Source organism: Apodemus sylvaticus, chromosome 2, assembly GCF_947179515.1.
Source record: "Apodemus sylvaticus chromosome 2, mApoSyl1.1, whole genome shotgun sequence".
NCBI lineage: Eukaryota > Metazoa > Chordata > Mammalia > Rodentia > Muridae > Apodemus > Apodemus sylvaticus.
The window spans coordinates 180,042,073-180,186,251 of record NC_067473.1 but is presented as its reverse complement, the minus strand read 5'-3'; the positions used below and the strand labels follow the sequence as shown (position 1 = coordinate 180,186,251).

The 144,179-nt window shown below is 39.0% G+C and overlaps 1 protein-coding gene across 3 annotated transcripts; it reads left to right on the top strand.

The window, feature by feature from the left end:
- Positions 1-48,874: 48,874 nt before the first annotated feature.
- On the top strand, positions 48,875-121,128 carry LOC127677744 (solute carrier organic anion transporter family member 1A1-like). Of its 3 annotated transcripts, XM_052172761.1 has the most exons (14): positions 48,875-48,934; positions 55,467-55,608; positions 58,981-59,113; positions 72,775-72,881; positions 73,343-73,489; positions 77,423-77,521; positions 93,323-93,553; positions 95,530-95,694; positions 107,148-107,343; positions 109,429-109,594; positions 113,024-113,196; positions 116,590-116,654; positions 118,122-118,239; positions 120,909-121,128. In XM_052172761.1, exons 1-14 carry the CDS (start codon positions 48,875-48,877, stop codon positions 121,126-121,128), a joined length of 2,022 nt encoding a protein of 673 aa, XP_052028721.1. The 3 variants fall into 3 exon arrangements, with proteins under 3 accessions (XP_052028721.1, XP_052028723.1, XP_052028722.1); XM_052172763.1 differs by lacking the exons at positions 48,875-48,934; positions 58,981-59,113; positions 72,775-72,881; XM_052172762.1 differs by lacking the exons at positions 48,875-48,934; positions 116,590-116,654; positions 118,122-118,239.
- Positions 121,129-144,179: the final 23,051 nt, after the last annotated feature.

The following is a 144,179-nucleotide window of genomic DNA, read 5'->3' as shown; positions in this document are numbered from 1 at the left end:
CCCTGTATATCCTATGGGAATGACAAATTGCAGGTTGGAGGATCTGTGGATGGGTTGGTGTTCCTATTTTTCCACTTGAGACTTTGCCTGATTGATACCTACTTTTTACTGCCATTTTATTGTCAATTGGGAGAATGAATTGACCTTGAATGATCAACTGAATTTTAAGTGGATATTGAATTAAATGAAGGCTATTTTATCTTCACAAGTGTTTTTGAAGGGAACTGAAAGTCTGTGAATGGAATCTATCATCTATCTATCTATCCATCTATCTATCTGTTATCTATCTATCATCTATCTATCATCTGTCTATCTACCTATCTATCTATCTATCATCTATCTATCCATCCATCTATTCTATCTATCTATCTATCTATCTATCTATCTCTATCTATCTATCTATCTATCTATCTATCTATCTATCTATCATCTATCTATCATCTACCATCTATCATCTCTTTATTTTTCTTTATAGTTGTGACCAAGCCCACTCAGTCAGTCAACAGGTTTTCCAGCACAGGAGTGAGGATTGAAAAGAAAGAGACAATTGGACAAAACTGCAATATGACCCCAGTTGGTTCTGAGACTGAAGGGCGGGTTTAATAATTCTCAATCCATTTTTATACTGATATAATTACATGCAGGAATTAAGGTCAATAGTAGTACAATTGTCAAGGCAGTAAGCAAAGTTCCACATCACTTCAGTGACAGTTGTTTCCAAGGGTATGTAAGGATGACCACAATACCCAAGCCTACGTCCTTGTCCAAGCCCAGAATCTTGCCTGAAGCTTGCTTCTGCTGTAACCTACTTCCTTATTATGCCCTAATGTCAGATTCCTGCTTGAGCCCTTGTCCTTGGTCAATGTCTGGCTACTGCCAGACAGCACAGCACCCCAATAAGACTCTCTACATCTCACCCTTTTTTATTTCATAAACAAGGCTGAGCCTGTCTTAGGTCATTTTCACAAGAGGGCCTTCCTTATCCATCATCAAGATCACATGCAGCTTGTTTGTATTAATTGAACAAACATGGCCTTATTAGTGTTTACTAAGAAGCAAACACGGTCTTATTTGTATTTATTAATAAACACGACCTTTTGGCACATGTCTCTCTTTTAGGTTGGTAAAGATTTGTGTAGAATCTTACCTGTCTCTGGCTTGCCAGCCTGCTATATAAGTGACTGTGTTTGGGGGTTCATTCTCAGTTTCAAGCCATGTACCTTGGCTGCCAAGAGATTAATGTTGTTGAAGACAAGCTTTAACATGATGGGCAGGAATAAAAGTATCCATAGGACAAGAAGGGCTTGCATTATCAAGCCATATATGCCATTCTTAAAGCTTGACCAGGATGGAAATACTGACTTCAGGCTATTGATAAATTTTGCCAGCAATATCTGTAGCATCAAAGCTCAGTAGAGCAGCATTCTTTAAATTCATAATCTCAGTATGCAAAGCTAAAACATCTAGAGAGATGTTGGAATTATGCCAAATACCCTGCAAGTGTTTTTGAACCCTTTCCCAATTATAGTGATTATTATTGTAAACTTTAGAAGTAATGCAAATCCATTGGTATTTAGCATGGCACTCGAGATGACTTCTTACTTATAAACTCTGGACTTGCTCTCCAATAGTTTGAATGGTATCATAAAGAGCATCAGTCCATTGCTCCAAACACCTATCTAAATCTTCTTGGATACTCAGAACATTAGAAACATTTTGCTAAATGATTAACAAAATTAGCTGTCTTCACTTCTTGTGTCAAGGCAATTGGGAGAGGCAGTGGTGCTATCAATGTAATTGAAGCTGCTATACCAGCAACAATCAAGCCTACTACTTTCTTGCTTCTGCTTAAAGCCTGACTCACTTCCCCCAGTACCTGCAAGCTTTTTTTCAGAATACCAGGGTCCTGTAATATTTACAGGTAATAAGACAAAAGCTGGTTGATAGACCACCATAACAGACATGCCCGTTTTCAACACACTAACACAATTAGAAAGTGTACAATCAATACAACTTACATTAAATACTGCAGAGGAAACAATAGTAATTTTGACATTACCAATTAATAAAAGATTGGGAACTTTAACACATGCACTAACACTTGTTTAAAATCCATATCCTATCCCAATTTTATCTATTGCTAACATAACATCATAGAGAACTGCAGCTCACTTCCAAATATGTCTCTTAAAATGTTCAGATCCAGCTTTCTAAATGAAGACGGTCATTTCCAATATTGGATTGATTTCTATGCCAGTCCATGATTGAATCAGACTAACTGGTCACCCTAAAAGATAGAGAAGAGTCACCATAATAACTTCTCTATTTGATTAATTTTTCTAAGTCAGCCTCCAGTCTCCATGTTCTCTGTCCCACAAGGTCTAAAAGCTTGAGGCAAGCCAGCTTGTGCAAACTGGGATATAGGCAAGCAAAGGTGGGTCAGGAACAAATGTCTAAAACAGCTTTCTAGTCACCATTGTCAGGGCACTCAGCAAGCTTACAGGTCAGCATTATTCTTTGTCCCAGCAACAGCATGTCACACCAGTCACTCTGGCAGCTAGCACACACTTTCAGCATCCTTTAGAAAAAACACAAACATGCCCTCTTCCCCATATTAAATACCTGATTGGGATCATGACATACACCAGGATGTGCATCCTTCCATTTCACCTAGGCATAAGTATGCCTAGTTGTGGGGTGCCATAGACACTCAGCAGAGAGTTCCTTGGCATCCAAATTTAAAAAATATTTAAAATAAAAAAGAACATGATTTAAATAATTTTTGGTGCATATATGGAGGATATAACTCCCCCTTTTTTATTTTATGAAGATATTGTTTTAAAGTTCCACAATACCTGCTTCTCAATACTCTGTCCTTCAGGATTATAAGGAATCCTAGTAATATGGGTAATATTAAATCGACAAAACATCTCCAATATTTGATTGTAATAGCCAGTTCCATTATCTGTTTTAATCTGATTGGGAATACCCAAAATAAAAAAAACAGCACATGCAATGACTCATTAGGTTTTTAGTTGCTTCTCCTGTTAAAGCAGTGGCAACTAGAAAGCCTGGAAAAGTGTCAGTAGTCACATGTACATATTTTAATTTTCTAAAATTAGAAATATGAGTAACATCTATTTGCCATAATTGATTAGGTATAAGTCATCTAGGATGAACCCCATCATGTGGTACAGGTATAAACTGAGGACATTCAGGCCTTTACAATTGAGGACATTCAGGGCAAGTCTTTACAATTTGACATGCACATTCTCTAGAAATACCAAATTGCTGTCTCAAGCTATTTTGATGATGTAAAGAATTAGATTGCTTGGCTAATTGTTCCTGTATAAGACCTATAACCTTCCTCATATATAAATCTGCTGTGGCATTGGCCTCACTAAGGGGTCCTGGCAATCCAATATGAGCTCTTAAGTGGCCTACAAAATAGGGAACTGTACATTGAGTTGTATTTGCATAAATAATTGCAAAATTTGAGAATTAACAGTATCTAAAAAAGAGAACAGTTTCGAGTAATTGCAAGCCATGAGCTATATATTATCAGTATACAAATAAAAAGCTTCGTTTTTCAGTATTTCAAAAACAGCACCTACATTACGTAGTTAGATTATTTGTGCTGAAGCAGGGGGAAACTCAAGAGAATGAACCTGTGATTCAATCACATATGCAGCCTTCCTATTAGATGAGCCGTCTCATACAGTGAGCACATTCTCTATGGGATGCATGCATAAATTCACAGGAAATACAAAAGCATGCATAGAGGCAAATTGTAACAACCTGCCTTTTGGATAATGATTATCGATTTTGCCTAGAAAATTTGCGCATGCAATAGGTCAAATATCAGTATTTTGCAATAATCAATTTAGGTGTTGTTTGGAATAAGGAATAAATATTTCATCCTACAATTCTGCATTAACACAGCAACAGCTCCATAATAAGGTGTTAAAACTTTCTTTGGAGATGAAAAAGATGAATCCACATTAGTTGTCCCTTCTGCGAAAGAACTGCTGTTTGCTTGTGACTTGTAGCAAGAATGCAAGCAGCCAATAATTAATCATAGTTTATATAATGTATCTGTTGTTGGTTAATAGATTCCTCTACTTTCTGCAAAGCTATTCGGCCCTCATCAATTAATTGTCTAGGGGAATTAGGATTTGCATCCCCCTGGAGGGTATCAAACAGAGGTTTAAGTTCCCCCGTAGTAAGCTTAAGATGAGGTCCTAGCCAATTAATATCTCCTGATAACCTTTGAAAATCATTCAGAGTAAATTAATTATCTTTCCTTATCTTGAATTTTCTGTGCTATAATTTATTTAGGATACAACTGATATCCCAAATACTGAAAATGATATTGCCTTTGAATCTTTTCTGGAGCAACAACTACTCCCCAAAATTTTCAAGCCCATTATATAAGAGCAAAGGCCTGTAATAAAACTCAATGAATAATATACACTGAAAGATTCAAAGCCCTAGCTTCTTGTATTGAAGCAGAGACAAAAGCTTTTTTCTCACATAAGGTGAAGCTATTAGCCATTCCTTGAGGCAAAACTTCCCAATGATATCAGTTCACAAACCCTTTACATTCATTAGGATGCAAAGGAATAACATAAAAACAGTTCTCCAAATTCATAATACTCTATGAGGCAGGCAGGCCAGATCTTAATGACTTCATAAGTTCCATAGTCTCATGAACCTTTCATCAATCTTAAATTTGAACTTTATTTTGAACAACACCTTGATAGATCTGCAATAATGCTGCTTTGGCCTAAGAGGAATTCTCTGAAGGTGAGGCAAGGACCAAAAATCTTCCCAAGGCTGGGAGTGTCACACAAGCTACAGAGGCTTCCCTGAGCTTTGCAACCTCAAATGTAAATACTTCTTTATCTGAGTCTGTTGCTTGAAAAATATTTATCTGAGTCTATTGCCTGGAGCCAGGCCCAAAAAAGAGCCCTCCTGCCGTGAGGACAGACTCTAAGGGAACAATTCTACTATCTGTCTATGTCTTTAATTTTTCGGACAATATTTCCTAGAATATTAAGTATGCCCCATACTTAAATCATTCCTTGTCACCTCAGCACTGGGAAAGCGTTACTTGTACTCTAGACCCCTGCAAGGCAGCAGTCATAGCCAGACCCTGAATATATGAGGGTCCAGTTTAAGTCTGTCTTTGCTTTGGATAGCTGGATGGCTGTGTGGCAGACTACATTAGCATTCTCATAAGCCAACTGTGTAACAAAAGAAACTCCTGCTTGAGGGTCTCCAAAAATTTTACTCACTTTTTATTTTTGGCTATCTACAAATTCCTGAAATAGTTCATCGGGAGCCTGTTTGGTACCAAATAAATTCCCACTAAGATCTCCTTTGTAATCTTGGGTTAAATTTTGTTTCTAGAGTATATCCAATAAAGCTTGTGCAAAAGTGGCAGCAGGCCCATACTGGCCACAGCTATTTTTAACCTTTTTTCACTCTCGAAATCATCCTAATTACAAAATATGGGTGAGCCAACCATGAGCCTGCGATCAGACTGCAAACTGCAGGCAATGGAACACTGGCAGTTCAGCCTTAACTGTTAAGTTTCTTTTGCAATGCTAGAGCATAACCACAACTTTGGAAAACAAAACCCTGTTTTAAACAATCCATTCTCTAATCAATACTGAAGGCATTACTTTAATGTTACAAAGTTTGTCTGCCAGTTCTTACATACAAACGCATGACAGTGCAGCCTCAGTGATACCTCAAAGAGACACTTCCCTAAATCCTATCTTTTAAAGTCTTATTTCTAGGATAAGAATTACACAAAACATTATCCCAATTTAGAGTATCCTTTGAGGCCTGATTTCCTGGACTGTTTGATGCCACGTGTTGTTTAAAATGACTCCAATCCTGAGTTATCAGTTTTAAGCTAATTTTCTTTACCAATATTACTTTTTTTTAACCATATCCAATAACTTATAAGCCAATAGTCTATAACCAAGACATGCAGGAAATATTTATACCTTTAAAACCAATCAGAAATAAAATGAAGCAGCTACGCACATCTTATAAATTTGACCAAACAAAATTTTTACGTTTTCTAATTGTAATTTAAAGAGAGGAGCTCCTTGTCACCTGATGAACCCAATAATCACAAACACAGAGATTTTTGTAGGAAAAACAGCCACCAGCTCCCTTACCATAGAAGCCGAGAAGCTTCTGGCCCCTTTAAGATCTGCTGGTACAGAGAAGCTCCTGGCAGGGCCTCTCAGCTGTGCTAGACTCCTAGCTACAGGTGCTGGTCTCCAAAGGCCAACTGAGACTGCTTTTTATCTCTTTTTCTCTTTTTATGAAGTTAGTTAAAATTAAATCAAAGGGTGAACGACCAGCAGATAAAGTTTTAACCATTTTTCTTTCGATCATGAAATACAGAACAACAAACAACCAATCAAACCACAAAACGAAAACACAGACTTAACATAAAACAGTCAGTTTTGAGAGACATGGACAAATCGGTGCACCAAGGACAGACAATAGACAAAGAGGGAAGAAGAGAATTAGAGGTTCCGAAGGGACCCAGATACCCTACCTAAGGGACCGAGAACCAAACACTCCTCCAGTAGGAGCCAGAGGAGGCAGGAAGTCTCCTGACCTCCTTCTGTCCCTAGGAGAGCTCTAAGACAGCTTAAGTTCATTTTCCTTCTCTTTTGCCAAAGCTTCCCAGACAGCCGGGAAGGACTGCTTTTCTCTAGCCCATTCTCTCATGTCTAGGGTGTGTAAACTGTCTCTAGCCAGAGTCCAAAGACTAAAAGCACCTATGAGAATTACCTTTGCTTCTCTAACATTTGTGCATAACTCTAAACACATACACAAAATGCACTTTAACTTCACCTTGACCTTCTACAAGGTTTACCACAGATGGCCCACTTTTCCTCTGCGTGCGCTTCCCGTGGTGTCCTTCACTGTATCCCACTTTCTGGAGCTCTGACTTTGAGGCGCCATCTGACCAAGCCTGCTCAATCAGTCAACAGGTTTTCCAGTGCAGGAGTGAGGATTGAAAAGAAAGAGACAATTAGACAAAACTGCAGTATGACCCCAGTCGGTTCTGAGTCTGAAGGGCGGGTTTAATAATTCTCAATCCATTTTATACTGATTTAATTACATGCAGGAATTAAGGTCAATAGTAGTACAATAAGGAATAAGCAAACAGTAAACACAAAATTATCAAGGCAGTAAGCAAGGTTCCACATCACTTCAGTGACAGTTGTTTCCAAGGGTGTGTAAGGATGACCAAAATACCTGAGCCTACTTCCTTGTCCAAGCCCAGAATCTTGCCTGAAGCTTGCTTCTGCTGTAACCTACTTCCTTATTATGCCCTAATGTCAGATTCCTGCTTGAGCCCTTGTCCTTGGTCAATGTCAGGCTACTGCCAGGCAGCACAGCACCCAAATAAGGCTCTCCACAAATCTGTTCAAATCAATGTCAAGAAATATTTGGCAATTATTGTGTTTTCCCATCTCCTGCCAAAAGAGATAATTTTTTTGAAGCTGACTTGTCCTCCCAGTATCATGAGTAGAGAGACAAGAGACACAGGCCCTTGTCCACACTTCACTGGCCACCATTTTGGGGACATCCAGAGAAGTTTTATAAGGAAAAGTTATTTTGAGTTATTGGCTATACCATGCCAAATAGAAGTTAGAATGTTGGCAAGTATAGCTCCCTACTACTGAATTCAGCTGCCCAGGCTTATGGTGTTGTGGTCCTCTCTCATCTAACAAAGGTGAGAAACATAGTCAGCATATTCTCCAATGCAGAGACTTAGATGAATAAATTTGCTACTTCTCTTGCATTTGGTCATTTTTTTTCTTGGATAACATGTTTCTTAGTGATGTACTAAGATGAAATTGATAGTTTGTTAGTACTTTTAGTCCCATGACTCTGTGTAGTTAGGTGATGGCTTCTGTCACTTCCTGTTATGACAAGTTGTTGTTATGGTTTGTAGAGTTTTTCTTCTGTTAAAGTTATTAAACATATGAAAGAATGATTGAGTTCACAGAAAGGAAGGATAGGGCTTAAGCTCAGAGAACCCCAGAACAGGTGTCTTATTTTATGTTCTTTGTGTCTCTCTAAAGCTTTCTCTTCTTAATTCTACATTATTACGTTTTTCCTTTCTGTTTTGTCTTTCTTCTTTATATCACAATGATTATTTCTAGGAAATGGTCATTTAGAAATTACGGTGAGTTGGCATCAGAGAATCTGAAAGTTTTGTCACCCATGTGTAGATACTTCAGAGCTAACAGTAAAGAAGTGAGGAATTTTTGGTAGTTACCAAGGTTTTGTTTTTGATAATATTGATTGCTTTCGTTATTCATCTGGGTTTTTTTTTTTTGTTTTGTTTTTTGCTTTGTTTTTAACAGAGGCTATCATAAACCTCAGGCCAGCCTCTGAATAGCAGCAGAGTTAAGGGTGGCCTTGATGTTCTGATGTTCCTACCTTCACCTCTAGTGTGCTCTGTCAACTGGCATGACACACCCCTCTCCCCCCCATTTCATGCAGTTCTGGAGTTTAAAATTGGAGCTACATGTCCAGCCTATTAAAACAGAATTGGCTTGTATGTTTGTTTATTTGTTTATTTATGCATTTATTTAGGTTTTTATTTAAGACAGACGTTGGGTTTTTTATTTTTTAAAAATTGGTTATTTTATTCATTTACATTTCAAATGTTATCCTCCCTCCTGCTTTCACCTCTGAAAACCCCCTATCCCACTGCCCTCCCCACTGCTTCTATGAGGGTGCTCCCCCCCACCCATCCACCCACTTCTGCCTCACTATCCTAGCATTCCCCTATACTGCATCATCAAGTCCTCACGGGACCTAGGGCCTTCCCTCCCATTGATGCTAGATAAGGCCATCCTCTACTACATATGCAACTGGAGCCTTGGGTCTCTTCATGTATATTATTTGATTGGTGGTTTAATACCTGGGAGCTCTGAGGGGTATGGTTAGTTGATATTGCTGTTTTTCATATCAGGTGGCAAACCCCTTCAGTTCCTTCAGTCCTTCTCCTAACTCCTCCATTGAGTTTCCTGAGCTCAGTACAAAGTTCAATGCTCCAAGCTTCCATATCTATATTGGTAAGGTTCTGGCAGAGCCTGTAAGAAGGCATCCATATCAGGCTCCTGTCAGCAAGCACTTCTTGGCATCAGCAATAGTGACTGGATTTGGTGGCTGCATGTGGGACGAATCCCCAGGTGGGGTAGTCGCTGGATGGTTTTTCCTTCAGTCTCTACTCCACTCTGTGTCCATGTATTTCCTTTAGACAGGAGCAATTCTAGATTAAAAATTTGAAAAGGGTAGGTGTTCCCATCCTTCACCTGGGGCCTCAGCCTAACCTCTGGAAATGGTCTCCACAGATTTCCTCTCCCTTTTGTTATGTATTTCAGGTAATGTCACCCCTATTGGGTCCTGGGAGCCTCTTTCCTGGCTTCCTGGGACTTTCTGTAGGAATTTTGAAGGGGGATTGCATTGAATCTGTAGATTGCTTTTGGCAAGATGGCCATTTTTGTTATATTAACCCTGCCAATCCATGAGCATGGGAGATCGTTCCATCTTCTGAGCTCTTTGATTTCTTTCTTCAGAGACTTGAAGTTCTTGTCATAGAGATCTTTCACTTGCTTGGCTAGAGTCACACCAAGATGTTTTATATGATTTGTGACTATTGTGAAGGGTGTCATTTCCCTAATTTCTTTCTCAGCCCATTTATCCTTTGTATAGAGGATGGCTACTGATTTGTTCACATTAATTTTATATCCAGCCATTTCATTGAAGTTGTTTATCAGAAGTAGGAATTCTCTGGTAAAATTTTTGGATCATGTAAGTATACTAACCTATCATCTGCAAATAGTGATATTTTGACTTCTTCCTTTTCAATTTGTATCTACTTGATGTCCTTTCATTGTCTAAGTTCTCTGACTAGGACTTTGAATACCATATTGAATAGATAGGGATAGAATGAGCAGCCTTGTTTTTTTCCTGATTTTAGGGGGATTGCTTCAAGTTTCTCTCCATTTAGTTTGATGTTGGCTACTGGTTTGCTGTATTGCTTTTACTATTTTTAGGTATGGGCCTTGAATTCCTGCTCTTTCCAAGACTTTTAACATGAAGGGGTTATGAATTTTGCCAAATGCTTTTACAGCATCTAATGAGATTATCATGTATTTTTTCTTTGAGTTTGTGTATATAGTGGTTTAAGTTGATGAAGTTCTGTATATTGAACCATCCCTGCATCCCTCGGATGAAGCCAATAGATCATGATGAATGATCATTTTGATGTGTTCTTGGGTCTGGTTTGTGAGAACTTTATTGAGTATTTTTGCATCAATATTTATAAGGGAATTGGTGTAAAGTTCTGTTTCTTTGTTGGGTCTTTGTGTGGTTTTGGTACCAATGTAACTGTGGTTTCATAGAATGAATTAGGTAGTGATTCTTCTGTTTCTATTTTGTTAAATAGTTTGAATAGTGTTGGTATTGGATTTTCTCTGAAGGTCTGATACAATTCTGCACTAAATCCACCTTGTCCTGGGCTTTTTTTGGTTGGGAAACTTTTAATCACTGCTTCAATTTCTTTAGCGATCATGGAATGTTTAGATCGTTTATGTGATACTGATTTAACTTTGGTATTTGGCATTTGTCTAGAAAATTGTCCATTTGATTTTCCAGTTTTGTTGAGTATAGGCTTTTGTAGTAGGATCTGATTATATTTTGAATTTCCTCAGTTTCTGCTGTTATGTCTCCATTTTCACTTCTGATTTTGTTAATTTGGAAACTTTCTCTGTTTCTCTTGTTAGTGTGGCTACTGGTTTATCTATCTTGTTGATTTTCTCAAAGAACCAGTTCCTAGTTTTGTTGATTCTTTGTATAGTTCTCTTTCTTTCTCCTTTGTTGATTTCAACCCAAAGTTTGATTATTTTCTGCTGTCTACTCCTCTTTGGTGTATTTACTTCTTTTTGTCCTGGAGTTTTCACATGTGCTGTTAAGCTGCTGGTGTATGCTGTCTCCAATTTCATTACGGAAGCATTTAGAGCTGTGAGTTTTCCTCTTAGCACTGCTTTCATTGTGTCCCACATGTTTGGGTATGTTGTACCTTTAATTTCATTAAATTCTAAAATGTCTTTAATTTCTTTCTTTATGTCTTTCCTGACTAAATTATCTTTGAGTAGAGAGTTGTTCAGCTTCCATGTGTATGTGGGCTTTCTGTTGTTTTTGTTGTTATTGAAGACCAGTCTTAGTCTGTGGTGATCTTATAGTATACATGGGATTACTTTAATCTTCTTGAATTTGTTGAGGCTTGTTTGGTGACCAATCATACGGTCAATTTTAGAGAAGGCATCATGAGGTGCTGAGAAGAAGGTATATTCTTTTGTTATAGGGTGAAATGTTCTGTATATATCTGTTAAACCCATTTGGTTCATAACTTCTGTTAGTTTCACTGTGTTTCTGTTTAGTATGTTTCCATGATCTGTTCATTGGTGAGAGTGGGATGATGAAGTCTCTCACTATTATTGTGTGAGGTTCAAAGTGCACTTTGAGTTTCATCAAATTTTTTTTTTATGAACGTAGGTACCCTAGCATTTGGGGCATAGATTTTTCAGAATTGAGAGTTCATCGTGGTAGATTTTTACTGTGATGAATATGAAATGCCCTTCCCATCTTTTTTGATAACTTTTGGTGGAAAGTCAATTTCATTCAATATTGAAATTGCTACTATGGTTGTTTCTTGAGACCATTTGCTTGGAAAATTTTTTCCAGCCTTTTACTCTGAGGTAGTATCTGCCTTTGTCACTGAGATGCATGGTCCTGTTTACATATCCAGTCTGTCCGTCTATATCTTTTGATTGGGGAATTGGGTCCATTGATATTAAGAGATATTAAGGATCAGCAATTGTTATTTTTGTTGTTAGAAGTGGAATTAAGTTCATATGGCTGTCTTCTTTTGGGTTTGTTGAAAGAAGATTAATTTCTCACTTTTTCTTGGGAGTAGTTTCCCTCCTTGTTTTGGAGTTTTCCTTCTATTATCCTTTGTAGGGCTGGATTTGTGGAAAGATATTGTTTAAGTTTGATTTTCTCATGGAATATCTTGGTTTCACCATCTATAGTAATTCAGTTTTGCTGGGTATAGTAGCCTGGGTTGGCATTTTTGTTCTCTTAGGGTCTGTAAGACATCTGCCCAGGCTCTTCTGGCTTTTAGAATCTCTGTTAAGAAGTCTAGTGTAATCTCTATTATGTTATTTGATCTTTTCCCCTTACTGCTTTTAATATTCTTTCTTCATTTTGTGCATTTGGTGTTATGATTATTATGTGATGAGAGGAATTTATTTTCTGGTCCAATCTATTTGGGTTTCTGTAGGTTTCTTGTATGTTTATGGTGATTTCTCTCTTTTTTTTTTAAATTAAGGATATTTTCTTCTATAATTATGTTGAAGATGTTTACTGGCTCTTTGAGCTCGGAATCTTTCCTTTCTTCTATGAAAATTTTAAGAAGGTCTGAACACTCAATAATCAAATATTTTTCCTATCTGTTTTGACAATCCTATTTTACAGAAAATATTAATCAAAGTTAAGAAAAAAATGAATAACCAGAAATCCAAGCTATTGACAGTGGTAAAGGAAAACCTGTTTGATAAGGAAAATGTTAGTTTAGTTATGAGCCTTGAAGTCAAGGCTGTAAGAGAAAACATGATGACATAATCCTCTATTTTTGAAGGTGTGTGATAGATTACAGGACAATTGTTCCCTTAGAACAGACTGTTTTACATCAAGCAGGACGTTGCTAAGCAATGGTGTAGAGTAGAGATGCTTCTGTGAGAAGCTAAGGTGGGACAGTGGAGTGTTCAACAGTGTGCATTCTTTGACACTGCTTTCACAGCTGTGTGTGTTGAGATCTGTGCAGTGTTCTCAAGAGATGAGAGACAGAGAGACCATGAGGTGTGTGGCTTGGGCTCTGGAATTCTGAAAGTGTATAGTTGGATGATGGGAGGGGCCAGTGCTTTACCTATCAAATGAGGGCAAGAGAGTGCTATATTCTTGGGTGTCTGCAATGTTCTGTTACAGTCTACTGTGGGGAGCACCTTACTGAAGATATTGCTATTTCCTTCACCATTGTGCACTGAATAGTCACATTTCTGTTTTTGTCACTTGTGTGTGTTTCCTGTTTGCAACAAAATGCTGGCTCTTGTTTACATATCCAGGCTGTTAGCCTGGGTCTTTTTATTGGGGAATTGAGACCATTGATGTTAACAGATATTAAAAACCAATGTTTTTTGTTCCTGTTATTTTTGTTGTTAGTGGTTGTATTATGCTTGTGTGGTTCTCTTCTTTTGAGTTTGTTGTAAGATGATCAATTTCTAGGTTTTTCTTGGGTGTTCTTTCATTCTTGTGTTGGAGTTTTTCTTCTATTCTCTTCTATAGGGTTGGATTATTAAAAAGATATTGTTTAAATTTGGTTTTGTCATGGAATATCTTGGTTTCTCCAATAATGTCGATCAATAGTTTTGCAGGGCGTAGTGGCCTGGCCTGGCATTTGTGTTCTCTTAGGGTCTGCATTACATCTGTCTAAAATCTGGCTGTTAGAATCTCTGTTGAGAAGTGTGATATATTTCTGATACATCTGCCTTTATTTGTTACTTGGTATTTTCCTGTTATCACTTTTAATGTTATTTTTTCTATGTATTTAATGGTTTGATTATTATGCGATGGGGGGAATTTCTTTCCTGGTCCAATCTACTGGATTTGCTTCTTGTACATTTATGGCCATCTATTTCTTTAGGTTAAGGAAGTATTCTTCTATGATTTTGTTGAAGATGTTTCCTGGACTCTTGCATTGGAAATCTCCTCTCTATTCTATCTTATTATTCTTAATTTGGTCTTTTCATTGTGTCCTGAATTTCTCTGATGTTTTGTCTTAGGAATTTTTGCACTTGTATTTTCTTTGACTGTTGTGTCAATATTTTCTACACTATTGTCCACACCTGAGAGTCTTCTATCTCTTGTATTCTTCTGGTATTCTTCTGTAACTCCTGATCTCTTTTGTAAGTTTTTCATCTCTAGGGTTGCCTCCCTTTTGATTTCTCTGTTGTTTCTATTTCCATTTTTAGATCCTGGAATGTAATTTTCAATTCCTTAATCACTGTGGTTGTGTTTTCCTGTATTTCTTTAATATATTTATGTGTTTCCGCTTTAAGGACTCTGCCTGTTAACCTGTGTTCTCTTTAAGGGTTATTTATGTCCTCCTTAAGGTTCTTTATCATCTTGATGAAATGGGATTTTAGGTTAGTATATTGCTTTTTCAGGTGTGTTAGGGTATGTAAGTCTTGCTGTGGTGGAAGAAATGGGTTCTAGTGTCATTGGTTTGTTTAGGTTTTTGCACTTGTGCCTCTCCATATGGTTATTATGGTGTTAACTGGTCTTAATTTCTCTGACTGGATCCTGTCCCTCCTGTCACAATGATGGACCTCCTTGTGTCAGGCTGTCTTTGCAATTGTGGTTATGATGGACCTGGTGGAAACTGAGTTATCTGTGGGTGTTGGGGAATTGAGGACTGGAGTACTTGATCTGCTTCCTAGGTGCAATTGTGGACCTGTGGGTTGGAAGGTTGATGTTTCTCTGGCAGGTTGGATATGGTCCGGCTCTGCTCCATGCCATGTTGTGGATTGGAAGTAAGCTCTGGTTCTTATATAACTAGTTTTGCCACTAAACCCCAGAAGTGACTTAAGCAATATTATAGAATTTTAACTCCAAACAGGTAAACATTTATCACATGTATTTGTGTTGCAGCACAGAATCTGTGAGAATTTTAGGAAAACACTGGACACTAATTGCAAGGGCATGTTAGCTTCATGGTCTTTATATTCTCTCTCTCTCTCTCTTTTTTTTTTTTTTTTGACTTCTTTCTGTTCATGAAGAGTCTCTCCTGCAACCTGATTTACATGCTGTTCATCCTTATAAGTGTGCTCCAGGTCAATTCATTTTACACTACATTTAACTTCGTGCCTAAGTTCTTCGAACAGCAATATGGAATATCCATTGCAGAGACCAACTTCCTTATGGGTATGTACTTTCATTATTTCCTTCATAGCACTTTCTTCTCCCACAGTAGCATGGTAAACACCATTTAAAAGGGCATGATAAAGAGTAAAATAATGTGAGTAGGAGATGAAATAATGTGACAATGAAATGCAATGTCTTAGGATATTCTTGTAAATTTCTTCTTTCCAGGTTTCAAGGGAAATCAAGAAAGAATGGGGAAATGAAGTGGCCAAAAATTGTTTTCTGATCTCTCCCCATTCAAAACGGGAAATCATAGTTAATACAATCTTGGAGGAAACTCGTATTATTCAATTTTCAGGCACCAATATGTTAATTCAAAGAGGAATACAGAGTTAACCCACTGAAAGTCTGTGTCTTACTTCCACATTTTACATCCGGGCTTCAATTCTTGCTCACCACATCCCTCCTAATTCAGTCCTTTGGTCCCCAAGTGGTCTGAGAAGTCCATGCAGAGATACTCTGCATTTCTTGCTAGTACACTGAAGGCAAGGATCCTTCTTTACTCTTGAAAAGTGAAGGTGACAGACTGCCTGCATCCATGTTGTCTAGAGTTTTTGAAAATCCAAATCCCAGTCCTTACCCTCAGATAGATAACATTAAATGGGGAGAAGCTGAAAAAGATGGCTTCCTTCTTCTAAGCCTTATGCTTATGTTGTAGGAATGCAACCTAGATGGAGTTTTCCCTTCCTGTCTTCTTTTCCCCTTGATTGTTGGCTTAGGACTGGAGTGTGAGAGGGAAGAATACAGGGCAGCATCAAGTATGCACAAAATGTTCTACACTTGAAAAGCACAGACTCAGTTACAACTTTCAAAGCCACCTGAAACTAAATCAAATTCCCAAAAAACAGAGTGGAAAGAAATGCATGAAATATTTAATATCATATGTGAGGCTCATAAGGTGTTCATAACCTGCTGCAACTGATTAAATATCTATCTTTTAAAATTGATGTTCTGGGGCATTTGAGAACACCTTTGAATGTGATATTTGAGTGAGTAGGAATTAGAATTGCTGTATTAAATAGAAGTAAGTAGTTTCTTAAGTAAGATGTATTAGAAAAATTTATAACATTTATTTTTCTGCTGAATTTATAAATATAATTTTACTTATATTTATAGGTATTTATACCTTACCTAAATGCATTTATACCTTACCAAATATGCATTGGATATTTAATTGCTGGCTTCATTATGAAGAAATTCAAGATCACTATGAAAAAAGCTGCATACCTAGCATTTTGCTCATCCGTGTCTGAATATCGTCTTAATTTCTATACCTTTCTGTTTACCTGTGATAATGTCCCAGTTGCTGGCTTAACTTTCCTTTATGAAGGGTATGTTGTTTTTAATGATGCTAATAACCTTTTCATAATTTCCAGTTAATTATCTTCAAGGATTTTATATGACTAGATAATTTTATTATGAATTAATGACAGTGATCCTCGGCTAGGTTTTCTCCCATCCATCACTCCTATACCACCCCACACTATGTGTAAGCTTATTAAAAGAAGACTGGGGGAATGAGGCACTTTTTGATTCCACATATTGTATGGTTGTCATGGTGATATCTTAGTCAGCTTTAAATTGCAATAAAGGAAAGTAACCTGGAGATTTTAGCTGAAATTATCCAGGTATTTTATACTCCTATAGTGAGATAGCTTTGGAAGGTCAACAAGGTCAACAAGACTTCACAGGTTTTTTTTTTTTTTTATAGTAGGCTCAGATTTAGCATAATTGAATCTAATACATGGTAAGTCAATTAATGTATATATTTTTATATGTCACTGATATAGTTATATCTCATATACTCTGTGGTCTTATATTTTGTATTTCAAGGTGTTTTTGGTCATTTTCTATATTAGCATAAGGAATTTAAGACTCAGGGCCCAGTTACATAATCAGTCAAACAATTAAAATTAAGTAAAGTATATACTCATGGGCTTTTTTCAAAGGTCTGAGGAGATGACTCAGTAAGAAAGTGCTTGCTGAGCAGGAGGGAGTTTCTGGGTTCAGATGCTTAGAACCCACAAAAAGCTTGACATTGTTGGTATCTGTAATTTAGTCTTAATACTGTGATTTAACCTGCATAGTCAGGAACCTCTGAAAGTTAATGGGCCTGTTGTTTGGGCTTTGCAGCAACCCCCTACCCCCTAACCCCACCAGACCTCCCTATACCCTGGGGCCTCCATTCTCTTAAGGGGTAAGTGCATCTTCTCTGACTGAATGCAGACCCAGCAGTCTTCTGCTATATATGTGTTGGGGGCCTCATTTCAACTGGTGTATGCTGCCTGGTTGGTGGTCTAGTGTCTGAGAGTTCTGGGGATCCAGGTTAATTTGAGACTGCTGGTCCTCCTAAAGGGTTGCCCTCCTCCTCAGCTTCTTCCAGCTTTTCTGTAATTCAACCACAGGGGTCATCAGCTTCTGTCCATTGGTTGGGTGTAACTATCTGAATCTGACTGTTTCAGCTGCTTATTGGGTCTTTTGGAGGGCAGTCCTAGATTCCACGTTGGGCCTGTCACTGGACCTCCTTTCCTTCAGATTCTTCTCCATTTTTGTCCCCGCAGTTTTTTCAGACAGAAACTATTATGGGTCAGAGTTTTTGACTGTGGGATGAAAATTCCATCTCTCACTTGATACCCTTATTTTTTTTTGCTGGAGGTGGACTCTACAAGTTCCTGCTCCCCAGTGTAGGGCACTTCATCTAAGGTCCCTCGCTTTGAGTCCTGAGAGTCTCTCACCTCCCAGGTCTCTGGTACATTCTGGAGGGTCTCCCCACCTCCTACCTCCTACTGTTGCCTGTTTTTATTTTTTCTGCTGGCCCTCAGGGCTTCAGTCCTTTTTCCCTACACAATACCTGATTGTGTTCCCCTCTTCCCCTCCATGTCCCCTCCCTCCTACCCACTCCTGTGATTGCTTTCCTCTCCCTCCCAAGAGGGAGTGAGGCATCCTCACTTTAGCCCTTCAGCTGGTTAACCTTTTTGAATTCTGTGGACTGCAGTCAATAGAACAAATTGCCAACCTACAGACTGGGAAAAAGTCTTCACTAACCCCACATCCAATAGATGGCTAATATCCAAAATATATAAAGATCTCAAGAAGCTAATCATCAAAACACCAAACAACCTGTTAGTATTCTGGCTAAGCTCTACTCCACTCTTACCTGGCAATAGCCAGGTACGCCCAGTAAAAAAAAATGGGGTATAGAACTAAATACAGAATTCACAACAGAGGAATCTTGAATGACTGAGAAGCACTTAAAGAAGTCCTTAGTGATCAGGGAAATGCAAATCAAAATGGCCTTGAGATTTCACCTTACTCCAGTCAGAATGTCTCAGATCAAAACTTCAGGTGACTGCACATGTTGGCAAGATGTGGAGAAAAAGGAACATTCCTCCATTTGGGATTGCAAACTGGTACAACCACTCTGGAGATCAATCTGGAGATTCCTCAGAAAATTGGAAATAGATCTACCTGAAGACCCAGCTATACCACTTTTGGGCATAGCTGGGTCCCAAAAGTACATGCATGGTATGTACTCACTAATAAGTGGATATTAGCCAAAAAAGTGCAGAATACCCAGAATATAGCCCATAGAACTCAAAAAGTTCAGCAATTTTGGAAATATTTAAATTGTTAGGTTTAGTATTTTCAAGCTCTTTTTGTGAATTTAGATTCTAAAAATAGAAGAGTTAAAAATAAAGTATCCTTTAATACTGTATATAATAAAGACCATTATTCTCAATCACCAGATCTTCACAGTCTGTTTGGGGATATGTGTGTGTGTGTGTGTGTGTGTGTGTGTGTGTATAATATATATATATATATGTATATATCTAATCAAGAGAGTTGAAAAATCCATATTATTTAGCCAGGCAGTGTGGTTTGTGCCTTTAATACCAGTACTCTCTAGGCAGAGGCAGGAAGATCTCTATAAGACCAAGACCAGCCTGGTCTACAGAGGAAGTTCCAGGACCGCCAGGACTACACAGGGAAATCCTGTCTAAAAAACAAAACAAAACAAAACAAAACAAAACAAACAAACAAAACAAAACAAACCAAACAAAAAACAACCCAAAACCCAAACCCAACCAACCAATTAAACAAAACCATATATATGCTTGAGGCCTCCCATTCTAAGATCGAACTCCTGGGTCCCTGCACACTAATCTCCCTCCAACCACTGAGTTCACAACCACAGCTTCAGCCCCAGAATCTCTTTTGTTCCAGACACTGAGCTGAATAACAGATGGTGCAGTGACTTAGAGGTGAGGTGTATTTAGCTTCTGCTGGATGAACCTTCAGGTGTAGCTGGTGTAGAGGCTGCAGCAGGCAGCAATGGAGACACTGACAATGAAATCATCCTAAAGGCGGTTCAGCCTAGAATAGCATGCAGACAGCGATGCTCAAGTGACCCTTCCAGCTGGAGTCAGCCAACCTGGGGAGCCAGTGCAGTCCAAGAACTGTGAGAAAGTACTCTCCTTTTTAGACTCATGTAGAAACCCAAATGTGACTATAAGGACAGGAGTTTCCTCCCCTGTTAACTGAGGAAAGACCCACCTTAATGTGTGAGGTGTCATTCACTAACTGTAGTCCTGAGAAGAATGACATAGTGAGGAGTGGGCTAAAAGTCAATCTTTCCCTCTTCCTGTTTCTGACTGAAGATGTAATGTCATTGGCTGTCTTGACCTGCAGATACTATGTCTTTTACACCATGTTTACAGTTGATCTCATAGGAATACAAATATTTATAAGAGACTATTATCAACAATTACATACTAAAACACTGGAAAAACCTCAAAGAAATACATTTCTAAACACAAATGACCTATCAAATTTTAAAATAACTTAATAGATAAAGGGCTAGAGCTATAGCTTAGTGGCAGACTGTTTGCCTCACATGCTCATGGTCCTGGGTTTGATCCTCACACCATACATATACATACATGTACATGTACATGTACATGTACACATACACAGACACAGACACAGACACAGACACACACAAACACACACATATGCACACACACACACATCCACTTCACATTTAAGAGTCAGTGGGATAATGTAGAAGAGGCAGGAACAAGTTTCAGTGGATTGGAAGTGCATGGGGAAAGACAGTGATGACAGAACTAGATATGGGGCTAGCACGACACTGCATCCCTTGATGTCTTCCATTGCTGCTTCCAAATCTTCAACATTAACATTGTCCGGGTGTTAAACTATGATTCAGATTGGGCAAGTGAACAAAGCACTTTAACACATTTAGAAATGGTGCCTCTGGCCACCTGATAGTCTATCCTTGGTGTCTTTTGATGGCATAGGTTTAGTGATAACTTTGGTACCCATTCACCTATATGAATGGATCCGTTTAATTAATGAAAATTATCTTTATTGACTGTGATATAAAAGCCACTTTAAGCAGGTCTGTTATGCCTTCAATATTTCTCACTGTGTGATTCCCTGTGTGCCAGCTTCCCATTGGCAAAAAGGCCTTGTCCTAGTGAGATGCAACACTCTTGGACAAAAACTTTGAATCCAAATAATCACCAGTAAAATAGTGATTTTGAGCAGTCTTTAGCACTGTTCCATTGGCACCAATAAACAGACTAGTATGCTGTCTTAGTCAGGGTTTCTATTCCTGCACAAATATCATGACCAAGAAGCAACTTGGGGAGGAAAGGGTTTATTCAACTTACACTTCCACATTGCAGTTCATCACTAAAGGAAGTCAGGACTGGAACTTAAGCAGGTCAGGAAGCAGGAGGAGCTGATGCAGAGGCCATGGAGGGATGTTTCTTACTGGCTTGCTTCCCCTGGCTTGCCCAGCCTGCTGTCTTATAGAACCCAAGAGCACCAGCCCAGGGATGGCACCACCTACAAGGGGCCCTTCCCCTTGATCACTAATTGAGAAAATGCCTCACAGTTGGATCTCATGGAGGCACTTCCCAACTGAAACTCCTTTCTCTGTGATAACTCCAGCCTGTGTCAAGGTGACACACAAAACCAGCCAGTACATACATATGCTGATCTTTTTTTTTAATTTTATTTTTTTATTTTTTTGGTTTTTTGAGACAGGGTTTCTCTGCATAGCCCTCCCTGTCCTGGAACTCACTCTGTAGACCATGCTGGCCTCGAACTCAGAAATCCACCTGCCTCTGCCTCCCAAGTTCTGGGATTAAAGGCGTGTACCACCACTGCCTGGCTTAATATGCTAATCTTGGTGCTTGATAAATATCCACCAAATTACATGTACTAGGTAAACAGTACCAGATATCCACAATCCTCAATTATTTTTCAGAGTTAAATCTGCACTTTAGTCTTGGAGAGCCCTTTTCTATATTCTTACTTTTGCTTTGGAGATTTATTTATTTTTATTCATTTATATGTGTATTTTACCTAAATGTATATCTGTGAAGCATGCATATGCAGTTCCTATGGATGTCTGAAAAGGGCATTGGATCCTCTGGATGTGGAGTTAAAGACCATATGAGCCATCACTATGTGGGTGCTGGGCAACAAACTCAAGCAGGTCTTCTTTACTGCTGAACCATCACTTCAGCCCCAGGATAGTGTCTCTCAGTGCCTTGTCATCAAGGACCAGAGTCACTGAAGTTCTCAGACTGTTCACCGTAACAGCGTGTGTTTGGGATTCTACAGTGATGGACTGATGGGGTACATGGATGAAGACCTTGTTTGTATGTCTTCTGAACAGGCTCAATGTTTTGAGTTTTAAAAATGGTCTCTTCTCTATTATCTCCTTTTGGAATTCAGGACTTTTTATTTTATTTAGTGTTAATTATCATGTTCTTAAGCTTTCAAAAGTTACTCCAGAAGCACTCTAAACTTACCATAGTTAAATATTAAACTTTGATCGATACTTGTAAGCAAGCATGGGGGCAATGAAGAGTATAAAAGCAGTTTAAAGTGTTGACCTTGTAAATGAGAGGTGAGCACACAGCTTCTAAAATGCTAAGTATATTTCACAAATGCTATCTTTATAATTTAAAACTTCCAGAAGGCCTGTTTGGAAAACTTTTTTGTTTTGCCTAAAAGGACTCCATACTTTTGAAGCCAGTGTTCAGTCACTAGAAATGCTGAGGCTTTACACATCAGAAGGCTGTCAATGACGTTTTAAATTGAAAACACACAAGCAAATGAAGCATACAGTTGGGTTTCAATTGGCGTTGCCTTCTTAAACAATTCCTACTTTTGAGCTATGGAATCAACTCAGTACCTACTCATGGCAAGCAAGTGTGAAGACTGGAGTGTGAGTACCAGAACCTGTGTAAAAGCAGGACAAGTGTGGGAGCAGAGAGTCCCTGGAGACAAGATTGCAGTGGCAAAATGGTTAGCTAGACTAGTGGTGGGGTTCACTTAAGAGAATCAGTCTCAGTAAACAAAGTGCAAAATGATAAAGATTCCAAGCATTAATAGGCATCCACACATGCAAGCACATGACATAGAGATATGCCCCCACACAGGGGATGTCACGCACAGATGATCACACACACACACACACGCACACACACACACACATGCTTTACTCAATTTTCATATCTTTTACCAAGAAATACTTTCACATATTTTTCTGTAAGATTGTGTTGTATTGATGCAATTCTTTAAAAACCTTAATGAGCTTCTCATAAGTATCATGTACCTTGACCTGTGATTTTCTCTGTAATTCTAAAATTAATTATTTGATTCTTCTTTTCTTCATCCATTAAGAGTTGACTTTACAGTCAATATTTTAACTTTGTACTTACTGGGCTCATACATAGGTTTTTTTGGTTGGCTGTTTGGTTGTTTTTTTTTTAAACTCTTTGCATCAATGTTAAAATGAAATTGTCAGTTTGAAGTTTGAGGTGGACACCTATATTCACTTTTTCTTTCTAGTCATTCCTTTCCAGTCAACTAAATACTTTTTGCACACTTCTCATGTTCTCGATTAACTTCTTTTCAAAGTACCTCTCATTCATATTCTCAGACTCAAAAATCAACTGGGTTCACTGATTTCTCACTCACTTCTCTTGTAATTTCTGTTTTAAATCTTCATTCATGGTGACTATAGTTGATTTTTATTCTCCTTGGGCAGTCCATGATGCCTTGATTACCTTGAGTTCTGTAGGTCACTGTTCTTTTCAGCAAGAGAATGATGACCATACACACATGTACTCTTACATACCTTTACCTCAAAATGTTTTCTGTTTCCTTTTATTGTTATTTTTAAATTATTACTTATTTTATATGTATAGGTATTTTATCTGCATTTATATCTGTGTGTCATGTGTGTTCAGAAGAGGGTGTTGGATCCCCTAGAACAAAGTTATAGGTGGTTATGAGAGGGTATGTTGGGAATTGAATCTGTGCCCTTTGCAAGCATAGCTGTGCTTTTACTCATGAGCCAGCTATCTTTAGCTATCCTTTCTCTGATAAAGTCCAGTATCCCTTCTTATACAAGGACTATGCAAGGGAACATATAAATAGTTGTATATGTATAGTTTATCTTACTAAGATGTGAAAGAGTTAAACAGAAAACTGTATTTCCAGAGACAGTGCTTAATAGTTGGGGGAGGATGTAAGAATCTCTATGTTTCCAATAAATGGAAGGTTAGTGTTTTATTGAAATCAATATAGATAATGCTCTGGAGAAAAGCAAATAGGGAAGCAGGTTAAAAAATAAATGAACAACAAAAAAAGCATCAATGAATAAGTTAAAATATATTTTTCCTTTGCTGTAGTCTAGTGAACACAGAAATGAGCAGCCAGAGGACAAAGTGCACAGAGGAGGTAAACAGGATGAATGAAACAGGTTCAAGAGAACTGTATTACAGAACTTAGAGCTGCCTGGTAAGCATTAGGTCAAAACAAGTGTCTTAAGTATGGAAAACTGACTTCTCCTGCAACTATCTCCTTGCTCTCTATATAAATTTAGTGTAGGAAGTGACATTGATGCCACTCAACGGCTGCCTCTGTTAAAGACAGAACTCATGTTCTGAATTTCCTGTTCTGCTTCTGAGTCTAGACTTAGTATTCATCTAAACTCACAAGATGGCTATATTGCTGGAATATGGGGTTTACACATATTCCACTCTTGTTTTGCCTGATAAATCCACATAAATGACTAATGTAGATGTCTGGATAAATTTTCCCAGAGGGGCACATTCCATGTATCTTAAATGTAGGAAGTAAAAGTGTATCTGTAAATGTCAGGCTTAACAGGTAGAATTTAGTACTGTCGCCTATGATTTCTGATTGAAAGAAGCTGGTCAAAGTAAAATAATATGCTAGAAATCAAAAAATGTCATTGTAGATTCTCCATGTCCTTCCTTGCATTGGTATTGGCTGAAATGATTCCAGCTGGAAGTCATCCAATAGGTTGTCTCTCTAGCTAGTGGCAACTTGAAGGTTCTGGAAATAGGTGCTTTATAGAAGACTTGCTGCTGTGGTTTTCTTTCATAGGTACCAGCGAGTGCGCTGTTTTCTAAGGCTTCTTCTTATATGTACATCTCACTTGGCCAAGGTAAAGCAAAGCCCTTGTTTCCTTAATTCAGTAGTAGAGAGCAGTTGGAATGAACAGCATGTATCAAGACAGACTGTGTGGATACTGAGTGTGAGTGAGCATGTTTATTCACTTTGTACAGAGTTATATTCTGCTGTGTGCTTGATATGTTATTAAGGACCACCAAATGCAGGGTGCCCCCTACTTAGCATTTCTGCTCAATGAGTATAGAGTGTCCATGTGGCAAGGTAATTACCATTCTAGAGAACTGCTTTGTAATATACCTACCGACCTACTTAGCAAGTTTGTGCTGTATTCTGAAAATGTTTGAGAGCAGACATTCCATCATATATGTTTAAAATAAAATAAACCATGGAAATTGTTTACAGTTGTGGCCAACTTTGCCTAAGAATAGGTGTGGTATGCTCCTACTCATCATGTGAATGCTAAAGAGCAGAAGACATCATATTTTTTCTCTGCTTAATTAAGAGTACATTAAAATAATTAAGAGTAATTAAAAGTGCAGTTTTCATGAGCATTGACGATTGATATGGATTTATCTGTATGCTCTGTGACTCTAGGAACAGAATTGCTTAAACAACCCTGTGCTAACAAAGTGACGCACGGCTATCACTTTCTCAATACATTTCTCATTTAAGTTCAAAGTGCTCAACCTGCGAATGTGACATGATTTAAAAAAATGCAGATTTTGTTGAATCAATGCAACAGATACTGTCTTACCTCTTTTTTGCTGTAGATATCTTTAAAGTGCATCTGAAAAATATAATGTTTTCCATGTCAAAGGTTGTTACATTGGAGTAAAGGTAGGAATTGATTTGTTAACATTTAGTTTGTTTTCAAGTGCTTGGTTTGTATGCTTTATTCATAGTCGAGAGACTTGTTTGCAAAGCTCCTCTAACACAGCAAAAGTGTTTTGAAAGGAATCTTGAAGATGATGATAAAAACTACCGAGATGATTACTTAGTGCACATGAAAAGAACTATTCAGTGATCTTCTAAGGGGTGACTTCAAAACTAAAAAATAGATATTTAGATATTTAGATATGCTTATATTTTAAGCCACTAAAGAAAGTGAAGGCATGTTTTAAATGGGAGTAAATTCGCTCTTACTGATGGGCAGGGAGTGTAAGTGTTGCATCTTTGAGGAGACAAGTATCTTGGCAGTCAAGAGCCAAGGATTACCATAAAGTCATACTGCATAACACACTTTGCAAATGCATTTATTAGGGCTTACACATTCCTTTGTGTTTACTATAATGAAAAACCCAGGGTTCAGGACAGCGCATGAATAAGTTATCAATTTACTACTTTTTGTTGAATTGGGGTTTCAAGTTCATGTGACAAACTTGATTTTCACGATCAGTGTATAATTGGAAGTCCCCTGAGTTTGGATTCATATCGAGGGACTGGTAAATCTGTAATAGCAATTACTTGAAAGTTTGGTTAGAAATGTTTTGGATGGGTTATTGAAGAAATATAGACAAGAAGTTTATATGGCAGGGTATGACTAGATTAAGAATGGAAGGGAAAGAAAGTTAACAAGGGTAATATCCAAATACATACTGGATTGCTAATGATCCACTGGCTAGAGGCACTGAGGAGCTGTTTCTGGAACTTTTTTTGAGACCTGTCTGGAGTTGTCAGACCTTGTGTTATTATAACATATTGGTTAACATCGAAGGAACATCCTAAAGAAGACACAAAGACTACCTGTCTCTACTGTAAATGTAATCCTCATGGATTTTGTAATACAACAGTGAACAGTCACTCTATTTTGCCCTAGAGTGTAAGGAGGGTTTGAGCTACCCACTGGAAATTCCAGATGAACTTTTTTGAAAAGATGGTAATTGTCGCCTCTTGTGGCTACATACAAATGGTTAAGGTTCCCTGGAAGGAAAGCTGGGGAGAGGAAACGGGGTGACAAAGGAAACACATGGAGTTGAGACTTGATTTCTTGCTCCAAGACTCAAACTTTATTTGGGGGTCTTACAATTTAAGGTTTTGGGGTGAGACCCTCCTCCCAAAGTCAAAAGTCTACTCTGCAGGTGCTGGTTCCACTGTTCCACACTGCTCAGTGGGTAGCCTGCTTGATTCTGGAAACTGTAGGCCTGGCAAATCAAAGGACTTCACTTTTATCCCAGCACTCTGCCCCAGGTTAGCTCAGGTGTTAGCTAGTGGGCTCTCAGGTATTCACAGGAAGCTATAAGTTCTTTGGAAAACAATGGGCCAGAACTTCAAAGGCTGAGAAGTGGCTAGCCCCTAGTTTCGAAAATCCCGCTCTGAAATTACAAAGTTTCTGTAAGGCAAAGGACACCTTCAAAAGGACAAAATGGCAACCAACAAATTGGGAAAAGATCTTCACCAACCCTACATCCAATAGAGGGCTAATATCCAATATATACAAAGAACTCAAGAAGTTAGACCCCAGGGAACCAAATGACCCTATTAAAAAATGGGGTACAGACCAAAACAAAAAATTTTCACCTGAAGAAATTCAGATGGTCGAGAAGCACCTTAAGAAATGCTCAACATCATTAGCTATTAGGGAAATGCAGATCAAAACAACCCTGAGATTTCACCTCACACCAGTCAGAATGGCTAAGGTTAAAAACTCAGGAGACAGCAGGTATTGGCAAGGATGTGGAGAAAGAGGAACACTCCTCCACTGCTGGTGGGATTGTAATATGGTACAACCACTCTGGAAATCAGTCTGGCTGTTCCTAAGAAAACTGGACATGACACTTCCGGAGGACCCTGGTATTCCTCTCCTGGGCATATACCCAGAGGATTCCCCAGCATGCAATTAGGACACAGGCTCCACTATGTTCGTAGCAGCCATATTTATAATAGCCAGAAGCTGGAAAGAACCCAGATATCCCTCAGTGGAGGAATGGATACAGAAAATGTGGTATATATACACAATGGAGTACTATTCAGCAATTAAAAACAATGAATTCATGAATTTTTTAGGCAAGTGGATGGAACTGGAAAATATGATCCTAAGTGAGGTAATGCAATCACAAAAGAATACCCATGGAATGCAATCATTGATAAGTAGATATTAATTAGTCCTGAAGCTCTGAACACTGAAGATACAATTAGCATATCAAATGATTCCCATGAAAAAGGAAGAAGAGGGCCCTAATCCTGGAAAGGCTTGATCTAGCATTATAGGGAAGTACTAGGACAGAGAAAAGGGAGGGGGAAAGATAAGAGAATGGATGGAGAGAGGAGGACTTATGGGACATATGGGGGGGGGCACTGGGAAAGGGGAAAGCTTTTAGAATGTAAACGAAGTATATAGAAACTAAATAAAAAATACAAAAAAAAAAAAAAGCCAAAAAGAAAAAGAAAATCCCGCTCAAGGGCTGGGGGTGGGGGGGGTACACAGGTAATGAGAGGTGAGGTAAGAGAGTCTAGTAGTCCAGTGGATGAGGCTACAAACTGTGATCATGAGTTTGACATAGGAAATAATAGTAACTTTTATTTGTGTCATGTAACTGTCATCTCTGAAGCTTCTGGTTCTAACCTTAAACCTAGGCCTAGTCCTGGAAGCTTTTAGCTTCTGTACGATCTAATCTAGGCGTAGAATATTTTCTGCCTTTGTGGCTTGCTGTTGGATAGCTTCCTAGTTCTTTTTGTGCTTTTACTAGATGTTTCAACTCAGCTGTTCTGGCTCAAAACTCCTCTATAAACTGACTATTCAATCTGACTTCTATGTCTCTCTGCCTCTCCTGAGTGTCTCTGCTTGGGCTCATACTAACTTAGGCAATCTGTTCTAATCTTCTGCCTCATTCTCCTATTCTGGTTCCTTTGGTCTTTACCTGTGTCTAGTTTTTACTCTCTTCAACCCGTCTTTATAAAACTCTCCCTGTAAAACCACCTCCTTACTTCTCTGCACTGCTCTTTTAAGTAGCTTCCATTTTCTCTCTCTCTTCTGATGAGAGTTGGGCATATCCCATTCTGTCAGATGTTTCTCTCATTCATTACTTTGTCTGCTCCTCAGTTAAATATCACTTTCAAATATGTGTACTTCCTTCTACAAATTAACTACTTTCATTCGTTCAGACTAGAGGTATATACTAAGGTTCTGTCTGTATTCCAGCCAGAGGGATTAATGGTGTGTGCTATGGGCTGAGCCACAACACAGCTAGAAACGGTTGGTTGTTTTTTTTTTTTTTCAGTAAATAATACAATCTTGTCATTTTCCTTATGATCAAATATCCTTCCACACCTGAAGAGACTCAACCAGCACTCTCCAAAGTGGCCAGGCAGAGTGTTATTCAGTAGCTGATATACAACTAGAATGGCCCAGATTGTCCTATAATATTTTCAGGACCAGTGGGGGTAACCAATTTAAGTTTGTGGCCATTTTTTACAGTATTTTTTTTTGCTCAGTGAAAATAGGGAGTTGCAGGGGACTTAATTGACCTTTGACAGCATTGATATAGAGGAGTTTCCAGACCTTATTATGACAGGTAGTTAGTGAGAGACAGAGGTCTCTTGGATATTACACATGCATACGTAAGATCTACCACAGACAGGTATAGATAGGAAGAAACATAAGGGAGGAGAGAACAAGTTTAGATACCAAATTTGCAACTTGAATTAGTTTGAAATGGTAAGATGTGCACATGGTTGAAAGATGAATATGGCATCCTCTATTAGTACTACCTTGGAAAGGGAGTATTGTTTGAAGACTCTTGCATGTTAGAAGGTAGAAGAGTTGATGAGGAGAGAAGACAGCACTAGGTGACTCAAAGAATTCTCGTATTTGAATGCATAAAGGTGTAGCTTTAATAACTTATTAAACAGCATTATTTTTAAATCCTATCTTTCACAATCTGAATCCGGTGACCAAAAAGACCAGCGATAAAGTTGTTTTACTCTAGACATTAGGACAGTCACAGCAAGTGGTGGCTGGCAGCTGGCAACAGCAGCAGGAAAAGCAAAAACAAAATAAAAAAATCACAGAACACAAAAAGGTCACACACTCAAAGAAGACCAGTTAGAAACAAAATGTGTAGTGGCCGCTATCACTTATATATTCAACTAACCATTCATTCAACCAGATCAATTTTCATCTTGGCTCCCAGGTTACAATGGAACTTATAGATACACCAGAAAACATAGTCCCATCTACACACAGAAAACAGATAGATGTTACTTTCCAAATAACCAGAATCAGGTGAGTAGGCTACATCTAACCTTTTCCCCTAGAAGGAAGTGAAAGGGTTTTGTAATTGGATGGAAGATGAATAATGTTTTTCTATAGGGCTTTTTTGGTGTACCATCCTAAGGAATCCACCTGGAAAGCTGGTAAGGGAAAAGGTTTGTCAGATTGTGTGGCTTAGAGAAGAACAAAAAAAAGGACAGCTCTTGGGTCTGGGATCATGATGGGGTGAACAACAACAACAACAACAAAAAAACAGAGGCCCCTACTTTGGTTAGGAGTTGCCTTCCCAGCAAGGTTACAGGACAAGTTGGTACCACTAGGAAAGAATGGGCAAGAGAATACCCCTAAAAATATAACAAAGTGATGAGGTTTGGGAAGCTTTTTAAAGCTGTCCCCCTAACTGACAATAAAGAAGAGAGAGGAGAGGTGGATCTGTAAGACCCCCCCCCCAAAAAAAAATCGAGGGTGCCCCAGCACCCCACGCCTCAGAAGGTTACACCCAAATCACTCACGAGAAACGGTCTCGATGCAATAGCATGAGGATTTCTTTATTCCAGAATTCTGGGTTCCATAGCCATGCACCACGCAGGGTTAGAGGACTATGGACCCCGAGTGTTGAATTGCAACAGCTTTTATGAGTTTACGACAGAGCCCGCGAATCACAAACCAATCATTTCTTAGCATGGAGAGCCCGCGAAATGTGAGCCAATCACGACAGCTTTTATAAGTTTATGACAAAGCCCATGAAATGCAAGCCAATTGATTTGTACCACTCCATAGTTTTTAGGCCAATCAGTTTAAATTATCGGAGCCAGCGCTCAGTGGACCAATTAGTTTCCTATAATGTCTACAGCTGCGTGAACTCCTGCTTAGGGGTAATGGTGTAAGTTTACAGAAGCCAAGATAAGCTTAGCTCATTTCCAGCTACCCTATGGGGCCAGGATCACCTATTCAAGGCCTTTCTGCTAGGTCTAAACAAGGGGCGGGCTCTGGAATGTGGCCTTTTACCTAGTTTCTAACAAAACGAGATAGCATTTTAAACTCCTGATTTCTTGGGGTCATTAGAGTTAGGCTGTATTATTTTCTATCCTTTCATTCCCCAGTTCTTCTCTTGTTAAATAGTTCTAATCTTAGAACTATAGAGCTAAATCTCTGACTCTGTATATTCTGGATTTTCCTGCCCTAAATCTCTGATATTGCTGGCATAGCATAAGAATCTGCACAGCACTTATTCATTCTCTAATAAAAAAGTATTAACCGGTTAATCACACAGGTTCCAATTGTAAGCAAAAGGAGCAAAATTACAAAGGGTCTCATCAAATCAGAAAGCAGGGTGGTCAAGAGTACAAGATAAGGGTCTTTCTACCGAGATTCAAGTTTTTTTTTCACAGTGGCGTCTAACGTAGACCGAATCTCCAAATTGGAAGCAATGTGGGACTTGCAAGTCTTTCTCTTGAGTAGGCCTCTTGGAGGTGCTTCCACACTTGCTGCTACACCTACTTGAGGGCCTTGAGCCTAGAGAACAAAAGCCTGAAGCAAAAAGGGTAGGAGAGCTATCTAATCATTAATACCAGTCTCTGTGGTCAATTTGGTGAGGGTTTCTTTCATCAGGGTTCCAGCAACAGTTCCTGAAGCCTTCTTATGCAGATCCAGTCACCTATCTGGAAGCAGTGAGGAGGCTCTGGCATGCCTGGAGCTTTTAAGGCAAATTTCATTGTGGGACACCTCCTGGGAGGACCCAGTGAACACCAAAGGAGTTGGGGTATCAAAGAAGATATCTAGGGGGGGGGGTCAGGTTAAAATGGTAGGGGCTCTTCAGAAACAAGGGGAGAGGCATCACCCAGCCTGAACCAGTCTCCAAGGTCAATTTAGTTAAGGTCTCTCATAGGGTTTTGTTTATTCTCTCTACCTGCCTTGAGCCCTGGGAACAGTACGTCCAATAATGTTTCCAATTAGTCCCCAATATCTCTGTCAATTTCTGACTTACCTTAGAAACAAAAACAGAACCATTGTCTGATCTAATTACCTTGGGCACTCTGAAACTCGGGAAAATTTCTTCTAACCTTGGCAGCTGTTTCCTGCTTCAACTGATCCAGAGAAAAGTATCTATAAATGCTAGAAGATATATTATAACCATATTCTCCTGCCTTAGCTTTTATAAAATATCTTAATATACTGTTCTCTTCTAGGTCTTTTGCCCTGTTTACTCTTTACTGCATAAGCATTTACTTGCTGGCATATCTTACACTGTTCTATTATCTCTCTAGCATAAAACCTGAGTCATACATATATATGTTTGGTCCCTTAACTGCCAGGACAGTTTTTTTTTTAAACTCCTAAATGAATCCATCTGTGCATTTGGCCTAGTGAGTCCTTGGCTTACTTTCTGGGGAGTATAGTTCCCCCTTCTTGTGTGCACCCTCTCTTGGTAATAGTTGGTAGGGTGGCTAGCAATCTCAGTCCTTTTTTTTAAGTGAGGCTGTTCCTTAATTTAGTCCCATTTCCAAATGGGTGTCTCTTACAGACCCATAATCAGTATAGGCCCCTGCATATCCATTCCTGGAGCCACTTGCTGTTTGGCTATTGCCCATTGAGTCTTTTCCCTTTGCATGTCCTGGGCAGTGAATACTCACAGTGGCTGACTTCATTAGGACATCTGAGAGGTCCAAGATTTCCTGTTGGTTTCCTCTGATGTGAGCAGTCCTCTTGGCATATATCCCTGTGGGCATGGGCTGTGACAAAGGCATACCTGTTATCCATGTGGCTGCTGATTTTCTTTCTGGTTCCAAGTTGCAAGATCTTGGTGAGGGCAACGAGCTCTACTTTCTGCGTTGACATGCCAGGGGGTAAAGATTCTTCTACCCAGATGACATTTGTGCCATCCACCATAGCAGCACCTGCTTCCATCATGGAGAAAACTGCTCTGGTCTGTAGAAACTTTCAGCAGGGGTCAGTCTCTCTTTTTGGGACAGTAAACTGCAGCCCGTTGGGTAGGAAGCATATCTGTGCCCTCCCCATTTTGGAGCATATGTCTAACTCCAACAGAGAGTAGGAACAGTCTGGGGTGACCCTAAATGAATGGGTTACCCATCCCATACCTAGGTCTGCTGTTCTTCGCGTAGTCCATGAATACAGTTTGGTGCCAGGGGCTTCTTGGACCCAAGAACTTTTCTTGGAAACAGCGCCGTTGGCTTGGAAGATCGAGTGTTGAGCCCCTGTGTCCACCAATAACTGAGTGGGTTTCTCTTTCACTACCACAGTTATCCTGGGTTGGGGGAGGTGGCTAGAAAACCCATCTCCCCTAGTCTCTGTCTTCACCCGGGGCTAACACCTGGGTTTGCCATTTGGGGGGCACTTTTCCCAAGACCTGGGAATTCCTGCTCCCAGCTTTTATTTCTTAGGGCACACTCTGGCTCAGTGGCCTCTTTTTTTATAGTATGCACATTGGTCCTTTTCTGTCTCCCTTTTCTGTTTTTTTTTTTTTTTTTTTTTTTACTATTATATTCATGTAGTGACTATTCCTGGTTGTCAACTTGACCATATCTGGAATGAACTACAGTCTAGAATTGGAAGGCTCACCTATGATCCTAATTTGGAGGCTCAGAGATATAAGTTTCTGACCTGGATCTTGGCATGGAGACCTTGAAGCACAGTGGCTAAGACAAGGAGTTCAAGATCATTTGGGATTAAAGGCATGGATGCACACACCTTTAATCTGGGCCACATCCTCTGCTGGAGACCCACACACCAATAATCTGGGCCACACCCTTTGTTGGAGATATATAAGGACATTGGAAGAAGGAAGATTCTCTCTCACTCTTCCTTGCCTGCTTGCTTCCTGGGACTGAGAAACTGCTAGATCCTTGGACTTCCATCCACAGCTGCTGCTGATCATTGTTGGGGAGTTGGACTATAGACTGTAAGTCATTGACAAATTCCCTAACTATATAAAGACTATCCATATGTTCTGTGACTCTAGAGAACCAAAACTAATACAGAAGTTGGTACCAGGAGTGGTTCTAGAGGAGCAGAAGTATAAGGATGAATGTTTCAAAATTTTGGAGTTGGTTGGTTGGTCCACCGGCATCATCAACTACTGAAACCTCTCCAGATTCTCTCCCTCCTGGGAGCTCAGAGAATATTGAATACTCGTGGATGAAACTATATCTCAAGCTTAAAGAAGCTAAGGCCTTTCATTATCTTGATGAATTAGGTGATTCGGTGGTATACAATACTTTCTCCAAGTTGGGGAAAAAATCGGAAAATGATTTTGCTGGCTGGTTGCTCTTAGCATCTCAGGGGAAAAAACAACAAAGGAAAGGAAGGAGTTGTGTGATAAAATTGAAGATCTCCAGACTCAAGTAAACAATCTAAAAGTTGCTAAGTGTGCCCTTGAAGAGAATCTACTCTCTAGCAGCCAGAGATCAAGTAGCAGAAAATCAAACTGAAGCCCTCATTATAAGGTTGGCTGAATTACAGTGAAAATTTAAGTCTCAACCTCAGAAGGTGTCAGCTGTTAAAGTAAGGGCCTTAATTGGCAAAGAATGGGATCCTATAACTCGGGATGGGGATGTGTGGGAAGTCCCAGTTGAAATTGAGAATTTTGAATCTTCAGATTTTCAAGAATTTGCTCCACCTGAAGAAGTAGTACCCTCAGCCCCACCCCTTGAAATAATGCCTTCTCCACCTGAGGAAATTAATCCCTCAAAGCCTGATAATCCAGCAGTGACTTTTGCTGACAATACTGATGTTTCTCAGGGCCCACCAATAGTTTCTTCTAGACCTATAACCAGACTCAAGGCAAAGTAGGCCCCTAAAGTGGAGGTAGAAAGTGTAGTCCATGAGGAAATACACTATACTAATAAGGAGCTTAATGAGTTTGCTAATTCATTCAAGCAGAAGTCTGGGGAATATGCGTGGGAATGGATTTTAAGGGTGTGGGATAATGGTGGAAGGAACATAAAACTAGAGCAGGCTGAGTTTATTGGCATGGGCCCTCTGAGTGGAGATTCTAGGTTTAATATGGAAGCTTGCACAATTCAAAAAGGTGTCAAAAGTTTGTTTGATTGGTTGACTGAAGTATTTATGAAAAGATGGCCTACTGAAAAAGAGTTGGAGATTCCTGATATCCCTTGGCTTAGTATTGATGAAGGGATTTTACGGCTTAGGAAAATTGCAATGCTAGAATGGATACATTGTGTAAAACCTAATCCTCCACAGTGGGAAGGTCCAGAAGATATGCCCTTCATCTGTCCTATAAGACACAAACTGGTGAGAGAGGCACCAGCACATTTAAAGAGCTTTGTTCTTGCCCTTTTCCTTGTGCCAGACCTTAGGGTTGGAGATGCTGCTGCTCAATTAGATGAATTAAATTCAATGGGTTTAATTGGGCTCCGAGTTAACAAGGGCCAGGTGGCAGCATTGAATCGCCAGAGACAAGGTGATTGTAGTTATTATAATGGACAGCATAGACAAAACAATGTTTATAATGACATACACCGTAATGGGCAGAGAGGTGGAATTTATAATGGTATGACTCGTTTGGACCTTTGGTGCTGGCTAATCGATCATGGTGTTTCCAGGGATGAAATACATAGAAAACCTACTGCATATCTGTTTGATCTGTATAAGCAGAAAAATCCTCAAACAAATGATAGTAAGGCTGCATTGGATCATGGCAAAAGGCAATCTCGGCCAGTGAATCAATTTCCAGACTTGAGCCAGTTTATAGATCCAAACCCCTTGAATGAAGGGGTGGCCGGGTTCCCCTGAGGAAGGATCTTGATAAGACACCTAAAAGTTTTGCTGTTAGTCTTTCTCCAATTCTTCCCCAGAGGGACCTACGGCCTTTTACAAGGGTAACTGTACACTGGCGGAAAGGAAATAATCAGACTTTCCGGGGGCTATTGGATACTGGTTCTGAATTGACACTGATTCCAGGAATTCCCAAAAAACATTGTGGCCCTCCAGTTAGAATAGGGGCTTATGGAGAATAGGTGATTAAAGGAGTTTTGACTTATGTGCGACTCACAGTAGGTCCAGTGGGTCCCCGAACACATCCTGTGGTCATTTCCCCAGTTCCAGAATGTATAATTGGGGTAGATAGAAATTGGCAGAATTCTCATTGGTTCTCTGACCTGTGGAGTGAGGGCTATTATGGTTGGAAAGCATTTAGAGTTGCCTCTGCCAAAGAAAATAGTGAATCAAAAACAATATCATATTCCTGGAGGAATTGCAGAAATTACTGCCACGATCAAAGACTTGAAAGATGCAGGGGTGGTGGTTCCCACCACATCTCCCTTTAACTCTCCCATCTGGCCAGTGCAGAAGACAGATGGATCATGGAGGATGACAGTTGACTATCGAAAATTAAATCAGGTAGTAACTCCAATTGCAGCTGCTGTACCAGATGTAGTTTCGTTACTTGAGCAAATTAACACATCTCCTGGAACCTGGTATGCAGCTATTGACATGGCAAATGCCTTCTTCTCAGTACCTATACATAAGGACCACCAGAAGCAATTTGCTTTCAGTTGGCAAGGCCAGCAGTATACCTTTACAGTTTTGCCTCATGGATATATTAACTCTCCTGCCCTGTGTCATAACTTAGTTAGAAGGGACCTTGATCGTTTGTCTCTTCCACAAAATATCACATTGGTGCACTATATTGATGATATTATGCTGATTAAACCAAGTGAGCAGGAAGTAGCAACCACTTTGGATTCATTGATTACACATATGCATATCAGAGGATGGGAAATAAATCTAACCAAGATTCAAGGACCATCTACTTCAGTGAAATTTTTAGGAGTACAGTGGTGTGGGGCATGCAGAGATATTCCTTCTGAGGTGAAAGATAAGTTATTGCACCTGGCTCCTCCCGCCACCAAGAAAGAAGCACAACGTTTAGTGGGTCTATTTGGATTCTGGAGACAGCACATTCCTCACTTAGGTGTGTTACTCAGGCCTATTTACCGAGTGACTCAGAAAGCTGCTAGCTTTGTGTGGGGACCAGAACAGGAGAAGACTCTTCAACAGGTCCAGGCTGCTGTGCAGGCTGCACTACCACTTGGACCATATGATCCAGCAGACCCAATGGTACTTGAGGTGTCAGTGGCAGATAGAGATGCTGTTTGGAGCCTCTGGCAGGCCCCTATAGGTGAATCACAGAAAAGACCTTTAGGATTTTGGAGCAAAGCTCTACCGTCATCTGCAGACAACTACTCTCCCTTTGTAAAACAGCTCTTGGCCTGCTATTGGGCCTTAGTGGAAACTGAACGTTTGACAATAGGACACCAAGTTACTATGCGACCTGAACTGCCCATTATGAGCTGGGTGTTATCAGACCCTCCAAGGCATGAAGTAGGGCGTGCACAACAGCAGTCTATTATCAAATGGAAGTGGTATATATGTGATCTGGCCAGAGCAGGTCCTCAAGGCACAAGCAAGTTACATGAAGAAGTTGCTCAGATGCCTATGGTTTCTACTCCTGTTACAATGCCATCTGCTGCCAAGCATGCACCTATAGCCTCATGGGGGTGTTCCCTATGACCAGTTGACTGAAGAAGAGAAGACTAGGATCTGGTTTACTGATGGCTCTGCATGTTATGCAGGCACCACCCAGAAGTGGACAGCTGCAGCATTACAACCCCTTTTCTGGGACAAGCCTGAAAGATACAGGTGAAGGAAAATCTTCACAGTGGGCAGAACTTGGCAGTACACATGGTATTACAGTTTGTTTGGAAGAAGAAATGGCCAGATGTACGATTGTTCACTGACTCATGGGCTGTAGCCAATGGATTGGCTGGATGGTCAGGGACATGGAAAGATCACAATTGGAAAATTGGTGAGAAAGACATCTGGAGAAGAAGTATGTGGATAGATCTCTCCAAATGGGCAAAGGATGTGAAGATATTTGTGTCCCATGTAAATGCTCACCAAAAGGTGACTTCAGCTGAGGAGGAGTTCAATAATCAAGTGGATAAGATGACCCGTTTTGTGGACAGTCAGCCTCTTTCCCCAGCCATCCCAGTTATTGACCAGTGGGCACATGAACAAAGTGGCTATGGTGGCCGAGATGGAGGTTATGCTTGGGCTCAGCAACACGGACTTCCACTCACCAAGGCTGACCTGGCTACAGCTGCTGCTGAATGCCAGATCTGCCAACAGCAGAAACCAACACTGAGCCCCATATATGGCACCATTCCTTGAGGTGACCAGCCAGCAACCTGGTGGCAGGTTGACTATATTGGACCACTTACCCCGTGGAAAGGACAGTGTATTGTTCTTACTGGAGTAGATACTCATTCTGGTTATGGATTTGCCTTTCCTGCACGTAATGCTTCTGCCAAAACCACCATCCGTGGACTCACAGAATGCCTTATCTATCGTCATGGTATTCCACACAGTATTGCTTCTGACCAAGGAACTCATTTCACAGCCAGAGAAGTGTGACAGTGGGCCCACAATTATGGAATTCACTGGTCTTACCTTGTTCCCCATCATCCTGAAGCAGCTGGTCTGATAGAAAGATGGAATGGCCTTTTGAAGACACAGTTACGGCGCCAATTAGGTGGCAACAGCATGGAGGTCTGGGGCAGAGTTCTTCAGAAGGCAGTATATGTTTTGAATCAGCGTTCAATATATGGTACAGTTTCTCCCATAGCCAGGATCCATGGGTCCAGGAATCAAGGGGTGGAAAAGGGAATAGTCCCACTCACTATCACTCCTAGTGACCCTCTAGGAAAATTTTTGCTTCCTGTCCCCACAAATTTAGGTTCTGCTGGCCTAGAAGTTTTGGTTCCAGAGGGGGGAGTGCTCCTACTAGGAGCCACAAGAAACATTCCATCGAACTGGAAGCTCAGACTTCCCCCTGGCCATTTTGGGCTTCTAATGCCCTTAAACCAACAGGCTAAGAAAGGAATAACAGTGTTAGGAGGGGTGATAGATCCAGATTACCATGGGGAAATTGGATTGCCTCTCCACAATGGAGGTAAGCAGGATTATGTCTGGAGTGCAGGAGATTCCCTAGGGCCTCTCTTAGTACTACTATGTCCTGTGATTAAAGTCAATGGGAAACTACAACAGCCTAATCCAAGCAGGATGACAAAGGACACAGACCCATCAGGAATGAAGGTATGGGTCTATCCTCCAGGAAAAGAGCCAAGACCTGCTGAGGTGCTTGCTGAAGGTGAAGGAAATACAGAATGGGTAGCAGAGGAAGGTAGTTATAAATACCACCTAAGGCCACGTAACCAGTTGCAGAAACAAGGATTATAAGTAATATGAATGCTTCTATCTTATTTTGTTGAAGATATTTGAAAGACATTTGTCTTTCTTCCAATCCCTTTAACATCAGTTGGTATTGAAACACTAAAAGAATGTTCCCAAGGGACATTTCCCCATTGTAAATTTACAAATGCATTTGCAATTGTACGAGGAGTAGTTATATCATGTTAGGCGTATTCACAATCTTGTTATTGTTTCATGTGGACATGAGATATTATTTGTGTCAAGTTGACAAGGGGTGGATTGTAGTGGCTATTCCTGGTTGTCAACTTGACCATATCTGGAATGAACTACAGTCTAGAATTGAAAGGCTCACCTATGATCCTAATTTGGAGGCTCAGAGATATAAGTTTCTGACCTGGATCTTGACATGGAGACCTTGAAGCACAGTGGCTAAGACAAGGAGTTCAAGATCATTTGGGATTAAAGGCATGGATGCACACACCTTTAATCTGGGCCACACCCTCTGTTGGAGATATATAAGGACATTGGAAGAAGGAAGATTCTCTCTCACTCTTCCTTGCCTGCTTTCTTCCTGGGACTGAGAAACTGCTAGATCCTTGGACTTCCATCCACAGCTGCTGCTGATCATTGTTGGGGAGTTGGACTGTAGACTGTAAGTCATTGACAAATTCCCTAACTATATAAAGACTATCCATATGTTCTGTGACTCTAGAGAACCCAAACTAATACAATTCAGGATTCTCTGTAGCTTCCTTCCATCATTTTCTTTCTTTTTCTCAGTTACTTCTCCTCCTCTGTCTCCCTGTCTCAGCAAACTACTAAATCTCTCTACAGATTTTCTCAATAACCTACACTACTAAACCCTTCTACAGACCTTCACAGCAACCTGCACCAAATCCCTCTAGCCTCTGAAGCTCTTTCCTCATATCTCTACTATCCCTGTCTATAAGAGCCATTGTCATAGTAGCTTTATATTCCAAACTCCTGGATTCATAGCATGTATATTGGCAGAATGCCTCTATGAGCTGCTCTAGAAAAGCTGCAGGTGACTCATCTGGTCCCTGCTTAACCTTACATACCTTGATCAAATTCGTGGGCTGCCATGCCCTCGAGACCTGCCAATGGAGTCTGGTGTTGGTCTGTCGGATGCCGCTTACCTTTTGTCTGAGGGGTAATCTTTTTGGCTTCCTGTATTACAAATAAAACAGTCTCAAAGAGATTAATTAGTCTCTTGGGAAATATACCCTTAGTGAGAGAGCTACCATGGTATCAGGATAGGTGGTCTCAGGTCCTCTCCTGCTCCACTCTGTGGTCCTCTCTAAATATCAACTGAGCATAATTATTGCCATTTTTAAATTATAAACTATAAGATAGACATAACACCTAGTTTATCATCCCTGTCAATTAAACAGAACCCTTTTCATCTGTATTATCTTAAAAGACTGTCAGAATTAACACTTAATGCTGCATTCCATAGCTGCCTGCCACTACTACGAACTGGGCTGGTGGAACTTTAATGTCAGTCAGAACTTTAAACAGTTTGGGCATGCCCTTCCTCCCTAGACCCCAGGCTGAGTTCCAGTGAAGCCATCTGGAGGTTTTTGACTCTACTGCTGGGTGGGTCACCTGCTTAATTCAGGAATTTGTAGACCAGGAAGAACAATGAGCTCAACCTTCACTGAGCTTCTCCATTCTAGGTGGAGCAGGATGCTGACTAGCACAGGAATCCAAGCTCAACAAAAGCTGGGAGAAGTTCACCTTGACCAATGTCAAGTACAATCTTAGCACTCCACCCTAGGATAAAAATTCCTACTGTAACCTACTTTGCTATTATGCCCTAAGGTCAGATTCCTGCCTGAAGCCAGGGATTGTCCTTGACCAAAGTCTAGTTCCTACCATGAGGCGTGACTCCCTAATATGGCTTAAGAATATGGCAATACAACTTAAGAATTAACATTGTAAGAATTGACTTATGTCCTAGCTTTACATTTTATGTCACCTGAAAATCATTTAAATTTACATCAGCTTTCTCAGGATTAAACAGCTTGTGCTGTCTATGAATCTTCAATACCATCAGAAATCTAAGAGTGACCAATATTAAATGAAAATATAGAGAAAGCTTGACATAGCTTTTAAGACTTAAACATCATATACTATGGATTTTTGACGTTTTTGAAAACCAACTATCTATGTAAAGTAATGTGGAATGTTGTCTACTAAACTATCTTCAGCTATTTCTGATTAAAACCTAGAAAACACCTTAACAATAAACTCAGAGCCTTATATTTCTATTTAGCCCTAAACTCATAGGCTTAAACACATCTCAGATCAGTAATAACAAAGAACTGGGTATAAATCCTGTACTTTCAAACTTAGTATTTCTACCAATGAAAACCTTGATTTTGTATCAAAATAAACCCTGTATCAAATAAGAACTTATCAAATAAGTTCTGTATCAAATAAGTGCCTTGCACTTAGTACCAATTATAAAGATTTTAGTATCACAAAGACAGATTTTTTTTCACTTAATATTTTAGAATCTAGTCTTCTGGAGGTCTCCCTTATTTTGACCTCTCTCCCAGAGGAGCAATATAACCACAAAGTTTAACATCACATAGATCATAATGATTTTAACAATTTAAAATAAAAAAATAAACCATCTGTACCAACTTAAACCCAAAATTTTTGCACCTGTCACTTTGAGCGTCTTGTCAAGACTTATTTTCCCCACCAGGGGGTGTCAGAGTCCAAGTATTTTGTCTCTCCTTTTGTTCTAAGTTGGCGCGCTTGAGTCATGTGACCTGATTTTGGCGCCACAGAGTTGCTTTTCAGTCAAAGTCAAAATAATATCGTCCGTCTAAGTCCAAGAACACAGAACACAATACAAAGCAACACCACATAGACAGCCTGACCCTGCCACCCTCAGGCTTCTAGATTCAAGAACACAGAGCAAGGAAAATCATGCAATTTGCCACTAGAGGACATCGGATACCTGATTCCAGCAGAATATGGCTTCCACCATTACTGACTTGTTTACAGATGGAGGAGATCCTTATTCAGCTCTCCTGGGTCTAAAGCTTCCTCTAGACCCCCTGCGGTCTCACCTCTAGCCACAGCCAGCCTAACACATTGCACCAGACAGACTCTCTGAGGTCCCAGACGCTTTTAAGCAAAATCAAAAAGCTTTCAGACACAGTGAGACAGACAGAAAACAAACCCGCAGTACCATCTAATGGTCAAAATGTAAACAAAGACACATAAAACTAACAAGTGTTCCAAACATACTCGTCCACGTCTGGACTTAACAGCTGCCAAATGCAACCTCTGACCCGGTGGGATTCCACATCCACTTTATTTTTCAATAGAAGGAGTACTCTGTCCCCTTCGTTCCAAAAAACCACAATCAGGCTCCCCTGACTGTCTCTCACCCTCAAAGCGTCCTCCGGGGTTTCTGCCTGCGGCCCTAGGACATCCCCTTCTGCTGCCACTGGGTTCTTACGACCCACAGTGGCAGCTTTGAACTAACCATGGAATAGGATTCCACATCTGCTCCATTATTCCAACAAACAGAAACCAAGGCACATACACAGCTGCGCCGCACTCAAAACACTCAGGACATTTAGAACGAAAACATCTCTGGCACACACACATTCCAGAGGGGATCCCCTTTACTGCCGAGTTGGTTCTCGCGTGTGAAGGGAAATCACACTTCCTGGCCAATGCACCAAAAAATGTAAGACCCCCCCCTGCCCCCACCAAAAACCAAGGGTGACCCAGCACCCCACGCCCCAGAAGGCTACACCCAAATCACTCGCAAGAAACGGTCTCGATGCAATAGCATGAGGATTTCTTTATTCCAGAATTCTGGGTTCCATAGCCATGCACCATGCAGGGTTAGAGGACTATGGACCCCGAGTGCTGAATTGCTACAGCTTTTATGAGTTTACAACAGAGCCCACGAATCATAAACCAATCATTTCTTAGCATGGAGAGCCCGTGAAATGTGAGCCAATGGCGACAGCTTTTATAAGTTTATGACAAAGCCCATGAAATGCGAGCCAATTGATTTGTACCACTCCATAGTTTTTAGGCCAATCAGTTTCAATTATCGGAGCCAGCACTCAGTGGACCAATTAGTTTCCTATAATGTCTATAGCTGTGTGAACTCCTGCTTAGGGGTAATGGCGTAAGTTTACAGAAGCCAAGATAAGCTTAGCTCATTTCCAGTTTCCCTCTATGGGTCCAGGATCACCTATTCAAGGCCTTTCTGCTAGGTCTAAACAAAGGGCGGGCTCTGGAATGTGACCTTTTACCTAGTTTCTAACAAAACGAGATAGCATTTTAAACTCCTGATTTCTTGGGGTCATTAGAGTTAGGCTGTATTACTTTCTATCCTTTCAGATCCTCCAAATTGTCATGGCCAAAACATGGCTCCAGTTTCCAGAAGGAAGGAGATGGGTCACTCTGATACTATATCTTGAAGGATATGAGGACAGTATCCCAAAGTCCCTCTTGATGACATCATGGGCAGCACAGTTGGAATGGTTTATGAGAGTTTGGACAGGCCTGGGCCCAGTAACCTTTACATTAGTTTGTTTCTCACATTGGGAAGTAAATTATCCCATCCCGCAGTACCTAGTTATTCGGGGAGTCGAGGTGGACGGCAGCCTGAAAGAGAAATGGGCGGGAAAGAAGAGCGAGGCCAAGCAAAAAGGGGTGTCTTGTCAAAGCCTCTTTAATGAAAAGCAAAACGCCTGGTTTTGAATGCACCCTGGGAGGAAGTAGGGAGGGGTTGAGGGGGAATGCTAAAAGCACAGGAGGAACGGTCATCCAGGGCGAATGCTGGCTGTGGCATCCAGCAGCTTTTCTGGAATGCTGGTTCCACCTAGACAACCCCAGGTGTTCAGTTGATTCTCATGATCAGCCTTGTGTGAAGGACAGGGTGGTTCAGCTGTAAACCTAAAGGTCAGTGAAATCTCAAGGTGAGAACTGTTGAAAGTCTGGTTTTCCCCAGTTTAGTTTCCCACAGTAAATAAATAAGTAAATAAGTAAATGAAATTTTCAGAAAAAAAAAATCCATCCTTCCCAATTCTAGCAAAGCTAATGTCAGACATGCAGCTGCTTCCATTCCGATGGAAGAGGAGCATCTATTAAGATGGCAAAACCACATGTGTTTCCTTTAAGACTACCTATGTATAGATTTTTAACCATCAACTCTGATGTTATGAGTTTTAGGTTAACCCTTTTGTTACAGACTTTACAGGTTTTTAATTATATTCAATATGCTTAAAAATCTTGAGGTAAGATTTAGCAACCTTAGTGAAATTTTAGAGTTAACCCAAAGCCAAAAGGGCATGAAATGAGTAGCCATAGTCCCCATAGAAAAAGTCTGTCCCTTTAGTTGTTGTTTTGTTCTCCTTTCTCTGTCACAAACTCAAATGGCTCACCTGATATGGGAGAGAATTTGGAGGAAACATTTCAACAAGCATGTGTGGGTCTAGAGGAGGGGAAACCATTCCCCAACTCTAGAGTTGTCTTCTAATTGAAGGAGAACAGTGCAAAACCAATGTTCTAACACCGCTCATACATAAAACAGACAGGCCTAAGGAAATTACAAGTTGGAGCTCCAAAGCTATGGGGCTGAATAGGGTCAAATGAAATAGGCCAGCCATATCTTTAAAGATGGTGGTTGTGAGGAACCTTCATCTCTGAGAGTTCTAGACAGGGGCAAGATGTTCAGTGGTCTTGTCCTTGTACTCAGGGAAACATTTACACTGATCATCCCCTAATTGCCACTGTTTGATAGCAGGCACTAGGAAAGGCTATGTGAGTCACAGATCTATTATAAATTTTTGTTTCTGTTTTTGTTTCCAATGTAAGTTTCACAGATCTGAGAAGAAAGTATCCTGACAGTTGAAAGCCAAGGAATGCTGTAAAGCCCCACTGTGCCACAAATCTCACATAAGAGATTTATTGGGAAGAATGAACTCAGGATGGTGGCTGCCTGGGCTCAGGAGAAGAGCAGCAGAGAGCTGAGCAGAAGACAGGGTTTCTAATAGAATTTCTTTGGGGTAGAGCATTCATTCAGCGTGAGAATTGGTAGAATTTCAAGTCCAGAGCTTGGGCATTTTACTCAATAGGGTAGGGGCTGGCTCCAGCTGTTAGGGTAGTTAGAGTGTTCAAATGGTAGGACCTTGTGGTTGGAGATTTCCACTGGAGGGGCCTGGCCACTCTCATGCCTCAAGAGGTTTACAGGGTACACATTGCCAGCTCAGGCATGGGTTAGGAAAAACAGAAGAAAGAAAGAAAAGAGTAATGAAAAGTTGTACTGTGGATGATAAAAATAGAGGCAGGTGAGAATAGTTGAGAATTTGATATTTCTTCTATATGTGGTGTAGATTTAAATTATGAGCTCCCTATGTACTAGAAATTGTCCCAGTGTACCATTCTTTTCTAAATCAGAATCATTTCCTTTCAAGAAGTTAAGGGAACTTGAAGTTTTATGTGGGAGCCTTGAGTCTGGTGGCTTTATTTGTAGGTCTGTTCAGAAATTCAAAGATAGTCCAAATAATTTCATCTATAGCCTGTGAATTTACAGCCCTGCTTATAAGAATAAATAAGTTGTACCTCAACTTACATGGCCTCATTCTATCTTACTGTAGTATTTATTTATTTATTTATTTACTTACTTACTTATTTATAGGTAAATTGTTGCTTTCCCAGGCGGAGCATTGTTTCCTAGAGATATGGGTCCCAGCAACCTTCTCTGGTGACTGAGACTTTTCTCACTTGTCTTCTTCTTTGTTGAGTCTTGGTGGTTTGTTAAGTGGAAGTGTTCAGAGGATTTTCATAAATTTGTGCTGTGGATACACATGAGATGTCATCTAGGTATGTTGAAATAAATTGTCTAGAGTAAACATGAACAAAACCTTACTTTCAAGATGAAAAGTAGATTGCCGGGCAGTGGTGGTGCATCATGCCTTTAATCCCAGCACTTGAGAGGCAGAGTCAGGCAGATTTCTGAGTTCAATGTCAGCCTGGTCTATAGAGTGAGTTTCAGGGCAGTCAGGCTACACAGAGAAACCCTGTCTTGAAAAATTCAAAATAAATAAATAAATAATAAATAAATAAATAAATATGAAAAGCAGAAAGTTTAATGAGCACCATCAAAAGGACAAATCGGCAACCAGCAAATTGGGAAAAGATCTTCACCAACCCCACATCAGATAGAGGGCTAATATCCAATATATACAAAGAACTCAAGAAGTTAGACCGCAGAAAACCAAATGACCCTATTAAAAAATGGGGTACAGAGCTAAACAAAGAATTTTCACCTGAAGAACTTTGGATGGCTGAGAAGCATCTTAAAAAAATGCTCAACTTCATTAGTCATTAGGGAAATGCAAATCAAAACAACCCTGAGATTTCACCTTACACCAGTCAGAATGGCTAAGATTAAAAATTAAGGAGACAGCAGGTGTTGGCAAGGATGTGGAGACAGAGGAACACTCTTCCACTGCTAGTGGGGTTGCAAATTGGTACAACCACTCTGAAAATCCGTCTAGCGGTTCCTCAGAAAACTGAGCATGTCACTTCCATAGGATCCTGCTATACCACTCCTGGGCATATACCCAGAGGATTCCCCAGCATGTAATAAGGATACATGCTCCACTATGTTCATAGCAGCCCTATTTATAATATCCAGAAGCTGGAAAGAACCCAGGTATCCCTCAACAGAAGAATGGATGCAAAAAATGTGGTATATATACACAATGGAGTACTATTCAGCCATTAGAAACAATGAATTCATGAAATTCTTAGACAAATGGATGGAACTGGAGAACATCATACTAAGTGAGGTAACCCAGTCTCAAAAGATCAATCATGGTATTCACTCACTAAATAAGTGGATATTAACCTGGAAAACTGGAATACCCAAAACATAATCCACACATCAAATGTACAAGAAGAACGGAGGAGTGGCCTCTTGTTCTGGAAAGACTCAGTGTATCAGTATAGGGCAAAACCAGAACAGGGAAGTGGGAAGGGGTAGATGGGAGAACAGGGGAGGGAAGGGGGCTTATGTGACTTTCAGGGAGTGGGAGGCCAGAAAATGGGAAATCATTTGAAATGTAAATAAAAAATATATCGAATAAAAAAAAAAAGAAAGTTTAATGAGATCGAATAGAGCTTGCCCCTTTTCTCTATTGCATAGAAATACTTGAAATGACATATCATCTATACATAGAGAGACATGTTTGTTCATACATAATGTGTCCGGTTATAAATAACCACATAGAGCTCTCTATTTAGGTATCTGATCATTTCCAAACTCCCACATTTCTAGATTCTTTCCCAGATCATAGACTTATTTGTTGTTTTTACTTAGGTTGTTCCCATGATTAAAACAATTCTTTGTCTTCCCTGGTTTCTGTGGATCAACAGTGTCACAGAAAGTGTTTATCCAGAGAAGTCTTGGCATGAAAAGAACCCCTGAAGGAAGCCTAGGCTTCAGTGTGGCAGAGGTTTAGTACAATCACAACAAATACTGTCCCATTCGGAAAGTCAGGAGCCCTCAAGTGAGTTCAAGGGGCATTACATGGGTCTCATTTTGCTTTGACTAAAGAATTGAGAAGCTTGGTTTTAACCACATTGTCATTAGCTTAAGATTAGTGTTTAACAAGCTCAAAGGATAACTTCAACATTGCCGTAGATTTTTGTATTTGCTTTTTCAACAGAAATCAAACAAATTCAATCCTACCCTATGCATTTATTTATAAGATTAGTCATAGTAAATAAAAATAAAAAGCAAATAAATAAATAAATAAATAAACAAACAGAAAAAAATCAAAACAAAAATTCCCTAGGTATTTTTATAACATTTCAGCTACTGGTTAAATTATTCCTATTAGAGTGTGTGTGTATGTGTGTGTGTATGCATGTGTGCACAGTGCATTTATGGGTTTGTGTGTATGGGTTTGTCTGTCCACAAGTATGTGTGCAGGTATACATGTATACAAGTGCATATTACAGAAGCCATAGTCAATGCTGAATGTCTTCCTGTAAAATCTTCTTTCTTATGTTTTATGATGGGGTCGCTTCATTAAACTTCTTGGTGGTTAATGTGATTAGAGTGCCAGAACTGCAGTGATCCTGTTTTTTGGGTCGTCATAGAGATGGGTTAAGGACAGGCACAGAGAAACCTGCTTTTTTACTTGCCTGGTAAGAATTCAAAGTCAGGGCCTCAAGCTTAAGAATCAAACACTTTACTACTGAACCATCTCCCTATCTGCGATGTACAGTTTTATATAAACTTGACATTCACTAGAGTAATTTGGGAAGAGGGAACTTCAGTTGAGAAATGTTCCAATGAGATCGACCTATGGTCTAGCATGTGGTGTATTTTCTTTATTTATATTTGATATGTGAAGGCCTAGCTCATGTTAGGTTGGTCTCTGTCTAGTAGGTAGTCCTGGGTAATATAAGCAGGTCAAGCAAATCTTGAGGGGAAAAGGAAGGAGCATTCCTCTTTGGCTTTTGCATTGGCTTTAGCATCCAGGTTGCTGTTTTGGGCTCCTGTCCTGACTTCTCTCAGCGATGAACTTAATATACAACTGTAAGCAAAAATAACCCCTTGCCTTTTAATTCCCCTTTGGTGCAGGTATTTTGTCACAGCAATAGAAATTCTGACTAAGACACCATAAGAGAGATTTTTTTTTAAATGACTTGTTACAGTTCAGAAAATAATTTATTTAACAACTTTTTCTTTTCTTAGAAAAACAGCAGTAGGACTTTTAAAGTAAAGAAACTGGAAACAATCAGAAGAACACCATGGAAGAAACAGAGAAAAAGACTGCAACACAAGAAGGCAGATTCTTTTCCAAGATCAAGGTATGGATTGTTTCTGTGTATGCATGCACATACTCATTAGAGTCTTTAAAAGGAAGCATTGCAAGTGCTTGTTATGGTGCTCAGCTCACATAAAAATTTCCAACAAACTTGCTCTTGTACCCAGTGTGTTTTAATTCCTTGCTTTAGAAACTGTAGGTTTTATAATGAGGGATGTCTAACCAATATTATTCATTCAGGAAACAGAATAATTTAGGGCAGTGGTTCTCAACCGTGAGTTCTCAACATATGGGTTGGATGACCCTTTCATAGGGGTTACATATCAGTTATCCTGCATATCAGATATTTAAATTACAGTTCATAACAGTTGCAAACTGAAAGTTACAAAATTTAAGGAAAATAAATTTATGGTAGGAGTCAACACAACAGGAAGAACTATATTACATAGTCACAGCATTAGGAAGGTTGAGAATCACTACTCTAGAGGTTCTTAAAGAAGATTGGCATTTTAAATGTTTTAGATATTGTCTTAGTCAGGGTTTCTATTCTTGTACAAACATCATGACCAAGAAGTAACTTGGGGAGGGAAGGGTTTATTCAGCTTGCACTTCTGCATTGCTGTTCATCACAAAAGGAAGTCAGGACTGGAACTCAAGCAGGTTAGGAAGCAGGAGCTGATGCAGAGGCCATGGAGAGATGTTTCTTACTGGCTTGCTTGCTTCCCCTGGCATGCTCAGCCTGTTCTCTTATAGAACCCAAGAATACCAGCCCAGGGATGGTACCACCTACAAGGGTCCCTCCCCACTGGATCACTAATTGAGAAAATGCCTCACAGTTGGATCTCATGGAGGCACTTCCCCAACTGAAACTCCTTTCTCTGTGATAACTCCAGCCTGTGTCAAGTTGACACACAAAACCAGCCAGTACAATTGACCCCTTGTCAACTTGACACACAAACACATCACTATTAAGCCTCAACCCTTACTTTCTTATTCATTCCCAAGATCTAAATTACTTTAAAAGTCCCACAGAATTCACATATTAAAATCCAATTACTTTAAAATGTCCAATATCTTTAAAATTCAAAGTCTTTTAGAAATTCGAAGTCTCTTAACTGTGGGCTTCACTAAAATACTTTCTTCCTTCAAGAGGGAAACATAACAGGGCACAGTCACAACCAAAAGCAAAACTCAAAATCCAGTGGTTCAGTGTCTGAGATCCAACTCACAATCTTCTGGGCTCCTCCAAGGGCTTGTCACTTCTCCAGCTCTTTGTAGCACACAGCTTGTCTTCTAGGCTCTAGCTGCCTGTACTCCACTGCTGCTGCTTTTCTTGGTGGTCATCTCATGGCACTGGCATTTCCAAAACACTGCTGACTTCTGCTGTACTAGACTTTACCAATAGCCTCTCAAGGGCTCTTTTCATGGTGCCAAGCCTCAACTCCTATGCATGATCCCTTCAGTCCTGGGCCATCAGTTGCAACTGAGATTGCGCTTTCACCAATGGCCTTCTGCAGCCTCTCAGTGCCAAGCCTCAGCTGTTCTTCATGACCCCTTCATGCCTTCAAAACCAGTACCATCTGGGTGACTCTTACACAGTACCAAGTCTAGCCACAGCACAAAATACAACTATGGCTATCTCGGGAACACAGCCTCTGTGCTCTCAGAAAACACTTCCCAGAAGATTTCACCTCAGTGGTGCTAGTCTCTTCTTAATCACCACTAATTTCTTAGCTCCAGCTAACCAGCATCAATAGCCCCAATAGCACAAAGGTTTGCTTTAGTGGTTCTAGTATCTTGTTAATCACAGCTGATTCTTCAACCCCAGCTAACCAAAACCACAGAATATTCACAATCAAAACATGGCCCCTTTAAGAGTCTTTAATCTTCCCTCTGAAATTTCACAAGCCAGGCATCCATTTTCTGCAATGTTCTCAACATTATCTTCCAAGCTCCTACAGAACATTCCATAGAGCTCTTAACACTGAATGGATCATCTAGCCTACAATTCCAAAGTCCTTCCACAGTCCTCCCCAAAACATGGCCAGGTTGTCACAGGAATAACCCACTACACTGGTGCCAATTTGTCTTAGTCAGGGTTTCTATTCCTGCACAAACATCATAACCAAGAAGCAAGTTGGGGAAGAAAGGGTTTATTCAGCTTACACTTCTGCATTGCTGTTCATCACAAAAGGAAGTCAGGACGGGAACTCAAGCAGGTTAGGAAGCAGGAGCTGATGCAGAGGCCATGGAGAGATGTTCCTTACTGGCTTGCTTGCTTCCCCTGGCTTGCTCAGCCTGCTTTCTTACAGAACCCAAGACTACCAGCCCAGGGATGGTACCACCCATAAGGGGACCTCCCCACTTGATCACTAATTGAGAAAATGCCTCACAGTTGGATCTCCTGGAGGTACTTCCCTAACTGAAACTCCTTTTTCTGTGATAGCTCCAGCCTGTGTCAAGTTGACACGCAAAACCAGCCAGTACAGATGTGTATTATGTTGTGGTATAATTAGTCTGAAGTCAGCGGTTAATCCAGGGCTTAGCTTCAGAGTCCTGATAGAAGGTGAGAGGTTATAGCTAGAAATCAGCTCTGCAACATAAGTGCTTTGTTCACTAATAAGAAAATATGAGTTCATGACATGGCTAGAAAAATATTTTCTTCAAGCTTTGCAACATAATAATCATTGTTTGTAAGAAAATAGTCCATTCTTTTAGCTGCTTTGGTGGGGTTCAGTATTTTAGAAGCAATTATTGTTATCATAGCTCCAGAGGCATCTTTACATCACAGAATACGAACATATGTTAACTGACAAAATTCAAGCATTGGCTTAGCTTCTATAGAGTTTCTCAAAATGTTTCTCTCTAGGATGCTGTCTCTTAAATCATCCTATTAAAGTTCATTTTTTTCTTTATTCACACATTGTTGAATCTGCATATCAATGTAAAAGAGGCTTCAGATTCAGTCCCTGGAAAGTGTTTTTACTTGCAATGATATATGAATTATTGGAAGCCAACCTCCCTCAAGTTTTTACAATCTTCTGAGGAGCCCAGGTCCCTTGGCTCCTAGTCCTTGCCAGATGCTTCCTAGTTGTGCCATTTTGGACAATTTATGCAACCTGTTTATACGTCAGTGTTGTTCATTTGAAAAGGGTGATGGTAGTCTCACATTTTAAAATTTTGTATCCTTACTGTGTACGTGTCAGTCTCTGTCACTGCAAATGTGTGTGCCTACCTTTCAGGGTTACCCTACAATGCTGGTACGAAGGATTAAACCCAGACACTCACACACACTAGGCAACTTCTCTTTTCCTGATCTGTATCTCCTTTAAGATGTTTAAAGCATCTTAGAAAGGTTTAAAACACCTTTAAGATGCTTTAACTTCTTTACATTTATCTTTTATATTATGCACATGGATTTTTGCTCCCATGTGAATTGGTATACCATTTTTGTATCTTGTATTTTTGGAGGAGAGACGTTGGATCACCTGAAGGTAGAGTTGCAGGTGGTTTTGAACCACCATGTGTTCCTCAGAACGTAGCACAAGTTTTCAACAAGAGCAGTCAGTGCTTTTAACCACTGAGCCACATCTTTAACTTCAAATCTTAAGATATTGATAAGTATTGTGATCACTAGACCATATTTGTAGACATAAGTCATCAAGTATCATTATTAGGAGCAGTGCTCAATGTTTGTCTTTGTTAACATTTTTAGTTAAAGTTTCTATGGCTGTGAAGAGACACCATGATAATTGCAACTGTGCCAATATATAATATATATATAATATATAATATATAATATATATAATATATAATCCATCATGGCCAGAATAATGGTGGCATGCAGGCAGATGTGGTGCTAGAAAATGAGCTAAGAAATCTACATCAAGATTGACAGGCAACAAGAAAATTATGATACTGGGCTGGCTGGAGCTTCTGAAACCTCAGATCCCATCTCTACAGACACACTTTATCCAAGAGGCCACATCTACTCTAATAGTACCAGATCTTGGTGGCCAAGCATTCAAATCTATGATCTTATGATGTCCATTCCTTTTGAAACCACCATAGTTACTTTGGAGTTTAATAACTGTAGATATTTGTACAAATGTTATGGGAAAATGTTCAATCCACTAGTATATAAGGCAAAATGTAAAGGTAACTTGTTTAAAAATAATTAGACTCATCTCTTTCTCTGGCTTTAGAACTATTAAGAAATTGGGATCGTCAAAAGGTCTACTGTGCCAGACTGAAGCTTTTGCTTCTAGATAGACACATAATCATTAGGAAAAGCCACCCAGGACAGGGGAATCATGGCCACCCCATAGCCTCCAGGCATGCATGCACTTATGACCTCTCCAGCTACCAATGACTAGTTCTAACCTAGGGGCCAGACAAGTGGCCTGGTTTAGCTAAACAAGTCAACAAAACCAAACCAAAACTCACGAAACTTGGAAAAAGACTGATATTAACAAAAAGATACTGATGGGCAAGAAAGAGAAAAAATGAACTTACCATGTATGTATGAAATCAACAAACAGTAAATTTAATCAACAAGAATTACTAAAGAAAATACAGGACAGGACAGATACCTTGATCAGTAAAATACTTGCTTTTGAGGCAGGAGGGCTTGAGCTCAGACTCTAAAGTCTATATAAAAATTAAGCACGGCAATATATATCTGTAATCCCAGTATGGAGAGTTGAAGTCAGGCAGATAGTTGGAGTTCACTGATGAGCCAGCCTTGTCTCCTAGGTGAATTCTAGGCAGGTGAGACACAAACTTTTTTTTTTTTGTAAACAATGTACAAATATTGAGGCATTGTCCTGAGATTGTCTTCTGGTCTCCCCATGTACATCTCATACATTAACTCATCCCACATGAATGTGCACACACATACAAAAAAACATAGGATGAATGAAAAAGAGAAAAATTAAAACTCCCTTAGAAAGCAGGAAAAGACTGCTCTAAAGGAGTTTGTTGCAGACTATAGAATACTGAGAAAAAAAGTCAGCAGGATTAGATTTTTAAATACAAATGTTATGTAGCAGTAGACTTGAATGAGCCTTGCCAGTGGTTTCTTTTAGTTTCTGCACAGAAAAAAGTGCTTTAGGGGAAGTACAGAGGAAGAAAGTATTTAGGTTTTTGTTTCAAAACATAAATAGAATAAATTATCTCAAATCTTAATTTTTGAAACTTGGTAGACCTCAATTATGGATCCGAAATATAAAACTTAAGTGAAAATTATTATCTCAGTTACATCCCCTGAAAGATTTAAAGTGAGATGAAAGAACATCTCTGCAAATTGCATTTGGATTTAGAAAACAAACATCTATACTTTTGACCTATACTGAACTAAGTGTTCACATTTCACTCTCAATTCTTTCTTTTCTTTTCCTCATTCTTTAGTTTCTTTCTTTTTCTTTCTTTCTTTCTTTCTTTCTTTCTTTCTTTCTTTCTTTCTTTCTTTCTTTCTTTCTTTCTTTCTTTCTTTCTTTCTTCCTTCCTTCCTTCCTTCCTTCCTTCCTTCCTTCCTTCCTTCCTTTCTTTCTTTCTTTCTTTCTTTCTTTCTTTCTTTCTTTCTTTCTTTCTTTCTTTCTTTCTTTCTTTCTTTCTTTCTTTCTTTCTGTCTCCTTTTTTATTTGGATATCTTTCTGCTCTGTTTTATACAAATTAGTTGGCACTTGTGCCATTAATTTTCAAGCACTAAATACTAATCTAACACAATAAATTTGCATAGTATTTCAGATGAGATAATACAGAAATTCCAGAAGCTGGGATGATGACATTTGACATCAATCAGCTGCCAGTAGATAAGGTGGGGAAAATAAGAAACTCATTCACTACATCACTCAAAGTGAGTTAATTAGTCACAGATACGTAATGAGGAACATTATTTACATTGGCACCCTTCATCCTGTACCTGAGGGGCTCCAAAAATGTTCTGCCCAGGTTTTCCTTGAACCCCACTTGGATTAATGTGATAAAGTGTTAAAGAGAATATTGCACCAGGAAGAAATAAAAATTAGGTATCTTTGCTGTGGCTGTTTACACCAATGGTGAGAATGTAGCTAGTGTTGAAGAATGCAGAAAAAGAGGAGAAAGTGTTAAACTGAAGAAGCAAATCCAGAGACTTGTCATTCCTACAGAGAGAGCACACTAGGCTTGCTAAAGACACAAGGCGTTGGCATGAGTCTTTGTTCTCTTCTTTTTCCTCCATAAAATGGACAACACGTGACCTGCAGAAAACAATATAGTGTTGACAACCCATCAATAGCTGTGCCTTACATAGAACAGCTCCCTGTCTTTCTGTATGAATAAGGTAAACTGATAAGAGAGGAAATCCATAAATATCTAGAAAATTCACTACTGCTCACCAACTGTTCTATTTTTTTTCAGAATGAGGACACAATGACATATAGAAGATATTATGCTTTAAAGTTTGTTGCATGTTCAAGGACTATTTATGATGGATATAATCACTTACCTCTTGGTGTAAGCTCTTTTATCAGTAGATGGCAGATACACATCAAACCAAAAGTTTTCATTATTTTCTTAAACATTTTTCTTCTTAGATGTTTCTGCTGTCATTAACGTGTGCATATCTATCCAAAGCACTATCAGGCGCTTATATGAATTCCATACTCACACAAATAGAGAGACAATTTGATATCCCTACATCTGTAGTTGGATTTATCAATGGGAGCTTTGAGATTGGTGAGTTATTGTTTACATTTAATTACCTTTATATATTGATATTTTCTCCTTATTTCTTGCAGAAGCCTATTTAATCTGACTGAGTCACATACTTTCTGATGTTGATTGAAAAGCCTGGTTTGTGAACAAACCATTTATTTAAATGTCCTTATGATGGCCCTCAAGTATTGCCATATAGCCTGACACAGTCCCTTCTCTATGAGGAGTAGCAGAAGATTTTGAATATTAACCTTTAATTCTACCACTTGATAACTCAAAGACAAGCAAATGGGTTTTCCTTGGCATTTTAGAAAGCTGATATAAGACAAACTTGCGTCCCAAAGGAGAGAGCAACTGTTTCTCTGCCCCTACTGTGTCTGTGAAGTTGATGGCTCCTCTCCCCTATTCACAAGAGAAGACTAGGAAGATTTTATGTGTTTGAGCTCTGTCACACACAATTCCTAAGAAGAGTGGATTAACTTCAACTCCTAATTTTTGGTGATGAACTGAGATACGAGAGTACCAAGGTTGAAAGACAAAAAGATTCCCTCTATACACAAAGTGACCTGGAAGCATTGTTGCCTCACATTTCTAGTTTAATCAGTTTTTACTTCCTTCAAGTTAAAATTGTCTTTAATGCATACAATCAAAGCTAATGGGACTAAGCAGAAGGTCGCCACTACTGACGATGCACCATTCTGACTCCCAGGATCAAGCTCCTTAGTGCTTACTATTTCATGAGTGTCCTATACCTTTGGTGGTTTCAGGATGAATGCCTTACATAGACCTTACACAGATTGCTAGTGTTCTGTGTGTTAGATGCAGCAAGTGCAGTCCATCAATTACCCAAGACACTACAGGACACATTTGTGCTACTGAAGAAAGTCTCCTGAAGGAGTAAAGGCTTCACAAGCAAATAAATGGACAGGTTAATGTAAAGAAGAGATTTGTGTAGACGGCAAAGCATCACACTGCTTGTGAGGAGATAGAGTCAGCCCAATTTCATGGGAAGTTGGAAGTTATTAGAGCATGAGCCTGGGGAATGTACAGGAATGAGAAATAGGTAAAGACTGTGGCTTACTCTTGGAGTATGTCTTTTATTTTCCAGGTAGCAGAGTGCCAGTATAGGGCGAAAAGTAAATGCTGATTTTTCTGTACTCAAATTCAAAACCCAGTGATATCTGATTTCATGATAATATTTTTCTTGCAAAAAAATTAAACTATATAGGCAAAGAGGAAACCAGTTACACTGGAGTCAAATTACCAGAATATTTAAGCTGCATGCCAGGCAGAAATATTTGAGCTTTTTTAAAAAGAAGGTAAATATTAACTAGATCTTATTTTCAAGTAATTATTGGCTCCATTATATTTTGCAAGATTTACAGCAACCACAATATCATAAGCCACTATTTATACTTCTATTGGTAGAGGAATCACTGTTGTCCATGTCGCTACTCTTCCCTACTTTACCATGAACAATGAATAGAAAAGCTATCAGCTATTTAAAGAAATTATTAAATAAATTCATTATTCAGTAGTAAAACAGGAAGCACTAAGGAGCTTGACCCTGGAGATAGAACAGTACATCTTCAGAATTGGTGAGCGTCTTCTTAATCCCATTTTGCTTTGATGTTTTCATTAAATGCATTAAAGTCAATGTTACATTGAAGGAAGTAAAACGTGTGATAAATTCAGTTAATGATAATTATTATTCAATAATTATTGATAATCAATAATAATTATTTTCAATACTTATTACCCAAGTCCACAAACGCTCTAACTTCTCTGAACTCCATAGCTTCTAGATTAAAGGTTAAAAATTCCTGTTTAATGTTGAAAATCTTAAGTCTTTCTACCACCATTGGTTGTGGCAGGTAGCTTAAAGGGAATTAATTAGAAATAGTTGTGAGCAGACGCAATTCACATTGGCCAGCGAAAAAAGGATTTGGTGTGCATTTCCTCAACAGTTTTGCAAGCAACCTCTTCTTAACCTATATAACACTTTAGCTCCCTCCCTAACTCGTCCCTCTGCTTATTAGAAGAACACAACAAGGCAATGTAAAAGGTGAATTCAGCCTAAGGTGAGGCCCGAGTGTTTTTTTTCTTTCAATCAATAAAGCTTTCAGACAGTTGCCTGTGCATTCAGTGGAGCACGGCCATAGACTAGAAAGAACTTACAGAGAGTTCAAACACTGGGTATTTTGGGACCTTACCTGATACATGATGATTTAATTGATGGGGTCTTTGGAAACAGACAGGCTGTAATAAGGAAAATAAAAATATAGAGGTGGGGAACAAGCCTTTCAAAAACAATACCACATCTCTTCTTAGATAGCAGATTGGAGAGAAATAAAATTTGGAGAAAAGCAAAGTCTTTAAATGTCTTTCAAACAGTCAAGACCACTTAAAGATTTGCTAAGTCATCAAAGAAGAGTGTTTGATTTTTCTAATCTTTCCTTTATGTATAATATGAACAGGGTAAATATTGTCATCCAACTAAAGGATGTTGTTTGTTGAGAACGTACTTATGTATTTGGTTCTTTTAAATTCTTTTTCCATGTGGCTAATACTGATGATTGAACCTGGGGCCTCAGGCACATTAAGGAAACATTTTCCAGCTTCTTGATCCCTCCTTTATTTAGTCTTTTTTAAACAGGAAGGCTTAGTAAGTTTCCCAGAGTGTCTTGAGCTCAATATGTAGTCCAGGCAAATCTGCACCTTGTAATTGTTCTCTCTTGGCATCCCTGTAGCTGAGGATGAGAGATCTGTGCCACCAGGTGATACTAGTTCTTTCAACTCTCAAACATGTTTGTCAAAGGCCTCTGTCAGAACAGGACCTATAAATGAGATTTTTTTTAAACCAAAGCTTTTTTCTAAACCACAAAGATGAATTTTTGGTTTGATTCCTGCAATCTAGACCTGAGACCCATTTGGAGGACTAGGACTCTTACCATCTCTCTGCTTAACAGTATTAACTGGTCTAAAAAAAGAATTGGAAAATCAAGGCAGACACCCAACTTGGCCATGTTGAGCAATAAAAGAGTTTTAAAATGAAAAGTTTACAGAAAATGACTCCATTTGATTCTGCACAGTGTAGGCTTGAGAGGAGAGGTCAGAGGAGACATGAAGGCTTACACTCCATTTGTATCCAATGCCAAAAGCAGGATTATCCTGGATAGATCCTTTAATATTCTCCAAAATGTAAGAGAACTTACTTTCTGGGTCATAATTTCTTTAAACATTAAAACAATATGAAAAACCTCATAGGCACCAATCCTTGAATTCTTAAGGTGGTTGTTAAACAATGAACTCCAGAGTCCAAATGTTTTAGAGGCTGTTCACTAAGAGTTGATAATACTTTACTGAAAAAAGCATTCTCATTCCCTCAACCAGGAAACCTTTTGTTGATTGTATTCGTGAGTTATTTTGGAACGAAACTGCACAGACCTATCATGATTGGTGTTGGATGTGTGGTTATGGGCCTGGGGTGTTTCTTAATGTCACTACCTCATTTCCTCATGGGCCGGTGAGTATTCCAATCCTTGATGATATTTTAGGTTCAACTTTAGCCTACAGGAAATGAGACTCAGAATTTCCTCTCTCAAAGGAGTAATAGTTCCCCAATGCACAGAATACTAATATGTAAATTAGAAAGTGTGGTCTCTGATCTGTCAGTATGATCTGTCAATGTTGTGGCCTCAGGTCCATTTAAGATCCCATCCAGTTCATTTGTAACATGGGGATTTGAGACATCTCTTTTATGAAGTTGAGACACATGGACAGAGTCTATGAATCTGCTAACTCTTGTGCTATTAGATTCTTTGATTTCATGGGGTGTACAATATGACATAACCATGAGACACCAAGGACTAGAAGAATGTCAAGGCTGATTTTATTTTCATGTTTAACAAGGTAATTTGCTGAGAAAATTGTAAAAGTATAATTATGTTCAGTTATCACTTCCCCTTTCCTACATTTTGGGGACAGTTTTCAGGTTTTTTTTGTTTGTTTGCTTGCTTGAATGTCTTTGAATGTCTTGTTAGTTGGAAAATATGTTCAAAATTTGCTATTTACATTAGCACACTATAAGGAATGTTATCTTCCATAGGATCATGTTATTCTTTGTTATAGATTCCATTTTTTATCTAGATTTAATAATAAGATTATGTTTCTATTCTATAGGGATTCTTTGTGTCTTTCTTTATATCACAGTTCCTCACTGGGGGCAGGGTAACATCCATCAGCATGGGTCAGAAACTTGATTGCCTCTGACATCCTCTGGAGTCCCTGAGGATGCCTCCTGCTGCTGTTTGTTATACTCCTGTTTCTTAAGAACTACAAACTTCTAGGTCGACTCAGTGCCATTTCCTTGGAATTCTCCATCATTCTTTTCCTTATGAATTTGTTTTACTTCCTTCCCTCATCTTCCTGTTCCTCCTGCTTCTCCCTCCTTTTTTAAATTATTTCATTTTTGTTTCTTTTCTTTTTTTTTCTTAAAATGTATTTTATATATTTTAGGTGTGTGTGTGTGTGTGTGTGTGTGTGTGTGTGTGTAAACACTTTGCATGTCTGGTGCATACAGAGATTAGACAGAAGAGGGTGTCTAATCCCATTAATTTGGAGTTACAGATGGTTGTCAGGTACCATGGGGGTGCTGGAACCCAGGTCCACTACAAGAGCAGCAAATGCCCTTCACCACCGAGTCACTGTTCCCATCCTGCCTTGCTTTGCTTTTTGCAGTAGGGGGTTGATAAGCAGCCTAGGCTGGTTTGGAATTTAATATGTAGCTCAGACTTACCTCAAACTTTTGATGATTTCTATAATTCATAAAATAACCACCCACCATAATCTAAGAGACTGGTATGACAATTCTTTGCTTGCTTCTTGCTGAATTGGGGTGAAGAATTCTCTTCTGGGGGCCCAAAGGGAAATAGGAAATTTGGTTTTGTCAAAGGAAAGCTAGCTAACATCATTGCCATCTAGTCTCTATGTGCTGATAAAGTTTATGGCTTACCTGAAGTCCTGACTGTAAGGGTCTGAAAGGCTGGATGGGTGAGCTAGCTGTTCCAGAAATGTCTTAGAAGCAAGTCTGCAGAGGAAACAGCTTTGATGCCTCTGAGGTAGGATAGATGAGGGAGCTGGAATGGGTAGTCCCAGAATAGCAGCATCCTAGAGTGTGGTTCTTGTAAAGGCTGTCTTTCTCTTCTTCCACATTCCAATATACAAACCTTACAAGCAGCACATAGCTTTGTAAAGACATTCATATGGAACATACAGGGTACACAGATCAGTTAAGGAAAATCAATAAAGATAGACAACTGCCTTTCTTTATTGATCAAATTTCAATATAAATTTCCATTCATGCCATCTTAAAGGATGATATATAATAAGTCATGAGACTATTGTACCCAATAAGAGTCACTGGCTGTATATAGACATTTAAATCTCAGACAGTCCCAGAGCTGCCTCTGTATAAAGAGATCCTCATATGTATCACTTACCTTCTTGATCTTGTCAATCTCCTTCTTCTTGTCCATAGCCAAGATCTTCCAGTAGTCCCCCTTTGTCATGTCTTATTTTTATCAATTTAGAAGGAACCCAGAGTTTTTCTTTTCCTTTGGAAATATAGGCATAACCTCTCCCCCAGCATAACATATTTCCTGTTTTCCACTATGACATTAGAACAGCATTAAAATAAACAGGCTGATTTAGTTCAGCAGGTTTTTTTTTTTTTTTCCCTCACAATCCAATGTCTTCCAATAGCCATAGCTTTTTCTTCACTGGCATTTTTGAAAAAGTTAAGGTTAATTAAGCACTACATAATCTATTTCTGGGCTCTTTGTTGTTCCCTTTTGTCTGTTAAGCATCTTTTTAGAAGTACTATTAGACCTTTCCATAATTACTTGTCCTGTATGCTTATGTGATATGCTTGTAACATGTTTTAGGTTATAATATATATAAAAAAATACTTCATCTTATTAGAGACACATACTGGACCATTGTCTGCTGGGAGCCAGCCCCAGCTGATGTGCTCTTTTCTTCTTGGTTCTTCTTGAGGCAGCAGAAGGGGGGGGGGGTCGGGGAGCAAGACTTTGTATTATGAACTTCTAGGGTAAGACTTTGTCTTATGGAAAAATTAGGGTTGCTGTATAATAAAAAGTTTACGTATCTAAGTCTAAGTTACTAAGCTAATGTAGCTGACCTGCCTTCTGTGTTCCTCTAAAGCCAGAGACTGCAGTCTCAGGCATTTAAAACCTCATCCTAAAACAGTGGGAGATTAAGTAAAGGATTAGTTGCTAGAGCCTTTTCCCTATTGTCCAGATGCCTCTTGCTTGTCAGTCCCTAACAGGGGAAGTTAGGAGCAATAAACTATTGAACCAGGAGAAGAGAATAACACTTGTAGAAAGAAAACTTTCTACATAAGTGAATATGCATAATCTCACATAAATTCATACATACAACTTCATATATATTTTCACACAGTCAGCTGGGCCCATCTTGCATGCATTCTCACAATTTCATACTTACACACACATGCATACATTTTCACAATTACATACTTACACACACATCCATACTTACATATGCATATGGAGCAAAATACCAAGCACCAGTGCAGAAAGAACTCACTCATTCTGGATAAAAAATGGACTACAATATTTATTGCATCGAGAAAGAAACGGCTTCCATCCTTTCAATGCTAAATGAATTAAATCCATGTTTGTAAGAAAAAGGCTTTGTTTCTCTTAATAAGACTAAACCTCCTCAAAACCAGAACGGGGAACTGGGAAGGGGTGGGAGGGAGGACAGGGGAAGAGAAGGGGGCTTACGGGACTTTCGGGGAGTGGGGGGGGCTAGAAAAGGGGAAATCATTTGAAATGTAAATAAATTATATCGAATAAAAAAAATTAAAAAAAAAAAAAAGACTAAACCTGCCTTGTCCTTACCATGGGACCTGCCTTGTCCTTATCATGGGACCTGTCCTGTTCCATGGTAAGGAGAAGTCTGCCTGCTCCTTCTGCTTTCTGCAACGTCTTCTTTTTTCCTCTTTCCCTCTGCCTCCTGCACATTGTTCTCTTAGTTATTTTATGTTACCTATAGTTTCTAAGTTAATCCACTCTGTATTCTCCTTCTAATCTTGTTCTCTTCTGACTAAAACCTTCTCCTCAGTTCAGTTCTTCTCTCAGCTCTGTTCCTCTCACTAAATTCTTCTGGGCTGATTTCTCTTGTCCTCAGCCCTTAAACATCCTTCAGAATACATGATCACATGTTACAAAGTTCATCATAAGTTCACACAAAGTACCAAGTCATAAATAGAAATAGAAGTTTACAACAGAGAATGTTTACATGCATATCCATTAGGAGTAATTATCTAGCTATCATTTGTCTTTTCTACAGGTTTGTAGAAAGTTTAAAACCATAACTAAGTTATAAGTGAAGTTCTGTATCGATAAACCCAGTCAATATTTTATCTTCTGTCTTAACACCTATAATAAATCCTAGTTCCCTTTTTATGACCTTTGGTTAATCGTTTTACAACCTCTTGGAATGTGCTCTGAGTAGGAGAAAGTCTGGTTGCCATCTAAGAGCAATAAACTTGTGACACTTGGGAGACTGGTAGAGTTCTCATTGCAGTTTGACTATAGAAAAGACCTAGTAGCAGTCCCATTATAAAAGAGCTTAATAATCATAAATATAATTTTAGGAATTCTTATAGGATCATCATTAAAACTTAAGTCATCTATTTGTCTACATAGCATCACTATAAGACAGTACATCTTCATGGATCTGCAGAGATCTGCTCCAAAGGGATGTGCTATTACTTATTGATTATTATACATTTATAGTAATAACAGGAAAAGCATATAAATAGCAGGAATCTTTCCTAAAATTAGTCCCCCACAGCCTTGCTGAATGGGGGCTCACCTGTCGCAGATTATATAATAATCTGAGGCAGGCATTTCAGGATGATCATCTGCTAGCATATTAGCTTGTCTAATTATGGCTCATGACAATTGTCCATTTTAATTTGTATGGGTATTCCCATAATGGTCATAACTTCTAACAAATGCATAATTACAGATTCACCTTTTTCTGAAGCTAAGGCAGTTGCCCACTGAAATCCTGAATATGTGTCTATTGTATGATATCTTATATCTTAGTTTACCACACTCAGTAAAATGGAGCACATCTATTTACCAAAATTCATTTCTTTGGTATTTACCAAAATTCATTTCTTTGGGTGCCCTTAGGGTTCGTCCTGTAGGCAATGGAGTTTAGCTATACAATGAGCTAGTATGACATTGCCAAGTGATAGAGAATTCTCCCTTTATATCTTTGCCAATAACATGGTGTTTTTAATGGCATTCTGAATTCTTCAATACACTTCTTATCAAGAACTGATCAGTTTCATTATTACCTTGTGTCAGAGGGCCTGGCAAACCTGTATAGGATATTATATATATTATATTCAGTGGATCACTCCTATTCCTTATCATTTGTTGTAGCTGAATAAACAATGAAGTCAATCGAGAATCATCCTAAATAAGTTCAGTAGTACCTATGTGTAAAACAATGCTTTCTGCATGTTGAGAGGCAGTTACTACATTAAGAGACTCCTGAAAATCTGAAAACACCATAAGTATAGCATATAATTCTGATTTTTGAACTGATTGATAGGGATTCTCAAATGACTTATTTATATCTTCTACTTTATATTTCACCTTTCCTGATTTATTAATACAGTATGAAATGTTGGGGCTCTAGAAATAGAAGTTCTTTTATTATGTAATAAAGAATCCAATTAGTTCTTTTAATGAACTGAAGTCATTTGCTTTTAGGGTATTTTTTTTACTAATCTCTACCAGGAAATTACTGCATGCTTTTTGCCAGTGTTCATCTTGTATCTATAATGAAACAATTTTAGCAGTAGTAAAAGGTACCACAATTTCAGCTGGTTTTACTTCAGCTAATTGTCAAAGCCTAATTTTTCCTTTTAGTATCAGAAACTTCTATGTAGGTTTTTAAGTTCTTACTCTGTTTATGTGTTAAAAATATCCATTATAAGATGCATCTTTCCTCTGCGTATGAATTGCTATAGGGGAATGACTAGAAGGCAAGATAACTAAGATGCAGGCCATCTTTGGATTAATACATTCTGTGTATCCTGTAATGTCTTTTCTACCAAAGCTAACTCTTTTTTATTATTATTGAATATATTCTTCATTTACATTTCAAATGTTATACCGTTTCCCAGTTTCCCCCCTCCTAGAAAACCCCCAACCCGTCCCCCCACCCCTGGCTTCAAGAAGATGCCCCTCTGCCCAACCCACTCCCACCTATCACCCCTTGATTTCTGCACACTGGGGTATCTATCGAATCTTCATAGGACCAAGGACCTTTCCTCCAACTGATGTGCATTCCTCTACCACACTTGCAGCTGGAACCATGTGTACCCCTGGTTGATGGCTTAGTACTTGGGAGCCCGGGGAGTTTGGTTGGTTGATATCATCTTTCTTCCCATGGGGCTGCAAACCCCTTCAGGTTCTCCAGTCCTCCCTCCAACTCCTCCATTGGCAACTCTGCACTCAGTCCAATGGTTGGCTGCTAGCATCTGGCTCTATATCTGTAAGACTCTGGCAGAGCCCCTCCAATGACAACCATAACAGGCTCCTTTCAGCAAGCACATCTTGTCATCCATATTAGTGTTGGGGTATGGTGACTGTTTATAGGCTGAATCCCCAGGTAGGACAGTCTCTGGGTAGCCTTCCCTTCAGTCTCTGATCCACACGTTGTCTCCATAATTGCTTCTATGAGTATTTTGTTCCCTTTCTCAGAAAAACCAAAGTGCCCACACTTGGTTTTCTTTCTTCTTGAGCTTCCTGTGGTCTGTGAATTGCATCTTGTTTATTCTCGCATTTTGGGCTAATATTCACTTATCAGTGAGTGCATACCATGTGTGTTCTTTTGGGATTGGGTTATGTCACTCAGGATGACACTTTCTAGTTACATACATTTGCCTAAGAATTTCATGAATCTATTGTTTTTTTTATTTGATATAATTTATTTACATTTCAAATGATTTCCCCTTTTCTAGTCCCCCACTCCCCGAAAGTCCCGTAAGCCCCCTTCTCTTCCCCTGTCCTCCCACCCACCCCATCCCATTTCCCCGTTCTGGTTTTGCCGAATACTGCTTCACTGAGTCTTTCCAGAACCAGAGGCCACTCCTCCTTTCTTCTTGTACCTCATTTGAAGTGTGGATTATGTTTTGGGTATTCCAGTTTTCTAGGTTAATATCCACTTATTAGTGAGTGCATACCATGATTCACCTTTTGAGTCTGGGTTACCTCACTTAGTATGATGTTCTCTAGCTCCATCCATTTGCCTAAGAATTTCATGAATTCATTGTTTCTAATGGCTGAATAGTACTCCATTGTGTAGATATACCACATTTTTTGCATCCACTTTTCTGTTGAGGGATACCTGGGTTCTTTCCAGCATCTGGCAATTATACATAGGGCTGCTATGAACATAGTAGAACATGTATCCTTATTACATGGTGGGGAATCCTCTGGGTATATACCCAGGAGTGGTATAGCAGGATCTTCTGGAAGTAAGGTGCCCAGTTTTCGGAGGAACCGCCAGACTGATTTCCAGAGTGGTTGTGCCAATTTGCAACCCCACCAGCAGTGGAGGAGTGTTTCTCTTTTTCCACACCCTCTCCAACACCTGCTGTCTCCTGAATTTTTAATCTTAGCCATTCTGACTGGTGTAAGATGAAATCTCAGGGTTGTTTTGATTTGCATTTCCCTAATGACTAATGAAGTTGAGCATTTTTTAAGATGCTTCTCCGCCATCCGAAGTTCTTCAGGTAAGAATTCTTTGTTTAACTCTGTACCCCATTTTTTAATAGGGTTGTTTGGTTTTCTGGAGTCTAACTTCTTGAGTTCTTTATATGTATTGGATATTAGTCCTCTATCTAATGTAGGATTGGTGAAGATCTTTTCCCAATTTGTTGGTTGCCGAATTGTCCTCTTGATGGTGTCCTTTGCCTTACAGAAACTTTGTAATTTTATGAGGTCCCATTTGTCAATTCTTGCTCTTAGAGCATACGCTATTGGTGTTCTGTTTAGTTTTTTAATAGCTGAATGTACTTCATTGTGTAAATATACCCCATTTCCTATATCCATTCCTCTCTTGAAGGACATTTGGGTTCTTTCCAGCTTCTGGCTATTATAAATAAGGCTGCTATGAGCATAGTGGAACATGTGTCCCTATTACATGTTGGTGCATCTTCTGGGTATTTGCTCAGGAGTGGTATAGCTGGGTCCTCAGGTAGTATTATGTTTAATTTTCTGAGGAACCACTAGACTGATTTCCAGAGTGGTTTTATCAGCTTGCAGTCCCACCAGCAATGGAGGAATGTTCCTCTTTCTCCACATCCTTGCCAGTTCCCTGAGTTTTTCATCTCAGCCATTCTGACTGGTGTGAGGCAGAATCTCAGGGTTGTTTTGATTTGCATTCCCCTGACAACTAAGAATGCTGAACATTTCTTTAGGTGCTTCATGGCCATTCAATATTCCTCAGTTGAAAATTCTCTGTGTAGCTCTGTACCCCATTTTAATAGGGTTATCTGACTCTCTGGAGTCTTCTTGAGTTCTTTGTATACACTGGATATTAACTCTCTATCAGATGTAGGATTGGTAAAAATATTTTCCCAATCTGTGGGTTGCTGTTTTGTCTTATTGACAGTGTCCTTTGCCTTACAGAAGCTTTGCAGATTTATGAGGTCCCATTTGTTGATTCTTGTTCTTAGAGCATAAGCCATTGGTAGTCTGTTCAGTAAAATTTCCCTGGTGCCCATGTGTTCAAGGCTCTTCCCCACTTTCTCCTCTATATAAATAAGTGTCAGTATATCTGGTTTTATGTGAAGGTCCTTGATCGATTTGGATTTGAGCTTTGTACAAGGAGATAAGAATGGATCAATTTGCATTTTCTACATGTTGACCTCTAGTTGATCCAGCACCCTTTGTTAAAAATGCTGTCTTTTTTCCACTGGATATTTTTTTAGCTCCTTTGTCAAATATCAAGTGACCGTAGCTGTGTGGATTCATTTCGGGTTTTCAATTCTATTCTATTGATCTTCCTGCCTGTCTCTGAACCAATACCATACAGGTTTTTATCACTATTTCTCTGTAGTAGAGTCTGAGGTCAGGGATGGCAATTCCCACAGAAGATCTTTTGTTGTGGAGACTAGTTTTCACTATCCTGGATTTTTTTTTATTCCAAATGAATTTACAGATTGTTCTTTCTAGCTCTATGAAGAATTGATTTGGAATTTTGATGGAGATTGCATTGAATCTGTAAATTGCGTTTGGCAAGATGGTCATTTTTGCTATATTAATCCAATCCATGAGTTAGGGCAATCTTTCCATCTTCTGAGATCGTCTTCAATTTCTTTCTTCAGAGGCTTGAAGTTCTTGTCATACAGATCTTTCACTTTCTTGGTTAGTCACACCAAGGTATGTAATATTATTTGTGACTATAGTGAAGGGTGTCATTTCCCTAATTTCTTTCTTAACTTGTTTATCTTTTGAGTAGAGAAAGACTATTTATTTGTTTGAGTTAATTTTATATCTGGCCACTTTGCTGAAGTTGTTTATCAGCTTTAGGAGTTCTCTGGTGGAAGTTTTGAGGTCCCTTAACTATACTATCATATCATCTGCAAATAGTGATATTTTGACTTCTTACTTTCCAATTTATATACTTTTGACCTCCCTATGTTGTCTAATTTCTCTGGCTAGGACTTTAAGTACATATTAGATAGATAGGAAGAGAGTGGGAAACCATGTATGGTCCCAAATTTTAGTGAGATTGCTTCAAGTTTCTCTCCATTTAGCTTGATGTCAGCTACTGGTTTGCCGTATATTGCTTTCACTATGTTAAGGTATGGGCCTTGAATTTTTGATCTCTCCAAGACTTTTAACATGAAGGGATTCAATTTTGTCAAATGCTTTTTCAGCATCTAATGAAATGATCGTGCGTTTTCTTTCTTTGAGTTTGTGTATGTAGTGGATTACATTGATGGATTTCCATATATTAAACCATCCCTGCAACCCTGGGAGGAAGCCACTTGATCATGGTGAATTATCATTTTGATGTATTCTAGGATTTGGTTGGCCAGAATCTTATTAAGTATTTTTGTATCAATGTTCATAAAGGAAATGGGTCTGAAGTTCTCTTTCCTTTTTAGTCTTTGTTTAGTTTAGGTATAAGCGTTATTGTGACTTCATAGAATGAATTGGGTAGTGATCTTTGTGTTTCTATTTTGTGGAATAGTTTGAAGAGTTTCAGTATTAGGTCTTCTTTGATAGTCTGATGGAATTCCCCACGAGACCCATCTGGTACTAGGCATTTTTTGGTTGGGAGACTGTTAATGAAAACTTCTATTTCCTCAGGCCTTATGGATTATTTAGATGGTTAATCTGATTCTGTTTTAACATTGGCAGCTGGTATGTGTCTAGAAAATTGTTCATTTCATCCAGATTTTCCAATTTTGTTGAGTATATACTCTTATAGTAGGGTCTGATGACCTTTTGAATTTCCCAAGTTTCTGTTGTTATATCTGTTTTAATTTCTGATTTTATTAATTTAGGTAGTGCCTCTGTGCCCTCTGGTTAGTCTGGCTAAGGGTTTTTCTATCTTGTTGATTTTCTCAAAGAACCAACTCCTGGTTTTGTTGATTCTTTGTATAGTTCTTTTTGTTTCTATTTGGTCAATTTCAGTCCTGAGCTTGCTTATTTCCTACTGTCTACTCCTCTTGGGTGTATTTGCTTCTTTTTTTCTAGAGCTTTCAGGTGTGTTGTGAAGCTGTTAGTGTAAGCTCTCTCCATTTTCTTTTTGGAGGCTCTTAGATATATGAGTTTTCCTCTTAGCACTGCTTTCATTGTGTCCAATAAGTTTTGGTATGATGTGTCTTCATTTTCAATAAATTCTAAAAGGTCTTTAATTTCTTTCTTTATTTCTTTCTTGACCAAGTGATCATTGAGTAGAGAATTGTCAACATCCATGTGTATGTGTGTTTTCGGTTGTTTTTGTTTGAACTTAAGACCAGCCTTAGACCGTGGTGATCTGATAGGGTGCATGTAATTATTTCAATATTCCTTTATCTGTTGAGGCCTGTTTTGTGACCAATTATATGGTCAGTTTAGGAGAAGGTACTATGAGGTTCTGAGAAGAAGGAATTTTCTTTTTCTTTAGGATGGATTGCTCTATAAATATGTTAGATCCATTTGGTTCATAACTTCTGCAAGCTTCACTGTGTCTCTGTTTAGTTTTTGTTTCTATGATTTTTCTATTGCTGAGAGTAGGGAGTTGAAGTCTCTCACTGCAGTTGTGTGGCATACAGTTGTGCTTTGAGCTTTAGTAAAGTTTCATTTATGAACGTGGTGCCCTTGCATTTGGAGCATAGATGGTCAGAATTGAGAGTTCATCTTGGTAGATTTTTCTTTTTACCAGTATGAAGTGTCCTTCCTTATCTTTTTTGACAACTTTTGGTTGAAAGTTGATTTTATCCGATATAAGAATGGCCACTACAGCTTGTTTCTTGGAACCATTTGCTTGGAAAATTGTTTTCCAACCTTTGACTCTGAGGTAGTGACTGTATTTTCCACCGAGGGCAGTTTCTTGTATGCAGCAAAATGTTGGATCCTGTTTACAAATCCAGTCTGTTAGTCTATGTCTTTTTATTGGGGGAATTGAGCCCACTGATGTTAAGAGATATTAAGGAAAGGTGATTGTTACTTCCTGTTAGCTTTGTTGTTAAAGGTGGAATCTGTATTCTTTTGGGTTTGCAGAAAGAAGATTACTGCTTTTTCTAGGGTGTAGTTTCCCTCCTTGTGTTGGTATTTTCCACCCACTATCCTTTGTAGATCTGGGTTTGTGAAAAGATATTGTGTAAGTTTGGTTTTGTCATGGAATGTCTTCTCTGTCTTTGGTTATTGAGAGTTTTTCTGGGTATAGTAGCCTGGGCTGACATTTGTGTTCTCTTTGTGTCTGTATGACATCTGCCCAGGATCTTCTAGCTTTCATAGTTTCTGGTGAGAAGGCTGGTATAATTCTGATAGGTCTGCCTTTATATGTTACTTGACCTTTTCCCCTTAATGCTTTTAATATTCTTTCTTTGTTTAGTGCATTTGGTGTATTGGTTATTATGTAACAGGAGTAATTACTGTTCTGGTCCAGTCTGTTTGGAGTTTTGAAGGCTTCTTGTATGTTAATGGGTATCTCTTTCTTTAGGTTAGGGAAGTTTTCTTCTATAATTTTGCTAAAGATATTTACTGGCCCTTTAAGTTGTAAATCTTTGCTCTCTTCTATACCTATAATCCTTAGGTTTGGTCTTCTCATTATTTTCTGGATGTTTTGGATTACAAGCTTTTTGCATTTTCTTTGACTGTTGAGTCAATGTTTTCTATGGTATCTTCAGCACCTGATATTCTCTCTTCTGTGTCATATATTCTGTTGATGCTTGCATCTATGACTCCTGATTTATTTCCAAGGTTTTCTATCTCCAGAGTTGTCTCACTTTGTGATTTGTTTATTGTTTGTACTTCCAATTTTAGATCCTGCATGGTTTGTTCCATTCCTTCACTTGTTTGTTTTCACTTGTTTGTTTGTATTTTCCTGTAATTCTTTAAGGGATTTTTGTGTTTCCTCTTTAAGGGCTCCTACCTGTTGACCCATGTTTTCCTGTATTTCTTTAATGTCCTTCTTGAAGTCCTCTATCAGCATAATGAGATGTGATTTTAAATTCATTTCTTGCTTTTCCGGTGTGTTGGGGTATCCAGGATTTGCTGTTGTGGGAGAACTCGGTTCAGATAGTGCCAAGTTGCCTTGGTTTCTGTTGGTAATGTTCTTGTGTTTGTCCTTTGCCATCTGTATCTTTTATTAGCTGGTCTTGCTGTCTCTTACTGTGACTTTTCTGTCCTGCAAGTCTGTGTATCTATACTCCTGGGATTCCTGTCCTCTCTGTGCATACAGGTATGTAGGCACTCCTGGGAGACAGACTCTCCTGTGGGGGTGTTTGTGTATGTAGCTCTGTGGCCCAGGATCAGCTCTGTGCTCTCAGGACTTTTCACAGTCCTGGGATGTTAGCTATCTGCCTGTGCTACCTAGATATGGCTCACTGTGGCAGAGGATGGTCCCCAACTGGAGACAGAAACTGGAAGGCTCCCACCTGATGGTACTGGACAGGTTCCTCTGAGCAGTAGGGGTGGTCTTACCTGTGCTTCCAGGCCTCTCTGCACTCCCATGGAGAGACCAACTGCCCTGAGTGCAGCAGGTTCTCGAGGATGTATCAGGAGATGGTGTCTTGACTGTGGCAGACCCATCTAGAGTCTGCCCAGGAGAAAGGCCAGGTAGCAGAAGGGGCGGAAGGAACAGAAGGGGAGTGATATTTGGGAGGGCAGAGGTTTTGGTGGTTGCTGGGTAGCATGTCCCACCAGGCCCCCAGCAGCAGCTCTGGGACTCCAGAGGCTTAGGGGGTTCTTACCAACTGCTCTGTGTGCAGCAGGTTCTCAACTGCCCTGTGTGCAGGGGGGTTCTCTAAGATGTATCAGGAGATGTGTCTTCACTACGGCAGACTCAACAAGGGTCTACTCCAGCAGAAAGGCCAGGTGCCTAAAGCTAACTCTTATTCAGCCTCAGCTGATAATTTCCTCGGGCTATTTAAATCTACAACCTTGTTGGGTTTGAAAAAATTGCTTAGCTCTTGAGTAGCCAAGTCAATTTCAAGCCTCAGCCAGTTAACATTTCCTGGTAGCTCCTGAAAATCATTCACAGTCCTTAATTGGTTTCTTCTGATTTGCACCTTTTGTAACTTAAACTTTTGTAGACTTATTCATAGAATCCTCTCTTTCTATTTTTTCAGGGTGATTTGCAATCTCCAACAAGGGAAGGTTATTTTTTAAAACTTCATCAAACATTCTTTCCAAGATATTTATATCTGAATTGGCCAATAGAATATCATCCAGATACTGATAAATAATAGTTTGAGGAAATTGTTTATGATTCATCTTCAGTCCTAACTGGTTCTGAACACCCTGTTTTCAGGGAAACAGGAGTCAGTAAACTGCAGATGATCTCTTTGCACTCAACTCCTCACAGTGAATATTTCCTGTGTCTACACAGATACAAATATGAAACAACGATTTTACCTACAAGCAACATGTCCTCAAACAGCTTCTTGTGTGTGGAAAACAGAACACAGACCTTAAAGCCGACGCAAGACCCAACAGGTTGACTCCTGTTTCTCATTGCTTTTTGCTTAGACACTTGGCCACAGAATACTTTTTTATGAAGGGATTTAATATAAAACTAGGTTTATTAGACATATAAGCAAAGGAGAATTTATTTCCATTTTCAGGGACAGGAGATATCTAATAACCTAGAATACTCTCCCTCTTGAGTTTGGAAATACTTATTAAGATGCTTTTGTTTCTTAAAGTGTGTATTTAAAAAAAAATAGCCATAAATTTCTACTACAGCACTACTGTAGAGATAGACTCACAAGAGAAAATGAATTAAAAAGACGGATTTAGACAGACAATATGATCTATGTGTTTGGTCTAGTTTACTTTCTGTTGCTATAATAAAAGGCTGACCTGAGAACCATTTACAGAAAACTTTGAATTAACTGTTAGTGTTAGTAACACTTAACCATGAACTACTTATGTGGTTTTCTCTTGTTTTAATGCAGAATGTGTGAAACAAATGAAGTCATTAATGTGGATATATGTACTGGTAGGAAATATTATACGTGGAATTGGTGAAACTCCCATCATGCCCTTGGGTATTTCTTACATCGAAGACTTTGCAAACTCAGAAAACTCTCCTTTATATATTGGTAAGTTTGAAAATCAGCCTTGGGATTATTGATTTCAATGCTTTGTAGTTTTCAGCATAGTGTGCAATGTGCTACAGTATCATTGGTCTAAAGAATGCTCAAATAAGGGGAACCACTAGCTCCAGATATACCAATTCATCAAAGAGCTTCTTATTGTTGGGAACCCTCAGATCTGCCGGTGAACAGTGAACAGTGAACAGTCGTCTGATGTTGCCAAGGCATCTGTAAACCATTCATAGAATTGCCAGTAATTCTTGCAAAAATGTTCTTTAGATTCAATTGTTTTGTTTTGTTTTTCTACTTTTTGTAGCTTTTGGGTTCTAATTCCTTTATTTAAAAGTTATCCCAATTCCATTGTTGGCCATTTTGTGTCTATTGTATTTTAAAGTATAATTCTCCTTTCTCTTTCTCTGTATCTCTCTCTGAATGTCTCTCTCCCTCTGTGTGTGTGTGTGTGTGTGTGTGTGTATGTGTGTGTATGAGAGAGAGAGAGAGAGAGAGAGAGAGAGAGAGAGACAGAGTGAGTGTGAGTAGAGTGTGTGTGTGTGTGTGTGTGTGCCATATATTGTTTACTTTTTCATGCACTCATAAGCATTGGAGTGTTCGTGGACCAAACACTGTTTTAATCCTGTATTCCCTATCCTGTATACCATACCATCCATTTTTTGTTTGTTTGTTTTTTTCGAGACAGGGTTTCTCTGTGCAGCCCTGGCTGTCCTGGAACTCACTCTGTAGACCAGACTGGCCTCAAACTCAGAAATCTCCCTGCCTCTGCCTCCCAAGTGCTGGGATTAAAGGCGTGTGCCACCACCACCCAGCACCAACCATATTCTTACTTACCATCTGTTCTCTTCTACTACTGGGGATTCTATACCCTGTTTCTCTATGAAATTAATGGTACAATTACATTCCTTATAATCCCTTAGCCTAGACATTTTTTCCATCATTTTAACAAATATATGGATGCATTCTTTTGGCATATTGCTTGAAGTTATTTTTTTAAAAATGTATGCTCTCCCAGCAAGAATAAATTTAGTTTCCATCTTCTTATGTTAGCTACTAAATAATCTGAAGTTATTATAAATAATTTGATTATATTATTGAGTAAATTTATCTGTACTTGATATATAAACCCATAACTATGGTTGGCAACCACTTTGGATGTGAAATGACCATTTCAAAGGGGTCACCTAACATCATAAAACACAGATACTTACATTGTGATTTATAATAGTAGCAAAATCACCATCATTAAATAGCAAGAAAATTATTTTATTGAGAACTGTATTAAAGGATTCCAACATTAAGAAGGTTGAGAACCAGTGCTATACAGAGATTTTTTTAAATTAATGTAGACATAAAATCAATAAAAACCAAACAAAAAGAACTTAATATGGTAAGATATGACAGGAAGAGATGTAGGATTAATGAAAATGAATTATATTTAAAAATAAGCTTTGTCCATTTATGGAGACTTATTAATTTGACAGTAATTTTTTTCTAGTGTTAATTTAGTCATTGTCTTTAGATCTCTTCACATTCATCTAAGAAAAAATACATGTACATCCCTAAAATCATAAATAGATATATTTATCAAAATTTGAGACAAATTATATAGATAAATATATAAACTACAATAATAACTATATGAAGTGAATAAGATACATACTTTGTGAATCTTATATTTAGTACATAAGTAGCTTAGTTTCTTAAATGAATAGATATATAATTGTTTAAGTATGTATAAGGAAATAAACACAAAACAAATGAAGAACATAATTTGATATATGGCTCCGTAGCTGCACAGATATAGAAGCCAAATATAAAACTTGGAGTTATTTATGTAGACAATATGTTAAATCAAGAAGAAATGCAATGTTCTTGAGAATGCACAAATGTGCTGAGTATTCATAATAATCCACACTTGAGACTCTTCTACTTGGGTAGAATAAGAAGAGGAAAAGTTAACAGGGACTATCCATGGGAATAAAGTGAGAAATAAACGTACAATTTGGAGAAGGTGTTAGGAGGAAGCAGACAGATGAGGAGTTGGACAATTATGTCAAGTAAGTTAAGAGAATAAAGAAAAATAGTAGAGAAAGTGATCCCTGTGGAGGTCACTTTTGGTACTAAAAGAGTACCTTAAAATCACAAACCATCTGAGCAGAATGACAGACAGACAGTGTAGGGCATGGCAGAACTCAGTAGTTTGGAGATCTTGTAGGATGCTTTGCATAGAGGACATCAAACAGAAGGAAGTGTTTGAGAGAACAAGGAAGGTAGAAGAATGTGGTATTGAGAAGTCAGGCACACACAGGAAGACTAACCCGTCGAACCACAGAGAAGGAGTAAAGGATGGGATATAAAGAGAAGGGAGGAAGTTGACTTTGTTCATATCTGAGTTTTCTGTTGGTAGTGGTGGCTCAGGAGAGGTTCTGAACTGCAGATACATTGGGAGGTACTTGAGGGGGTTTCAAAGAAGCCAGGTGTGGTTGGAAAGGAAGAAGGAAGTGAAAATAACTGTGAGATAAGAAAATGACCAGGATAACATCAAAGAGAAGTGCTGTTATGAGGACACATTCTTTCTGTGGAAGGAAATTTCCAGAGTGAAGCTTTGATGAATCTGCACTATAAGAAATTCATTACAACACACACTCATTTAGAAACAGTTCTAATTTAATTTCTGTTCCTGTGAATAAATTCAACATTTAAGAGAAAGGGGTTCATTTGGAGAAAGGGGTTTATCTGTCTTACATTTCCAGCACATCTAAGCCATAGTAACAGGAGTCAAAGCAACTGGTCACATCTTCAAAAACTGAGTGAATGTATTTGTGCTATGGCTTTGCTTACATGGTTGTGTTCAGCTGTTTCTCTACTCCTACCCATTCAGAACTTCCTGCCCAGGGAATGGCTGCCCACACTGGGCTTGGCCTTTTCACATTATTTTACTTACTTTAGACAATTTCCTATGGACATGTCCAAAGGTAAACCCAATGTAGACAGTACTCCATTTAGGATTTCCTCTCAGGTAATTCTATGATGTACCAAGTTGACAATGAAAGCTAACCATTATTGAGGCCCCTTTAAAACATGGCTATGAAAACATCAGAGGACCTTGTTCACTTTGGGGCTTTGAAGGGACTGATAGTGACACCCTTGCCTTCATCTTGACATAAAAGATGTGTCAATTTGGAAGATTGCTTTAAGACATAAAAGATGTGTCAATTTGGAAGGTTGCTTTAAGAAATGAAGATTCTGTGTCAGTCAACTTCTTTTTACTTTATTATATAGCTGAGATAATGGTTATAAAGACAAATTCACATGGCTCACATCTTTAGATGTTTGGTCTATGTTGCTGGGCTATGTGGTTTGGTCATCAAGAAGCTAATTATGGCAGAAGGATGAGTCTGGTAAAAACCATTCATCTTGTGATGGGAAAATACAACAAAATATGAAAGAGACTATGGTTGTACTCCAGATGACCTGAAGACTCACCACCACGCTCTGCATGGGAAGGGTTCCATCAGAATCCTGTGATACCTCGATGGGAAACAATTCTGTAACACATGATCTTCTGAGAATGTTCGATATTGAAACAATGGAAAATTCTTTCTTAATATTTATAAACGCCAATGCAGGTACATAAACATACATATGATACATGTTGATATATATGTTATATGTACATATGTATGTACATTTAACATAGATACCAAGCATAATTTCTTTATATGTTGAATATATAAAATGTATCTCCAGTCGTAGAATATGTAGCTCTGTGGTAGAGCTTTTGCCTACCCTGTTGCATTATATTCACAGTTCTGCAAAGGAAGGAAAAGAAATTAAGATTATAAGAAATTCAATCTCACAGCTTTTTGTGTGCAAGAAAATTCATGTGTGGTTATGTATATTCCTATCTTTGTTTACTTCCAGGGATTTTAGAAGTGGGAAGGCTTTTTGGCCCAATTTTTGGACTTTTGTTGGGATCTTTCTGTGCACGTGTTTATGTAGACATTGGGTCGGTGAATACAGGTAACACAATGCATTTTACTTATAAAGTCCTGTACAAGTTAAGTCTGGTTCTTTTTCCCAGCCCCATGCTCCCAGAAATAAGACTCAGATTCAAAATACATTTACACATACCATGGCTATATAGCTAGACTCTTCTTTGACTAGCTCATAACTTAAATTAACCCATTATTTCTAATCTACATTCTGTTGCATGTCTGATTTCCTGTACTCAGGTACCATGAAACCATTATGTCACATCTTTCAGGGTAAATTTCCTGTGCCTGTCACTATCCCAGAATCTATTCTGCCTTACTGATATCCCATCCCCTATTTCCTATCTACGATATAGGCCATCAAATTTATTATTGACAGGTGCTACATCCACGCATACTCAAGATATTTTTTTACACAATTCCTCATTTGAGTCTAATAAAAAGATCTTCTCTTAAATAAGAACTGTATACAAATATAATAATTATAAAACAAAAACTATAAGGGGAGATTGATATTTGCAATGATCAGCCTATAGAATTTGGTAACTTTTGATACTATTTTATTATCTATCCTATCTTGGCAGGTTTAAGGCTTTGTACTTAATTCAACTTCAACCCTAACTTATATTATGAATCTCGAAAAAAATCTTCTTAAGTTCTAAACAACTTAAGCTTGGTTGTGATGTTATAACTATCTAGTCTTCAACCCCATCAGAGACCTGAGAAGAAATAAACACTGCCTGAGTAAGTAGGAAATGTAGACAAGCAGCTTACAATATTATGTACAAGAGAGAAATAGTGGGCTACCTGAACAGAGCTCCAGAATTGTCTCTATAACATTGGAACATCCATCTTCAGTCTTCTGGCCAAGTACATCAGACAGACATATTAGTGAAGCAAGAGCTATAAGGGACTTGCTTACCCTGTATTGGCAGAGTTTGGTAGTCATCTTCCTTGCACCCATTTGTCCATTTTGGACAGCATTTTTCTTTTCTTTTTAAGATTTATTTATTTTTATTTATATGAGTACACTGAAGCTGTCTTCAGACACACACCAGAAGAATGCATCAGATCCCATTCCAGATGGTTGTTAGCCACCATGTTGTTGCTTGGAATTGAACTCAGGACATCTGGAAGAGCAGTCAGTGCTCTTACCCACTGAGTCATCTCTCCAGCCCTCTACTTTCTCTCTTTCTCTCCCTCTCCCTCTCCCTCTCCCTCTCCCTCTCCCTCTCCCTCTCCCTCTCCCTCTCCCTCTCCCTCTCCCTCTCCCTCTTTCTTTCTTTCTTTCTTTCTTTCTTTCTTTCTTTCTTTCTTTCTTTCTTTCTTTCTTTCTTTCTTTCTTTCTTTCTTTCTTTCTTTCTTTCAGTTATTCTTTATATCCTGGTTACATCCTCCCACAACCCCCCCCCCCCCTCTTATCCTCTCTCACTTTCTCCTCTGATTGAGTGGGGACCCACTGACTACCCCATTAGCACATTAAGTCTCTGTAGGGCTATGTATATCCTCTCCCACTGAGGCTAGACAAGGAAGTCCAGGTAGAGAGCATGTCTTATGAACAAGCAACAGATTTTGGGATAGCCCTATTCTAGTTGTTTGGGACCCACAAAGACTAAGCTGCGCATTTGTTACATATGTGTGGAGAGTCATAGGTCCAACCCATGTATGTATAGAGAGTTAGTTAAACCTCTTTGGCTCCGGGTAGGTGCAGGTCATTGCACCCACTCAAGAACTCTGGATTTGTGAATGAAGACATACACGCCAACTAATTTTGATATGCCTTGACTAGCTCAATGTTTGGGCACTTCTAAACCTCCCTGCAGCTAACACACATTCCTGTCTGGTATTCTTGAATTAGTATTTGCTAAATCTATATTTTATTTCTGCTGCCCCAGGCCCAGTCAGGCGAGTGACCACTGTGGCCACTTACCCTGGTTCTTACATGTCAGCAGAGCTTTAAGCCTGTTTTCTTTGCTCCCCCATCATGGTGATTCTCCTCTTCCTCCCTCCCTCTATCCCTTGGTTCTTTGCTTGTGAAATCTAAAAAATCCTACCTGCCCAATCATTGGCTATATGACCACTTTTTATTACAAATGGAAGCCAGCTTGGGGCACAGACCCTCAACATCTGGAACTGCAGCTTTTGGGAGCAAAATTAAGAGAAAACATTATAGCCAATTCTCACCCCTTACATATTCTTTGATTGGTGGTTCAATCTCTGAGTTCTGCAAGGGACCAGGTTAGTAAATTTTATTGGTTTTCCTGTGTAGTTCCTATCTCCTTCTGGGCCTTCAATCCTTATCCCAACTCTTCCGTAAGACTCCCCAGGCTCTGTCCAATGTTTGGTTGTGGGTCTCTGCAATCTGTTTCAGTCACCTGCTGGGGAAAGCCTCTCAGAGGACAGGTATGCTAGGCTTCTATCTGCAAGTATAGCAGAGTATCATTAATAGTGTCAGAGGTTGATTCTTGCCCATGGGATGGATCTCAAGTTGGGCAGTTTGTTAGTTTGCCATCCTCTCAGTCTCTCCTCTATCCCTCATCACTATATTTCTTTTAGACAGGATAAATTTTGCTTCACAAGTTTTGTGGGTGGGTTTGTGTCCCTAACTTTCCACTGCGGTTCCAGCCTGGCTACAGGAGGTCACCACTTCAGATTCCAAATCTCCAGTGTTGTAAAGCTATGGTTGAAGCATGGGCATTTTCTTTGCCCAGTGGTTAGCTTGCTACAATTGAAGCAACTCCATATTGGAGGTTGTTATTAATGCTCAGGATCTTTGAAGTGGAATGGTGGTACTATCAGGAGCAGACCTGTATCATTGTCAAAAAATTTTTTTAATAATGAAACAATGATAAATGCCTTGTTCTGTGGATCTCTGATGTTTTTGAAAACTCTCAAGAGTCTATCTGAATTATCAAACATTACAAAGTATTTTAGATTAACTTTAAAAACATCTTATTGTAATTAATTAAACTAGGAACTAATATGACCATGAGTTTGTCTACCTGAGTATTAATTTGCAATTTTATTTATCCCTAACATTTTGTAAGAGCAGCTTTCTAAAGGACTAGAAATTTATATTGTATTTTTAAGAATTATGAAAATATAATACAGCAAATAAACTTTGAAAACCTATATATGTTATATGTATCAAAATAACCTTAAATTTGTATCAATATATAATAACATATGAATGTGTCAAAATAAATGTATTTCTGTACCACTATATAAAATTTTATACCTATATAACAAAATATAACTTCAATTTGCCTCAAAATATAAAGAGCTTCACCAACGTAAGATTATGGCTATAATTTTTTGTTTGGTTGTGTATGAGTAGATTCAATAATCTATCCCTTTTGTCTAATATTCTTGTAATGTTTCTATATCCCCCCTTTTTTTTAACCTCTTTCTCCTATCTAATAAAGAAAAGAGGACAGAGGAAAAAAAAAGAAGGAAAAAGAAATCCCTGAATCTAACCTCCCTGTTTGGTCTCCTTCCTGTCTGAAACAATAACTAATTGTAACTTTCCCTTATTAAATGACAACAAACATCCAACAGCCACTGAATGAATGGGACTAAACTTTCTTTTCGGGGCTCAAGAAGAATTGGAAAATGGTTAAGTCTTAAAAGACCTAGTTGTAGCATTGGTTGTTCAGTTTATGTTTTGAGAAAGTTCAGGCTTAAGTAAAATCCTAATTGGAACAGTCTGTAAGGTTGGATCAAATGACCTAGATGTTTTAAAGTTTTCCTAGAAGCAAGTCTTTAGAAGAAGCAGCATTAATGTAGTCTTCGGTATGATCAAGCAGAATGCTGGAACATTATGACTCAGCATCTCAACATTCCCAAAGGCAAATTGTGTCTTGGCTGTCCTTTTGTTTAACTTTTTTTTTTCTGTGAGCATAAAGCTTTCAGACATAACACTTATTTTCCTATTAACACAATGTATAGAATGTATAATGTGCAGAGATCAGTTAATGAAGATTCTTTGTTTTCTTTTTGAGCAGTTGAAAGACATCCGTGTTTCTTAAGTTAGTTTGAACTGTATAATCAAACAAAAACCATAAACCTCCATCCAAGCCCTTTAAAAGAATGGCATGATGAATCTTGAAGACTCTTTAGCCAACAAGATCCATTGGCTATGTGTAGCAGAAGTTCTGGGTAGGGACATGTTGATGTCTCAGCCCGTCTCAGGGCTTTCTCATATACAGGGATCAGCAAATCACATTACCCCTTTTGTTGGTCTTCTTGATTTCTTTCTTCCTGTTTGCATCCAAGATATTCAGGGGATCGCCCTCTATCAAATCTGATCTTTATTACTTTGGGTGAAATCTAAAACCTTTTTTTCTTTCCTGTTGACATGTACACATAGTTTCTCCTCCACCCTAACATACTTTTTTTGTTGTTGTTCAAGAAGTTTGAAGTCATTATAAGTATAGACTGATCTAATAACAGTCTCTTTTCTATCCAGGTCTAATTCATTTTAACTACTCTCAAAGAGAATATATAATACCACCATTAGCACTGACCATGTGACAGTGTTCATATTGCCAAATCAAAATAAAACTTTTAATGTCCAAATATACTCCTCTATGATGAAATATATTTATTATTATGTATTGAGATAGTGTTCCTTTGCATAGCCTAGGCTGTTCTGGATTTTCTCTGTAGAAAAGGATGGCCTTGAGCTTACAAGGAACCTTTCTGTTTTTGGTTTGTCACGCAAGTATTGGGACCAAAGATATGAGTTTATTTATTTAGCATCCATGTACTCTTAAACATTTGTATCAATTTTTATCCCTATCTCCCTGTTTTGGAGATTTACTTTTTATGTAGATATATCTATCATTTTTTCTCTTACTTTAACATTCTTCACTCTATTTAACTTTATTAAATTCCATTCCATCTCAGTGCTTAAGCATACACTCAAACATATTGTAAAATAATATTACATTGTCTCTATGACATGTGTTTATTTGATTTATCTCTTCTAACAAAAACCATTTATATTCTGCATTACCAAGACAATAAGTAACAAGGACAGTTAATAAGTGTAACAGTACTACTATTTTTTATTTTTATTTTTTACTTTATTAGATAAATTCTTTATTTACAATTTAAATGTTATCCCATTTCCTGGTTCCCACCCACCCACCCAAAAATCCCTTAACCCATCCCTGTTCCCCATGCTCATAATCCACCCACTCCTGCTTCCCTGTCCTGGCATTTCTGTATACTGAGGCATCTAGCCTTCTCAGGTCCAAAGGCCTCTCCTCCCTTTGATGTCCAACAAGGCCATCCTCTGCTAGATATGAATCTGGAGCCATGGGTCCCTCCATGTGTACTCTTTGGCTCATGGTTTAGTCCCTGGAGCTCTGGGGGTACTGGGTTGTTCATGCTGTTGTTCTTCCTATGGTGCTGCAAACCTCTTTAGCTCCATGAGTTCTTTCTCTAGCTCCTCCAATGGGGACCCTGTGCTCAGTTCAGTGGTTGGCTGAGAGTGTCCTCCTCAGTATTTATTGTGCACTGGAAGAGCCTCCCAGGTGACAGCTATACCAGGCTCCTATCAGCAAGCCCTTGTTGGCATCCACAATAGTGTCTGGGTTTTGTAACCGTATTTGGGAGGTATCCCTAGGTAGAGGCAGTCTCTGGATGGACTTTCCCTCATTCACTGCTCCACATTTTATCTCTTTCTGTGGGTATTTTGTCCCCCCTTCTAAGAAGAACAAGAGTATCCATACTTTGTTCTTCCTCTTTCTTGAGCTTCATTTGGTCCATGAATTGTATCTTGGGTATTCCGAGCTTCTGGGATAATACCCATTTATCAGTGAATGCATACCATGCATGCTCTTTTGTGATTGGGTTTAGCTCACTCAGGATGATATTTTCTAGTTCCATCCATTTGCTTAAGAATTTCATAAATACATTGTTTTTAATGGCTGAGTAGAATTCCATTGTGTAAATGTATCACATTTTCTGTATCCATTCCTCTGTTGAGGGACATCTGGGTTCTTTCCAGCTTCTGGCTATTATAAATAAGGCTGTTATGAACATAGTGGAGCCTGGAACATGTAGGAGAATTCTCTGGGTTTATGCCCAAGATTGAAATAGCAGGGCCTCCGGAAGTGTCATGCCCAATTTTCTGAGGAACCGACAAACTGATTTCCAGAGTGATTGTGCCAGCTTGCAACCCCACCAGCACTGGAGAGTTGTTCCTCTTTCTCCACATCCTTGTTAGCACCTGCTGTCTCCTGAGTTATTGATCTTGGCCATTTTGACAGGTGTAAGGTGGAATCTCAGGGTTGATTTGATTTGCATTTCACTGATTGGAAATAAGGTTGTTGAACATTTCTTTAGGGGCTTCTTGCCCATTCAATATTCCTCAGTTGAAAATTCTTTGTTTAGCTCTGTACCTCATTTATAATAGGGTTATTTGGCTCTCTATTTTCTAACCTCTTGAATTCTTTGTATATATTGGAAATTAGCTCTCTGTCAGCTGTAGGATTGGCAAAGATCTTTTCCCAATTTGTTGGTTGCTGTTTTGTCCTATTGACAATGCCCTTTGCCTTACAGAAGCTTTGTAATTTTATGAGATCCCATTGGTCAAGTCTTGATCTTAGAGCATAAGTTATTGGTGTTTTGTTCAGGAAATTTCCCACTGTGCCCATGTGCTTGAGGCTCTTCCCCACTTTCTTTTCTATTAGTTTCAGTGTATCTGGTTTTATGTGGAGGTTCTTGACCCAATTGGACTTGAGCTTTGTACAAGGAGATAAGAATGGATCGATTTAAATTCTTCTGCATGCTATCTGCCAGTTGAACCAGCACCATTTGTTGAAGAGGCTATTTTTTTTCCACTGGATGGTTTAGGTCCTTTGTCAAAGATCAAGTGACCATAGGTGTGTGGGTTCTGTTCTGGGTCTTAAGTTCTATTTCATTGATCTACCTGCCTGTCACTGTACCAATATCACGCATTTTTTAAATCACTATTGATCTGTAGTACTGTTTGAGGTCCAGCATATTGATACCCCCAGAAATTCTTTTATTGTTGAGAATAGTTTTAGCTATCCTGTTTTTTTTTTCTTTTTGTTTATTTCAGATAAATTTGAGAAGTGCTCTTTCTAATTCTATGAAGAAATGATTTGGAATTTTGATGGGGATTGCATTGAATTTGTAGATTGCTTTTGGCAAGATGGCCATTTTTACTATCTTAATCCTGCCAATCCATGAGCATGGGAGATCTTTCGATCTTCTGAGGTCCTCTTCGATTTCTTTCTTCAGAAACTTGAAGTTCTTGTCATATAGATCTTTCACTTGTTTGGACAGAGTGACCCCAAGATATTTTATATTGTTTGTGACTATTGTTAAGGGTGCCTTTTCCATAATTTCTTCTTCAGCCTGTTTATCCTTTGAGAATAGAAAAGCTACTGATTTGTTTGAGGTAATTTTAAATCCCACCACTTTGCTGAAGTTGTTTATCAGCTGTAGGAGTTCTCTGGTGGAGTTTTTGGAGTCACTTAAGTATACTATCATATCATCTGCAAATAGTGATAGTTTGACTTCTTTCTTTCCAATTTGTATCACTTTGACCTCCTTTTTTTGTCTAATTGCTCTATCTAGAACTTCAAGTACTATATTGAATAGATATGGAGAGAGAGGGCAGACTTGTCTAGTCCCTGATTTTAGTGGAATTATTTCAAGTTTCTCTTAATTTAGTTTGATGTGGGTGACTGGTTTGCTGCATATTGCTTTTACTATGTTTAGGTATGGGACTTGAATTCATGATCTTCCCAAGACTTTTAACATGAAAGGATGTCGAATTTTGTCAAATGCTTTTTCAGCATTTAATGAAATGATCATTTGTTTTTTCTTTGAGTTGGAAGTGGATTACATTGATGGATTTCCATATATAGAACCATTCCTGCATCCCTGGGATGAAACCACTTGATCATCATGAATGATTGTTTTGATGTATTCTTGGATTTGTTTGGCAAGAATTTTATTGAGTAATTTTGCATCAATAATCATAAGGGAAATTGGTCTGAAGTTCTCTTTCTTTGTTGGATCTTTGTGTAGTTTTGGTATCAGTGTAATTGTGGCTTCATAGAATGAGTTTGGCAGTGTTCCTTCTGTTTCTGTTTTGTGGAATAGCTTGAAAAGTATTGGTGTTAGGTCTTGAAGGTCTGATAGAATTCTCCACTAAAACCATCATCTGGTCCTGTGCTTATTTTGGTTGGGAGACTTTCAATGACTGCTTCTATTTCTTTAGGGGTTATGGGACTATTTAAATGATCTATTTGATTCTGATTTAATTTTGGTATTTGGTATCTGTCTAGAAAATTGTCTATTTTATCCAGATTTTCCTGTTGTATTGAGTATAGGCTTTTGTAGCAGGATCTGATGATTTTTTGAATTTGTTCAGTTTCTTTTGTTATATTTCCCTTTGCATTTCTGATTTTTTAATTTGGATAGAGTCTCTGTGCCCTGTGGTTAGTCTTGCTAAGGGTTGATCTATCTTGTTGATTTTCTCAAAGAACCAGCTCCTGGTTTTGTTGATTCTTTGTATAGGTCTTTTTGTTTCTACTTGGTTGATTTCATCCCTGAGTTTGATGATTTCCTGCCTTCTACTCCTCTTGGATGTATTAGCTTCTTTCTGATCTAGAGTTTTCAGGTGTGCTGTTAAGCTGCTAGTGTATGCTCTCTCCAGTTTCTTTTTGGAGGCTCTCAGAGCTATGAGTTTTCCTCTTAGCACTGCTTTCATTCTGTTCCATAAGTTTTGGAATGTTGTGCCTTAATTTTCATTAAATTCTAAAAAGTTTTTATTTCTTTCCTTCTTTCTTCCTTGACCAAGGTATCATTGAGTAGAGCATTGTTCAGCTCCCAGGTGTATGTGGGCTTTCTGTTGTTTTGTTTCTATTGAAGATCAGCCTTAATCCATAGTGATCTGATAGGAGGCATGGGATTAGTTCAATCTTCTTATATCTGTTGAGATCCTTATTGTAACCAATTATATGGTCAATATTGGAGAAGGTACCATGACGTGCTGAGAAGAGGTATATTCTTTTGATTTAGGATGCAATGTTCTATAAATATCTGTTGAATCCATTTGGTCCATGACTTCTGTTAGTTTCACTATGTCTCTGTTTAGTTTGTGTTTCTCTGATCTGTCCATTGATGAGCCTGGGGTGTTGAAGTCCCCCACAGTTATTGTGTGAGATTCAATGTATGATTTGAGCTTTAGTTAAGTGTCTTTTACAAATGTGGGCGCCCTTGCATTTGGATCATAGTTGTTGAGAATTGATAGTTCTTCTTGATAGATGTTTATTTTGATGAGTATAAGTGTTCTTCTGTGTCTTTTTTGATGACTTTTGGTTGATAATTGATTTTATATGGTATTAGAATGTCTACTCCATCTTTTTTCCTGGGACCATTTCCTTGAAAATTGTTTTCCAGCATTTTATTCTGAGGTAGTGTTTGTCTTTGACACTGAGGTGCGTTTTTCTGTTTGCAGTAAAATACTGGGTTCTGTTCATGTATCCAGTCAGTCTAAGTATTTTTATTGGGGCATTGAGTCCATTGATGTTAAGAGATATTAAGAAATACTGATTGTTGCTTCCTGTTATTTTTGATGTTATTTTTATGTTTGTGTGATTATGTTCTTTTGGGTTTGTTGAAAGAAGATTACTTTCTTGATTTTTCTAGGATGAACTTTTCCTCCTTGTCTTGGCATTTTCCATCTATTATCCTTTGTAGGGCTGGATTTGTGGAAAGAATTGTGTAAATTTGGTTTTATCATGGAATATCTTGGTTTCTCTGTCTATGGTGAGTGAGAGTTTTGCTGGGTATAGTCATCTGGGCTGGCATTTGTGTTCTCTTAGGGTCTGTATGACATCTGCCCAGGATCTTCTAGCTTTCATTGTCTCTGGTGAGAAGTCTGGTGTAATTCTGATAGGCCTGCCTTTATATGTTACTTGACCATTTTCCCTTACTGCTTTCAATATTCTTTGTTTAATGCATGTGGTGTTTTGATTATTATGTGACATGAGGAATTTCTGTTCTGGTTCAGAGTTTGTGGTTTGTAGTTTGTAGTTCTGTAGGCTTCTTGTATGTTCATAGGTATCTATTTCTTTAGGTTAGGGAAGTTTTATTCTATAATTTTGATTAAGATATTTACTGGCCCTTTAAGTTGTAAATCTTTGCTCTCTTCTATACCTATAAGCCTTAGGTTTGGTCTTCTCATTGTGTCTTGGATTTCCTGGATGTTTTGGGTTGGAAGCTTTTTGCAGTTTGCATTTTCTTTATGTTTCTATGGTATCTTCAGCACCTGAGATTATTTCTTCTATCTCTTGTATTCTGTTGTTGATGCTTGTATCTATGACTCCTGATTTCTTTCCAAAGTTTTCTATCTCCAGAGTTGTCTCTCTTTGTGATTTGTTTATTGTTTCTACATCCATTTTTAGATCCTGCATGGTTTTGTTAATTTCTGTCACCTGTTTTCTTGTGATTTCCTGTAATTCTTGAATGGATTTTTGTGTCTCCTCTCTAAGGGCTTCTACATGTTGACCCATGTTCTCCTGTCTTTCTTTAAGGGATTTTTTGCTTCCTCTTTAAGGGCTTCTACCTGTTGACCCATGTTCTGTATTTCTTTAAGGGATTCTTTTATGTCCTTTATGAAGTCTTCTATCAGCATAATGAGATGTGATTTTAAATCCAGATCTTGCTTTCCTAGTGTGTTTGTCTTTGACACTGAGGTATGTTACCTGTATGCAGCAAAATGCTTGGTCCTGTTTATGTATCCTTTCTATTAGTCTAAGTCTTTTTATTGAGGAATTAAGTCCATTGATGTTGAAAGATTTTAAGGAATAGTGATTGTTGCTTCCTGTTATTTTTGATGTTATTTTTATGTTTGTGTGATTATATTCTTTTGGGTTTGTTGAAAGAAGATTACTTTCTTGCTTTTTCTAGGATGAAGTTTCCCTCCTTGTGTTGGTGTTTTCCATCTATTATCCTTTGTAGGGTTGGATTTGTGGAAAGATATTGTATAAATTTGGTTTTATCATTGAATATCTTGGTTTCTCTATCTATTGTGATTGAGAGTTTTGCTGGGTATGTTAGTCTGGGCTGGCATTTGTGTTTTCTTAGGGTCTGTATGAGGTCTGCCCAGGATCTTCTAGCTTTCATGGTCTCTGGTAAGAAGTCTGGTATAATTCTGATAGGTCTACTTTTATATATTACTTGACCATTTTCCCTTACTGCTTTCAATATTCTTTGTTTAGTGCATTTGGTGTTTTGATTATTATGTGATAGAAGGACTTTCTGTTCTGGTCCAGTCTGTTTGGAGTTCTGTAGGTTTCTTGTATGTTCATCTCTTTCTCTGGGTTAGGGAAGTTTTCTTCTATAATTTTGTTGAAGATATTTTCTGGCCATTTATGTTATAAATCTTTGGTCTCTTCTATACCTATAATTCTTAGGTTTGGTCTTCTCATTGTGTCCGGTATTTCCTGGACTTAGAAGCTTTTTGCAGTTTTCATTTTCTTTATGTTTCTGTGGTATCTTCAGTGCCTGAGGTTCTTTCATCTAGCTCTTGTATTCTGTTATTGATGCTTGCATCTCTGACTCCTGATTTCATTCCAAAGTTTTCTATCTCCAGAGTTTTATCCCTTTGTGATTTCTTTATTGTTTCTATTTCTATTTTTTGTTCCTGGATGATTTTTTCCATTTCTTTACTTGTTCCTTTGTGTTTTCCTGAAATTCTTTAAGGGATTTTTGTTTTTTTCCGCTTCAAGTGCTTCTACATGTTGACCCATGTTCTCTTGTCTTTCTTTAAGTGATTTTTGTGTTTTCTCTTTAAGGTCTTCTCCCTGTTGACCTATTTCTCCCATATTTCTTTAATGGAGTTATTTATGTCCTTCTTGAAATCCTCTATCAGCATAATGAGATAAGATATTAAATCCACCTCTTGCTTTTCCAGTGTGTTTGGGTATCTGGTACTTGCTGTGGTTGGAGAACTGGATTCTGATGTTGCCAAGTAGCCTTGATTTCTGTTGGTAGGGTTCTTGTTCTTGCCTTTCGCCATCTGGTTATTTCTCCTGTTAGTTGATCTTACTGTCTCTGGCTGTTGTCTATCCCTCTTGTGGACCTGTAAGGCTGTGTCCCTACTCCTGGGAGACCAACTCTGTTCTTTCTGGGTCTGTGCACAGGAGGCTGTGGAGCTGCCTGGCTCTCTGGTACAAATGGCAACCAAAGACTCCTGTCACTGTTGCTCCACAGATCTTATGTCCTGTGAGTTCCTAGCTGTTACCCTCCAGAGAGATATTGGAGATAATGTGGAGTTCTTACCTCCTTGCTCAAAAGTGGAGGTTCTTCCTGGAGATCTGTCTCTCTCCCTGAGGGCTGCACACAGAGTGCTGTGGGGCCACCTAGCTCCCCTGTGCAAATGAGTATTACTTTTTATATGTTACTTGTTTACTCTTTTTCTTGGATCTTACTGATCCATAATTTTTCTTTATATGTCTTTTGTCCAGGGGTCTTTGAATGCCTTAGCTGTATGATTTCTTCTGAAAAAATAAAAGCAACAAACCCTGCCCCAACCCTAACTCTCTGTCCTTACCTTAACTTATAGAATATATCTTTCCCAGGGCAAAATGCTATTTTACAACAGAAAAAAAGGATTATCTTTCAAATTGAAATAAAACATACCTTATATGTATAAATATGCCTATATTTCCTTTCTTTATATAAATTTAAGGTTGATATGTATTTATTTTTAAAATTACTAAGGACACTCTTACTTACTATTAAGCAAAAAAAATACATAATACCTTTAAGGAAAAAAAATGTGTCCTTTTGGATTTTAGACTGTCATTTTCAAGCAGCTTTATCTATCATCAGGGGTCCCCACACTGATGTCATTGTTTTCTGGGGGCCATTCTGTTCTCCTGGCTCTGACCAGTGCTGGACTGCCCTGTAGGGGTTCCTGTCCATGCATAATCTCAAATCTATATGTTGCACCATGTTTGGCCAAGCCAAAGCCTCTGGCCTTTGCCTACTCCATGAAGGTAGTGGGCCCATGGTAGGATAGGGCTGGAAACTTTCATTTTTTCCCAGCCTTCTCCCTGGAGCTCATCTGCTCCTCTCTTGGGGGGCGCTCTGGTTGTTGCTTGTACACATCTTTAGGCCTTAGTTGTGTGACCCAAACTGAGCTGTCAGGCCCAAGGAAGGCTGTATACATTTCCACTTAGAACCTGCTGTTTATTGGCCTCCATTCTCCCTAGTTGTAGCCTTTCTATATGTAGAGTTTTTCTTTTAGAAAAGTTTTAAAGCACTACTTATTTTTTCCTCTTCTCTTAAAAGACAGAGCTTTAAAGCTATTTTGTTTCATGGTGAATTAATCCCTCTATCCAGAATGTTCTCTCAAGTTAGTTTGGTTCTATGCTGTGGTAGGGCAACATTTGTAGACGTTAAGTCTGGTTCTTCCTCTCAGCCTCATGCTCCTAGAAATAAGTCTCAGACTCAAAATATGCTTACAAATACCTTAGCCATATAGTTAGGCTCTTCTTTGACCATCTCATAACTTAAAGTAACCCATTTATTCTAATCTACATTCTGCTGCTTGGCTGGTTACCTATGCTCAGATACATGCATCCATCTTGTCACATCTTTTTGCCCAAATTTCCCATAACTGGCATTATTCCAGAATCCTTACTGTCTCCCAGATATTCCACTCCCTATTTCCTACCAAAGCCATAGGCCATCAAATGTCTTATTGGCAGGTGTCATAAGATATTTTTTCCTACAAAGTTCAGTGTGTGTGAATGCTCAGGAGAGCTAAAAACTGCTACTCTCAATCATAATTTATATAAATACTGCTTACAGACTGCAGACCTAAGGGGGACAGAGCTAAGGATAAAATGTCAAATTCTGAGTCAAAATCCACCATTCTCTTACCACATTTCAGCCATATCTTTGCTTTAAAATTTTTACTTATGTAGTTTTCTCTTTTTATTCCTATGAGGCAGTCACTGTATATAACAAAACAAGTATTTCAGTAGATAACAAAACAAGTGTTTCAATTATGTGATGACCATCAATTTATTAAATTTTCACATGACAGACAGAAAGCTCATTTACTTATGGGAAATATCTCACCACAATGTGCTAGATAAAATTTGTTATTTTTCCTTATTTTTAATCTTTTTATTAATTATGTTGTTTATTTAATTTACATCCCTATCACAGGTTCCCAGTTCCTCCCTCTTACCTTCCTCCCCCCCATCTACTTCCTCCTCCACCCACTCCAAAGAGGAATGACCTCCCACAGATATACCTTGGCACAGGAAGTTGCAGTATGACTAGGTGCACCTTCTATTGAGCCCAGTGAGAGGAAAGGGATTCAAAGCAGGCAATGTACTCAGAGACATCCCTGGTTCCTGGCTTAAGAGGCCAAATAAAGATCATCTGTACAACTGTTAACAAATGTCCAGATAATCTATATTTGTCTCAAGCATGCACATTGTTTGGCAGTTCAGCATCTATGAGCACCTATGGACCCAGGTTACTTTATTATATATGGTTTGTTGTTGTTGTTGTTGTATCAACCCCTCTGCCTCATTCAATCCTTCCTCCACCTCTTCCACAGGATTCCCCAAGCTCCATTTCATGTTTGACTGTGGCTCTCTGAATCTGTTTTGATCATTTACTGGGTATGCTTCTCTATTACAAATATGTTAGGTTCCTGTCTGCTACTATAGCAGAGTATCATTTATAGTGTCATGGGTTGGCTCCCTTTCATGGCATGGGCCTCAACCTGGGCCAATCATTAGCTGGCTTTTCCCTCAAATTCCATCTTATACCAGTGAATATCCTGTAGGCAGAACAATTTGTGGGTCTAAGCATTTGTGAGTGGGTTGATGTCCCAGCCACTCCATTGGAAGTCTTTGTTGGTTATAGGAGATGACTAATTCAGGCTTCATAGCCCCCATTGCTAGGAGTCATAGCTAAGGTCTCTCTCATTGATTCCTGGGAATTTTCATTGTCCTAGGTTTCTAGTTCATCCCAGAAATGACCCCCAATTCCAGGTGTCTATACTAGACCTCTCTCATTCTTCCTCTCTGTCTCCTCCCCCAGCTTCATACTCCCTGTTCCCATCCTTACTTCTTCCCTATTAATTAATTAATTAATTAAATAGTTAGTTAACTAATTAACTATTAATTAATTAAATAGTTAATTTTTAATGAATACACAAAATGTAAAAATAATTGAATACTGTTTATTTTGTTTTATTATTTTTATGTATATGTGTATGCCTATGTGTGTTTGTGGAGGTGCCTGTTGAGGTCAGATAGGGTATCCTGAAATCAGAGTTACCGACAAAAGCATAAATAACTCTTGCTCACTGAACTGTCTCTCTGGTACCTTCCTCACCCATTTTGGTATTTTAAGACATAACTACATCAGGATATACCTAGTTCCTTTAATATGTCTCGAATCTTGTTTCTGTCCTTTTGAGATAAACCTTTGATTATTACTACATGTACTACTTCAGATCCTTTACATCTTACTTAATTTAGCTTCACAGAATGAATCAACCTCAGATACTTTTACTAAAGGTCTGAATTACCCCAGTGAGGTGGTGGATGCCTGTAATCCTAGCATGTGGGAAGCAGATAAAGATGATCACAAGTTCAAGACACAAAAAAGAATGATAACAAATATGTGAATGATGAACAATGGTATACAAAGATTATGTTTAGATGAATTTATGGATCATAAAATTTTCTACAGTTTACTAAGGAAAGAATTATGCAAGCTAATACAATATCTACATTTCTTACAGATGACCTGACCATAACTCCCACTGATACACGCTGGGTCGGTGCTTGGTGGATTGGCTTTTTGATCTGTGCAGGAGTGAATATCCTGACCAGCATCCCCTTTTTCTTCTTGCCGAAAGAACTCCCAAAGAAAGGATTACAGAATAATGTGGATGTAACTAAATATGAGAAAGTTAAGAAATATAGAGAAAGAGCCAAAGAGGAAAACCTTGGAATCACTAAAGGAAAACATGGTAACTTTAAACTCTGTTTGGTTTAGATGGGACTGTGGTCAGTGGGTACTTGTCACTTGTGCTAAGTTAAGACAGTTTGTCACCAAATATCCCTACTCAGACATGTTAAATGTCTTCCACAGTTACAACTTGAAAATAACTGACATGATAGGGAACCTGGCTTATTTTAGATTAGATTAATGAAGAGTTTAAGTCAATCTGAACACTCAAAGAGCAAATATACATTCCCATATGTTTTGGCAGTTCTATTTTGCAGAAAATATTAGTCTAAGTTAAAAAACATAACCAGAAATCAAAGATAAAGACAAAGATAAAACACAGAAAAATATTTAGCTGTGAGCATCCTTGAAATCAAGGCTGATAGATGACATGATCCTCTATATTTGAAGGTGTGTGGTAGTTTATAGGAGAATTGTTCTCTTAGAACAAACTGTCCTAAAATAAGCAGAAATGTTACTAACTGACAGTGTAAAGTAGAGATGCTTCTATGGGAAGTCACAGTGGGCCAGCAGAGTGTTGTTCAACAGTGCCCATTCTTAAAATGTGGCACTGTTTTCACAGTTGTGTAGCATTTTCCAGATTGTTGGAGTTAGTATATAAGGGGCATGGCTTGTGATCTAGAGCTCTGAAATTGCATAGTTGGAAGATGTGACAAAGGAAGGGAATAGTGAGTTATATCCGGGGTTTCTAGGTTGTTTTGGCACAGACTACTGTGGTAGGTAAGCATTTGATTGATGATATTGCTATTTCCCCCACCATTCACTGCCTCTAACACTAATGGGTGCTGAATGGTCACCTGTCTGACTTAAATATTAAAGATCATAGCTGAGGAGCCAATCCCACTGGGAGCCAGTGCAGAGGGTTGAACCTTCTTAGAATCATAGCCATGTTAAAGATTGAACCTTCTTAGAGTCATAGCCATGTTAAAGATCCTCCAGAAAGGGCAAATGTTGACATGTGTGCAACTTTGCAGTCTACCAGATCAACCCAAACTTCAAAACTAGGAAAGAGGTTAGCAGAGAATAAGACATACAGAAAATAACTGTGAATCTTGAAAACTCATTTAGGAGGACAGGGGTGAGTTCAAAAGCTTCCAGGAATACTGACTGCAACCATCTTACTCATAAAGATGGATTTTGTTACTAGAGTCTATTTCTTCTCATTTAACTGCTTTGCCTCTGTTTCTAAATGTTTTATTCTTGGAACTTTTATCTAAATGAAACTTGAGGTAATTTTTGAAGGATAGTATATATAAACTTAGAAAATCAAGATATGAAGACGTGAAAAGGAAAAAGACTATTAACTATGGTTTTTAGGCAAATCATCTTCAGTGAGATCTAATCCATTTCCTAGAGACAGGCTACAAAGTTGATTTTCAGCTTCTTAAAGAGGCCAAACTTGGGAGGTTCCTGATATATACTAACTGGTCAGAATTACTTACAGTGAGACCTTTGAACTGAGATGTTTATTATTATCACTATGTGCTTCTTATGTGTGTCCTGTGAAGTGCTGGTGAGATGCTGGGGTTGTCTGGGCTACAGTATGATTCCTGGAGCATCCATAAGCTGTTAGCTTATCCATTCTTCCATTAAGAAATAACACCATCAGAGTCAGAGATGAAACTTCATCAAAGCTAGTACCTTGCTGATTCCAGAACACAGACTAGTCACTCTCTGGTAAATGTATGATAGAAGGAAATGAGAGAGAAGCAGATGAATGTGTGGACAGAGAAGCAATCCCATCTTTTTATAGTTTTGTTTGTTCCTACAGTTGTGCTTTGATTCATATATAGCCTGTTGTGTCACTAACTTCAGTGTGACTTAAACAATGATATAGAACTCTAGTTCCAAGGAATAAAGATTTATCAAATGCATTTGTGTGACAGCAAACAATTGGTGATATTTTGGGAGAGTGCTGGACTCAAAATGCATGGAAGGTCAAGTTAAGTTGGTGTTCTGTATGCTTTCTTGTTTCAGATTTCTTGCCATTAATGAAGAGCCTCTCCTGCAATCCTATTTACATGCTTTTCACCCTTATGAGTGTGCTCCAGATAAGTGGGTACACCAATATATTTATCTTCTGGCCTAAATACCTGGAACAGCAATATGGAAAATCCAATTCAGAGGCAATATTTCTCATAGGTATGTACGCTCGTAACTTAGTAGCACCTCCCCCTCACACAAGAACATGCTTAACAATAAGATAATGTGACTAGGAGAATACAAGGAAATGAAATCTCTTAGGATAATGTAAATTTCTACCTTCCAATCTCCAAAGAAACCAGGAAAGGATAAAAGAAGAAAGAAGCCTGAAATTCCCTCTGTGTTATAGAAATCTTAGAAGTTCATATTAGTCAGTTTTTAAATATCAATATGTTTTTATTACATATTTTCTTTATTTACATTTCATTTACATTTCAAATGCTATCCTCTTTCTTCATTTCCCCTCCGAAAACCCCTATCCCACCCCCAACCCTGCTCACTAACCCCCCCCCCCTCACTCCTGCTTCCCCCACCTAGCATTCCCCTGCCCTGTGGCAATGATCCTTCATGGGTCCAAGGGCCTCTCCTCTTATTGATGTCTGACCAGACCATCCTCTGCTACCCATATGACTGGAGCCATAGGTCCCTCCATGTATACTCTTTGGTTGGTGGTTGAGTTCCTGGGAGCTCTGGGGATACTGATTGGTTCATATTGTTCCTCCTATGGGACTGTAAACCCCTTGAGCTCCTTGGGTCCTTTGTCTAGTTCCTCCATTGGGGACCCTGTGCTCAGTTAAATGGTTGGCTGAGAGAATCCCCCTCTGTATTTGTCAGGTACTAGCAGGGCCTCTCTAGATACAGCTATATCAGGCACCTGTCAGCAAGCACTTGTTGGCATCTATAATAATGAATGGGTTCGGTAACTGTATATGGGATGAATCTTCAGGTGGGGCAGTTTGTGGATGGTCTTCAGTCTTTGCTCTACACTTTGTCTCTGTATTTCCTCCCATGGGTATTTTGTACCCTATCTAAGAAGAACCAAAGTATCCACACTTTGGTTTTCCTTAAGTTTCATGTAGTCTGTGAATTATATTTGGGTATTCCAAGCTTCTGGGCTAACATCCACTTATGAGGGAGTACATACAATGTGTGTTCTTTTGTGATTGGGTTACCTTGCTAAGGATGATATTTTTCTAGTTCTATCCATTAACCTAAGAATTTCACGAATTCACTGTTTTTAATAGCTGAGTAGTAATCCATTGTATAAATGTACCACATTTTCTGTATCCATTCCTCTTTTGAGGGACATCTGGGTTCCTTCCAGCTTCTGGTTATTATAAATAAGGCAGCTATGAACAGAGTAGAGCATGTGTTCTTATTACAAATTGGAGCATCTTCTGGGTATATGCCTAGGAGTGGTATAGCTGGGTCCTCCAGTAATTTTTTCTGATGTACTGCCAAACTGATTTGTAGAGTGCTTTTACCATCTTGCAATCCCACCAGCAGTAGAGGAGTGTTCCTCTTTCTCCATGTCCTCTCCAGCATCTGCTTTCACCTGAGTTTTTTATCTTAGTCATTCTGAGTTGTGTGAGGTGGAATCTCAAGGATGTTTTGATTTGCATTTCACTGATGACTAAGGATGTTGAACATTTCTTTAGGTGCTTCTCAGCCATTCTGTATTCCTGAATGAATATTCCTGAATGAAAACAGTTGAGAATACTTGTTTAGCTCTGTACTCCACCTTTTTTTTTTGTAGTTCTTTTTTTTTTAACGTTTTTTTTTATTTTTTTACTTTTTTTTTTAATTTTTATTTTTAATTTTTTTATTTGATATAATTTATTTACATTTCAAATGATTTCCCCTTTTCTAGCCCCCCACTCCCCGAAAGTCCCGTAAGCCCCCTTCTCTTCCCCTGTCCTCCCACCCACCCCTTCCCACTTCCCCGTTCTGGTTTTGCCGAATACTGTTTCACTGAGTCTTTCCAGAACAAGGGGCCACTCCTCCTTTCTTCTTGTACCTCATTTGATGTGTGGATTATGTTTTGGGTATTCCAGTTTTCTAGGCTAATAACCACTTATTAGTGAGTGCATACCATGAATCACCTTTTGAGTCTGGGTTACCTCACTTAGTATGATGTTCTCTAGCTCCATCCATTTGCCTAAGAATTTCATGAATTCATTGTTTCTAATGGCTGAATAGTACTCCATTGTGTAGATATACCACATTTTTTGCATCCACTCTTCTGTTGAGGGATACCTGGGTTCTTTCCAGCATCTGGCAATTATAAATAGGGCTGCTATGAACATAGTAGAACATGTATCCTTATTACATGGTAGGGAATCCTCTGGGTATATGCCCAGGAGTGGTATAGCAGGATCTTCTGGAAGTGAGGTGCCCAGTTTTCTGAGGAACCGCCAGACTGATTTCCAGAGTGGTTGTACCAATTTGCAACCCCACCAGCAGTGGAGGAGTGTTCCTCTTTCTCCACACCCTCTCCAACACCTGCTGTCTCCTGAATTTTTAATCTTAGCCATTCTGACTGGTGTAAGATGAAATCTTAGGGTTGTTTTGATTTGCATTTCCCTAATGACTAATGAAGTTGAGCATTTTTTAAGATGCTTCTCTGCCATCCGAAGTTCTTCAGGTGAGAATTCTTTGTTTAACTCTGTACCCCATTTTTTAATAGGGTTGTTCGGTTTTCTGGAGTCTAACTTCTTGAGTTCTTTATATATATTGGATATTAGCCCTCTATCTGATGTAGGATTGGTGAAGATCTTTTCCCAATTTGTTGGTTGCCGATTTGTCCTCTTGATGGTGTCCTTTGCCTAACAGAAACTTTGTAATTTTATGAGGTCCCATTTGTCAATTCTTGCTCTTAGAGCATACGCTATTGGTGTTCTGTTCAGAAACTTTCTCCCTGTACCGATGTCCTCAAGGGTCTTCCCCAGTTTCTTTTCTATTAGCTTCAGAGTGTATTGTTCAGTTTCCACGTGTATGTGGGTTTTCTGTTGTTTCTGTTGCTATTGAAGACCACTTTTACTCCATAGTGATCAGATAGGAGGCATGGGATTAGTTCGATCTTCTTATATTTGTTGAGGTCTGTCTTGTGACCTCAACAAATGGTCGATTTTGGAGAAAGCACCATGAGGTGATGAGAAAAAGGTATATTCTTTTGTTTTAGGATAGAATGTTCTATATATATCTGTCAAATCTAATTGGTCCAAGGCTTCAATTAGTTTCATTGTGTCCCTGTTTAGTTTCTGTTTTCCTGATCGGTCCATTGAGGAAAGTGCAGTGTTGAAGTCACCCACAATTATTGTGTTAGGTGCAATGTGTTCTTTGAGTTTTAATAAAGTTTCTTTTACGAAAGAGGGTGCCCTTGCATTTGGAGCATAGATGTTCAGGATTGAGAGTTCTTCTTGTTGTATTTTTCCTTTGACCAGCAAGAAGTGTCCCTCAGAGTCTCTTTTGATGACTTTGGGTTGGAAGTCAATTTTATCTGATATTAAAATGGCTACTCCAGCTTGTTTCCTGAGACCATTTGCTTGTAAAATTGTCTTCCAGCCTTTTACTCTAAGGTAGTGTTTGTCTTTGACCCTGAGGTATGTTTCCTGTAAGCAGCAAAATGTAGGGTCCTGTTTCCTTATCCAGTCAGTTAGTCTGTTTCTTTTTATTGGGGCATTAAGTCCATTGATGTTAAGAGATATTAAGGAATAGTGTTTGTTACTTCCTATCATTTTTGACGTCATTTTTTAAATTTGATTGCTTAACTTCTTTTGGGTTTGATGAATGGTTACTATCTTGCTTTTTCCAGGTTGAAGTTTTCCTCCTTGTATTGGTGTTGTCCTCCTATTATCCTTTTTAGGGCTGGGTTTGTGGATAGATATTGGGTAAACTTGGTTTTGTCATGGAATATCTTAGTTTCTCCATCTATGGTGATTGAGAGTTTTGCTGCATATAGTAGTTTTGGTTGGCTTTTGTGTTCTCTTAGAGTCTGCATGAGATCTGCCAGGACCTTCTAGCCTTTATAGTCTCAGGTGAAAAGTCTGCTGTGATTCTGATAGGTCTTCCTTTATATGTTACTTGGCCTTTTTCTCTTACTGCCTTTAATATTCTTTCTTTGTTTAGAACATTTGGTGTTTTGATTATTATGTGACAGGAGGTATTTCTGTTCTGGTCCAGTCTGTTTGGAGTTCTGTAGGCTTCTTGTATATTCATGTGCATCTCTCTCTTTAGGTTAGGGAAGTTTTCTTCCATAATTTTATTGAAGATATTTGCTGGCCCTTTAAGTTGTAAATCTTCACTCTCATCTATGCCTATAATCCTTAGGTTTGGTCTTCTCATTGTGTCCTGGATTTCCTGGATATTTTGGGTTACAAGCTTTATGCATTTTGCATTTTCTTTAAGTGCTGAGTCCATGGTTTCTATGGAATCATCAGCATCTGAGATTCTTTCTTCTATCTCTTGTATTCTGTTGTTGATATTTGCATCTCTGTCCCCTGATTTCTTCCCAAGGCTTTCTATCTCCAAAGTTGTCTCCCTTTGAGTTTTCTTAGTTGTTTCTACTTCTGATTTTAGATCCTGGATGGTTTTGCTTAGCTCCTTCACTTGCTTGTTTGTGCTTTCCTGTAATTCTTTAAGAGATTTTTGTGTTTCCTCTTTCATGACCTTAGCCTACTGACCAAAGTTCTCCTGTATTTCTTTAAGTGTTTTTTGCATTTCCTCATTGTTGGCTTTTGCATTCTCCTGGATTTCTTTCAATGATTTTTGTGTTTCCCTTGCAAGGGCTTCTAACTTTTGATCCATTTTCTCCTGAATTTCTTTAAGTATGTCCTTCATGTGTTCCTGTACCAGCATCATGACCAGTGATTTTAAATCCAAATCTTGTTTTACTGGTGTGATGGGGTATCCAGGACATGCTGGTAGAGGAGAATTGGGTTCACATGTTGCCATATTGCCTTGATTTCTGTTAGTGACGTTCCTGCGTTTGCCTTTTGCCATCTAGTTCTCACTGGTGTTACTTGGTCTTGTCAGTGCTGGACTCACCAGTGCAAGCTGCCCCTTCCCCGTTGGCCTCTGGTGCACAGCTTACCCCCTGTACTGCCTGTAGACAGGGTGCTGCTGACCAGGCTGTTCAGATCCCGAAGCAGGCACCCAATGGCTCCTGCTGGGGCCCAGTGGATTCACTGGAGCACACTGACTTCTCCCAGCTGGCCGCCCGGAAGCCCCGCTAGCCTCTTGCAGGACCTGGAGATGTGGTGTGGCTGCCCAGGCTGATCTGGATCCGGAAGCGGAGAGAGTTGAGCTGAGGGCTCCTGCCTGAGGCCTTGCCCCAGATTGTGTCTGTGGACCAGATGGAGCTCCCAGGGAGTGCCGATGGTATATGCTGCCGGGACCTTCCCTGTGTTCCACTCACTCTCCTGGGCAGCCGATCCCCCAACCGGGCTGGTGCACACAAGGTTAGCCTGGCCGCCCAGGCCCTGAGTCCAGGCAAAAGCCTGGGAGGCCAAGGTCCGAGCAAAGTTCCCCTAGGGCTATGAATGTTAATTGGGTCCGCCAGGTGACCAGGATGGTGGGCGTGCGCGCCCGAGCTCCCCGAAAGCGCCGGGAGAGTCTGCTGTGCTAACAACCTCCTGGGCGGGTTGACTCACAGATGGCCCACCAAGCCGCCCAGTTCTTGAGGTCAGTCCTGTGCCTTTTGGGGCCTAGACCCCCGCTTTGTTAGCCTCAGGCTATGCCTGTTACGGCTCTGCCTGCCAGAGCTCTCTGTCATCCTGCGGGCAAAATGGCGGGGCGTGAGCAGGCCTGGGCAAAAAATCTCCTGGCTGGGTTGGCACCCCGATGGCCCCCCGAACAGCCCAGGACCTGGGTGTAGGCCAATACCCGTCGGGCTCAGACCCCCGCGGTGTTGGCCTCGAATTATGTTTGTGTACCTCAGTCTGTCTGATGTCTCTGGAGACTGAAACCAAGATGGAAGTGAGCCTCTCCTGACTGGTGGGAGGCCGAGTTCTGAAGTGGCTTCCGTGCAGCGAAAGGCGCCGCTAAACCGCAGCTGCTTGCCGCCCGGCTGGTCAGCGAAGGTCAGTGGTCGTGGGCGCAGGGCCTAATTGGGCCCTGTGTCGCCTTGGTTCCACTGCTGATGGCCCTTCAGCTGGACCAGCCAGTGTTGTACTGCCGCCGCCGCTACTGCCTTCGCTCCTCGTACTCCACCTTTAATAGTTTTTTTTTGTTTTTTGTTTTTTTTTGTTTTGTTTTTGTTTTTGTTTTTGGTTTTTTTTTTTTTTTTTTTTTTTTTTTTTTTTTTTTTTTTTTTTTGTTCTCTGGAGTCTACCTTCTTGAGTTCTTTGTATATATTGGATATTAAGCCTCTATTGGATATAGAGTTGGTAAAGATCTTTTCCCAATCTGTTGGTTGCCATTTTGTTCTATTGACAATGTCTTATGCCTTAGAGAAGCTTTGCAATCTTATGAAGTCCCATTTGTCAATTCTTGATCTTACAGCATAATGTATTGGATTACATTGATGGATTTCCTTATCTTGAACCATCCCTGCATCCCTGGATTGAAGCCTGCTTGATCGTGGCAAATGATCTTTTGGATTTGGTTGGCAAAAATTTTATTGAGTATTTTTACATCAATATTCATAAAAATTTGTCTAAAGTTCTCTTTCTTTGTTGGATCTTTGTGTGGTTTTGTATCAGCGTTATTGTGGGTTCACAGAATGAGTTGGGTAGTGTTCCTTCAGTCTCTATTTTATGAAACAGTTTGAAGAATATCAGTGTTAGGTCTTCATTGAAGGTCTGATAGAATTCTGGACTAAAACCATCTGGTCCTGTGCTTGTTTTGGTTGGGAGACTTTCAGTGATTGCTTCTATTTCTTTAGGGGTTACGGTACTGTTTAGATGGTCTGGTCCTGATTTATCTTTGTTATTTGGTATCTGTCTCAAAAATTCTCCATTTAATCCAGATTTTTCAGTTGTGTTCAGTATAGGCTTTTGTAGTAGAATGTGATAATTTTTTGAATTTCTTCAGTTTCTGTTGTTATACCTCCCTTTTCATTTCTGATTTTGTTAATTTGGATAGAGTCTCTGTGCCCTCTGGTTAGTCTTGCTAAGGGTTGATCTATCTTGTTGATTTTCTCAAAGAACCAGCTCCTGGTTTATTGATTCTTTGTATAGTTCTTTTTGTTTCTACTTGGTTGATTTCATCCCTGAGTTTGATGATTTCCTGCCTTCTACTCCTCTTGGATGTATTAGCTTCTTTCTGATCTAGAGTTTTCAGGTGTGCTGTTAAGCTGCTAGTGTATGCTCTCTCCAGTTTCTTTTTGGAGGCACTCAGAGCTATGAGTTTTCCTCTTAGCACTGCTTTCATTCTGTTCCATAAGTTTTGGAATGTTGTGCCTTAATTTTCATTAAATTCTAAAAAGTTTTTATTTCTTTCCTTCTTTCTTCCTTGACCAAGGTATCATTGAGTAGAGCATTGTCCAGCTTCCATGTGTATGTGGGCTTTCTGTTGTTTTGTTGCTATTGAAGAACAGCCTTAATCCATAGTGATCTGATAGGAGGCATGGGGTTATTTCAATCTTCTTATATCTGTTGAGCTGTGTTTTGTGACCAATTATATGGTCAGTTTTGGAGAAGGTACCATGAGGTCCTAAGAAGAAGGTATATTCTTTTGATTTAGGATGAAATGTTTTATAGACATCTGTTAAATCCATTTGGTCCATAACTTCAGCTAGTTTTGCTGGATCTCTGTTTAGTTTGTGTTTCTCTGATCTGTCTATTGATAAGTGTGGTTTTGTTGAAGTCCCCCACAATTATTTTGTGAGGTACATTGAGTGCTCTGAGCTTTAGTAAAGTTTGTTTTATGAATGTGGGTGCCCTTGCATTTGGAGCATAGATGTTGAGAATTAAGAGTTCTTCTTGTTGGATTTTTACTTTGATGATTATGAAGTGTCCTTCCATGTCTTTTTTGATGACTTATGACTGAAAATCAATTTTTTCTGATATTAAAATGTCTACTCCAGTTTGTTTTCTGGAAAATTTTTTTCCAGACTTTTATTCTGAGGTAGTGTTTGTCTTTGACAATGACGTGGATTTTTTTGTATGCATTAAATACTGGGTCCTGTTTATGTATCCAGTCAGTCTAAGTATTTTTATTGGGGCATTGAGTCCGTTAATGTTAAGAGATATTAATGAATAGTGATTGTTGCTTCCTGTTATTTTTGATGATATTTTTATGTTTGTGTGATTATGTTCTTTTGGGTTTGTTGAAAGAAGATTACTTTCTTCATTTTTCTAGGATGAAGCTTCCCTCCTTGTGTTGCCATTTTCCATCCTTTGTAGGGCTGGATTTGTGGAAAAATATTGTGTAAATTTGGTTTTATCATGGAATATCTTGGTTTCTTTATCTATGGTGAATGAGAGTTTTGCTGGGTATAGTAGTCTGGGCTGGCATTTGTGTTCTCTTAGGGTCTGTATGGGGTCTGCTCAGGATCTTCTAGCTTTCATTGTCTCTGGTGAGAAGTCTGGTGTAATTCTGATAGGCCTTCCTTTATATGTTACTTGACCATTTTCCCTTACTGCTTTCAATATTCTTTGTTTAATGCATGTCGTGTTTTGATTATTATGCAACAGGAGGAATTTCTGTTCTGGTCCAGTCTGTTTGGAGTTCTGTAGGCTTCTTGTATGTTCATAGGTATCTCTTTCTTTAGGTTAGGGAAGTTTTATTCTATAATTTTGATTAAGATATTTACTGGCCCTTTAAGTTGTAAATCTTTGCTCTCTTCTATACCTATAAGCCTTAGGTTTGTTCTTCTCATTGTGTCTTGGATTTCCTGGACATTTTGGGTTAGAAGCTTTTTGCATTTTGCATTTTCTTTGACTGGTGAGTCATTATTTTCTATGGTATCTTCAGCACCCAAGATTATTTCTTCTATCTCTTGTATTTTGTTGTTGATGCTTGTATCTATGACTCCTGATTTCTTTCAAAAGTTTTCTATCTCCAGAGTTGTCTCTCTTTGTAATTTCTTTATTGTTTCTACATCCAGTTTTAGATCCTTCATGGTTTTGTTAAGTTCTGTCACCTATTTTGTTGTGTTTTCCTATAATTCTTTAACAGATTTTTGTGTCTCCTCTCTAAGGGCTTCTATGTGTTGACCCATGTTCTCCTGTCTTTCTTTAAGGGATTCTTGTGTTTCCTCTTTATGTGCTTCTACCTGTTGACCCACATTCTGTATTTCTTTAAGGGAGTTTTTTATGTCCTTCTTGAAATCCTCTATTAGCATAATGAGATGTGATTTTAAATCCACATCTTGCTTTCCTGGTATGTAGAGGTATACAGGACTCGCTGTTTGGGAGAAATAGTTTCAGATGTTGCCATGTTGCCTTTGTTTCTGTTCGTAATATTCTTGTGTTTGCCTTTTGCCGTCTGGTTATTTCTGGTGTTAACTGGTTTTGCTGTCTCTAACTGTGGCTTATTTGTCCTACAAGCTTGTGTATCTGTACTCCTGCAAGACCAGTTCTCTCTGACAGGAATTTAGGTATGGAGAGCTGTGATACAGGTTCAGCTCAGGTGTACAGACAGAAACCAGAAGGATCCTGTCCCCAGCTGATCCTTGATTTTTGTGTACTGATGGCTCTGGGCAGGTTCCTTTTGGGCCAGGAATTTGAAGAGTAGTGGTGTTCTTACCTGTACACACAGGTATGTAGGCATTCCTGGGAAACCAGCTCTCTTGTGATGGCATTTGTGTATGTAGCTCTGTGGCCCAGGATGAGCTCTGGTTGCAGATGGAAATCAGAAGACTCCTGTCCCAGGCTGCTCCTGGGCTCTTGTGTCCTCAGGGTTTTGGGCTGGTTCCTCTGAGCAGCAGGGGTGATCCTACCTGCCCTCTCAGGCCTCTGTGCACAACTGGGAGGTTAGCGCTCTCTGTGTACCACCTTGATATTGTACTCTGTAGCTGAGGGTGCTCCCCAGCTGGAGACAGAAACTGGAGAGCTCCGTCCTGAGGGTTCTGGATGTGTTCCTCTGAGCAGCAATGGTGGTCCTACCTGTGCTCTCAGGCTTCTCCACACACCGGGGTGGTCAGCTATATCCCTGTGTCACCTGGACATGGTGCTCTGTGGCAGAGGATGGCCCCCAGCTATAGCACATATCATATTTTCTTTGACTGTTTTATCAATGTTTTCTATGCTATCTTCTGCATCTGAGATTCTCTCTTCTATCTCTTGTATTCTGTTGTTGCATCTATGACTCCTGGTTTCTTTCCTAGGTTTTCCATCTCTAGTGCTGCCTCCCATTGTGATTTCTTTATTGTTTCAACTTCCATTTTTAGATCCTAGATGGTTTTGTTCCATTCTTTTACCTGTTTGGTTGTGTTTTCCTGTAATTCTTTAAGGGCTTCTACCTGTTTACCGTGTTCTTCTACATTTCTTTAAGGGATTTATTTGCATTCTACTTATGTTCCTCTATCAGCATCATGAGTTGTGATTTTAAATCCAATTTTTCTGCTGTGATGGTGTATCAAGGACTTGCTGTGGTGGGAGAACTGGGTTCTGATGTTGCCAAGTAGCCTTGGTTTGTGTTGGTAGGATTCTTGCACTTACCTTTCACCATCTGGTTTTCTCTGGGGTTAGTCAGTCTTATAGTCTCTGGCTGGAGCTTGTCCCTCCTGTGGGCCTGTAAGCCTGTGTCAGTACTCCTAGGAAATCAACTCTCTTCTGGTGAGATCTGTGTGCAGATGGCTGTGGAGCTGCTCAGCTCCTGGGTGCAGATGGCAACTGGAAGGATCCTGTCCCAGCTGTACCATTGATCATATGCCCTGTGAGCTCCTAGTTGTTCCCCTCTGAACAGTTGTTAGAGAGAATGTGGATATCTCACTTCTTCATCCAGAAGTGATAGCACTGCTGGCAGATCACTCTCCTTTCCCTTCCCTTCCCTTCCCTTTCCTTCCCTTCCCTTCCCTTCCCTTCCCTTCCCTTCCCTTCCCTTCCCTTCCCTTCCCTTCCCTTCCCTTCCCTTCCCTTCCCTTCCCTTCCCTTCCCTTCCCTTCCCTTCCCTTCCTTCCCTTCCCTTCCCTTCCCTTCCCTTCCCTTCCCTTCCCTTCTTTCTTTCTTTCTTTCTTTCTTTCTTTCTTTCTTTCTTTCTTTCTTTCTTTCTTTCTTTCTTTCTTTCTTTGATTTTGTATAGGGAAGAAGAGTCAGGGAGGAAAAATGCTGTTCATCAATAATGCACAAAATGTTTTACACTTGATAAACACAGAATCAGTAACAACCTTCAAAATCACCTAGAGCAAAGTCAAATTCCCAATTCACAGAGTGGAAAGAAACAAATCTTTAAAAGTGAGAGTGTGTGTGTGTGTGTGTGTGTGTGTGGTTTGTATAGTGCACATAAAAGTGTTTATAACCTGCTGCAAATGATTAAGTAAATTCTAATTGTGATTTTAAAGTGGTGTTATGGGCATTTTTAAACCTCATTTTATGAAATATATGAGTGAATAGGGTTAGAATCATGGTATATTTAAGATAAATTGTTTCTTAAGATATATTGGCCAAATTGATAACATATTTATTTTTCTTATGTCCTTATGAATTCTATTTTACTTATGTTTATAGGTGTTTATACCTTACCTCCAGTATTCCTTGGATATTTAATTGGTGGCTTTCTAATGAAGAAGTTTAAGATTACTGTCAAGAAAGCTGCATACCTAGCATTCTGCCTGTCCTTGTCTGAATATCTTCTTTATTTATGTAACTTTCTGATAACCTGTGATAATGCCCCAGTTGTTGGACTAACTGCCTCTAATAAAGGGTATGTTGTTTCCTAATGAAGATCAAAATATTTTCACAATTGCTGGTTCACTTTTTTTCAAAGATAGCATATGGCCCGATCATTTTATTATGACTTAAGGGCAGTAATCCACAGGTTTTTTTTTTTTTTTTTACATTTTTCTTCCATTCATCAATTTTATGCCATCTCCTACAAAGTGTAATCTTATTAAAGAGGCCTGAGTACTATCAGTGTGTAAATTTATTCTACATGCATGTGGGTAGTTGGTGATATCTCAGTCTGCTTTAAAGTGTAATAAAGGAAAGTAACTGAAGCTTTGTAGCCTAGATTATTCATGTATTTCATACTCCTATAGACAGGTAGCTATAAAGTTGACTGTACAGGCTGCAAGCCTTCAGAAGTATGTACAATGGGCTCAAATTTAGCATAATTGAATCTAATACATGGTAAGTCAATTAATGTGTATGCTTATAAATATTACTGGTATAGGTGTATCATATGTAATCTGTAATCTTAGATTTTGCATTTTATGTGTTTCCTTGGTTATATTATATATTAGCCTGAGAAATGTTAAAACTTAGTTTAGGGCATAGTTATAAGATCAACCAATCAGTTAAAATGAAGTAAACCATATATTGAGGTTCATTTCAGAATGGCAGGGGTTGGGGGGGGGGGACAGTGATAAAGATCCCTGCCGAAAGAGCTGAGTTCAGATCCTCAGAACCCATTTAAAAGTAGACACTGTAGGGTATCTGTAATCCCAGGACTCTTACTGTGAGTGGCATGGGCAAGAAACTTGAGATCTTGTTCATGGATCTGCTAATCTGGCATTTGCAGCAGTGAACAACTAACAAGGTAGAAAATTATCCACTGATTACCACATGCATGCTGTTGTAAACATCTTCCTACACACAAACTGCACACACACACACACACACACACACACAATCCACTCATGACAAAGAAGGAGAGTGAAAAAGAGACAGATGTTAAAATTAAATTTCCTTTTAACATTCTTAAGAATTGTAGTATTTAAATGACAAGTATAAAATAAGTAATTATATATTTATGTAATTACATATGACATATAAAACATTATATATGTATATATATATATATATAATCTGATTTTATTTATATTTTTAAGATAGGAAATTTTCCATTCACTTTAGAGATGTACAAATTGAAACTTAGGAGGGATTAGTGTGTTTACAAAAATAGCTCCAAGACCATCAGAGTAGAATTGTACATACTAAGTCCATCTCCTGTCATTTTAACTCCACATTATGCTTGAAGAACAGGATTTGAATTTAGCCTCTAGACTCCCACATTTTCCTTTTTAAACCTCCTTGTCAGTGCTGGGCACTTTTTTTTTTTTTTAATTTTCTACATCCTTTGTTTACATTCCAAATGAAATGAAATTTCCCCTTTCCCAGATCCCCCCTCCCCATATGTCCCATAAACCTTCTTCTCTCCATCCATTCTCCAATCACCCCCCTCCTTTTTCTCTGTCCTTATATTCCCCTCCAATGCTAGATCAATCCTTTCCAGATGGTCAGTCAAAGACTCCATTTTTGGAGCTAAATGTACCACCTATCTTATAAATAGAAATTTCAGATTTTGTTCATATCTGCCCTCTTTCATTATTTCCCATTATACAGATCAATGAAAATTAGTCCTCTTCAATTTAACTCTGGCAGCAGAATATTTTCCCATAAGTTAGGCATTTTAGTTTTGGTTTTGATGTAACTAAAAATGCATTCATGAGACCATTGGAGCAAATAACTTGTGGGCCAAAATCATAGTATAGGGATCACATGTTGATATATGAATGATTTCTGTTACTATTCTGGGGGAAAAGATGCTGTTCTCTCTGTCACTGTCTCTGTCTCTCTCTGTGTCTTTCTGTCTCTGTGTCTTTCTGTCTCTCTCTGTCTCTTTCTATCTCTGTCTGTCTCTGTCTGTCTCTGTCTCTGTCTCTCTCTCTCTCTCTCTCTCTCTCTCTCTCTCTCTTTCTCTCTCTCTCTCCAAGTGTGTGTACATGCTGAGATGAAAGTTCTTGGGTAGATTTTTCAGCATTCATAACATTATTTCAAATCATTTTAGAGTTCAGCATCAACAGTATGCAGAGAATAATGTCCTTGCTGACTGCAACATAAGGTGTAGCTGCTTAATCAACACATGGGATCCAGTGTGTGGAGACAATGGTCTAGCATACATGTCAGCTTGCCTTGCGGGCTGTGAGAAGTTTGTTGGAACTGGAACTGACATGGTAAAAATCCTTTCAATGTTTGCGCTGATGTTTTGTGTCCTGGGTTAACATGTTTCATGACCTAAGCCTTCATCTGCTAAAAAGCAAAGAGTAGTCCTTGATTAAAATAGATTAATGTTTTTGTGAACAACTCAATTTACTGTTTGTGCATATTTGATGTTATAATTCCAAGAGATTATATTAAACCTAGACAGAGTCTGAGAATTATTTTGTAATTGCAGAGAGTTGAAATCATTAGTCAAATGATCTGTGTTTAAATATTCTGCATGGGTTGGAGAGATCCCTCAAGTGTAAAAAGCTTCAGGCCATCAGCCATTCTTTTGACTTTCTCAGGCACCAGCATGAACCTGTTTGTATTAACACATATACAGAAGCATATGTAAAAAATCAACATTAAGATTAATAAATTACTATGCACAGAAATTTCCCTTTGTTAAGATAGGGTTTCATGAATCCCAGGATGGCCTCAGACTTGCTGTGTAGCTGTGATTGGCAGAAAACTTTTCATATAATGAACTTTTTGCCCAATATTTATTTTATGTATGTTTGTATGTATGTATGTATGTATGTATGTATGTATGTATGTATGTATCTATGTATCTATGTATGTATGTATTTACTGTGGGTATAAATAGCAGGAAATATTAAAACAATAAAAATAAAAGGCTGGCAGTCTTCCCTCACTGTGGGACCACATGGCTCCAGCTGGGTGATCTCAACTTGGTGATCTCTCTGGGCTGGCTACCGTGTCCCTTGGTGGATTGCTCCATGCTAAGCCCCATGCTACAACTGTCCACCCCATGGTCAGCCACCACAACACCCATCTCCCCGGTAGGAACAAAACTCGTGAAGATTATAATTAACCAATCAAATTTATGTATCAATAAATTCTCAATTTATAAGATGCCAGTACAATAATTTCAGAACAAATTGACAATGATAAAAGCTTTATCCCAATTATTCTAACCTTATGATATCATAACTACCTGTGGCTGATTAAAGCCACACTGGTTCACTTCTGCCTCAATCTTGGCCTTCTTCCTTCTCTTCTGAGATGCTCCCTGTTGCTTCAACTCTTCGTTCTGCCTCCCTTTTCCATGTCCAATCACAGACCTCCTGCTGCACTAATATAATTGGGAAGGGAAAATCCTGTGGCAGGTGTATGTGTGTGGTATGCAAGAGCATGTGCAGGTATGTGTGTGGTGTGCAAGAGCATGTGCATGTATGTGTGTGGTATGCAAGAGCATGTGCATGTATGTGTGTGGTATGCAAGAGCATGTGCATGTATGTGTGTGGTATGCAAGAACATGTGCATGTATGTGTGTGGTGTGCAAGAGCATGTGCATGTGGAGTCCAGAAGGTGGGTGGGTACCTCTTGACTCTCAGGGCCCATGTACTCCGTGCTTCTGAGACAGGATCTCAGGGTCCTAGAATTTTCTGGTTTTGTTAAGCTACCTGAAAAGTGAACCCAGGGAGTTGTAGGGTTTTTGGCCCATGTCTGCCACTGGGCACAGCCACTTGGTGGAATGGAATACGGAGACACTGCTCCAGGGCTGGGAAGGCACAGTCAGAGATGTCAGAAAGCTGGAGCTGGCTTGGGGTTCCCTGGACCTGTGATGAGGCCAGGGTTGTGATGAGGCCAGGGACCTGTGATGAGGTCAGGTTCTCAGGCCCTTGGACATCCAGGCACTGCTGGTAGTTGCTGAAGAGTTGACAATAGGAGTCGGAGTTGGGGGCTGTGGGCTGGGTACAGTGTCTAGCCTGGGGCATGGGGGCACAGGAGCGTGAGGGGAGTGTGTGGGGGGAAATGGGATCTTTGTCTGGCTTGTCCCAGCAGAGAGATTGTCCTTAGCTTGGTGGCAGTTCAGACTGGAAGCACAGAGAGGCCTTCTATGGGAGACTAAGGTGCCATTCTGGAGGCAAAGGCCTTCACAGCTCCTAACAGCAAATCTTGATGAAAAAAGTCAGTCCATGGTTCCAAACAGTTTATTGTCATAGTGGAAAGTCGGTGCATAAAATCATACCCCACTTCTCAGGGTGGACCTGAGATTAGATACCTTTTGCAGGGAGGAATGTCTGGGAAGGGAAGCTTATTGGCAACTCCCTCCAGACCTCTAGGTACCTTATTAGAGTGAGGAACTCTGTTTTGAGTCTATCTGACTGTGGGTCACATCTCCTTTTCTATTATCTTGGTCTGGGATGTTAGGGATGTCTCATCTTCATGTGGAAGGGCTTGGGGGTGTTGCCATTATGTGACTGATGGCCACAAATCTCTCTATAGGGAGCTGTGGCTACATGACAGGAGCCTGGTACTGAGAGCGAGCAAAGCTCCTACTGTCCCTCCAGGGCCTCTGGGGCTTTGAGCCTTTAGCTTGCTTGACCTTACCACACTTACTCTCATGGTCCACCACCCTACAGAGAGTCTCTTGTTCCCACTTTCACAGCATTAGTGTGGCAAGCACATCCTCTATTCATGCACTTTTCACATGTGTGCTGGAGATGTGAACTTACATCCTCATGCTTGTCCAGGACATTACTGACTGCTCCATCTCCACCCCATTACCCTCCCCCCATTATGATAGTTTAGCATGATAAAGAATCGAGCATTTTTCCTTTACTTAAACATGTTCAGATATTTAGAGGTGGTTGGTAACTAATCTTGGAAACATAACAATTCAAAAATATTGGTTTTATTTTTTAACATTTTTCTTTGGGGACATGACTTTGTTTATTAGTAAATACATAACTATTCCATCAACATTCTGAGATATATTATATTTTAGTTCTTAGTAGTAGGTAAAAACAAAGCCATTTTATTTAATTTTTAAAAATTATCAGCAGGCTAGAAAATTGTCTAACTGGGTAAAGGCATTTCTCAATAAGTCTTACTACCAGAATCATATTCTGGGTTCCACATGATAGAAAGAGAGAACTAAATCCCACACATTGTTTCCTGACTTCTACATACATGCCTGGCACAAAAATATACAGACATAGACACATACATGCAGATGCATGCACACTATACATACACATATACACACAACATGTACACACATATGTACAAGTCAAAGCAAACAAACAAAAATAAGGTAAAGATAAAGTGTGAATTCAAAATAGGTGAATTTTTGAAAATTTACTCAGTCTGTTTAAAATATACCAAATTTTAAATTCCACATTTTATATTTTAATGATAAAATCTGAGATACCAAAATAGAGATGGAAATAGAAGGACAATTAGCTTACATTTTAATTATTTAGTGTTTTTTTATTTAATGCCATTTGTGCTCAAACTCGGGGTCCTCATTCAAATTAGGTGAGTGCTCTTTCTCTGAGTCAGAGCATTGACCCAACACTCTCCATTTTGATCCAACGAGCTGTGCAGACAGTACTGAAAGTTTGCCCAATATCTTTCTTCCTTTTTCACAGGTGTTTCAAAATTGCAGGTGCATTCGGTCATCAGGAAACTCTTCTGCGGTCCTGGGACTGTGTAACAAAGGCCCTGAGTGTGCTAACAAGCTGCAGTACTTTTTAATCTTATCAATAATGATAAGTTTCGTCTACTCACTTGCAGCCATCCCTGGGTACATGGTTCTTCTGAGGTAATAACTAAACCCTTCATTTAGTTTTCTCTCTTTTTTTCTTAGTAGTATTGTGATATTGAGTGTATGATATGTGTGCACATGTGTGCATGGTATGGGCTTCTATGTGCTTCCAAGAATGTAGGCAAGTCAGAATGCTAGGCAATCCGTTCTCTCCTTTCACCTTCTATTAGAGGCATGGTCTTTCTTGGTATTTCTGCTGCGGGCCTGCCTGTGTACTCTAGCTGACATGCTTGAGGTTGCAAGCAATTCTGTTTTCTCCTCTTATTTCACTGAAGGAATTAGAGATGCATACAACTGAATTGGGCTTTTCACTTTCATTTCTTTTACATATATTCTTGAGCTCTAGAGATTGACCTTGGGTCATCAAGCCTTTGAGACAAGCATGTTTATCACAGTCCCATGCAAATACTGCCATCTAGATTTATTTTTGTCCTTTATTAAATTTATTTCTGAAAAAACACCCTCAGAGTCATGGACCCAAGAACCTCAATGCTCTATGTAAGATTCCTTTATCAATACTGTTAGAGTAAGGACTTCTAAATTTAACAGTAATTTTGAGTTTTCTGAAAAATTCCTTCCTATCCCTTCCTATCTTCTTCCCTTATTTAGCCTAAATGAGCAGACTTCTTGTTCTGGCAATTGAAAGTAGTTGCTTAGGCCTGATTTTCTTTTACTCAGCTAACTGACTGGCAGTGTGAAACTCTGTGTAAAACACTACAGTCCTCTTTGATATTCTGAGCCCAATCTGCCTTTAAAAACCACAAATGCAATAATTTGTAGATGTCCTTTAACCAGGAGGTACATGAATACAATGATAGACATTCAACCCTCACACAAACTGAACAAGTTGCACAGTCAATTTCAAATTTTTATATTATTAGTCATTTTATCAAACTGCACACGCACTAGCAATGGGAAATAGTTCAACCCCACCTTTCCTGTCTCATTGGAATTTAGAAGCAATGTTGAATTAAGCATGGTGTGTTATTCTTAACACTTTATCCTTTTAGAGTGAACCAAGGTTGCCACTTCTCCTTTCTTTCCCTCCTTCCCCTGGGCTTTTCCTTTTCCTTGTCCACATTCCCTTTGTGCTCCCCTTGTCCTTCTTATGCAAATCTTTCTCCTTTCCTTCTGCACTGCTTCCCTCTTTTCTCCTCACATCAGTTCTATTTTGTTTCCTTCCTCCTTCCCTTCCCATCTTCCCTTCCTCCTCCTTCCTCTTCCTTCCTCTTCCCTTCCCTTCCTTCCCTGTCCATCCTCTCCCTCCACTTCCCATTCCCTTCCTTCCCCTCCCCTGCCCCTCCCTCTCTCTCTCCCTCTCCCCTCCCCTCCCCTCCCCTCCCCTCCCCTCCCCTCTCCTCTCCTCTCCTCTCCTCTCCTCTCCTCTCCTCTCCTCTCCTCTCCTCTCCTCTCCTCTCCTCTCTTCTCCTCTCTTCTCTTCTCTTCTCCTCTCTTCTCTTCTATTCTCTTCTCTTTCTTCTCTTCTCCAGCTTCCCTTTCCACTCCTTCCTTAGCCTAACCTACACTATCCTACCCTCCCTCCCTCCTCTGCTCTGCTCTCTCCTCATCTCCTTTCTTATCTCCTTTGGTCTAACCCTTCCTTTCTCTCCACTTTCTTCTTCCGCTCACTTGCTTCTATTTATTATACACACTCACTGGAATAGGATAGATATATGCCCTATATTCATTTTTTATTATAAGATGTTATATTTTTAATATTCTCCAAATGGAGATGTGCTATATGCCTTGCTCATAAGTTCATAGACAGATAAAAACATCAAGTATTGCTGGTGAATAAGACTTAAGACTTATTCTTGGAAGTGAAGGTCATTTGTCTGTTACTCCATCACCCGTGAGGCAGATTTAGCTGATGTGGCTAAGCGGTGTCTCCTTTGTCCCTCACTGCTCCAGGTGCCTCAGTTCTAAAGCTGCATGATCAGTTGATAAGGATGAATTTTCCTCATAGAGGAGGACAGCCTTAGGTGAAAGGCAGAATAGCAGTCAAAGTCTTCTGTTAGAGTCTGCAAACATACTCTCAAAAGATGCGCTCATGTTTACTGCGTGCTTGCTCTAACTTCTATCCCCCACTCACTTTTTAAATGATCTTACATTTTGATGTTGACTCTTCCACTAGGGGCAAAAAACCAACCAACCAAACAAACAAAAAACCCCAAGGTTAATTGATATTTTAATGTATGATTATTTAAAACATTTTATGTGTACCTGAATATATATATATATACATATGTGTAGGTAGGTGTGTGTGTGTGTGTGTGTGTGTGTTTATTTATTTCAACAGCCATGACATTCCTATTGAAATAAGAGAATATCTCACAGGAGTTGGCTCTCTTTTCACCATGTGGGTTCTACATATTGAAACAGTTTGTCAAACTTAGAGGCAAGAAACCTTACCCACTGAGCTATCTTTCAGCCCAAATGTATGATTTCTTAATGTAATGAGATTAGGGTCTATTCAAATTATTTTTTCTTGTATTTTTTTTTTTTTTGCTTTTTTGAAATTTGATGATTGCAGTGTAAATGATGGATAAAGCACTACCGCTTGTATTCTACCATGATTCTTCTATGTTGTTGTGTTTTCCTGAACTCTTTCATGGAGTCACTGCCTAGATGAAATACCAAGGTGTATATATTATGATTTTCTCACCTAAGGGTGTATTTGATGGAAAAAATACTACATTTTAAAAAGGGCTTCTGTATTCCTAATTTATAAGAATATTTTTCAGGTTGTATCCGAATAGGCCTCCACTTAGTATTTAATTCTCAAAACATCCTCAAGTCTAATTTTTGTCCATATAGGAAAAAAAAAACCCACCCGAGGTCAATAATTCCATATAACATTTTCTTAATGTCACAATGTGCATAATGGATTCTTCCTCTGTTTTGTTGGACTATATTTACCATATCTCCAATTTTTATATGGCATGTGATTACTTTATCAACACAACAAAATGTCTGGCCGAAAACAACAACAACAGCAACAAAAAAACAAAAACAAAAAAAAAACCAAAACCCTTAGGAGACAATAATATATATGGTTTCTGGTTTCCAAATCTGGGGCCATTATCATTTGCATGGTATGGTTATCTGCCATCTTAACCAGGAAACCATTCATCTGGGATAGCAGACAATGTCTAACTGTTAAAGGGCTCAGTCAGTCCTGCTTCAGATTGTGGAGGCCAGATGCCAAATGACCTTACTCCTTCTTCTGTATGAGCTTCGCAAATGTAGAGCTGTAATATTTTCAGGATGAAAACCTTAAGCAGTATAATCATGAACTACCACTGTCATTGTGAGGAAGCTAGGACAGATATGGTTTTGCCTGGTGAACTTGTATGTATGTATATATGTATGTATGTATGTATTTTTCAGGTGTGTCAAGTCTGAAGAGAAGTCACTTGGAGTTGGATTACATGCATTTTGCATAAGAGTATTTGGTATGAATAATTTCCCCAGCATATCAGACCAATATTAAGTGCTTAGTAACCAATTAACTTTTTCTGATAAGAAGATATCCTTTACTTGTGTCTTAGGGTTTCCAATACTGTGAACAGACACCATCACCAAGGCAACTCTTATAAAGGAAAAGATTTAACTAGGGCTGCTTTACACTTTCTGAAGTTCAGTCAATTATCATCATGGCAGGAAGCATGGCTGCATTCAGGCAGACATGGTACTAGAGGAGCTGAGAGTTCTGCATGTTGATCTGACTTCATCAAGAAAGGACTGTCTCATGGGCAGCTAGAAGGAGGGTCTCATTGCCCAACCTCACAGTAACCTACTACCTTCCACAAAGCACGTCCTAGGCCAACAAGGCTACACCTCCGAATAGTACTACTTTCAGGGTCAAGCACAGTCAAACTACCACACATGGGCAACCCCAAACACACACTATACCTTAAAGAGAATAAGGGTTTTAGTCTGGAATCAAACATGAGTTACCATGACATGAGCATACAGATTAAGGTAATCCAAATATCATGTTAGAACATGAAGGCTATTTTGTGATGTTTATAGGTAGAGAACAAAGGAATCCATTAACAAGGTACTTCTCAAAGATACCTGTAGGAATGTCAGATAGGTTACAGAAAAGTAGGAATTTCTATTCTGTGGGCTCAGATACTATTTGTTGCCATTCTTAGTGTTTGGGTGGGTGAAGGCTAGATACTATAAAACCTCTTTCCTGTACTGTCTCTTAAGTCAAGATATTCCCCAAAGGCTTCATGCAATATCCACAGGGACATAAGGACAGACACTGGAATGGAAAAATACATTGTCAGTAAAAGAGATAGAGATAATTTGTCTTTGGATCTGCAATAGTCCAAGTATCCAAATGCAGGAAGTCCCACCAACTTGAAATATCTTTACCATAGGTGTGTTCTGCCCACATTTCTCTGAACTTCAGTTTACAAGCCCTTGTGTTTGGAACTGGTTACTAGTAATTAGTCTGAGAATGTTGTAGAAATAAAAATGTTTTCTCTTGTCTTTAAAGAACTTACCTAAACTTAATTACCCTTTATCTTTTGGTATATTCAATAAAAAATCAGTAGGAAATGGTTTTTGTTAGTTGGATATACAGAAACACAACAAATTACACTTCAGGAAATATATGTGGTTTATAATTATGAACTCACAGAATAATGTCCTAGCATCTTATAGATAGTTTTCATTTGTTGTGATCTAGAAACTTTACATTAACTTAAAATTCCTAAAAGCAAATTTATCACATTTGATTTATAATGCTATATTGTTTTTTTAAAAAATAAGAAAATTGAAGTGTTTCCAGGTAAAATAACCTTTTCCCTCTTTTATTTCTTCCTCTCAATGGGCTGGGGTTTTGTTTTCGTGGTTGTTGATTTGTTTGGAGCCTGTTTTGTTTTGAATTTGTTCTCTCTTCATTTCAGCTGGCATTCCGGCACCTGTTTACCTTGGCGCTTTGATAGACAAAACCTGTTTACATTGGGGGACTTTGAAATGTGGTGAGCCAGGGGCATGCAGGATGTATGACATAAACAGTTTCAGGTAATGATAACATTTGAGATCTACTTTTGTAGCATAAAATGTCCTCACTTATATCTAAAATTTTCTTGAGTTATAAGATTATATTTAGCTTCATTTTCAGAATGCAGATGGGTAAAATATTTTTCTTTCTATATATTTTAAAATTTCCCCATCATTTCTATAATGCTTACATTATTTAAGCATGAGTGGGTTTCCTAACCCAGCCCATCAAAAATATTTTAGAAAGAGAGGCGGTATCTGCTTAGAGTCCCCCTATTGGGAAGGGAAAGCTGCACCTTGAGCTGAGCTAGCATGGCAGAACACTGGAGATAAGAAGATTCAGAAAGCTAGAAAAAGGGTGCTATATGGGACCAAATCTTTCCATATCCTATCAATCCATATCTAGGCACAGAGAAGAACTCCCCCCTTATGCAGCGTTGGTATTACAGAGTCCCAGCATATCCAGACAGCATAGATTCTGGCATTGTAGCTCCAGGAAAGTTCACAGCCTTCTCATGCTTGCAGCCTGACTCAATGAGAACCTCAGATCTGTGTAGTGCCATGCAGTTTAATAAAATGTGCCAGATGTTGTAGCTAGGCTGTATCTTGAAATGACACTTGGTATCTACATTTCACTCTTGGTCACATCTCTGGAAAACTGCTGGATTTATTGGTTAGCAGCCTCATTAACAAAACTTGGCTCAGTAAAGTGATTATGCTACAAGCATGCTGGGAGTGTCACTAGGGGGATGATATAGTAACTGGAGCCATTACCCTCGACGACCATGAGACTAGGGAACTGGCTCTTTGCGATCAGGGTACATGCAGTTGTGTGTGGTTTCATGCTGCTGCTTTGACTTAAAGCAGTTACTCATCTATTTCCCACCATTCTGAGTGCTACTTGGGCAGCTGTCACTAACCCTGCAGTGAAAGAACTGTGGTTTCACTGCTTCCCCTTCCCCAGGGATCATGTTAGGCTGACTTTGAAACAGTCTCCCTCTGTTACCTTACATGCGCTCTAGAGCATCATGTCCAAGGAATAGAAAGGAGGACCATTTTTTGCTACAGACTGAATTGTAGCAAAGACTCCTCCTTGCTCCTAAAGTCTCTTCAACCAAAAGGAATTTTACCCCTCTCTAGGTATGACCCACTCATGCTGTATATCTAGATGGGTGAGCATTATACTAAAAAAATGTGGGAGAGAATTGTGCTGGCATGCCCTGTCCCAAGTGTTTATGACTGGGAATAGCTGAGATCCCATTCCTGGAAGGACTCAACTGCTATCAACATATGTGTGTTGGTTAAAGTTCCAGATGCCTTGACATTCCCACAATGGTGGACTATATCCTGGAATTGTGAGATATCTTTTGTCAAAGTCTTTTATAATGGTGGCAGGGAAACATATTTTTTAACCTAGTTCTCATCTAGAAAAAAATCAGTTATATTTATAGACTGTTATATCAGAAGTCTTGAGCATCTATGCATATATATTATGCTTACACTCTCTGCAGAAACAGCTGTGAACATTTTCTCATCAAATGCAGTTGAGTCCAGTATTTTCTAAGGAATGATGCCAATAACTGTGGGTTTGATGTTCTCATCTCAAGTAATGTAGTCAAAACAATGTCTCATGTACGTTCACAGGGCATCCTTATCCACAACATACTCTACTGAAACTTTCTTTCTTGAAGAGTCTTGATTGCATGAAGTTTAAAACACTATTTATCACACCAGATTTTACTATGAATATGCTGAGAAAATAAAGGAAGATATTCATAGTCCCTTAGAAACATGCATATTATAAAATAACTACTCCCCAAAACATTAATTCTAAGAACCTTAAGGCATGATTTAGCAAATTGACAAAGATTAGATACTTATATAAGTTATTGTAAGAAATCCTGAAAGTGAAAATTACCCAATTCATCTCACAAAACTTGTACAGACTTCATGCTGACACCTGCAAAATTATGCATGAAAATTAACAAATTGAATTTATAAATATATAAACATGCCTAATATGACTTAATCTTTACATGCAAAGATTTCAATATCACAATACATCGGTGGAACACAGCATGTCAATGCTGAGTAGAAGAGAAAACTTGAAAAGCGATTTTATGTCATTTTAAACATGTGTGAACAAAACAGTAAAGAATAGTTCCCTTAACATGATATGGGGTTTTGAATCCGCATTTCAGAGAACAGGCAAAAATGGCTAAGGAAGCTTTGTGGCCAAGTGTGAGTTAATAGCACACGAGATTTGGTGGCAGAGTTTGAGTGGTCTGGTCATGTTTCATGTTCTGTCAGGAAGCATCAAGTATTAGAATGTCATAGCATGGTGCTCACATTCAAAGTAGAAATTTAACATCAGCTAAACTTGTCTGAAAGCAACATCTTTATAGACACTCCCAGAGATGTAGTTCTATAATGATCCCAAATCTAATAAAGTTGACAATGAAAACTAGCCATCACCCAAATGAAGAAAATAGGTTTAAACTTTTACATTGGAAAATATTTGACATTTTAACAAATATAATTAATAACTCAGCAAAGTTCATCATATAAAGAACATGAGCAAAATAATCCCTAGATGTTTTTCTTCAAAGAATAAAGGATCTGTAAGAATATACAAAATTAGTTTTCACTAAAAACATTAAGATGTAATACGAATTAATTCTTTTCAATAGGCGCATTTACCTTGGGGTGCCATCAGCATTAAGAGGATCAAGCTATCTCCTTGCAGTCTTCATTCTGATACTTACAAGGAAATTCCATTTCCCTGGGGACATCCACTCTTCAGAACCTGAACTTGCAGAGATGAAGCTCACTGAGAAGGAAAGCGAGTGCACAGATGTGAACAGAAGTCCTCAGGTCGAGAATGATGGAGAACTGAAAACTAAGCTGTAATGAGTTTTCTACTGCCCCATGCAAGGCCATGGACAGAATGCACATCTCACTAGTTTTGAGTCATGAGAGGTATGATAGGAGCTTTTAACATTAAGAACCTCATCAATTATTTTTACTCATGATAAAAACAATTACTGATAGCATTCTCAGAACATTAGGGTACAACTTAAGATTTTCTCAGACATCTATGGTGACACACACACTGAACTTTAAAGATTCCTTCATTTTCACACAGCATTTTCTTTTTTAGCCCAATCAAGGGAAGTGTTTCCTACACCTTTTCAAATGGGTTTAAAACTTTCCTATTCCTGAAACAGTATTTAATTCCACTGAATTTATGTTTCAATGTTGGAGGTATTTAGAGTTGAAAATATGCATTCTGTTTGGGCCATATTGAAAAAGTTATCTTTTCTATATTCAAGATGGCTGCATATGTCTATGTCTAGGAGTGGTCAAATTTTTATTATTTTAGAAATGATGCTTTTAAGATTAGACTTCTCCCTTATGTGGCATCTTCTGTTTTCAGTCTCTCCTTTCTTTACCCCATCATGCATTTAATACTTTTGTTTAGAGCATTGACAAATTTAGTCAGGTTATTAAAACTCACATTCCAAAGATTGTCAGACCTATTTTCTCTAGCAATCAAAGCCGTTCATGAGATTCTTTCTTAAAAGCAACTTTTTGAGGAAGCCAGTTCTTTCAAAGGTTCTTTGTAAAGATGAAGTTGTATCTCAGTGGTGCAATGGTTGCCTAACATGTGTTCAGCCCTGCATTAAACCAAAAGGTAGAGCAAACTACTGACAATAACAGATAAAATAAAATAAGAAATAAATAAAAATAAATCAGGGCTGGATGCAGTATAAGATGTTCTCAAAGACTACTTTCTTATATTCATTATCCTCTTTGAATCAGTGGTCTTTTATTAATCTGTTCTTCTGAACACATGAATAAAATGATAACATGTTTAAAAGTATACCTATAATTTTATAATAAATCATAATAAATTTAAAAATATTACAATTAAAATTAGACTATAACATGAATAAAAATAATGTGGCTATTAACTTTCAAAATCAGAGTAAAAGCTTTAAAGTGAGACCAGGTAGGTAGTTTAATGGTATTTGCCACCAAGCCTGACAAGGTGGGTTCGAACACTGGGCCCAACATGGTAGAAGAAGAGAACAACTCTTACAAGTTGTTTTATGCCTTCTAATCCTCTAATCCTGTACATGCCCCAAACTATATATGGAGAGGAGAGAGAGAGAGAGAGAGAGAGAGAGAGAGAGAGAGAGAGAGAGAGACAGAGAGAGAGACAGAGAGAGAGACAGAGAAAGAGAGACAGAGACAGAGACAGAGAGAGACAGAGACAGAGAGAGACAGAGAGAGAGAGAGAGAGAGAGACAGAGAGAGACAGAGAGAGAGAGAGAGAGAGAGAGAGAGAGAGAGAGAGAGAGAGTCTTTTAAGCAGTGACTTCCTGAAAGGAAATTTGGCTTAATAAACCTCAAAGTATTTGTAAAAAAAAAATCAATTTGTAGCAGTTTGAACATGAAGTGCCCCTTTTCAGCTAGGGCCATAGGGAAATAGGACATTTGGTTTCCTGTTGATAATGCTACTTAGGGAGGATTGAGCAGGTTTATCCTTGAAGGATGAAATACATCACTGGGATGAGCTTTGAGATTTAAAAGCATCATCCTACTTCCAGTCCATACTCTGCATTGTTCGTTGAGGATATGAAATCTTAGCTTCCTGCTCTAGTCACTATACCTGCTGCTTGCTATCATGCCTCCATGCTGTGAGAGACTACAGTCCCTCTGGAATCATAAGCCAAAAGAAACTCGTTTTAAAGGTTGCTTTGTGATGTTTTAGCACAGGAGTGAGAAGTGACTGATAAAGAAGTCATCTTACTTTGAGTCTGATAAAGAATGAAGCAATTTTAAGGAACAAAGAGACTTGCTGGTGATTTAGAGTTGTGGCTCAAGATAGTAGCATGGTCAGAACTATTCTCTTCTGTTCCTTTCCATCCTTCCCTTTGTAAGGAAAGTGAATGATACAAAAATGGAATGAATCACTAAAGATGGGGAAGATGACATAAGGAAAATGAGGGGTGGAGGTCAGTATCCTATGGTTATTTATGCATAGTACAGTAAGAATTTCTACATACTAGGGCAGAATGAAGGCAGGTACAATCTCAGCAGCTCCTTGTGGGAGCCACAATGTTCATTTTGACAGGTTTCTGCTACTTGAACTATAACCAATCTATTTCCAATAAGGAAAGGTTTATTTTGCTCTTGCTTCCAAAGGTCTTAGGCCATAATCCCTTGGCCCTGTAGAAAGACTCTCCCATTTACTGTGTGGTGGTATCATCTCTCAATAAAAATTTGATGGCCTTTTGCCAAAAGCAATATACAGATTCAACATAATACCCATCAAAATCCCAACACAATTCTTCACAGAGTTAGAAAGAGCAATTCTCAAATTCATCTGGAATACCAAAAAACCCAGGATAGCTAAAACTTTTCTCAACAATAAAAGAAATTCTGGGGGAATCAATATCCCTGACCTCAAGCAATACTACAGAGCAATAGTGTTAAAAAACTGCATGGTATTGGTACAATGACAGGCAGGCGGATCAATGGAACAGGATTGAAGATCCAGAAATGAACCCACATACCTATGGCCACTTGATCCTCGACAAAGGGGCTGAAAACATCCAATGGAAAAAAGATAGCCTTTTCAACAAATGGTGCTGGTTCAACTGGAGGTCAGCATGCAGAAGAATTCGAATTGATCCATCCTTGTCTCCTTCTACTAAGCTCAACTCCAAATGGATCAAGGTCCTCCACATAAAGCCAGACACTCTGAAACTAATAGAAAAGAAACTGGGGAAGACCCTTGAGGACATGGGTACAGGGGGAAAGTTTCTGAACAGATCACCAATAGCGTATGCTCTAGGATCAAGAATGACAAATGGGACCTCATAAAATTACAAAGTTTCTGTAAGGCAAAGGACACCATCAAAAGGACAAATCAGCAACCAACAAATTGGGAAAAGATCTTCACCAACCCTGCATCAGATAGAAGGCTAATATCCAATATATATAAAGAACTCAAGAAGTTAGACTCCAGAAAACCAAATAACTTTATTAAAAATGGGATACAGAGTTAAACAAAGAATTTTCACCTGAAGAACTTCGGATGGCAGAGAAGCATCTTAAAAAATGCTCACCTTCATTAGTCATTAGGGAAATGCAAATCAAAACAACCCTGAGATTTCACCTTATACCAGTCAGAATGGCTAAGATTAAAAATTCAGGAGACAGCAGGTGTTGGCGAGGATGTGGAGAAAGAGGAACACTCCTCCACTGCTGGTGGGGTTTCAAATTGGTACAACCACTCTGGAAATCAGTCTGGCGGTTCCTCAGAAAACTGGACACCTCACTTCCACATGATCCTGCTATACCACTCCTGGGCATATACCCAAAGGATTCCCCAGCATGTAATAAGGATACATGTTCCACTATGTTCATAACAGCCCTATTTATAATAGCCAGATGCTGGAAAGAACCCAGGTATCCCTCAACAGAAGAGTGGATGCAAAAAAATGTGGTATATCTACACAATGGAGTACTATTCAGCCATTAGAAACAATGAATTCATGAAATTCTTAGGCAAATGAATGGAACTGGAGAACATCATACTAAGTGAGGTAACCTAGTCTCCAAAGATCCATCATGGTATGCACTCACTAATAAGTGGATATTAACCTAGAAAACTGGAATACCCAAAACATAATCCACACATCAAATGAGGTACAAGAAGAACGGAGGAGTGGCCCCTTGTTCTGGAAAGACTCAGTGCAGCAGTATAGGACAAAACCAGAACAGGGAAGTGGGAAGGGGTAGGTGGGAGAACAGGGGGAGGGAAGGGGGCTTATGGGACTTTTGGGGAGTGGGGAAATCATTTGAAATGTAAATAAAAATATATAGAATTAAAAAAAGAGAGATGGGAAAAATTTGATGGCCAATGGACTGTGGCAGGATGAGAGGTGGGACATCCATCAGAGAGAGATAGTCGGGGTAAGGAAGATTTTCTATTTTGACTAGGAAGAGTTAGAGCATGAAACTAAAGAGAGGTAACTAGAAATAAAGTACATATTGAATAGTTTAAATGGGCGAATGTAAGTTATAAGTGAGTCTGGGAAAAAAACGAAGCTTACATCCTAAGAATTTATTAATAAATAATTAATTCTTAGAGTTATTTTTCAGGAACTAGTGCACAGATGAAAAGCCTCCAGTTACATGGCCCTACTTCTTTGAGCCTCTGTCTATGCAGCACATTGGGGAAGAAATTCATAGGAAGTAAGCTGTTGACTTCATGTTGGCTGGAAAGCAGGAAGAGAGAGAGGGAAGGGGCCAAGGAGCCAGTATCTTCTCCAAGGATTTATTATTATGGGCCCCAATTCCCTTCTTTTTAATGCTCTGAAGACTGAGATTTTAACACATGGGCCACTGTGGGGTGGTCCAAACCCAAGACCACAGCAAAGAGAAAGCAGACAACTTAACTGCAGAGCTTTCTAGAGTTATGTTCCAATTGTCATGATTTTCTGAATTAGTTAATATGTATTATAAAAAAAAAGTTTCATGGGCATGGAGAAACAACTCAACAGTTATGAGCACCTACTGCCCTTCCTCAGGATCTGAATTTGATTCCCATTAAACATATCAAGAGTTTCACAAACGCCTGTGACCCAAGCTCTGGGTGATCTGATGCTTCTGTCCTCCCAGGTTCCTGTCCTCACATGCACATACCCAGTGCCTGGGACTTACCCTTATGAAGGAGATTGTCTTACAATTCTTAGTGGGGAAAGGAGTCCAAAAATATAGGCAATGGAGTGCTTGGGAATTTCCTTATGGTGTCCCTGAGGTCTGGGGTGGTAGGTTACTATTCTGAGCTTTTTCTCAGCAGTGTGTGATCAGGGCACAGTAGACCAATGGGGAGAGAAGCAAGGGAAGAGGCAGGGAGTCCTGCCAGGGAATCAGTTTTCTGTTTAGCATTGTTATGTGTCTAAACTCAACAGAATATATAGTAATTTATCATTGGATGAGTTATAATCCCAATGTAACTAACACTGCAGAAGTTAAAAAAAACCCAGAAAACATTGGTTTTTTTATTTTAATTTATGTTTTTGATTTTTCTCAGTACAAATATACATGATTCAAATTTTCATCAAGAACTATGTATAATTAAGAGCAAATTAATAATAAGTAATGGCTTTTGTAGAAGAGAAAGAAACCGAGTCCATCCTTTAATGGGTTTTGATACCTAAATGATTGCAAAGGTGGGGGTCTGTCTCCTTTGTGAAGATACAGTGTGCTGATTCCTAGAATGGTTATTTTTGGTGGATGGTTATCAGTCATCATCAGTGTCTAAACAAGTTAAGAGGCTGAGTCTATTATCATCATGATGGGAAAAATGGAGGCATGCAAGGAGACAAGGTGTTGGAGAAGGAGCTGATATTTCTTCGTCTGGATCAGGTGGCACCAGAAAGAGAGTCTTTGGGCCTGGTTTGAGCACCTGAAACCGCAAAGCCTACCCATAGTGACATACTTTCTTCAACAAGGTGACATATCCAAATAGAGACACTTCCTATGAGCCTATGAGGGCCATTTACAAACAACTTACCACGATTGGCTAGACAGTCTGTAAAGTACAATCAAGTTAGGTAAATGAGAGGCATTGTTATATAGTTCTTGACTCCTGAGAAAAGACTCTAGAATCAATCCAATTGCAATTCAAAGATCTATTGATTACTGCTAGCAGGACAACAGTCTCTGAGCAAATCTTGAGTTTTCCAAGAAGATGGGTCGTAGCAAGGGAAATATTTTTAAAGATAAAAATCACAAAAATAAGCAGGGCAGTGGTGGCACACGCCTTTAATCCCAGCTCTTGGGAGGCAGAGGCAGGCGGATTTCTGAGTTCGAGGCCAGCCTACTCTACAGAGTAGATTCCAGGATAGCCAGGGCTATACAGAGACTTGAAATGTAAATAAAGAATATATCGAATAAAAAAAAAAGAAAAAAATCACAAAATAATATCTTGAGTATCTGCACAAGCAAGCTAAGAGCTGTTTTGGTCTGCCAAGATTATGTAGACCAGATGATCTGAATGTCTTCATAAGCAGGTTACAGAAGACAGAAAGCCGTAAATCATAGCATAACAAGTCTCTGGTCATGGATATGTGTTTCTGAGTTGAGGAGGGATCACTGAATCAGAGTTTCTGTGAATTTATTTACAGAGCCTGGAGTCAGAGACAAATGACTAATAGGTACCAAGACAGATGTCTAGAATGAATGGGTCTCTTCCTCCCTTCCTTCCTTCCTTCCTTCCTTCCTTCCTTCCTTCCTTCCTTCCTTCCTTCCTTCCTTCCTTCCTCTCTTTCTTTCTATTTTTAGGCATCATATGATTGGCTCTAGATCAGAAGAATCAAATCATTGATTCACATTTATGTAGTGAGAAAGATTGAGATCTTAATGTATTGATGCACACATGTATGTATGTATGTATGTATGTATGTATGTATGTATGTATGTATGCTTGTATTTGTAACACTGAAGGAGCCTGAGGGTCATCATAAGTTTTGTATTTCAATAGGCACCATAAATATCCATTTGTCCTTTTTGACAATGACAGAGAAATGGTTCCTTTGGTATAGAGGAACTAGTTTCCATTGGACCTAACATTGCAGACATTTGTCAACTTTAAGAGGTGCCATATTCTGTTGTATAACTGCTTTTCAGCTGTAATCAGCATGTGCTTGTCAAGATCAAGCTTGGTGGCTGGTGTGCCAGTCAATGGTCAGGAGCAAGCAGAGTAAGTTTTCATTCCCGGTCCTGTTGAACCACCTGGAACTAGAAAAGTGCAGGTAGCTTCGGGCAGTCTAAATTGCTGGTCTGAAGCTCAGGGGCAAGTTGGCACAAAATTGGATCATAAATATTGGGTTTTGTCAGCTTTTTTAGCAAATCCAGAGTTTCCTAGTTTTAAAAGACCACCCGAGGCTGGCAGTTTTGCATGGTTGGCAGTGTTTAGCTGATTGGAAATTGCTGGGACTGATATACACTAGGGACAGAGGATAAAGCTAAGTAGCTTGGGGGTGGGGGGGGTTGGAGATAGTTATCTTGAGTATATCCTTGAACCTTCTAGGTCTGAGGTCATGATAGTTGGGACAGTGGGGAGTCTCAAGACCAGAGAAAGGAGAGAACACATCCTGAGGAACAGGTAGTATGCAGGGCAGCTCGGGCAGTTGACCTTCATGACAGGGCACTTATCTGGATTACTTTTGACCTGTTACAGGTGGTTCTAACCTATTTCCCCTTGGAACCACTGTGTCAGCCTCTTGATGATAGAACTTGGGTGACAAACCCTTCCTTCAAAGATGCCTCCTTATCAGCTGCTCAAAATCCAGGAAAATGCCCTGGGCTTTAGGCACTGGCTACCTGTCACCAGTAGCATGGGAAATCTCATTTCTCCATTTGACTGAAAACTTCAACACATAGCCAACCATTAGTGATACATCCTAGCAATCAAAAATAGACCTTATACTCTCTAGAAAACTGAACAGAATGGAATTCTTTACAATTTAATGGGCACAATGACTGAAGTGAGCAGATATACTCATACTCCCTGAGCTTTGTGACACAGGGAAGCCTACTGTTCCTACCGTTCACGCCCTGAGCCAGGGTAGCAATGAGCCCAAGGCTGCTGTAAGGCACTGCTACAAGAGCTGCCAGGGGAGCGGCATACGCTCTCCAGCCATCCCTGGCATTTCTGTAAGGATGGTACCTCCACCAAAGCTACCAATGGTCAGGACGGTCTTGCCATTTTGACCCATGGAGCTGATGTAGGGAAAAAAAGGGTGGAAAAAAACATCCCACCAATCCCTGAGTTTATGAGAGAAACCCGTTCATCTCTGAGCTCCTGAAGTTCAGGACCTAAAATCCCACCAAACCTCACCCTGGAAATTTCTGCCTTGGAAAGTGCCACCTCCCACGCCCTACCCTTACTAAGAAATCCTACTGTTCAATTCTCTGATGCTTCTCAGCCTAGCAGAAATAGCCACTTTTCCTGGGGTTTCTCTCCCAGTAAATACTCTTATTTTAGGTTTGTTGTTCTGTGTGACTTTGTGCTATTCCTCAGCTCCTGATTGCCAGGATACCTCTGAGTAGAGCTATAACACTTTTGCTGGGGGAAACCATCCACTCCCAGAGCAGAGCTGTTATATTAGCATTGTGGAAACCTTCCCCTGCAGCAGCCAGAGCAGAGCTGTAAGACTTCTCTAGGGGAAGCCTTTCCCTTCAGAGCTGCAGCCCTTACAACACCCCTAGCCCCTTCTCTCCCCCTTTTTCCCAGGTGTCCTATGCCTCTTCCACCTGTCCCACTCTTTCCTCCACCTGCTTCTCTGCTATTTAAAGCTTTTCCTTTATACTTTCTGTATTCTGATTGGACATCTAAACCTGTAGTGCAGCTCCAAAAAGATACTGTGACTTGAAGATAGCTGAACATTTTGGGCCTGCCTCCACCGCCTCTCCTCCTGTCCCCTAGATATCACCCAGCCTACACACAAAGCTACCAAGGCCTTCTGGCTCTAGGAAAATTCCCCCACAACTACCATCCCAAAACGCCCTCTCCTTTCAGACTGATGCCAGAGCTCTGGGAACTCACCAAAGACCCCCGTACCACCAAACCCTGTAAATCTGCCTTGCCAAGCCACTTTTGCTCCCATGCCAGCCCACCTCAGCTGTTAGTGCCAGCTGCCAGCCAATAGCTGCCTCATCTCCCTGTCCTTTCCTGAAACCTTTGACTCTACCATTGCACCCCAGGCCTGCCCTCTCTATATGGCCTATCAAGCAGAAAGGAGTCAATGCACAAGTGAGTCTCACAGCAGCACCACGAAGGTATCTCTTAACCAAGCTTTTACCAGCTCCCACCCTTGCGTTCTCAGCTCTCTTTAGGTTTTCTCTCACCTCTCCCAGGAGCAGCACTGTGTGCTTTAGGCCCTATCGCCTCAGGTCTCCCAATGCTTCTTCCTCCACATCTGCCACTTTCTCAGCTTAACTTTTTCCTGTCCTGAAACACCTGCATACTGGTCTATCTGCCAGATTTTACCTGCAGTCTCAATAGCTTCTGTATTCCTCCTGCAGCTTACACAAACTCATAATGCCCAAGTCTCTGATATCTTACTGTGTTCTACACTTTCAAAAGTCTCTTATTTCCACTTTCCTTCATGGAGTTTCATTTTTCCACTCTTTCTCCTCTTTAAACTACACACACCTAATTTAAAGTTAAGCCTAAAGTCAAACATTAGATAGATGACTATCAAACTCTTCAGCAATCTTCAGAATATGATATTTAAGATGTTCAAACCTTCCATTATTGAAATATATTCATTATTAACTGAAACACCATGATTTCTGAAGAAGATAGATAAGTCATTGGATGACTTCACCTGTACTATAGTAATGAAATCATAGAATGGAGAACAAGAAATGTGATATACAGGGGAGGGAGCTAGGTAAATGTTTATACAGAAGAAGAAAAACTGAATTCTGTCCAAACTGATAAAAAAAAATCAGATTTGACCAGGGAAAACCCCCTGAAGATCTTGACTGCAGAAAGGAGGGAGAAGATCAAAAAGACCAAGCAAACAGGTGATGTTTTTGCTAGTTCCTCTACTTGGGAACAATTCTGAAACTAAAACTGTTTCTGACCAAAACTTCAGCTATGCATGACCAATAAATCTTGTAGGCTACAGAGTTCCTATGACTTATTATTACATGATAACCTTTCATATAGCATGGATGGATGTATATATTACAGTTTGAATATACAATCAAACTGCCTCATAAAGAAACAAGGGCATGTGAATTCTTCTATATGTTAAACTTTCAGCTGCCCTTGGAGTAGCTGTTATAGTGCCTGTAATTTTTCTTTTTTCAGAGATCATTGTTCCATTTAAATATGTTAGTCAGTCAACCACTTTAATGGTAAGGCTGTTGGTGTTTTCAGCACTGGCTCCCTGATGTAAAGTTAAAGTGTGTATTAGCTTGGATTGCTATGAAGAGATCCCATGACCAGGGCTACTCTTCTAAAGGCAAACATTTAATTGGGACTGGCTTCAGAGGTTCACTCCATTATCAAAATGGCAGGAAGCCTGGCAGTGTCCAGAAAGGCATGGCACTAGAGGAGCTGAGAATTCTACATCTTGTTGGGAAGGCAAATATGAGAAGACTATTATCTTCTAAGCAGCTAGGTTGAGGGTCTCAAAGCCCACACCTACAGTGACACACTTTCTCCAACAAGGCTAAACCTACTCCAACAAGACCACACCTCCTAATAATGTCATTTCATGGGACACACATATTCAAACCACCACATTCCATTCCCAGGACTCCATAGGCTTGATCAAACACAGGACTCTATGGGGGACATGCCTAGGCATAGCAAAATGCAAAATACATTTAATCCAACTTCAAATGTCCCCATAGTCTATCACAGTCTCAACAATGTTTAAAAGTCTAAAGTTCAAAATCTCTTCTGAGATTCATCTAATAGCTTAACTGTAACACCCTATAAAATCAGCATCAAAAAGCAGATCACATACCTCCAACATCCAACATCACAGGATATACATTACCATTCCAAAATGACACAGTGAGGAAACCCTGGAGAAAGGCAAGACCAAAACACAACTGGGGAAACTCTGAACTTTGCACTTACATGTCTGATGTAAATGTGCTCTTCATATCTCCAAATCCTTTTATCTTTTTTGACTCCAACACACTTCTTTCTCTAGGCATGGTTTCATTCCTTATTAGCAGTTTTCCTAGGCCAGTATCCCACAGCTCTGACATTTATAATATCTTGGAGGGTATCCTAGGCAACCTCAACTTCACAGCTCTTTGTTGCAATGTCTGTGATCTACGTATGATCTTCTGGGTTCCTCTAAAGGACTTGAGTCATTTCTCCAGTTCTACCTTCTATAGTATTCCAGTGCATCTGACATCCCACCACCTGACAGTATTTACCCTTGGGGGTTGGAGATGCGACAGTGCAGAATCAGACTCGGGGAGCAGGTAAGAACTCCACAGCAATCCTCAGGAGCGCCTTCATACCCTTCACCCACATCCCATTCATCCAAAGTAAGTATGTTTTCCCAGTGGTAATTCCTGATTGGCTGGCATTGTTTATGTTATCAATCTTTAGGCTCTCAGGCAGTCTTCAACTAGGTCCTCAGGTGGAAGCTGACTCTGTGGTTGTGTAGCCCCTGACATTTATGCAGGGCTGACATTTATGGCCACTGCTTTGTCAGTGAGGCCTGCCATTCATCCTACTCTTCAGGATCTGGACGATACCATTCCACTGCTGCTGCTGCTGCTCCTGGTGCTCATCCCATTGTATTGGCATCTTCAACATGCTGGGGTTTCTCATTGCAATGAGGAGTCACTGATAATCTCTTATAGGCTTTTTTTTTTTTTTTTATGGTTGCAAGCCTCGACTACTTCAGTCCTTGGTTGTCAACTGCAAGTGAGGTTGTACTTTTACCAATAGCCTTCCCTGACTTCACACAGTGTGAAGCCTCAGCTGCTCTTCAAGGCCCATTCATGAAAATGTCAAAAGAACAGTTTCTAGGCCATAAAATCCTTTTCTGCGAAACTTCTTTGGCCAGGTCTGTGCAGTTCAAATTACCATCAGCACAAATGTATTCCATATTTCTACTAGCATGACCCATTAATTCTCACTTAAAGGATTCCACAGCTTTCCAAAGAAAGTCCCCAAATCCACATTCCTCCAAACAAAAGCATGGTCAGGCCTATCACAGCAATATCCCAGTCTCTGGTACCAAATACTGGTTTTTTGTAAGAGTTTCCATTGCTATGAAGCGACACCATGACCACAAGTCTTCTAAAGGCAAACACTTAATTGGGACTGTCTTAGAGGTTCAGAGTTTCAGTCTATTATCAACATGTGTGGCAGTGTCCAGGCAGGCATGGTGCTGGAGGAGCCGAAAGTTCTACATCTTGTTCCAAAGGCAAACAGAAGAAGACTACTGTCTTCTAGGAAACTAGGAGGAGGCTCTCAAAGCCCACACTCACAGTGACATACTACCTCCAACAAGGCTACACCTCTGTTGCCTGTAATAAATAAAACTCAACCCACACTATCACCGTCTTGATACCAACCAGCCTAGCACATAGACCAAGACTGTATGTTTTCCTTGGCCAAGACTTCTCTCACCAATGCTGGCTTGCCTCTCCAGAGTTCCAAATTCAAAACCATAGCTCCTGTCATGGTTACCTTTCCCCTGGAGTTCAGTCGAGTCAATGCAAAATGGAAAACACCAGACAATTTTAGTTTAAAATCAACAAATAACACAATTGCTAGACATGGAATCTATTGTCCTAAACTCATTAACCATTCTGTGTTAGAAATCTTCCTGTGGAGGGTCCTGGTGGATTCCACCACCAGATCTACCAGTTCCCAGTCTATATCCTGCCTGCTTTGATCCTGCCTTTCTGTCCAAAAAGGCCTGTTCCTTTCTCTTTCTCTTCCTTCTAGTTTTCTATCTTGGACTTGGAAGTCCTGTTTCATCTTTGCTTGGTGATTGGCTTCTTGTCATATTTATTGCCCAATCAATCTATTAGGGAAAAATTCCACTACATACCTCCTAAGAATGCCAGTTCCTGGGCCAAGCATATTCAAACCACCACAAAGAGTCAGCCTCTGAGCCTCTGTTGTATCTTGCTTATTGACAATGTTGACAGTTTGTAACTGTGTTTGATAACATATTTAAATTAATTTAATGTTTTATTAGGAGTGTCATCAATTTTGTGGCTTGTCTCTGACATGGGAGGAATGTTAATCTGTGTTTTTCATTGTTATAACAGATATTCCCCCATAAGTTTATGGCTATACCATTTATGTATGGCCTTAATTTTCCTTTCTGCCCTTTAAGCCCTGTACATTTAAGCTATTTGTTACATTGTTTTAGGTGAGAATAAATCCCACCATCTTGAAATTGGATATCTACTTCTTGATGTAGCAAATTTAGAGGCCAAGATCTTTTTCTGTGCTTCCAAATTTATATTTTTTTTATTCTCTTAACTCTTCTTTGCAGCAATCTGATTTTCTTTGTGCATCACACAAATTGCTATTATAGGGTTGTATGAGGTCATCTTCTGACAACAATAAAGACTAGGCATATGTGATATTCATATTTATGCACACAGAAAAAATACCCTTATTTATTCAAAAATTTCAGAACAAACACAAGAGTTAGGCAGAATATCATATACCTGGAATCCAATGACTCTGAAGCCTCAGGTAGTATTGCAGTCATAAATATATGCCAACCTGAGAAAGAAAATATAACCAATATATTTGGCCAAATTTCAAAATTAAAGATGTGAATCAAGAGCTTCACGGAAGCATATGCTTATTGTACAAAACATATCAGGGGGCTTATGTGGTTTCTGTACCTACTATCAAGACAGGCAGGGCTTCACAGGGATTTTTTTTTTCTTTTTTGGAGGGGGGATAGTATTGGATGCTTAAAGATTTTTAAAATTTTTTATTGTATTCAATACAATATATGTTTTATACCAATCATGAAAATGATGGACATTATTAAATGATCATAAAAAGATAAAGCCTTTTTGTTTGTTTATTTGGTTTGGTTTTAGTAGAACATAAAATCTTGGCTCTTACTGTGATACAACCCCAAAATAAGAACAACTTTTAGACATTGGAGTTCATTGTGATAAGACTGTACCTCAATGTCCCTCACATCACCAAAGGATTTTACCTCCATAGTAGCTAAGGTAAGAGTCTATAATTCTGCGGCACCAAGGAATGAATTGTAGGCACAACTATTTGGATACAGATTTCCTGCTATGGTCTAAGCTTGAGTGATTCTCATCATTCGTAGCCCACAGGGACCAGGTTACATTCATTTAATAAATGGTGTGTGTATTAAGATTGTCTGTCTATGAAGTCATTCATCAATTGTTTCAATGAACAACTCACTTAAAACATCAATTTGAGAGTCCCAAATGGAAAACACAGGCTGTCACTTTAAGATTAAGAGACAGAAAAATTGGTTTCTTAACAAAGCTGCTCAGTTTGTTTTTCAAGATGTGCAGAACCCAGGACTAGAACAAAATAAGTGCTAATTTGACGCACCTAATTTTAATATTTATAATATAAACTAAGACACAAACTAAACTAAACCAAACCAAACAACACACTAAATAACAGGCTCATACTCAAATGTAAGGTCTTCTCAAATAATATTCTACATCGCCTTAGAGATACAGCTTAATCACACAAGTGCTAAAAGCCCCTACTATAAAATAAAACAAACTACTCAAAAGACAAAAACAACAACAGACAAACAGAAAACAAAACAAAAAAACCAACCACCCCTAAAAACTAAGATTGCACAATCCCACAATCAAAAACTATAAAAATAAAATAAGTTAATATGTCAATACTATATTAAATAACTATTTTCTTTCGACATGTGCTCCACATGAATACTCAGACTGCTTAACATAACTTATGACACACATATATTGTCTTAGAAATAGAGTTATACAGTAAATAAAAGGGAATTTAAATGAAGTTAATTAATTAGCCCAGAAGCCCTGAATACCCAAGGCACAAATCACATAACAAATGACTCCCAGGAAGAAGTATGGAGAAGGTCCTGATCCAGGAAAGGATTGATCTAGCATTGGAGGGGAATATAAGGACAGAGAAAAAGGAGGGAGGTGAATGGAGAATGGATGGAGAGAAGAAGGTGTATGGGACATATGGGGAGGGGGGATCCTGGAAAGGGGAAATCATTTGGAATGTAAACAAAGAATATAGAAAATAAAAATATTAAAAAAAAAAGTATAGGCATAGCTTTCAGGAAAAAGACATTGGGAGTAAGAGCATTGTTGTGACTTTAGAGCAAGAGGAGAGAGCAAGAGGAGAATGCATAGAATAACTTAGAAATTATAGGTAATATAAAAAAAATCTAAGAGCAATGCACAGAATGCAGAGGGAAAGAGGAAAAAAGAAGCTGCAGAGAGCAGAAGGAGCAGGCAGGCTTCTCCTTACCATTGGACAGAACAGGTGCTTTCTTAATAACAAGGCAGGCTTAGTCTTATTAAAAGGAACAAAGTTTTTTTGTCTCTTACAAATGTGAGTTTAATTCATTTTTCTTTCTCTATAAAATAAAGACTGGAGCTCATTTTTATCCAGAATGAGTGAGTTCTTTCTACACCTATGCTTGTTTTTTTGCTCTATATGCATATACAAGTATGGATGTGTGTATGAGTATGTAATTGTGAGAATGAATGAATGTTTGTAAGTATGTAATTGTGAGAATGAATGAATGTGTGTAAGTATGTAAGTGTGAGAATGCATGCAAGCTGGACCCAACTGGTTCGAATGGAAATGTATAAATGAGCATACATAAATCTGTATAGAAATTTATGTTACTTATGTAAAAGTTTTTCCTTCTGCAAGTGTTATTCTCTTCTCCTGGTTGAATAGAAATTTACTGCTCCAAACTTGCCCCTAGCTGGACAAGCAAGAGGCATCTGGACAAAAAGGAAAAGACTCTAGCAAGTAATCCTTTTCTTTATCTCCTGCTGTTTTAGGATGAGGTGCTAAGTGCCTGGGGCTGCAGACTCTGGCCTCAAAGGAACACAGAAGGCAAGTTAGGTACAGTAGTATAGTAATTTAGACTTAGATAAGTAAATTTTTATTATTGTACAGCAACCCGAAATATCTCTGAAGACAGTCTAACCCCCTGAATCTCATAAGAACAAGTCTTACCCTCTGCAGACACTCTTTTCCCTCCACTGCTTCAAGAAGAACTAACAAGTAAGAAGAACACCCCATCAGGGGCTGGCCCCAGGCATTCTAGCAAACAGATGTGTATTAAACAACCATTTCCAAATTTCCACTAAGGACTAAAGAGAAAAGGAAATGCAGACACTAAATGTTATCACTATCATCATGACACCTGCATGGGGGTAATGACACAATGGAAGAAGATTATGGTCCATGAATTCTGCTGAATAATAAAGCAGAAATAGTCACCAACCTGCCATCAGGGAGAACCCAGTAGCATATTGAGAACATGTCACCACAGGGGACTTTGATTTCAGGTGTTGTTTCTCTTGCATTCTATTAATTTCAAACCACTGCCTTTGTCTTCAGATCATTTCAACATCACTTAAAAATTCTTCTTAATCTATTGGTCATTTAAGAACCCATGATTTGTGAGGCTGGGCTAATGGCACACTGGAAAAGGGCATGTAGTGCTCTTCTAGAAGATCTGAATTCAGACACCTGCATGCATGTTAGGCAGTCTACAACTGCCTCTATCTCCAGCTTCAGGGTACCAAATGCTCTTCAATAGAATCTATAGGACCATGCACTTAAATAGGCACACTCATACACAGACACATATGTATACATAATTGTTAAAATAGTAAAAAAAATCCTTTATGAAAAGCGCATTTGAAAACTATGGATTTTCTTGTTTTTATTCTCCTAATGATTTATAATTTAATCATGTTATGATACACAGTGAAATAATTGACATCATTTTAATCTTTTAAAAATTGTGTGCTGGAGAGATGTACCAGGGTGTTGGGACATATGGAGGGCCCCACCCTCTCAAAGGAGAAGGGGAAGGGCTGGGGAAAGAACTCTGTGGGAGAGAGACTGGGAAGAGGAACAGCATTTGGGATTTAAATGAATTAACTTATTTTGAAATACACATGGAAGTTGTTTCAAATTTCCATCCTTCTCTCTATGCTTTGTTTGGGTCACAAACTTATGACTCGAGAACATAAACCTATGACACTTTCTATAATATAAATTACTATACAGATAACAAACAATGGTAATGTTAATATATCCAAAAAATTATGTCCCATATAAACTTAAAAATCCTTGAAAGCTTCAGAAAATCAATTTAAATCAAACTCCAGATAAGCATTCCTAAAACTAACAGCCTAGGTTTCCAATGTGTCTAATCCTGAGGGTGGGATCTCTTCCAGTTTTCCCTGGTCTGGAGAATTTCCCCTGTCAACATCCAGGGTCATGAGCCTAAAAGCTTCTAATGTACACCTAAGAAAAAAAATTATACCTCTTAACTCTTTAATTTTACCTCTACCCCTAGTCTGTCTCTTGACAAATTTCAGATCAGCCGTAGACTGTTCCCATGACTCCAGCACCAAATCTAACTCTTTCTTCTGATCTATGTGTTGGTCTAGCCTCACAAACTACAATTCCCCAGCCTCAGCTTGTCCAGCAGAGCCTGGAAATCAAATGACAGAGCCTGTCCTTTTCAACCTTGAACAGGATGCCAGCATACACAGGTCTCTGATCAGAATGACTTCAATGTCATTAGGAAGCATCCAGAGTTACGCTCCTTACCCAACACCCAACAGTCCAATAATGAAACAAAAAATGGAAATGAAGGGACTCCACCGAGCCTAGCATGGCAAACACAGGTATGGGCATGTGGGACACAGACAAGCGTGGCAAACATTGCAGAGTGATACTGCCCCTTTACTCAGTTTTCTTTCCCTTGCTTAAAAGAAACACAAAAGCATTAAATTTCTAAAGCTAGCCACCAAGGTCGATTCCCTTTTTTGTTCACTGACTTATTGCTGAGACAGAACACGAAGATTCAACAATCAAATTTTTCTTATTTGTACATTTAGTTATCAACCCCCTTCCCCCTTAGAATCCCAATCCTGCAGGAACATGCTCGCTCACTATTCTTTCTGCTGTGGCTGCTTCTGCCCTTGCAACATCTACTTCCCCACCTCCTACTTGCACTTCTGGGATAATAAATGTCCCCTGAGCTTAGAATTTGGTGTCTGGGTATCTTTTGTACTGATTCCAGGGAACCAACCCCTTTTAGAAAAATTTGTTATTTGGTTGTGAGAATCATTCCTTTGTTGGTTTATAAGAAATATTTGAAATATATTACTTAGATTTATAAAAGGTTTACCAGGTGCACTTCTTCCACTTAGATAATAAGAACTCCAACCAAATAATTATTTGGGTACTGTCTAATATGAGACTTCCTCTGCCAATAAAACATCAAGGAAAGGCATGTTTATCTTTGACAACTTTTCTTTTTAAATCTGAAAGTCTCTGAGATGCTTCAACAATTTTGTATCTAGATTGATTAGAAATTTCGTTAGTGATTTAACAGTACTTAATAACATTAGAGAGCTTATGGGTTTCAGGGCAGGAGTAATCAGTCTTAAACAAAGGAAACAGCTTTTCTAAGGTTTAGGATATTGCTACTTCAATGACTTTTAAAAAATGTTTCCTTCCTTGTATAAACATACATATTATGATTTTAAGAATGCAATTTCCCTTGTTGCAAAACTAACTACAAAGCCGAAGTATTTGGCCTCTACTACATAGGACACTTACAGGAAGCCTAGCCTCATGGGATATTTTCTGAGAAAGCAGCAGAGTGGATTCTTTGATGAAAGAGAAGGAGAGAGTGAACATTTATTGGAGATGAGAGGTAAGCCTTTTATATGAAATGTGGGAGGAGAGATTATGCAAGAGGAGACTGGAAAGGCAGATATACATGATGTTGTAGCAATTTTTAATCTCAACCCAGGGTTGCTACTCTGCCTTTGATCATTTAGTTTCCAGGATAAGACATGAAAGAACTTTATATTCACAATAACCCTTACATAGCACAATAACTGGGCAGCTACAAACTGTGTATTAGAATCTACTTTCAAACCGCTCCAATTGATCAGCCCTTAGGGCCAAGTTTCCTTGACTCCTAATCCATGATGATTTCTCCTTCCTCCTCCTGCACGTTCTTCTTCTCCTCTTGGTTCTCCTTTGACCCCAAGTCCAAGAAACCTAAACCGCATTTGTATCTCTGTCTCTTCTGCTCAGCCATTGGATGCTGTCATTTTTTTATTTACCAATGAGAAATAACTTGATAGGGTCACATTGCTAGCATTGATATTCAGACTCTCTTCTCTGGAGCAACCAGTCTTGGGGGCTAGATATTAGGTTTCCATAGTCACCTTTCCAGAGGATCTGTGTTAGGTTTTCAGTACTACATGGTGGATTATCCTCATCTGTAACTCCAGTTGCCTGGGATCAGTGCTGTCTTTTGGCTTCTATGGACATTGCATGCAGATGGTTCACAGATATGCACAAAATAAAAAATTAATAAGTCTTAGCAAAAGAAGTTCAAAGTCTAGTGAATTTGAGGTCATCTTGGGATACAAAGAATTCTGTCTTTGAACATGGATATGGCTTATATAGCCATCATCTGAAATGAAGAGGAACTATGCTTATTTTTAAGATATTATTCATTCATTTGTTTATTTCATGCAAATGGATGTTTTCCCCACATGCACATCTCTGTACCATATGTGTGCAGTGCATGTAGAGGCTAGAGAAGGGTATTGGATCTTCTAGGACTGGAGTTATAGGTAGTTGTGAGCTACCATGTGGGTACTGGGAATCAAACCTGGGTCCTCTGTAAGAGCAGCCAGTGCTCTTAAAAGCTGTGCCATCTCTCCAGCCTTATAAACAGGGTCTATAGTTTAAAAGGAGCATTTATCCAGCTGAGACCAGAGGCTAACTGTTGGGAGTTTGGGGCTATCTTGGAGAAGGCCTGGACTCTATGGTAGAGTGATGAAATTCCAAGGAAAAAAGCTTAAGTGGTGCAGCTATAGCTGCAGGAGAAATTGTGTGTAGCAACTAAGGGAGTTGCATTGATCTTGCAGATAATGGAAGAGGGCTGAGATTTTGAGAGATCTCACTAATGCTTAGAGAGAAAGCCAGATCTAAATATACACCAGATTTTAAGATAGACCAGAGAGAGACAGAGACATGTTACTTCTTCAAACCCTCCCTTTCAAGTTGTAACTGGAATTGATTGAGTTGCACTGCTCAGTTAGGGGAGAGAATGCGCATGAGGTGATGGGAGCAAACTGGATGGGGAAAACTAAATAATCGGAATTTCAACTTTTTAAATTTATCTTATTTGTGTGTCTGTGTGTGTGTGCACATGCGCGTGCGCATGTGTTTTATGTTTAGGAGTTTGTGTGAACAATGTGTATGGAAGACCCTGTAGAGGCCAGAAAAGTGTGTTAGATCCTTTGTTACTGGAGTCTTCTGAAAGTGCATCAGAGGGTGCTCTTAACTGCTGATTCACCTCTCCGGGCCCTTAGATAACATTTTAATTCTTTCAAAGGACTATATATATATGTGTGTGTTATACATATATATAATTATTTATGTGTATATATACATATATATGTGTATATATACATATCTTAAAATATAGGAAATAGAATTACATGACACATTTAAAATGAGGACAGATAACGTAGAAGCATCTTAGGAACTACTGAGTACGGCTTAGGGGTGTCAGGAGACAAGGCAGTGCTGGAGTTAATGGCTTTCCGGGTATCTTGCCTTGAATATTATAATATTCAAATGGGTTAGCTATTTTTTCTTTCTTCTCTTTTTAAAAATAATTAGATATATTATTTATTTACATTTCAAATGTTGACCCCTCTCCTGGTCCACCCACCTCCCCCCCCCAAATCCTATAAGCCATCTTCCCTCCTCCTGTTCTCCAATCAACCCTCTCCTGCTTCCCTGTCCTGGTATTCCTCTATGCTGCAACATCGAGCCTTTCCAGGACCAAGGGCCTCTCCTCCCTTTGATGTCTAACAAGGCCATCCTCTGCTGCCTATGCATCTGGAGCCATGGGTAACTCCAGGTGTACTCTTTGGTTGATGTTTTTGTCCCTGGAGCTCTGGGAGTACTGGGTGGCTCATATTGCTCTTCCTCCTATGGCTCTGCAAACCCCTTCAGCTCCCTGGGTCCTTTCTCTGGCTCCTCCATTGGGGATCCTATGCTCAGTTCAATGGCTGGCTGAGAGTGTCCCCCTCTGTATTTGTCATGCACTAGCAGAGCCTCCCAGGTGACAGCTATATCCAGCTCTGGTCAGCAAGAACTATCTATTTTTTCTCATTGAGATAACCAAACACCTGATAGTAGCAACTTAATGGAAGAAGTGGTTTTTTATGACTCTGGACTTAGAGGTACAGTACACCATTATGGGAAACAGAGCTTGATCTGTAAATGGCAGGACTTTGTGGCTGCTCATATTAGTGACAGGTAAGAAGCTGTGACATAAGATTGGAAACAATGATAGTATAGGGTAGAGGAGTGAGACCCTGGATTGGCAAATCTTTTATACAAGTTTTCATCCTTCCTTCCTTGCTTCCTTCCTTGCTTCCTTCCTTCCTTTTTCTCTTCCTCCTCCTTCTTTTTGATCGTGTAGACTCAGTTGAAGGTTTGTGTATGCACGTGCATAAAATAAAATGAAGCAGCACTAGCTTGCTCACTGTATTGGAAACATTATATGTATATACTTATATATATGTGTAATATGTCTGTGTGTGATGACTGTACACTCTTCGACATGAAAAGTTTATTTATGAAACTAATAAATTCTATGAGACACTTAAACAATATCTGGGGTAATTTTATGAAAAGCCCAGAGTAACTCTTTTAAGTGTCTGGGGTATCTTTTTAAAATGTCCTAGTGATATTTCATTTCTGTTTGTGTGATTCTTATCTCTAGTATGAAAAGCTTGTCACTAAATGAAAGTAACTGATATGGCTACTTAATATTTGAATTCAACGCAGACTATAGTTTTAGAAATATTCACTTTTATAAATATAGCTTTGATTCTGTTATAATAACTTTTCCCCTGTATTTTGACATGAGAGTAACACTACACACACACACACACACACACACACACACGCACACGCACACGCACACGCACACGCACACACACACACACACACACACACATACACACACACATCTAAATAACCTTTTTCATTTCTGGTTTGGGCTATATTTTTCATCAAAATATTGAAAAATCCATATTATTTATCCAAGCAGTGTAAAAGTATGTTTTATTTGCTTGAAATATTTGCCGTCTCCAAGATTTACTGCCTTCATTTGCTAACCTAAGCTTAGTCTTCAAAGCTTCTACCTCTGTATAATCTTATCTAGACCTAGAATGTTTTTACGCTCTAATACTTAATACTGTTCAGCCTTTCTGAACTCTGCCCATCTGGTTCAAGTTATATGAGTGGCACAAACTCCAAGATGACTGGTTCAATCTGGCTTCTCTTCTCAGCCTCGAACTGAATTGCATTGTTTGACCTCAAATTAACTTTAACAATCTGTTCTAATCTTCTGGCTGTTTCTCAGTCTCTGGCTCATTCTGTCTTTTTCTGTGTCTGGCGTTTCTCTTCTACCTGTCTCGGTAAAACTCTACTGCTACAACTGCCTCCTCTTCCCCTTTTTCCTCTGCATTGCTCTCTTAAGTGGCTTCCCATTCCTCTCTCTTCTCCTGAGAACTATGCATATCCTATTCTGTCAAATTTTTGTCTTATTAGTTACTTTGTAAGTAAGACTAAAAGAAAAAAAATGAGAAGGGTCAAACTTATTCCTTTCCCAAGTAACAGCCTTTGACTCTGATAAAATTATGGCTGAACACTGAGAATTGGTACTTTTATAAATGACTTCATGTATCTTCAAAATTTAGATTTATATCACTCACCAAATGACTGATGAACTAAAATATCATATGAACTGCCTTTGTGGAATTTATACACATCAATAAGATAGAAACAAGCATAATGCCACAGCTTTATCCACTACTCCACAGACCCCAGTGGATCTAAGCTTCACAACAACCTGAGACACTGTACCCCTACCTTCTGTCCACAGCCTTCCCTGCCAATCTCTAGTCTACCTTCCAGCAAGGTCACCTTATTAGAAAATTCTTACTAATGTATTACTACCACCAACTTTTTAGTTTTGTGTTTCCCCCAAGCACATACATATTTGAGTAAGGGTCACTTTGTTTTTTGTTTTTTTTTTTTTTTGTTTTTT

What these genes read in the sequence shown, in the direction of transcription:
- LOC127677744 (XM_052172761.1), top strand. Translation starts at nt 48,875, where the DNA reads ATGGAAGAAACAGAGAAAAAGACTGCAACACAAGAAGGCAGATTCTTT. An exon ending in CAATGGGAGCTTTGAGATTG is followed by an intron (nt 55,609 to 58,980) that starts GTGAGTTATTGT and finishes TCCCTCAACCAG; the next exon opens with GAAACCTTTTGTTGATTGTA. An exon ending in ATTTTGCATAAGAGTATTTG is followed by an intron (nt 116,655 to 118,121) that starts GTATGAATAATT and finishes TCTTCATTTCAG; the next exon opens with CTGGCATTCCGGCACCTGTT.